The sequence below is a fragment of the Carassius gibelio genome, chromosome B7 (genome assembly GCF_023724105.1).
Source record: "Carassius gibelio isolate Cgi1373 ecotype wild population from Czech Republic chromosome B7, carGib1.2-hapl.c, whole genome shotgun sequence".
NCBI lineage: Eukaryota > Metazoa > Chordata > Actinopteri > Cypriniformes > Cyprinidae > Carassius > Carassius gibelio.
This window is the reverse complement of record NC_068402.1, coordinates 23,381,320-23,494,952: the sequence shown is the minus strand read 5'-3', so window position 1 is coordinate 23,494,952 and position 113,633 is coordinate 23,381,320. Positions and strand designations below refer to the sequence as shown.

The window sequence follows — 113,633 nt, the reverse complement described above, 5'->3', positions numbered from 1 at the left end:
TACTATTACCTATCAATTGGTTTCTAATCATGGTAATGAGGCGTCTGCCGTTTGGTGACAGTGAACTAACGGCCTCCGTGGGAGCATTAAGGAGCCTGGGTTATGCTGTGGGCCGTTAACTACCTACAGGCGCTTGCTAATGGCTCCAAATGACCTCCTCAGTGGCTATTAGCACATAATTAGAACCTTGCAGACCATCAATGACTTCCACCGGACATGCGTACCTCTTCGGTCTTCTCCTCCTTGCTCCCCCACTTACTGTTTAATTGTCAGATTATAGTGAGGTGCCGGGATACGACCACAATTGCTGCATTAAGTTGTGTGTGGCTTGCATGCACCCAATGCTGCATACAGTAAAGCTTTAAATCATTTGCAGCACTGCGACAGCAGTGTTTCTCGACTAAATATACCATGTGAGCGTTCACATGGACCTTTAACTTCAACAAGTCCCTGCAAGAAAGAATGAATTACTTGGTCAGCTCATTTTGAAATGAAATGAGACAATATAAATCACTGCAAAGTCATCAATCTAATACAGTCATTTGTTTAATATCTAGCATTTCATGTAAAGCAAAAATCCTAAAGGAAGAAATCACTGTAAAAATCCAATCCGCCACCTACTATCTCTCCCCACCATCAGTGCCCTATCCGTTCTAGTCTCTTTTACTATTATGTGCTATTGTTGTGGATCACGCCGAGCGTAAAGTGCAAGGCACGGCCACACCGCACAAGTGGTTCAGTCACACCAACCTCTGCGTACACTTAGCAATGCTCTCCAGTTACCCAGAACAAAGGCCTGCTTTAGTGGGTTAATGTCAGATCAGGAGCCGCGGAGAACAATAACAGAGCACGAATAAAACGAAGAATGCAATGTTTTGTAAAGAAAATACACCACGACACATCTTTGTGCTAGTAACTTGTCAAATTATCAGCAAATTATCTTACCTCACCGCAAGAGTTATGCAAGTCATCTGTGAAAACCGCAGACTCTGTGGCAAAAGTATGAAACAACTAATTTAAGCAGCAGGGAGGAATCTTTCTAGGTCATCATCTAGCCTTGACAATGGAATCTAAAAACGATCATGATAGGGTAGAGGGAAAAAAACTGCTCCGGACTATTGTTTTTTATTTATTTTTTTTGCGTTTACATTACATGGAATAACACCACATATATACACATATATATATATATATATATATATATATATATATATATATATATATATATATATATATATATATATATATAAGATTATTTGATGTTTTTGAAAAGTCTTTGATGCTCACCAAGGCTGATAATATATATATTACTGCATAAAACAGTCGTGCTACTTATGTATTTGTGGAAACCATTTTTATTTATTTATTTTTATTCTTTTTTAGGATTTATTTATTATAATTATAATTTTTTTGATGAATAGACAGTTCAAAAGAACAGTCTGTATGTGAAATAGAAATCATTAATAACATTCTGAATGTTTCACTGTCATTGTTGATCAATTTAATGCATCCTTGGTGAATAAAATATTAATTATCACCTTGTTGACCCCAAACTTTGAATGATAGTGTATGTACCACTTTAAAGTATTTAGTATACACAAGCCAGCATTATGTGCCATGGATGCAGCTCCCTTCAAAGTTTGTAAGTATAGGTACTTGGGCAGAGCACAGGGTCAGCAGTGCGCTGTCTAGAGGTCAGAGGCAGTACTGCAGACTTTTTTTTTTTAGCAAGATGAGCTCGAGAAGCCCACCAGACAGCCATGAGCAGAGGTCACCTACTCTGTGTTCACAATCACTTCCTGCATTCTAAATCTCCCAAACCACAGATACTATTTTGGATGCATTTTCTGTGTCATGGATTTAATTCATTATCTTACAATGCCACCACCCTCCATTCTCTCTCTCTCTCTCTCTCTCTCAGCATTCCCTGAATTAATTTGTTTTCATTTGCAGTATGTCAACTGAAAATATGTAGTTGTTCTCTGTGGCAGTGCAAAAGAATCTCTCTGGCGAGTGTGTTTCTGCTTCTTAATCATTAAATCTGCGTGTATGTTTTTTACAGTGCAATATCAGTAAATACATAAACAGCCTGCTGTAGCTGCTCTCCTCTCAGCTGCATCTGCGGTGCTTCCCTCTTCACAGTGTGCCATTCCGCAACATTCCCCTAGTGTTTGTCCTGTGTTGTCTGAACGCTGCCAGCCACTGCTGCTACAATGTCAGGCCGAACCACTGCCAAAGTGCAGGGACGGGCGACCGCGGCGAGTCCCAATTATCTGCGGGGTGATGGCATTGTCCAAAAATAACTTCTTTTTCCCATATACTTCTGGACTGGCTGCCCCCAGCCACGGGCCGTCCACCTCTCTAAGCCCATCTGGCGGGAGGACAAACAAAATCTTGGTAGTCCTTCAGTCAAAAACCTATTCTCAGTCTGGAAAATGACTTCACCCCGTCATCCATTTCTCCACAGTGACCAAAACCCTGGACATAGTTAATCAGCGAAAAAGGGCACGCCTCCAAAACGCCATTCTCCTGCAGCCACATTAGTGCACAAGTAAGATTTACAGATCGCTTAATGTTCCAGAGTTCTCCGCATAAAAGTATATACAAAGGTTAATATTGTAATAATATCTTCCTGGAGGGCATTGCAATCATTATCTCTCTAGAGATATCAATTAGAAGCACTTTACAGCAGGTAATGACAGAGATTCCGGTCCAAAATGACATTATTATTATTATCATCATCTATATTCCCGCACTCCCTATACCAGGCAAAAGAAGCAGCGTAGGTTCAGCCAAACGAAAGAAAGAAACGTATCTTATGGCGCACATTAATCTTAGTTTTATGTGGTCAAGCTGAGAGACTAACAAGCTTTCGATGTAACCCCTCTGCCTTGGCATTTAGGTAGTGTGCAACAGTTGTCCGCACCTTACGTGTTCATCCCGTATGCTACTCATCTCAAAGCAAAGCAAACGCAAAGGCTGATAGACACACATCGCGTGAGAGACACAGGGGAAGCAGATAGAAACGATGGAGGACGTTATGAATCAAAAGCTTTTTTTTTTTTGCCGCCGCTCGGCTAATATTTGCTTGCCAACAAAACACAGATTTACACCACCGCTTTCGGTGTTTGTCTGGAAATGAAAAAAAAAAGAAAAGAATCGGAACATTGGAAAAGTTACTGACTGACCTTTGGGCTTCGCAACTAACATTAATAAGGAGGATTTGTTATGTTATTGACCCTCTTATCAACAGCATGAATAATTCACAGCTGGGCCAGCACTTGTCCAAAAGCAGATGAGAAAACAGCACCCATGCCTCTGACTGTTGATTTAGCAGTTTCATATTTAATAAGGAACTGGAGCGCTGGGAGGCGCCTTTTTTTTAGAGAGATTTAATTGGGCACTGGTGACATCCATCACATGGTTGTCATGACCATGACCTTTCGTTTGGGGCTATTCATAATAAGAGAGTTATGAGCCAGTTCCTCGTATTTCTAGCGACTCACCCCTGCGCTTGTGTAATGGATGCCGTAGCATTTGTAAACCTTATCTTACAGGAGTTGGTTAAAGCTAGTGTGCACATCAGATTTATTGCTTTCTGTCAGGCCGGTTAGGGGAGACGTAAAAGGGTGTGAGTATTTGGAGAAGGATGATTTAACGTGGATGGATAAAGTCCTATGCTTTGGAGGAAGAGGCCCTGACATGTTACTGTTTTACTGAGAGTAATCCTTGACTCAAATGAGTATTTACAGCCTTAGGGGTGTGGGATATTGGAAAAACGCATTTTCCATATCATTTCCAAATCCCCGTTTTAGCAAACAAGCTCTCCAGAGTTAAAAATTCCACGCAGGGAGGGAGTGGCGGGAAAATGGAAATGGAGATGGAAACGGAAGTGCGACTCTTTTAAAAGTGGTCTCCGTACAAGTCGGAGGCAGCGAGGGAGAATATAGCCCCACACGCAGGTTAATTTCATCAACCCCGTGGGCTCTGGGGACTGGGCCGGAGCCAGAGGGAGCTCCAGACGAGTCTTCCGCACAAGCCTTGAAGAAAGTTGCGAGACAGAAGGTGAGAAGGAGAGAGAGTGAGAGATCAAATACAGGTGAGCGTACTCCCTCAGGAGCACCAGATGGCCTGCACTACTCCCTGCGTTTGTGCACTTAACTGCTTCACTATGTCACCAGAACAATGGTCATTCACCGGCGAGGTCTCTTACACAACTCCTCCTTTATACATAAACATAAAGCCGTCGTACATTATTAAAGCAGGCCAGGCGCACCTAATCTTTTCAGACTGGGACAAACTTACCACCATTGATATCTATGTATTTATTACAGCAATAGACCAATATGAGGGTGAGGCGTGGAGAGATATCGGCTTACCCGAGGCTGAGAGGGAAATTTAAGATAAAGGATATTTAATATCCAGTTCACATCACCAAGGCTAAGCCTTTAATAGCACAAGGGGTTTCCATGCAGGTAATGCCGATGTCTTTGTCTAAACACACTTCCACGGACTCTAACTGTAGTCGTGGAAAGTGTGCGGGTCACTGATAAATGTGCCGTAATGGCTCGACGTGGGAGATTACCCATTTGTCCTGTCAGGTTATTAATGCACCTGGGCACTTCCTCCAAAGGTGTTATCTAGCGGTGGAAAAAAAACGCGCTGATATATAATTAATTCACTATCTCTTTTACAGTGTTCTTACATTTTGTCACATTGCATTAGAATCAAACGACGTGCGCCGCGGCTGGCAATAATCACGGAGACAAATATGCATGTATATTATTGGGAGTAACATTAGGCTGGTGACTTGCATTCCAGGGCACATTACTGCTGCTTATTTTGTGTCTAAATGATAATGAGCGGCGGAATGATAACCTATATCATTTAGAGTGAAATATGAATTTAAAACACTGCCTGCCATTTAGAGAGGAGAAATGTGTTGTGGAGAGATCACTCAGGTGTCTTCTGCGTTCATTTGAAAACCGGGGGGGAAACGGAAGAAAGGGCTTGAGTTTTCTTCAAGTGGTAGAAGACTATTGTTGTCCTAATTATGAGCTGGCTGATGCATTATTTAACGATCCAACATACATCGCCAGGGCTGGATATGAGTAAAATAATTTATGACAAGATCTCTTTTTTTGCCCCTCACTTTAAATCAAACTTCAATAAATGTGCCACCCCTATCCATATTACATGAGGCCTTGCTGAAAACAAGTAGCATGCAGAAGTCTGTTATTCAAAATTCTTCCGACAGCATGGGGTCAAAAAACAAAATCACACCAAAGAACAAGGAGGTGTGCTTGGTTAACTCACCTTGGGCTGCACAAAAGGAAGGACAGCAGAGGAAATACAACACACACGCCCCTTCAAGACAATACCTTAAGAAGTCTATTGTTAGTAACCTTAAAGGCTGACCTTTTACAAATATTACTATGCAGTCTAGAAAGGGAAAAAAAAGAGATAGACTCGAGTTGTGTTGGGGTCTCAGGGCCCCAGAGGTCCTTTTAATAGTTGTAAAAACCCACTTAACTTTGACGTGTCAGGGTGAATCTTTCTGACTGGGCCCAAACTTACGGAAAGAGATGAACAAACTTCATAAAATTCAACACATGGTGTCCATGAAAAATGTTGCATTACTTTACCAGGTTTGGGTTTAGGAATCAGATTGGTGGACACACTATAACAGCATACTTGTTTTATTTATCCTTTACATTTACTTTCAAAATCATAGGAACTATTATAAACATGTCAACTTCAAACCTGTTAATTAAATATATTTGTTTACATTTGAATGTGAAATCATACTATATGTCTGCATGTGCATGACTGAATGAAGTGCATGTACCACTTTTGTAGCACTGATAAGTTGCTATTTGACAATGAAGTCAAATAGCAACTTATTAGCTGAAAGCATGTATTTGTGTACCTTTTATGTTGTGGTATACAGGTAAAACGTCACTGACCTCTATTTAGCTCCCGTGCCGTCATGACAATGGCATAAGGACAGACTTTAATGAGCACTAACGCAATGGGCAGACCTGTAGCTATCCATCATCAAGTGTGCTGAGAGCAACACTGCAGCTTAAAAGCACAAGCTGAACAGACCCTGCAGAGGAGGAAAGCAGCCTTAACCAAATTTATATCATATTACACATTGAAATGTGACCCCGTAATGACATCACTGAAATTCAATCAAACCCTTTATTCGGTATTACTTAAGTTGAACTAGTGTCCTTCCTCTTCCGAAATTAGTAAATTGAATATGCTCCTTGTTTTTGTTACAGCGGGCCCAAGACACAGTTTGATTTAAAGCGGTTTGATTTTCACAAAGCCTAATTTTCGGGAGCACATCTGAAGAGCAAAAATAGCCTGGGAAGTTGGCAGAATTTTTTTTATTGATTGTGGTTTATGTAATTGCTATCTATCTGTATTTGTCTACTCGAGCACGAGGGTCATGTATTACGTTTCAATGCGGCCAGTGAACACTGTTAAAAGCCATTGAGAGCAGTGAGGGGTGCGGCGGGAGAGGTTTGTTTTTGAAGTTGTTGTGTTGTTGACACTGAGAGGCTCTCAAACTGCTGGTATTGAGAGTTACTGACACATTCATAATTCCACCATTATGTACTTGACTGATCTGCTCTAACGCTGATGTCAAAAACAACAGACTCAACCGTCCTAGATGCATCCATGAACGCTCAGTATCAGGCCTGATTTTAAGACGGGCAACAAAGCCAACACCGTATATCAGGGGTCTTCAAGTCCGCTGTCCTGCAGAGTTTAGCTCCAAGCTAATCAATGTCTTCAGGATCGCTCCATCCTGTTCCAAAAACACAAACAATTCAACTTTCAATACCCAGCTAGAATGCTATGAAAACAAAATTGGGAAACGTCACAAGTCAAAGTCGCTATGTCAAAAGATTCAAAGTGTTCCTGTGAGCACCATGGCTTAATGTGTCAAAACTATGACTATGGCCTTTCTATCTGTTTAAGATCCCAAGGCCACTGGCAAGAGGTCACACCAATATTATACAGTATGTGCATACTTGGGAGTCATGGAAAAGTGTATTTATTTCTAGAAAATATCCTGTCTGAACATCGGAGCCTGTTGAATCAGACAGCAACAAAATGAATATTCTTCACCTGTCTGCTCATGTTGACTTCTCTTGTTTAGATTTAGCAGTGGGGTGAGAAAAAAAGAAAACCGCATATTTACTTTTAATTGAAAGGAAATTAAAGACGCATCCACATCCGCATATGACAAAGGAGTATCACAAGGCTTGCGAGTGATGATAGCTTTTGTTTAAGATGGATTTCATAAAGAACCCCTCCCCCACTGATAATAATAAAGAAAAAGAAGTCTTGGACATTTCTTCAAATACAATTACCTCTGCATCACCTGATTCAATCAAATGAATTTGCATTCTGTTTGCATCCAATGTTCCGTGGCCCAGTAAACAAGACAGGGGGAATAAATCTGATGTGTTTTCATGGTTCTGCCCACACCCCCCTATCCGCTACACTTTATTTGGAATATTTGAATTCTCATGAATCTGTAAACGCACCATGTGTGGGTGAAATTAAAAGCTTTACCTCAGAGTAAGGAGCGTCCTCTCAGGATGAGAAGAGAAATGCTTGTTAAATGTTTGAAACATTTGTTTCTGGCTATATGTTGCCTGATTGAAGAGAAAAATGGAGGTCAAAATGAGCCCTCAGTTGACCTTGAATGTGACACTGGGGCAACTGTCTATTAAACTTACTATTAAAAAGAACAGGAATCATTTGTAATTTTTCACAGGAATGAAAACAAGGCTAGGAGGGACAAAAGTACGTTCAATCTGTAGTTGTTTAACTGACAAATCATTTGTACATAAAAAAAAAAAAAAAAAAACAGTAGTCAAAAACTCCATACATTGTTTTATAAAAAGTTGTGAATGCGGTAACAAATGCGTTCCATTGCAACGACTAGTTTTCATCCGTGTTAAATAGGAGGTTCTTAAACAGATGAAAAAATGAAAATTCTGTCATTATTTATTCACCCGCGTTTTTCCAAACCTGTATGACTGACTTACTTCAAAAAGGGAACTTTTAATGAATAATGACACTGATAATTTCCATATACTGAGAGACAATAGTGACAAAAAAAAAAAAAAAACTACAAATCTTCACCTTCACCACTGCAGCTTTCAAATATGGTGCTTTTACAAGGCTTTTATAGGCGCTTGTCAGCCTGTGGTCACTATAAACACGCCTTTGTATGAGGAAAAAAGGTATTTTTTGTGTTCATCGAGGGGGAAAAACAACAGCATACAGGTCTAGAAGAACAAGAAACAGAGTAAATACAGATCTCTGCCTTTAACAAACAACCCCCTGTCAGAAAAATAAAATTGTATCAGTGAATTATGATGCATTTGAAAACACGACTGCACTGTAGCCACACACACTGCTACTCACACTCAGCCAATGCACAGCAAGTAAAAGTCCATTGTTCTGTCAAATAAAAAGCCCTAATCTATCTGTCTTGCTCTCCTCCCACCAGCTACTCCACGAGACCAGACTCATCTTCACACGTCTTCATATTCATACGAACACACACAGAGGTGGGGGTCAGCTCAGTTAAAGACTCCCTTTACATCACGAACATCATAAAGAACACAGGCCCATCTGAACGTGTACATTAACTGATCTCTGTGTTCCACTGGGACAGATCAAAATGAAGAATAATATTGTAAAGAGATAATGGAGAAAAAGAAATGCGAATATGCTAATGCTTCCTTCTGACATATGAATGTTTTGAATTCTTCAACCCTGTTGTAGCCACATAAACATCTAGCAGAATACTGATGAGAAGACTACCTGACGCTAGCAGTGTGAACCTGTGCTAGCAGATCTGGCTTCCTACTTGGTTTCAGTCTTTCCTATAACTCAACAATTTATGCGACTGAAAAAAATCAACTTCCTCTTAATAATGCAAAGTGTGTGACTGAACCGTTGGGCACAGAGTCTATAAAAGATTGTATTAGCTTGACGATGGAAAATATTGCCTTTTCCATTCAGCCCATTTGTAGATGTTTTTGTAAGTAGTGAAGCATAAGCATAAAGACCGCGGTGGTTTGATGTCGCTACAATACTCGTATTGAATGGGGAGGTAAATACCACAGCTTTGATTGAGGGTAGAAGAAGAGAGGTTGGGGTTGGTTTGGGTTCCTTTAATGGCAGGCCGACCACTGTGTGTTGGAATAATAATTACGAAGCCTATTTATTTTTAATTGATATGCCCTTTCTTACTATGAAAAGAACAATTATACCAAGATCCGCATGCCTCTCTCATGCACAGTATGCCATTGAAATAAAAAGGGTCCTGTGCAAAATGAGCAAGAACAGTCATATTTCTGCCAAAACCCTTTTTCTGTGTCAACGTTTATATCAAAGAACAATAATTTTGGCATTAAAACCACTCAACTCACCAGTCTAATATCATTTTTTGATGATTTGCTGGATTGATTGGGTATTAAAGGCAATGATACAAGAAAAGAGCCAGTAAAGAAGGGAAAGATTTCATGTTAAGTGCATATTACATTCATGGGGCGCTGCATAATTTGATGCGAGAATATTTCTTATGGATCGTGTTATATGCGGAGAACTATTTTACAGTTCTGAAGTTTAGCTTTTCATATAAATAAGCGGTGTAATTACTCCTAAATGGAGATCCCGAAATGACCAGAGGGCTTTTCACAAGTGTCAAAAGAACTCTTAACCGCTCTCGCTTTCATTCTGAATCTCCGTCGACTGCAGGAGCGAGTCTTAGTCTGCGCCAGTGCATGATTCTAGGTCTGCCACGATTTTTGTCTGTCTGTTTTTGCTCGTATATATTTAATTAGGTCAGCAAAAAAAGAGAAATTGTGCCAAATCGTGACTTGAGAATTGACAAAATCCTTAACACTTTTCTCCCTGGAATAAATTATACATAGACTTGGAAAATAAATAAATAAATGCACCATACATTATTCTGTTGACTATGGCAGAACAGAAATAGGCCTTTTCTCTGACTGGCAAGTTTTCTTTGCATGTCTCAGTGTCTCACTTATTTAGAGACATATTTATTTATTTAAGTTGAAATAGAAAAGCCAGTGCAGTAGAACATAAAAGCAATCAGTCTCTGTGACTTAACAAGAATGTGCCCCTATTAAATAAACTCTAAACCCATCAATGAAAAACAGCTCAGTACATCCGCAATTTTCTGAGCCATTTGGAGGACAAACAAGCTATAGCTATTTTTAATTTATTTATATTTTTCCCAGACTAAGGGATGTTTGTTATCTTTTATAGAATTGACAGAAAATGAACAAATCAGTTTGATCAGTAGATATACAGCAATTGTAATAGCCATGTTTGTGTGTGGGGTGGGGGTGGGCTAGGGGGGGATTGGATCGTGAGGTTGAATGCGGGCCGATCCCCAGTTTTCTTGCCTCCTGGAGATGCAAATGTCAGCTTTGAGCAGTTTGTGGACTCCCTGCTAAGTGCTTGGCCCATATTAAACCAAACTGCTTCCATCTTCTGGACTTCTGGCATTCCACACCCTTACGTCGGCCATCAATGTGTCACATGACGACCCATTCTTTAGAACCAATTCCATAACTCCAGATCGTAAAAAAAAAAAAAAAAAAATTAAAATAACAATTTGCTTTTCCTTCCCCCACCTTTTTACAGATCATTTCAGTCTGATATTGCTTTGTATTAGAATTTCAAGGTTCTGTCTCCATCCCTATACTGTATGATGCATCAGGAAAATTGTTGAGAAGGGGAATTTTTATGTATATATATATGTGTATATATATATATATATATATATATATATATATATATATATATATATATATATATATATATATATATATATATATATATATATATATATAGACACACACACACACACACACCCACACACACATACACACACACACACAAACACACATACACCCACACACACACACACACACATACATACGTATGATGTATATATGAATAAAACTGAGTTACGTTCAAACTAACCATGGAGTGGGCATATGTCCCCTTACTTTAAATAGGCATGATACTTGCGGTGCAGGTACTGTTTTATACTAAAGACAGTGAAGACAGTGGCTAAGTGAGGAGCAACAATAGCGCTAAACTACTTTGGCACGAGATGACAGACACATTTAGAAAAAACAAACATGGCTCTGAGACAGCATAACTTCATCTCGGCTACTTAAAAATATCCCGTTTCATTGCAGTCCAGAAACATTCCATAATTGGGCTACACACGAAGAGTGCAGGATGGAAAGGAGCAGCGTTTTCTCTTTCTCCCTCACACTTCTCTTTTTCTTTTCCTGAAGGCTATTACTACCATTATGTGAATGGCCTTTGTGGATTTACTGTGTGTGTTGTGCCAGCCCAGGCCAAAGAGAAGTCCTTGTGGAATAAGCTAATCCTTTTCAAACGGGACGCGACTGACGCGGACATTACTTCGCAAAGGCAGGGAACAGAGGGTGATGTCACCCGTCCAAAGTTTGGATTCAAAACACACACGCGGCCCATCACCCCTCACTTTCTGCAGCCTTTTCTTTTGAAACTGGAGGCCAACTACAATAATCAGGCTCCGCTCAAAGTATTTATCAGATGGAAGGAGGCGCGATTACATCGAGTGCAAATATGTGTCCCCGTTCTACATGCTTCCAGAGTATACGATCCACCGGAGCAACACTGGAGGTGACACGGAAAGAGAGAGAGCAGAAGAGCTGTGGGATGAAGATATGGAGAAACTGAGTGGGAGGTGAAGAGAAGACAGAGGAGGGGGTAAAAAGTTGAAAGAGAGACAAGACCAGCTGATAGCGAAGGAGAGAAAACTTGATAAAAAGAGGAACTGGGGGAAAAGGAAAAAAAAAGCAAAACAAAAAAAACGAGACGGGGTGGGAGGGAGCTTTGTATACAGCAACTCATTATCCCACAATCAAACCACTCCTTTTCTCTTACAGTTGCTCTCTCTGCCTCTCGGTTTTGTTTACGCTCTTTCTTTTCCGTCTTCTTTTTTGTAACTTATTTATGAGGAGTTAGAGCGAATCTGCAGAGCTTTGCATTTCACTCTCGGTTTATGTCTAATTTAGTAAACATCCTGGTACAAGTCGGGCCTGTCAACACCCCCTCCCCTCACCTCTCATTTAGATTGTGGCTTTATGTTGGTAGGGGGTGAGTAAAATAAGAGATGTTTTGATCGAGTTAGCCTATGTCTCAAGTATGGATCTTATTTTAGTCTCTGTAAAGAGCTATAAGGCCGCTAACCGCATCACTGCATTGTGGTGGTGGTTCTGCTGCCATAGTGCGTTTTCTTCATTTCTCATTACCTGCTAATGTGGACAGGGGCCAAACCCACTAACCAGCCCTCTACCCACCTCTCAGTATCTTCCCTTTCTCTCTCTCTCTCTCTCTCTCTCTCACTTCTTCCATCTCGGCCCCTGCTGATGGGCTAAATGGTCTGGCTGCTAACAAAAGGAGAAAGGGAGAGAGATGAAATATATTTTGACTGTTTCATGGAAAAACAATCTGACGCAAAGTAATATTCATCTCCAATGAATCCAATATTCTTTTTGGAATGATATTAGACGGTATCTATTCTATCTTCCATTGTGTTCCCATCTGCCCTTTTCAGGATCTAAATTATGTGCATTAGTACGTAAATGGGCTAATGCCTGTCTGTATTTAGCAGGCTACATGCCGTGAATATATTCTCTGCTTCACGAAGTAATTGGTAATTACAGTGGTCATTTAGGCAATCACTGTCTCTCCCAGATTCATGTCATTCTTAAAAATAACTAGCTCTTAACCTTTGACAGAATTCTACAGAAACTGTTCATCACCGCCCCCGCTTTGATTAATTTTGTGCATACACTTTCTCTCCCTCACAAGTGTGACTGCACACACTCTCGCACAAACACGCGCACACGGAACTGTATCAATAATAGTGATGTTTTTGCATTTGTTAACTGTGACAGTTTGCCTCTCTCATCAAAACAGAGGAGAGATGTGGGGAGAATACAACGGTTAAATGTAAGGTGCGCTTACTGTTCTGAAACGATTAGTTCCATTTATAAACAATTAGACAACAGGACACACAGGGCTTTTAGCCTTATCATCTTTTCCTAATCTCCCTCTCTCAGTCTCTTTCTCTCTCCCGCTCTGCCACGAACAAATTCAGTACTTTAACTGTGATAATCTTTTGTATGCGTGCTCCCTGTATTTCACTTTCTTTGTTTATACAGTCTTATTCACACATTATTCATTTCCACGCATAATGAAGCAGCGCACAGAAGAACTTTCGCTCTGTGGATACTGACTTTGAAAAATAACAAGGTCGACAGCTTTAGCTCCAAAACATTTCCCTCTGTGGCACTTAAGATCTCCATTATGTTGTCTAAGGCACTAAAGGATCTTCTCCCTCGTCTTCCCCACACCACATGTGAGATCAGTTTGGGGTTTGTGCAAAACTTGACAGGAAGTGTGGAAGCCTTTTAATATCATGTCGAAAATGGTTACTGCAACAAGAACTGTTTATAATTTAAAACATTGCTTCTTGTAAAAGGGGGGGTGGGGGTGCAGCTTTTTATAACGTTTTCAAAGCTATATACCTATTTAAAAAGGATACGGTAAATCAACTGTGCGGTGTGTTTGTGTGTAGCGTATGTCAAACGTCTATGTCAGAATCTCAAGAAGCAGGGGTTGCTTTTTTTGGATTTGTTACGAGTGGAGAGATAAAGAATAAAACATTCCCAAAATCAAATATTTGAAAATCATTCAAAAAAGGGTTAATATAATTTAACAGCCTGCCAGAATACTGAATCTTAAAATATGATTTGTACCCCTTATAATTTCTTAGCCTTGCAACGTTTGACTTCGCTCAAATGGAGAAATGAAATGAAATTAAGTCAAAGAATGGTCCCTGTAATATTAATGAGAGTTTGTATGGTGTAATTTAAGCTTCCTTTTATGCCTGAGTTGCAAAGCCTGAATTATCTATTCAGAGGGATACAAAGTTTTACTGCCGTGGAAGTTTAAAGAATGTTCTTTCTGCCGCTGCCACAGCTGAATGGGGCTTAAAACAGAAGCTAGTCTAGGCGGATCTTCTGAGTACAGGATGCCCCTTTTATTACTAACCTTTGACCAGTCTGTCCTCTCCAAATCCTAATTTTAACACAGACAAAAGTACCAGCTTCAGCTGAGCATGAAAACGGACCCAGAAGAAGACGTCTGTCAGAGCTAGAATGAGGACTGTCTGAAACGGTTCATCCATGACATACTGTATAGACTTGAAGACTGCCGCTAGATAAGAGCCAAAAGTTTGATACATATGAACATGCCAGAACATTGCAGTTTTTTTTGAAGTTGCATGATTATTGGAGTACATTTTACAATAAAATTTTTCTACTTCAAAAATGTGTAATTTGATGTCTGAATGAAATTTTTATATTTCTACACAAATTTTCCAGCATATATATATATATATATATATATATATATATATATATATATATATATATATATATATACACACACACACACACACACACACACACACATTCAGACTTCACACTGCACAGCGAGCAAGACAAAATACAAATGCTGAGGCCAGTTTAAAAGAACTGAGAAGGAAATTAAAACATTTAGAACTATGAACGATATGGCTATTAGTTCTAGAAACAATACAATCAATATATGAGCCCATATAAAAATTTAAAGAAGGCTTTGAGGAGAAATAACTGAGCTACATACTGCAGTGGTGGAAAACCTGCAGCTCAGCAAACAACTGATGCTTTTTTAATACATCAAAGCTTAAGAGCACATATAATTAAGAGTACATGAATCTAATGTGTTTTCATTCTCCCCGGGGATTTGTTTTAGCACTGATTTCTTTGATTGTATTCCCAGTAAAGCACTCCAATTGTTTGTACAATCAAGCTGCAGGGACTGCACATATTTGTGCATGTGTGTGTGTTCTCAATGGCCAGCATAAACATTCATTTCAGTGTGTGTCTGTCCGTGTGCATGCGTATGTGTGCGGTCATTGCCAAGCATAAGCGTGTATTTGTGATAATTCGGATCACTGCACGAGCACGTTCCCGCTGACACTGCTGCCACCCAATTCCGGCCTTATAGGCATTATGGAGAAGAAGCCGTGCTCCAACAGCACTCTGAGCCGGGCTCCGTCTCTGCTGTGTGCTTCTGGATTTTATCAAGATTTCCCGCTGAGCACCGATATATTAGTGTGGCAAACATATCTGCCAATTCAAACTTGCATCAAAAGCGTATCGACGACGCAGCCGAAACAGCATTTCCATGCACTTCGTCTTTTGAATTGCTAAAATCAGCTTGGCAAAAGAAGCGGCACCATAAAATTCAGCTGTGGTTTTCTTTCAGCCAAAGCGCTTTTCTTTTGTTGTGAAAAAGAAAAAAAAAAAAAAAGGTGGTGGTGGCGGAGGGGTTGTGGAGAGAAAAGCCTAGGTCTTAGCTGCGCAAGAGTATGGGGAATGCATGGGTCCATCTGGCATCCAAAGAGAAGGCTTTGTCAGGATCCATCCAAGACACACTGCTGCAGAAGGGTCCTTTTCTACAGCACCTGCAAAAATACCTCCGAGCCGCGCCAGGCATCGTCTGCCCACCCGCCTGCCTGCATCCTTAGCATTGTTTTTCTGTAACCTCTCTGAGCCCTGCGAAGAACGCAGACACCGCGCTGCTTTTAGAAATATGGGAAGTAGAGAAAGATAAATATTTAAAGGGCCGAGAGAGAGTCAATAGAGGGATGGAAGTAAAAAAGTTCTTTGGAACGAAGGAGGTCAACGCCAAATGTCACATTTAAAAGCGATACCTGTTTATCAGAGATCAAGACAGACTGAAGAGATGGCTCTATCATTTACCCAGGGACATCTCGTGCTTGACTGCTCTTCATTAAAGCATCTCGTCTCGTCGCTGCTGCCTTATTTGTCGCTATTTCGATGTGTTTTCAACTGATTCAAACGAACAAGTCGGTAAAGTCTGTCACAGGCCTCTTTAAAAGGCGCCTTGACTCCAGGGGCTGTTAGTAAAAGTTCACTGCATGAAGATGTCTGCGGAGAAAAAGGGAAAAACACACACACACTAGCTGACCATTAAATGAGTTTAATGTAGACTATTTCACAGATGCTTTTTATGAAAATGAGAATTAGGTTATGCTTGAAGCACAGTGATGATAAATCCTTTCTAAGCTTAATTATGATGTTATAAAATTGTGCCCCGCATGGGCACATACAACTTTTAAAGTGTATTAAATATTGCAATCATATTTAAAAAATGCCATAATCTGTCTATATAATTAGAATTCAGCAAGTAATTGCATGAGAGTAGCAGAGGTGAAGGTGAACTTAATTCTCAAACAACCTTCACCCTAAATACAGACAGCATAGTGAATCTATAATGAAACCACTCAGGAAGCACTATATCTATTACCAAATATAATGGAATTCGTTTCTACAAAGTCCACTCGCACAGATCCGAACGTGCTCTCTTTTTTTTTTTTTTGCTATTTATAGGTCTGTGTATTTTCAAGTGATCAAATCAGAGGCTACAATAGAGAAAAGAGCACTCAGGATGTGCTTAAAACACTGGCGAAGCTCAGATATAAGCCTGCTCTTTCTCTCTCGAATGAGATCTTTAAAAGCATTACGGAAACTTCTGGATTTTTCCAAAGAGAGCCGTAACTGTAAATCAGGAAAATGTCTGGCCGTCAGTATCAGGTGTTCCAATCAACACGGGTCAAGTTGGCCGTCTGACCCTCGCGGGGACGAGGCTGTGGGTGAGACGTGCAATGTTGAAGTGGATCGCGGCAGGCACGATGAGCCACTCGACAGAAGCATTGAGACAGGGTTGGATAGAAAGGCACAGAGAGAGGCTAAGTGGTAATAGAGCCTTATTATCGGGTCACCATAGAGGCCCGGAGTGGAGGATAATAACAGAAGAGCTCTGCGCTACTCACACCTTAACCTCCCTCACTGTCTGATATCTATTCCTCAGGGGTGCCAACACTTACGACTCAGTCCTGGTCCACATGCTGCTCTCTTTCAGCTCTCAGTGCTGCCACTTTTTTATTCCTTCTTCAGCGCCAAGGTTTTTTTTTTTTTGTTTATCGGTTTGGCGCGGCATCTCCATCCCTCTCCCGTTTCAAATTAAGGCAGGTTGTGTTTCTGCTAATGTTTGGGAGAGTACAACACAGTCCATACGCCGAGGGAGGACAGCTTCATTTCTCTCAGCATCTTGCGTGCTTGACTCTCAGCTTTAAGAGAGATGGCAGAGACGTCAGGGTCCTGACAAGTCTACACCATTAGAGCCCACGCTTAACTTCTGAGAAGCTGATTAGAGCGTTGCTGTGCCAGCCACAATCCATCACTTCCAGTAAAGGAGCTTCTTATCCATCTAACCAAGAGACTGCCTCCAGTGCACCACAGGGAAGCGAAGGAAAGCTAAAACATTCCCTTATCAAATCCTGGACCGAGTAGCCCTTGCTTCAAATGGCTAGCGAATCTGGGATGACCAGCTGTACCACGAGACGGAGCTCGGCTTTGGCTTTGGCGTGTACCCGGAACGTTTCACTGATGGCCTTGTTGATGAAGGACGCAGAGCACCCACAGACTCAGCATCCAACTGGAGCTCCTCTGAGGACCCCACACATCCCTGGCATGTGGGCAGAGATAAAGCTTGCGCCAGGCCTCGAAAGTTGCAGTCCAAAGTTTTGCCCGAAGAAAAGCAAAGGGAAAATAAGAAAGTTTAAGCTTGTTTAACTCCCCCCCTCCCCAAAAGACAAGCAGTCATGCCATCTGTGAAGATTCTCTCTCCAGCCATGGCCACTACTCTAGAAGAATTGGGGGAGGGCGAAGAGAGAGAGGGGGGAAACGCGAGCGGCACATAAAAGGAAAAGATGCGTTTGCACGGAGGAAAGAAATGCTCCACAGACAACGCAGGTACAAGGTGGGCACGTGCCCCCGAAATCTTCAAACATCTCCCTGCTAGATCTGGATCTCTGTAGCCCTCATACTGCTGGCAGAACAACTGAGGACGTTAACCCCTCCTTCTGTTCGCCTTTGATTTGACGAGAGCAGAATGGAGACTCTCTCTTCTTTTTTTGCACATGAAAGCCTGCACTTGAAAAATGGACACGATTTCTGACACTGTCATGGCTCGAGTGTGCCTTGAAGGGTGGCTTCCTTTGACCAAAAAGATCCCTAGTTTGTCTGTTTTTTTATTTATTTGTTTGTTTTTGTGTGTGTGTTTTTTTATGTATTTTTTTTTTTTATTCCTGTTTCCTGGGAAAATCTGCCAGAGCTTATACATGGAAGCCAATGCATGAACTTTCAATCAGGGATTAGCCGGATTTTCCAATGTGGATCTTCTTTTGTGAATTTGGCCAGCGTCGCCTCTGTCGTTGGCAAGGGAAACGTAAATAGAAAATGATCCCTGGGCCAACGGGGATTGCCTTGCCTATTTCAAAGAAAGAGTTAAAATAAAGGCCACTTAGCCCTCTCCATCAGTGTGATGCTGCATCAGACCGGAGTCACATTCACACGACAGACCACCAAAAAAGTCCATGTCCAAGTTCGCAGCATATTGCCGCCGCACACTTTGGTCCATTCGGCCAAAAGAAGGGGAATGCGCAACATGGCTGAAAAGAAAAGAGCAACAGAAATGACTGAAGATGGAATGAAAGAGCCAATAACACTAATAGCTCAGTGTGTTTCTGAGGCTCTGGTTTTGTTAAAGCCCTCATGGTTTCTGTCCCTCTATACACATCCATTTGTACATCTATTTCCATATCTCTGGACACTGTTCCACTTTAGAAGTCCACTTACGCCAATCTAGATGCTAATCCTAGCTTACCGTACTAGCGCCTCAGATAAGGGCACAGGCCGCCTATATGTTACTTTCATTCACTGATGCAGTTCTCTGCATGGCTGCCAGCCACCGTGCCCAATGTGTGTGTGTGTGTGTGTGTGTGTTTGCTTGTGTAAAAGAGAATGCGGCTTTGCAGACCTTCACAAAAGATGACCTAACTTCCAACAAGCTAAAGTTTTATCTGCTTGTGAACAATAGACAAATATGCCACCCATGTGAGCTCTGTTTGTTCTTTAAATGTCAACTTTGAAATCCACTACATTGAGGCAACTGCAGCTGGATACAGGCAGCAAATGAGACACACTTATGCCACTAACGCTCAGCTCCATTAACTATATAGAAACTATGACATAAAAATCAGCGCACAGGTGTGAGCTGGACATCCGTCACAGATATTTCTTTTTTCTTTTTTTATCAATACAACTTATTTATTCATATGTTAATCAAATTCTCTTATTCCTTTTGCCAGTCTGGCTTGTGCTATTATTTCTCCCATAATACCAAACCCACAGACACACAGAAAAACTCCTGTTCTCAGCCTCCTGTGGTGTGAGGCTATTCAGCAGGTAGAGGGCCGCCGCATTGTACACGTCAGGTTCCACAGGACAAAACTTGCTCCTGAAAATGCCTTTAAACATGGGGCACAAGCATTAATTAAGAGAAAAAAAAGTCTGTAATCTGTGTCATTTTTCCTTCAGTCACTTGAGAGAAAGAAAAAATGCTACAGTTAGTGCGACCAAATCACACTTAGCAGCATTCCTAGCCTTCTATCCATTCGAACGCCGCAGCAGAAAAAGAGTTAAGAGCGCAAAATCGCTTTGGGGAGAGGAAGAGTTGCTGTCCCAGTTTGTTTCCTCACCTATTCATGTCCTTCTTTGTTCTTTAAGTTCTTTTTCTCCACTCCAATCCGTGTCTAACAAACTCTTTTCTTTGTTTTTGTCTTTGCACTGGCTCTTAAGGTGCTTGTTTCTCTAGAGCTCCGAGCACCACAGCTTGCTGCTTGTTTGGGCGATTAGCACGGGGCTGCTGTGTGCTGTGTGTGCTGTGCATGTGTATCTGTTCTCGGGCTCCTCAGGGCCCCGGGGGCGTTACGCTCAGCGTAAAATGGCCCTCCACTCTGCCCACCTATCTCTCCCAAGACGAGGCCACAGCCTCCCAGTGGAAAATCCCCATCCCCGAGCGCTGGGTGAGGAGGGGTAAGGATTAGGTGTTCCGCCTGAAAAGCACACTAAATTGAGTCCTCAATGTTTATTTTTATACTTTGTGTTGTAAATTAAAATGGTGGAAATTCATCTTTATTGTACTTTGTTCCCCTGCATTCTTTAAAATCTGATTGTTTTGCGTGCGAGGGAGTGTGACTCGCTTTTCAGCGCGGGGAGAACAACTGCGAGGGGGAAAAGTAATCACCGCATACACATACACAAAAGGATTCCGAATGCTAAGGAATCAAACAAGCGCTATATCCAGAGAAGAAAGCATATACTCACTCTAAACGCTCTGTTCCAGCATGTTTTCCATGATCCTGAACTTCTTTTCAAAGTCTGATAATAAATGACGGTTTCATTATAAACAAATAAATTAATAAATAATCTGATGTTTTGAAATTCAATTCAGTCTCTAATCAATGCCCTCCAATAAAAAGCCACATAACCAAACTCTCTCTTTAATTTCCTGAGTTTGGAGTTAAAGCATCATTCCCTTTCTAGCCACTCTCTTTCCTTTCTCCACCCTGAAATATTAAGAAACTAATCAAATAAATCAATAATATATCTCACATGAATACATGACTGCGCTGTAAGTGTTCGGTCCTCAACCTAACTTTGATCTGAAAACTGAATTTCTTTGATTTCGAGACAGTCTCTGATGCATGCATAATAACAGTTCCAAAAACTGGACAATGTCTGAAATATCACAACCAACCTATGCACTCCAAAAATAACCCAGCCATTTTTAGAGCGTGTTTGTCTCTCTTTCTCAAGCACGTTCATAAACAATTTAAGAAATCAACAAGTATCCTACATTTTCTCAGTTGTGATTAAGTAATATTTTTCATACTCAAAATGTAAACACACATTCAAACTGATTTATGTGATCTGATTTGGGTGAATTGTACAGATACTGTAAAATTAATCTTAACTAAAAAGAAATCACATTTCATTTCTTTTCTTTTTTTTTTGAATTTCACTTATTCTGTGAATTTCATGTTAGCATGCTAAATAACTATTATAACTAAATGTAATGCATGGGAGAAAAAGAGGTAAAAATGGACTCTTCACTGCACAGACAGTACAAGGCTATTAAACCCTATGTGATACCACAGCGTAATCTCCACACTTCAGCACAATCATAATAATGGTAACTTCAATTGAAGTGTTTTATGCATTTACACACATAAATCCACTTGTAAACCATTCCTGTAAAAAAAGCATGTTGAGAACTAGATACTGACTGTCCAGTTTCAGCTTACGCATTAAAATATCACATGTTGTCCAAACTCAAAATATGAATTTCCATTTTGTATTAAAAATGATTAAAAGATGCCTGCACTGAGTAAACTGAGAATGAAGAGCATTTATGCATTGAAAAGAGAGCTAATAGACTTCCTTTGGTCACTCTGAGAGTGAAGCTCAGACTGAGACATAAACTTAGACGAAGTTCCAAAACAACATTTTCACAAAACTCTGTCTCTGCGTACAGAGGATAACAGGAAAAAAAAGCCTCAAGAAAATAATTTGAAACGGGAGCAGATATTAAACAAATATTGCTCTTTTTACATCGTGACATGCTAGGAGGCGCCCGCAAAGCAAGATCCTTTGATGTATTCCAGTATATTACTCTAAATGGTTTCATCAGTCTCTGACGAGTGAGAATATATGCCATTTTATCATCTCTTGATGATGGAGCCTGAATGTTTGCCAAAGGCCTCCACAGTCACACAGGGGAGGATGCTGGGGGTTCGAGGGGTGCTGGGGTTAGTCAATCTCTGGGCGTGCGAGAGCTGGAGTGAAGGGACAGCCTCGTCTCCTCCATCCAGGCTGCTATTTTCCCAAAGTTATTTGTAAAAACGCTTTGCATCAGTCTTTAAAACTCTTCATTAATCAATCCAGTCGTCTTATTATTTCTGTAAGTGCAGAAGAGATTGCTAAATAAAAAGAGATTTCTCGTTCAGTGGGGGGAGGGAGAAAAAAAAAGCACAGTGAAATGAAACCGCATTCATTGAACCTTAAAATGTTTTGATGGCTTTTCAGAGGCACATTATATTTACATAGGAATGTGTCATTAACGTCAACGGCGAACCAGAAACTATTAAACTAATACAATGCTAAACTGAACAACCTTGAGAATTTGATTAGAGCCATTGTGAGTTTTAAAAATGCTCCATTCTTGGGTTAAAACAAAAGACTGATGCTTTCAGCTATGCTAATAATTCAGCTGTCAACTTTCATTGATGTATCTGACTGCTGCAGCTAGCATTTACATACTTTATATATAGCAAGGAGGGTTGGGGGCGGGGGTCGTCTATGCAAAGAATCATAATAGAGGTTCGAAACAAACACGAAACTGTTTGTGTTTCATTTCAAATTAGCCGCTGTAATTTTCAAAAAGACTGCAGGCATTGTTTGCTTGGCAAAGTCATGCGTTTTGGAGCAGTTTTAATTCTCCTATTATTGCACTTGCCGGAGATGCAGCATTTCCCTTTTCTCTGCTCTGCCAAGTGCTCTTAAACAGCCGAGAATAATCTTGCTGAAACTCAGCTTTAATATCAATGACCTTCTTAGACTGTTTATCAACCGTAGGTGGATGCGTCGGAATTCTGTCATTGCCTTCAAAGCACAATTTCTTCACAAATCGACGTACTTCTGACGTCCACCAACTTCCAGTTTCTGCTAATTGAAGTTTACGACTCCAATAACAATACAGCTTGTCATAGTTAGCAGGCAAACATGCGCTCCCTAGATGCTATTTTAAATGCAATTATGAAATTTAATAAATACATAATGGGATGTTTCAGCACAAGACAAAAAGGTAAAATAAGAACCTATTTGTGATTCATTATCTATTTGAACATATATTACATCTTTGGCAGGATCCTTAACATTGTTTCATCAAACCCTGGAGATATTTTACACAGTGATCTAATTAAAGTCACCATTTTGCCTAGTTTTCCATTTAAGAAATCTATATGTTCTATATAATTATAAAATGATGCATTATTTAATACATAAACCCCAAAGCTCCATGTGTGCCTATAATTTTAATGAAAAAGTAAATGAATAGACTACCTCTTTCTTAGTCCTGTTTACGGGCTTAATTGCAAAAATAGATGAATTATGAGTTTGTGAATGCTGAAAAGGCACAATAAATACAAATGAACAACTGGAAGAATCATCGGAGTTTAAAAAACATGGCATTATTAAAACTCCACATATACACATACAATACTATACATGCAAACCGAAAGATAAGTGTGAAAAGTGTGCGTGTGTGTGTCAGGTTTTACCTGCATTGTGGCAAACAAATGTCCTCACAAGGACTGTAAAATCTGAGATCATCAGCCAACTGTCCCCAAGGGGAAAACGGCTTAATAAACATACTAAATAATGTCTTAATGAAAATGCAAAAAGGTTTGTGTGAGGGTTAGGCTTAGGATAGAAAAATCGCATTAGCTCAGTATAAAAACAATAGAAGTTAAAAACAAAAATGTGTGTGCGTGTGTTTTGTGCAACCAAAGGTGAAATAGAGATGAGGTGTAGCTAGTCTGAGCATGCTTGCCTGCCAAAGATTCAGGATCACTGATTTTGCAGGGAATATAACACACGCTCATATTGTTGTCTGCAGCATTGTTGCTAAAGTAGCCCATTAAAATGCAAGGATGTATATTAAAAAGCAGAGCTGCCTTTTGATGGATAGTCGTCAGTTTATGAATAAGTGTGCATATTGATTCGCAAAAGGTGAAAAAGCTGTTTGACACAATTATTTCTGAAAGGGCCCCCACTCTCCTGCATGATTTAAAAGCCATTTTAAATGCCCATCACTTACATTTCCTTATAGAAGACCCCAATGACTCCCCTGGAAATAATAATTATGAAAATGTGGAAATGGCATTGGTGTATATTGCTTCCGTGGCAGACAGTACGCATAGCACAAGCGTGGATACTGATAGGCATCTGTGCGGCGGGTGATGGAGGGAAACCACAATCACGGTCAAAAGGACCATTGCTGTTTTTCCCTTTATCTTTTTTTTTATTCTCTTTACAAACCTCACATCTGCCCGTGTGTTGTGTCCAGATTCAGATCTGCGGGGCCAATAAGATTAACATGAGCTTTTCTCTCTCTTAAATAAAACGGCAGAGGAAACCGAGTCCAGTGGGCTTTTGGAGGACATACAGCGGTCACAATGCAAGTTTTCAAGCCAGAGGGATGTCTGTGCTGAACATCTATTGTTACAGAATAGTTCAAAACAAACTCAGATTATGCACAAACTCCATTAGAAACATCAATGTGCAATGAGAGGATGGGGCAGGAATGCATAACATGAAAAGTATGGTCGAAACCAAAAAGCTGATAATTGCAGTAAAACGTAATACAAAATTAAACAATTAAATTACTATTAATACTAATATATACCTGTATCCACACAAACATATTTAGTGGTGGAAGTCTCCGCGTTCAGCGCAAATCCCGCCCTGCAGCTTATTCTAAAGTTTTCAAAAGGCATCACGTGAGTGTGAACATCACTACAACTAGGAAAAAAACGACCGTAATTCAAACACAGCTCCCGTCGGCATTTAAACAGACCTTTGCCCTTAATTTCCGATCGGGCCAACGCGATAACGAAATTTTAGCAGGTCTAAAAACTGAAACTGTTGATGCTGCACTTTACACTTTGGAAAAGTTATATATATATATATTTTTTTATATGAGCAGGCCTACAAGCTGGGATTGGTAATGCTGCACTGTAATCATAGTTATTTATTATTTTTTTTCCATTACATTTTATTATGTGATATTGGTTTGAGACTGAGTGTATTTTATTTAGTGGAGAACTTTGCAGCAGCATTTTATTTCTTATTCTTTTTTTATTATATATATATATATATATATATATATATATATATATATATATATATATATATATATATATATATATATATATATATATATTATTTTATTAAAAAGTGTTCAAAAAAAGTGTAAACATATTGTTAAAAACAGTTTAATGCAGTTTAGTGCAGTTTAATGTTTGCATTTCTTTCCCTTACTGTACCGAAAATGAACCGAACCGTGACTTTAAAACCGAGGTACGTACCGAAATGTGATTATTTAAACCCCTAATATATATATATACAGTATACACACACACACACACCAGTGCTTTAGACATCAAAATTGTAATGTCGTAAAATTGTTGCCAAAGATTACATTTAACACTGTTAAATTATTAGCGTTTTTAAAGATCTGTAGGAAGAAGGTAATATAGCAAAGATATATGAATATAACATTGGGAAAATTAAAATGCACCATTAAATATCCAGTATGTTGTGCACTCTTCAGAAGTTATTTATTTGTTTGTTTGTAAAGGAATTAATACTATTAATACTATTTTTTTTTTTTTTTACCAATGATGCATTACATTGATTAAAAGTGGCAGTAAAGGCATTTATAACGTTATGACATTTATAAGTCTATTTCAGATAAATGCTGTTCTTTCAAATTTTCTATTCATCAGAGAATCCTACATGTTTTCAACACTGATTATAATAATTATTTGATGAGCAGCAAATCAACTTATTAGAATGATTTCTGAAGGATCATGTGACACTGGACTGGAATAATGGCTGCTATGAAAATTATTGAGTTACTGAGCTATTTTAAATTGTAACAATATTTTATAATATTATTATTTTCACTGCATTATCTGTTCAAATACATGTAGTCCTGAAAAATGATTCACAATAATTCACACAAATAATAAAAAAAAAAAAAAAAAAAACATCTTACAGACTACAAACTTTTGAATTGTAGTCTATATCCAATATCAAGCAACAAAAATAATAAACCAATCCAATAATTAACATGGCACCAACATATCACACATTCCTAATCTGGACGACAAAATCAAGGACCAAAACAATTCATCAAAGTGTTTCTGACTGCACAATGCAGTCTGAAGCTAAGCATCATGGGTAAATTAAGCACAGGGGAGAGGGGAAGATCTTTAATGTATACAGCTTAAAACGACACATTATGCAATTTAACCATTTCTCCAGCCATCAGCGGCTCCGTGCAGGGGCTGTTCCTGCCACCTAAAGAGATATAGCGCTAAACTGTTACATTAGAGCGCAACCCTCACTTCTCAGCGGTGGAGGACGGATACTTAAAACGTGGACATCCAGATGTTCGCCATATATCCGCAATTTATTAAACAAAGCCTCCTTGCATGTGTTGTGTGCCGTGAATAAACCTCCACTTATTAGACCCCGTCTGTATGTGTGTGGGTGGGAGGTTTGATTCTGATTATCATCACTCACCTTTCATCACACACCGCTCCGAACCACAGAGCAAAAGAGATGGACGTTCACCCATGCTCGCATCCGTCCATCAGAGAAGCAACCAAATGCACACACACACACACAGACGGCAGGTGCCCCCCTTATCGACTTGGCCTGTGCTTGGATTCCCTTATTCTGTAAATGCATGCTCCCACGGTTAGCTAGAGAGCCCTTCTGCTCTCTCGTGTGCAGTTAAAAGCACAGGCTCTCGTTGTCTGGGGAGTAAATTTGTTCGGAGAATGGCGTGTGTGGCTAACAGGGGGAACATTTCATGTTTTTAATGCGGTTTCCACTGGCATCAATCATTCCGTACAATTAGGCCAATTTCCACTCAATTTTCTATTTCTGAGGAGCACAACCATGCTGTCCCGCACTCTTGCTCATACACACCTATCCCCCCCCAACCCGACACAAAGCGAATGGGGCAGGTGCTTGCATGTTACACCGGAAAGACAGGGAGGTGTTACCAATCTTTTTTAATTTCTTATTAAAAGCGAGACAAACCTACAAGCGTTCACACACAGTTCCTCCCGTGTTCTCTTAGACCTCAAGTGTCATTTGTTTTCCATGGCAACCATATTAAATTAGGTGAGTGATTATAGCTTATTAACACCAGACGTTGTTAGTGTATTCTTACCATTTTGTATGTAAACACTTTCTGCCTGTAGCGCTCTTTATTGGAAATTGCTTTGTATAGACTCGGAAGCCCGGAGCTTGCTTATAATAAAAATATAATTACGATTTAGACAATAGCCACTCAGACATACCGCAGTCACCCCCTCCTTCTTCTGACCATTCGGTGACTGCAAGTTACAAGGCGCAGCCAAACACGGTAATGAACAATGAAAGAGCAAGTCTCTCTCTCACTGCCTAATTCGAACTAATAAAGCCACTAGAATTAACATTCACAATTGGCGTAATGAGGTGTGGGGGTTTGGTCTCTGCTACTTCATATTGACTACTCTTGCCCTCAGCCCCCTTTCTGCATTTAATGCAGCAATTCAGGCCTGAGAGTCGCTCGCATTATTTACGTATTTTGCGGAGCCGCACATGTAATTGGTATTAAAATGAAGCATTTCGTCAATGTTGGCTGTCGTACGTGTTGTTTACACATACATACGGGTCTGTACGCTGCTCTGTATTTCTCTCACACAACTGTGTCTTGTGATCTGATCAATGGCAATTAAAAAATATATATTTGATTCATCAGATTTTTTAAAAGTTTTACAGTAAGGTTCCATTTGTTAAGAAAAATGTTGCTATGAAATGGAAGTTGTAGTGGTAGACTTGTAGACCACATTTTGATGTAAATCCAAGTGAAACAATGGAATGAAAAAAAAAATGTAGGACAGGACTTGATTTTGTTCATCTGGAATTAATAATTTAGTTTAGGGACAAATTCTCATCATTAAGTAGAAGCCTAGCATGCATAGTACTAGCATGCTGGCTGTTTATAAAGTACATATTAATATCTATGCATGACCACATTTTAGATGCCTTAATCCTACTCCATCTAAAATTAACAACCTTTAAGAGTTTGAGGCAAAAGTCATTGTTAATAGTTAGTTAATAGTGAGAATTGGTCCCTAAACCAAAGTGTGACCAAAAAAAAATAAAATAATAATAATTATAATAATAATAGTAAAATAATAAAAATAAAAAAGGATGCAGTGATGTGCATGGATAAATCCTTTATAATAAATACTGCAATATTTAATAATAACAAAACCTAATAATAATAAAATATTTTGTGTTCACTTTAACATTAACTTAGACTGAAAACTACTTATTATATATATTAAATACATTTATTTAATTCCAAGTATAGTTCAAATCTATCAACATATTTACTGACATATCGCTCAAGACTCACTGATATAAGAATTATAATTAAACTTTATTTGGAGTACTATTAAGTTTTAAATGCAATATATTTCCACTTTAGCGCAGTCAAATTTGCTTCAGTAAATCATTAGTTGGACCTCCGCACAATTAAAGTGCGTTAAGTTCAAAATTAGTTGTTTCAAATTAGCAGATTTGAACTGTACCCATTTAGTATACTAAAAGTGGAATTGCATGGCATTTTTATTAAGTACATAAATATGTAAATGCATTTGTAGCATACTTAGCATGAAATAATATATTTCAAATACACTTTAATATATTTATTTTTCACCAGTGTAACATTATCTAATGGGAAGTGTTACCAAATTGTTTCCCAATCTCAAGCATAAATGTGTACTCAAGCTGCTTTATTTCCTTCTATGTCACGGCAGTTTGGTATCGCCACGCAGTGCCAGGATGGGTGCATGATGCGATGGAAGGGAGAAACAGAGCCCAGAGGAGAGAGTGAGCGGCAGCTTTAGGCCAGGGGGAAAGCGAGCAGGTGCAGGGAGGGAAAATTACTACTATAAACAAGGCCAGTGCTTGTAATTTATCATTAATCTGGCTGTCTGCGTTCCCAGCTTTCAGCTTCTTTTGCATGCTGATATCCATGTCATATTTCTTATCGGAGATTTGTTTATGTTTTTATCCTTGTCCCCGTGAATGTACCGCACTGGCATTGGAGAGGGACGACGAAGAGTGACTGTAAAGGCATAAAAAAAGAAAAAAACAGACAAAACCCACACTTGCATAAATAGGAATAGTTTCAAAAGGCTCCACTGCACACTCCACAATATCAGCTAATGCAAACTGCCGTAATATCATCTTATCAGCACCTGCCTAAAAGTGCCTTCATTTGCTTTAGTCATGGAAGTTTTATAAAGCCTAATGCTGTGAAATAAATCTATGTAACACCACTTTATTACATGTCAGGACTCACTTGTCTCTGCTGGCAAGTGTATTGTATTAAGCAATGATACTTATTAACTGGAAACAGACGGTGCTATTATGTTGGTTCACAAGTGTCTAATAACATTCCGTTGGGGACGACTCACACAGCGAGAGTTTGTTTGGAAAGAGCCTGTCTATTGCTCTCATTGCAAAATAGACCGCGTTTGAGATGGGGGGTGGGGGGGGGTGCGCTAAACCATTCTTTTTTTAGTTTTTTTTTCAAAACACAGATAGTGGTCTACTTTTGCTAATTGAAGAGAGGAAAACTTTCACAAAGAGCATTTTTAATGTTTAATTTTTCCCCCTCTAATTTTATAGACGGATGAAACGGATGTGACTTTTTTCCCTTTGCAAATTTGACTTTGTAATTCTCTGTCCTTGTTTATTTGCTGTAATTTACAAATGAAAAAAAAAGTGCAGAAGTTATTGATTCATGACCGTAATTGTTTAATTATTAATCAGTTTAGTGTTATATTAGCATTTGTAATATTGCAGATGCTCATGCTGTGAGCTTGGGAAGCCATAAAGCAGGTTGTGGTTTGCTGCTCTGTGACATCTGAGATCACCACAGAATCTGTCATGCACATATGCACACACACACACACACGCGCTCCAACTCTATGTGTAGTAATTTATTACCCCTTTCACACTCTTCAGTCAATACTATAGTGGGCAGGCAGTGGTTCAATACTCTGATTATTTGATAAAATTCACACTTTGCTGATGTATGGTTTAACCCCCAACACGATGGATTCACTAATAACCACAGCATCTGTGTGAACTGTACAACACAAACACACACTTATCTCTGTTTTTTTCCCATGCACTCACACTGATTTGTGTCTGATGCTCCTGAGAGGGCTAACACTGCTACTGTGCATCTCTCACACATGGAGGGGTTTAGATGCCAGTGATATGCTGTTAGGGGACATCTACTGGCCCAAATACAAAAAGTCACACACCCCTTTTTTCTAAATTTCTTGCACTCGTTCCCTTTGCTAATACATCTCGCCATTGAATACAACAACCAGAAGCCCTCTGATCTGTCGTGGAAACTGTCTTCACATTACTCCTTTACTGGTGACATCATTTAATGTATTTGGAATCAATCAATCAGGTGTTTCTAAAACTTATTGTTTTAAGTTGAATATGAAAAAGCATCTTTTTCTGTTCTGATGTACAGTCTCCAGATTAAGCAAAATGTTACTGCGTAAATTACCAATTTCTTTAAGAAAGTAGCAGATAAAATGTCACAATTCATTCCAGCCCATATAAGACTGGCATTAATGCATTCCACTTTATGAGCAAATTTTACTGCTACAAACATTTTGCTACACCCACCTCCAGATCACTTCTATAGGATGTTCTGTAAAGCTTGCAACAGTAACGGCGCTTAGTGAATAGTTCAATTTTGCCATCCATGCATGACTGCTTGCTTACTTGCGAATTGTACTCTATTCTGATGTAATTCTCTTTTAGATTAAGTAAAGTTTATGAACACTACCATTCAAACATCTGGGGTCAATACAGTTAATTTATTTATATATTTCTTGCACTTTTGTCACAATAAATTTATCAAAAGTGAAAGTGGACTTATATATTTTTTTACTAAAAACGAAGAATAAATGCAGTTTTTTTAAGCCTTTTCTGCAAATAATCCTGAAAATATGGTCAATATAGACAATTATGAATAGAAAACAGTTATTATAAATTATAACACATCTCAATATTAAGGTTTTCACTGTATTTTTTTATCAAATAAATGCAACCTTAAGCATAAGAGACTTCTTTTTAAAACATGAAAAATACATATTTTACAGACCCCAGACTGCAGTGTATGTGGCCTGAATAAACTGCATTTACACTTGGCCACATACGCCTCTCTCACCACCTCGTCTTCTGAAATGCATCTCGGAGGACATTACATTGGAACTTTCCATGATCAGATCTTTCTTATCAGTAAAAACCTACAAAGTTTTCCAAGTGTGCATAGGTCAACATATACATATACAGCAATATAAAATGTTGAACAAAGCGAATTCAAGCTAATTTCCCCCATCCCGTATTCCCTCTCAGACCCGATTGCCTCACTCGTTCTCCATATTCCTTCTTCCCCTTCAGTCTGTGTGAAGGACAGGATTGATTAGCATGCCGCATATTCATTTGCATACTTTTGCACACAGATCACTCCGAATGAACGGCAGCGTTGTTTTCTTGGGTTTTCGCTCTCCAAAGGTGGGGGAGGAGAGGGTGGGGGGCGGAGAGGTGCTGGTGGTAGAGGTGGAGGGGGGCTCGTCTTTTCAAGGAACACCCCCAGAATTAATGTTCCACACCTGTGCACAGTGCGGCAGTCTTTATCAACCATCACAGGTGCGCCACATTAATTGTGGGAGAGACCATTTTGCTTTCCACAGGGGTGTCCCATTTGGCAGTCAGCATGTGCTCCCAAACCTGAGATAGTTAATGTGCTTTACAGAGTGTTCATTTTCATCTGATATCAATTTTTCTTTCCTCTTCTCTCCCAGGACTGCATATAGTGCACAATGCATAATATATAAATAGCCTCCCTATTTCAAAGTAGTGATTAGTGTAATGCTTGTTTGGCATATTTTCCTGTGTGTGTGTGTGTGTGCTGTCATATTATGAAGTTTTAGTACTTCTAGTAATGTGATCTCAAAAGTTTCCAGAACCACAGACCAGCTCTCCATCTCTCTGTGTAAACGTCTGCATGCATGCATACGGGGGCGTGCGTAGTTGTGCAACGAGTCTCCTGGTGCTTCCTGTAAGAGCGTGGAGGACTGCACACCTGCAGGCCTAAAGGCCAAACGCAGCAGACTGCCCCCCGGTGACAAAGATTACCGCAACCTCAGAGTCAGACCTCCAACATCCGTCCCGAGACTTCCTCTCCTCCGCACACTCAAAGCAACAATATTGTGAGTTGCACAAAACCAAGATTCCCTGAAGATTTAGGAGATTTTGTTCAGTTTTTTTTTTTTCTTTTTTTCCGGGTTGTCCAATAATGAGCAGTAAAAGGTCAGTGGACCATTGCTGCTCATTCACTCCTGGCTTATTCTTCCTCCTTATGCGTGATTACCCACCAAATGGTTAAAGGTAAAAAGAGTAAAAACAATGGGCTCATATCACACTCTTCAAACACAGAGACCTGAGCCTTATTTATGGCGTATTGTATTAATGACACAGGCTGACTGAATGTTTGCTATTTATTTATTTTTTTAATAAATGCATAGTTGTGTCTGGGGAGAGTGGGGAGGTTTGAAAGCAGAAAAACAACACAATATTTTTTCCCTCCCTCCATTAGCCATTTTGAACTCGGCAATTGACCTTCTGTGGCATCATTTACAGTGACTCATATCAAAGCCTCAAAATGTTAAAGCTATAGAGTCGACACAAACGTGGAAGCACACACACACACTAGTGGGATAATAGCTTTAACTACGCTAAATTGTCTCCTTCATTTGGATGGCTATGGCGACCTACAGTCTCCTCGGCTCACCCTTTGACAAAGGGGGTCATCGCTATGCAGAGGAAAATGAAACCCACTAGATATTGTTTGATTGGATTTGCCTTTCACAGGTTTTGAGATCATTACAGAAATTCATTTGAAGTGTGGCAGAAAATGAAACTCGTCTGTTTAATTATTTTTTTGCCCTTTCTCGATGAAGTTTTTTTTTTTTTTATAAATCGGTTGAAATATTAAAGAGCCAACACTATCCTTAAAATGCATCTTCGATGGGCTCACATACCCCCCGTTGTCTGAGGGAATGAAACATATTTAATGACTCCGCCATCCTGCTCTTAAAGTTATATTTTCTCCCTCTCCACCCCCTCCCCATGTTCACTTTCACAGTCTATCTTTCTCTCACTCACAGAGAGAGATAGAGCGACACAGAGAGAGGGAGACTTCCAAACCAAATGTGCTCATTCCAACATTTCAATAAATTGAGAGGAAAAGCATTAAAGTTAATCAGACCAACCACATTGTGGTTAAGACACGTTGGCTGGATTATGGATTACTATTAGCTGGATGAAAACCGATTCTTTCATTTAAATTCTGGGTTCCTCATCCCGCTAAAATTAAAAAGGAACTAATACTTCTTGGAAAGAGTTCTTTATTCTTCTTGCAAGCCCTTACTTCCTTTTTAATCTGACATGGAGACAGACTATATATATGAAGAACACCCAGCGAGAGGCATGCGTGTAAAAGATGACCTTTAATAAAGATTACAAGGGCAGCCCTCACAAAACACGGCTAGCCTTCGATGGGTTTACGTTTGTTATATCTAAAGAAAGTAAAGCTGCACAACACTTGTAAAAGATACGAGCATCTTTCTCATATTGTCTGCAATAAACATCTGCTAACCATTACTCTGTCATTAATCCTGACATAGCTTTGCATATTATTGTGCTTGGTAATAACAACAACAGCAGCAACATTATTTAATAATGGTAATAATTAATAAATAATTACTAAAAGGCAGTGCCACACTGTGTTTAAGCTTCATCTCTATGCCCAGCCACACAACACTATCAATAACTGAAGATGAACATATTTAAACAACTAAAACAAAGCAAACTGTGCTTCAAACCTGGTACAAGCAAATATTAACTAAAAGATGAGTGATGCTGCTATCTAGAAATTCTGACCAATAATTATTTTCATGTTATGGCTAAGAACAAATAAATAGCCCATGTTCGCATTTTGTGATAGTTTGCCTATCAATTAAGAAACAAAACACTAAAAAGAAACAAAATAATTTGCAATACAAGCCCATTTAGAAATCACAGAATAGAATGTACAGTATGAAAATTAGTATGTGTCTATAAAATATATTTAAAACTGCAAAATTGGTCTTAAAAATAACTCTAAGTGAGCGTTCAATGCTAAAAGTATAAAATCATCATCTTACCAATACCAACTAATACGTGGACAATACTGTCAGATAACAACTGTAACTAAAAAAATACAGACATACAGATATATATCAGCTAACAACTGGTGTGGTAGTGATGTATTGTGCATAAATGTTTATAAAATATATCCTAGACCTCTGAGACTAGCTTTGTTCCAAAACGCAATGAGCTGCCGTTCTCCATTAAAGCCATCTCATGGAACCGATTTGGAATGTTCTATATAGGCAACAACACAAATGCTCACACAAATAGTGAGACATTATTGATAAACCTCTTTCTCGCCGCTTTATTTATTTATTTATGTATTTATTTACTTATTTTCAATAAGAGATAATCTATAATATGATACAAAAAAAATCATGCCCTGACATTTGATTAAAACAAGATATCTGAAGAGGCAGCATAATTAAACATCAGTTTTGATAGCACCTATGATACCTTACAATGCAGGCAGCTCACCAGTTTGGGAACAGAGCTTTTCTGTTTTATCATATGTTGCTGAATCTAAGCAGTCTAGATCCTCTAAAATGCTGACAGATGTGTTTTGACATGGAAGAAAGGTATATTTCAAAGAAGTGTTTTAGAATTAGAAATAGTGAACTTTGTCCAGCTTCAGCTGAAAAATGACATTTGTGCCCAGAATCAGTATGTTGAAGTCCAGCAGATATTTCAGAATCTTTGTGTACGTCTATATATATTTGCGTGTATGTACGCCAGTGTTTTAGAATTTTATGCTGCTTTAGAGCAGCTGTGTGTGTGTGTGTGTGTGTGGCTGCTGCTGCTGTCAGCACTGGATGGTGTATGTCAGCCTTGACTAGACTCTGGCTCCAGTATATCACAGGCAGCAGGCAGCCCACTGCAGATACAGCCAAACCGTTTCATTGTCAATAAACCTGTGTCTCCATTAGAGCCACAACCTCTGTCCAAACCCACACACCTACACAGACGTCAAAATCAGCAACCAGTGAACTACATTTTTTATGAAACTATGTACTGTATGAATATATAAAATATACTGTACAGTGAGTAAATGGATTAAGCTCTTGTGCACACCTCAGTCTGAAATTCACTGTGCCCATTACACAAGACCTAGACTTTCTAAAATCTATCCTAATGTTGATGATATGTGCGAAAGACGCAAAAATGATGAGGATGACTTTATTCATATGTTTTGGTCCTGCCAAAAGCTAAAACAAAAACAGTTGGGTGTTAAAATTCAAAAGAATAAATGCTGCTTTTAACTTGAATATAACTTGAAATTTCTATTTTTGGATTACCAGAATATGGAGTATATTTGACTAACATTTGTATTGCTTGTGCCTCTTTATTAGAAAGGAGAAGAATATTGTTGGAATGGAACTCAAAGAACACACCTAAGGCTTTAATGTGGATTTGTGTCCTGATATTTAAAATATCTATAGATATAGAATTTGGAAACCCACATTTTGGTATAGTTTCGATATATTTAAGGTAGGAAATTAACAAAATATCTACAGCGAACATGATATTTAATAATTTCTGGCATAAAAGAAAAATCGATAATTTTGGACCATACAATGTATTTTTGGCTATTGCTACAAATATACGTGCACACACACACACACACACACACACATACATATATATATACGTACATATATACACATATAGATAGATAGATAGATAAAATTATACATTATATAAGAAATATCATTTTAATATATCATTTGGTGAAATTTAACAATATACTCATGCAATTATATAATTACAACATAATATACAGATTTCAGAATCTTTACGTGTGATTCTGAGCCACTAGTGGCAGCAAATTGTATTGCAAAAATATTGATTGCTTTCAAAAGGTTTCCCAAAAATGGTCTGCCAAACGTTGTATCAGCCAATGTTGATGTGTCAGGCTATTCATGCTCTGAAAACACTACACTGTTTACACTTTTCAGGAAATCAACCTACCAATGCCATTGAAAAAAGAACCTCTAAACCTAACACAATGCCTATGATGATGTTCCAGGTGAGGGGGACAGGCTTCATGGGGCATCTAACATGCTCTTTCTTTTCTGGGCAAGGTCAGCCCTCTGTAATGTGTTCACCTCCACGCCTTACTCATTTCCCTCAATAGCAGTTGATGGATCTACTGAAGTAGAAAAAACAGGGAGGGGGATGGGGGGGGTGCATCACTAACATTTATCTCCACTTGCTCCCACCCCAGCTTAAATCAACCCATCAGCCTGTCCCAGAACACTTAGTGCTGAGGCACATATCACCGGTTCCTGCCGTACCTTGGCTTCCTCTGTTAGCAGCCTAATCTGTCCAGCAGGACTGTATTGAATGTTGTATCAAGATCCCCAGGACATACATCACAGCGTGCACAAACACACTTTGGAGTGGGCATATACAATATTTAGACATTTCACCTTGCTGGCATTCTTGAACACCACTTACACACTCACAGACACACACATGCACACACACTTTCCAAGGTACACAGTAAATTATTCAAGTGGCACAGCATTTGATTCAGCAGACCTCCCGTGCACTGAACCGAACCCTGAGCACCACGTAGAAATATATATATACACAAACCACCCCCACCCCCTCACTTTTTTAGACATTTCATTATGTTATATGACTTTAGGCCCAGTGGCTGGAAAATGACAATTATTTTGCTCCAGCAGCTTGCTATTAAGAGAGTCGCAGAATACGTCGAGTGGCGTGTGAAGGAGCCGCAGTGGTGCACACAGTGAAAATTGCTCACAGAAACACACATGGGTCTCTATAAGTCACACACACATAGAGTACATACACACAAACGCAGAGCGATGCAACAAGCGTGCTGGACTACGGCCGGGGCACGTGACGAATGGCCCTTTGGAGGGAGTTCAGAAAAATATCAGTCAGAGCAAACTAATGCCTTTTAAATGCACCCAGCTACCTTTAGCAGGCCAGCTTAGTGAATTAAAGGAATATCTAATGACAGTTTGTTTGGCCCTCTCATAAATTCCACATAAATATATACGAGGAAGAGAGAAACATACAACAGGCTAATAGAAACGAATGAACTAGTCAACCATAAATTTTCTATGCGAGATACGCTTTTTCTGATTGGAAAGGGCATCCGCTATCTGCAATATTGATAATACTTTTCAAATTTCATCTGCTTTTGTTTGCATTCTGGGCTGTCTGTTTAAACACACTGGGAATTATAATGAAGCCAAACATTATCTCTCAGTTGTTCAAGGATGAACATATAACTTTATCGTAGAAATGATTCCCAGTCTTTGGCTGGGCTGTATCTTTTCCATTAAAGCCTGGCTATCAGCCGGTGACAGTGAAGCAGCCAGTCGGTGCTGGCTTGTCCACATGTGCCGGCCAAGTGGCGTGAAGGTTCCCGCTTTTGTTTCACTCAGCTATTTCATGGATGCCTATGTGTGTTAGTGTGGGAAAGAGGAAGCAAGAATATATATATATATATAATTATGGACCACAAATAACATCAATCTTTGGCTAGCACACTGTTTAACTTTTAGGAACATTGTAAGATCTTAGGCTGGAATAACAATGTACTGTATAGTATATACAATGTATTGGAGGCAACATTGTTTATTTCCTTTGTATCTTTTCCGATTGTTTGTGTGCTACAATTTGTATTTATCTTATTTTTTGTATAACTGACGGTGTCCACTCACTTAAAAAAAAAAAAAAAAAACAGCTTTAAAAGAACAGGTGAAGGGGTTGGGACTCATTGACAGGGGGCCAAAGCAAAATTGTTTCAGGAGCACCTGTCAGTGCATTCATCAAAAACCTAATCACAGACAGAGCAGCAGGTTTATTAGGCTGCCGTCACTTTAAGACCAAAGGCACAGGTATAATGTATGTTCACTTAAGACATAACAGGCTGCATTTAAGTAAAAACTCTCCGAGACTGACACTGCGCAACTTGCATACTTTGTGTATAGGGAGGACGATTTACATCCTGAAGTCTGTACGAAGTTATAGCCAAATAAATTGTCAAAAAAAGTCATAGTTGTGTGGTAAATGACTGAATACTGAGCAAGTCGGTAAGTGTAAATATCTTCAGATTTTACATGTTGTGTAGTGTATTCTTCTGATTTCACCATCCTTAAGTGAATGGGTTTTTTCCAAGAGGTTTATGGTTAATGTCTGGCATAAGGTCCTTTTGCAGGCCAGCACATCAACACATCAGTAATAGCCCACAACATTTTTTTTTTTCCCACAAGCTTTTTCATGCATTGAAATAGGCAGTTGTTAAAAATTGGATTGATGAGGTTGTCTGAGACCTAGCCTAGTTGTTTTTATAATCTTGCAAACTATTCAAACTCAAGCTTTTCACTTATAGATTTTAAATAAAGACTGAAAGACTTGTTGAATTCTTAGTGGTCGTAAATTTGAAAGCGTGCAACTCTGGTCTAGTTAGTTTATAGCCTAACTTTCGCTTTTTGCTTGATATGATTGTATCTGACTTCAAAATTCATAGATTATCTTTTGTTAGTAACAACGCTATTTTCAGCTATAATCATAAATAATATAATAATAAATTCTTAATTTAATATATCACATACTGATGTATTATATATAAACATGTTTAATACATAACTATAATTATTTTTATATAACAAGGTTTTACTCAAAAGTGGCTTAAAAAATACACACACACACAATCCAGTACTACAGCTCGTAATTAGTATGACTCGTGATGATTTTTCCTCCGCATTACATTAGTAAAACTAGCAGTCCACTCATCCCTAACAGCAAACTAATTTCATCATACATGAACGCGTTCACTCACTCCAAGCTCTTTCCGACTGTTCTGTCACTATGAAGTGCAGACAGACACCTTTCAGCTCGCTCTTCATCCTCCTAGTGAGAAATGAGTGGTTTCGCCTTCACTTCAAACATATCAAAGGCAGAGCTTTCCTACGGACATACAGCTGTTCTGGCAGTTACAGAACAAGAGAAATTGAGGAAAATAAATGAAATGCCCACCATGGACAAAGATACATCACTGTGGGGCCGTTAGATCAGTCTCCACCACAAGCCCCCTGGAGATTGGGTTATCGGCCACTGTCAGTGCCTAAGTGGATGCTGCGCAGCCCTGGGCGGTAGAAGATTCTCAGCCTGTATGTGCAGCTTTTAAGGGAGCATGAGAACTGCCCGTGCCTCAGCTCCTGGGCGAGTTTGGACGGCAGGCTTAAAGCAAGGAAAAAAACACAGTGCTGATATTGTGCCGAATGGCAGTGCCAGTAGTATTATGAGGGCTCTTCACAGCATGAGAGTGGCATCGGCTCCCAGCTTCCTCTTGTATGATGATATTTATTTAGGTAACGCTGAATGAAAGGTAACCTTCTCCAGCTATAAGCAGTAAATGCATCCCCCCAAAAAATTGCCTGAAAGTGACTCAATAATTAAGTAAGTTAGAAAAGAAACCCAGATGGGAGAGTCTTAAGCAACTCTATCCACTGAACTGATTCATTACAGCATTTAATGCATGTAAAACCCTTTATGAAAGCAAACAGAAAGTAAGTGATTACATTAGGCCGTTGACATGCTGCAGTCACGCACCAAGTAAATGGCACAAACAAAACAAGTGTGATTGCAAAGGCTCTGTAGACTTTAGCCCTTCCTCACAATGTTCCAAATTGTACCGACAGGCCAATATTCCAGACATTCGGAAGCAGGCTTTGTTGAGGTTAAGGGTAAACACATGTGGCTCAAACTTTGGATATGTTTCAGTGCCGTCTTTTGATTCCAGCATCTTTATCCCAATCCTGGCAAACAGGAAGAAGTCTGTGTCCAGAAGAAGACAGCCAGGACTCTTTCTGTTTACCCATGACTCTCACAAGAGTCCTTCTGCTACCATCATCATCTCAAACAGCTGGGGCTTCATATAATACACCATAATACTAGTCTGTGTGTGTGCGTCTGTGCTCACGCATATTCAAAGTAGATTTGAAGGGTAAATTGCTTAATGATTTCTGGGAAAACTATAAATTGGGGTACCAAATAAGCACCATTACTACAATTTGATTACCAAGCAATTGAATTAGAGGGTAATCACCATTTCTATATATCATTATATTGAAACGCAATACAGGATTAGTTTATGCTGTTGGCTATGGGGAGAAGATATGACCATCTAAATAAAAGGTGAAAGTGTAAATCTACAGCTTTTAGCGACCCATTAAGGGTCATAGGATGCAATTTCAAATGTTCCTTTCTCTTTGGAGTGGTACAAGCTGTTTGCGCATAGATAAGATCCCTGAAGTTGCAAAGACTAAAGTCTCAAACCCAAAGAGATATTCTTTTTAAAAGACTCATCTACGGCCCCCTAAAATGCCTCGTTTAAACATTATGTCCGCACTGGATGCAATAAATGTCTCGTTTATAATGGGTTTTATTTATTTTTTGCCTTGTTGCGCATGGAGATGACATCACAGTATGGTAAGGGGCGTAACACTTCCATCGCACACTTGAGGTATTCAACCAATCACAACGCACTGGATGGCTGGCCATCAGAGCACACCTCGCTTTTAACGACTAACAGTGCATTCAGGCTATCAATTTTTACCCATCATGTGTTCCCGGGGAATCGAACCCCCAACCTTGCGCTTGATAAAGCAGTCCTCTACCAATTGAGCTACAGGAACACTATATATATATATATATATTACTACTACTAGTAATACTTAATTATAATAAAATTAATAATATTATACTAATTAAACATTATTATATAATAACAGTCAGCCTACCAGTCAGCACAAAAAGATAACTGCATTAATGAAGCCTAAAAGCACAAAAAGCAACACGACTATTATTTTTAAGGATTTCTTTTGTCACAAAGGACTATTAATCTCAGAGATACATCATGGCATTACTTCTTCATACATGTTCCCCCTCATCACCCATACTGTATTTGCTCACGCAAGAGTGACTTTGCTTTCCTTTTCCTGCAATGCCCCATGGGATATGTCAGCTATCACAGAGATTGTGACGTCCTTGACAATCGTCCAGATGTCTTTGTGCTGTGATGATGGAGGATGAAGACTTGAGTCCCTCACGCTGATGGGCATCAGGCAGGCCTCTGAAGAGTCTGCGCTGTCAAGTGGTGGCTGCATGAAGAGGTGAGTGCTGGGGGCAGAGGAGAGACACGGGGCTCCATTAGTGCAAGAGTCCTTCTCAAGACCAGCTCGTCAACCCAAAGCTGTCCACATTTTAATACATTTAACATACACATTAACATATCTCACAACAATACTTCAAATAAACATGCATGTTAATAAAGAGATACGAGATGTAATACCTAGACAAACTACCCCGAGTGAACCAGTGCTCTTGAAACGCCCTGAATCCCGCCAGCACTCTTCGCATGTGCTGCTTTACTTAAGCACACAGGACCAATCAAGCCACTGATTACTCGAATGGGCTAATTAAGGCTCATTAGACTCTAAGTCCTAACACCTGCATACAGTACACTCTGCATGCGGACAGGGCCACTGCTTCTCTCCCACAGAACATGGCTCTGCTAGCTGTCAACACTGGCCCCAACAACTGTCCCAGTCATCGGTCCGCTTTTGTTCCCCGCCCTTCACACTCTCTCATAAGGATCTCTCCAATTATGTGAGCAGACTGGGGACGTTGTGGAGTGGCCCAGTGGAACACAACGTGCCATGCTAAACAGGCTTTGTTAGAGACACAGATTTCTGATGCTAACGGCACCACTGGAGACAAAGCTAAAGAATGGGAATATGGAAATTGTGAAGAATTTAAGATCACGCATTCAAATCTTACACATAACACGGCAGTAGTCTAAACAAAAAGAATTATACTGTGAATAATGCACCTTCATAACTACATCTGAATTCAAAATGATGAAAAATACTAGTTTCTATCACATTTTACAAGGTTTCATTCAATGATCTCTATCATTGATGTCAAATGGTTCATCGCTATGTTTACATAATATATGTGTGTTTACTGTGTATATTTGTTATGTATATATAAATGCAAATACAATATATATTTTGAAAAATGTACATATATATATTTAGCTATATTCAAATAATTTATATATTATATATAAACATATTTAATATAAAATGCAATTTTAAAATTTTATATATATATATTTGCATGAGTGTGTATTTATTTGATCTGCTGTATGATATATACAGTGTTTCTGCCATTTTTACTTATGACATTAAAAATCATGTACTGTATCATCTAGAATTCAGAGTTTCCCAATAACAAATAGGAGTTCACTCGATCATTCACATGCTTGGAACTAATAATTATGATATTTCCGGCTTCATTTGAGAGGCACAACAGTGGGTGTGTCTCATTTTGAAGGCAGCACCCCCAGTAGGGTTGCATATGCTGTCGAAGATGTCTCCAAAGAAAGAAAAAAATGACAATTTCTCACAAGGAATAACAGTCAGCTTTGTAATGGTTAGTTTTTCTGAAATGAGACATCCTCAATGACATACGTGGCTGACAATTGCAACCTCCAGAGGTTGAAATGGGACACAGCTAATACTCAAATTAATTAGTTGTTTGTTTTACCAAAATAACTAACAGTGACACTTTATCTTGAGGACCAGTTCTCACTATTATTATGACTTTGACTTTGACTATTAACTAGTTTATTATTATCATGCATATTACTAGCTTATTGGCTGTTTATTATTACTTATAAAGCTAATATTAATGCCTTATTTAGCATGACATCCCTTAAACTAACCCCATACCTAAAATTAACAAATACCTTAATAACTAAGCAGCAAATTAGAAGTCTGTTAAGGGAAAACTCTTAGTTAATAGTGAAAATGTGTACCCTATTCTGAAGTGTTACCAAACTAACTTATAAGAGTGATTTGGTTGGGAATCAGACCACAGTGGAAATACAGTATGCTTTTATCCACTAAAGACAACCAGCTCTTTTCACGCAGTATATTCATCAGTGGTGAACAGTAGCACAGGACTGTTTTAGTGTAGTGTTCCATCCACATCAGCGAAAGTATACTTTTATTATTATTATTATTATTAATTGTTGGCGTTAACAGTTTCTTGCATGTCCATTCTACTGTGGTCTTCGTTCTGTACTTAAGAACACGTCTGACCTGTCACATTGATTTATATAATGCTTTGCCTGACTAAGTCATGTTGTACTTCATGACTTCAAGAGCCTTGTTCATGCTTAATGTTTCGTGCACCAGACGTGTAGGCCAGCTGAAGAAATCTTTCATTAAATGTCAAAGGACTTTTAATGAATGTCTGCAAAAGTTTGACCTTACAACGGTAGTTCAGCCTGTAACGTGAACAAGAAGCGCACACAGTTCAATTAGGTCCATTTAAAATCCGTATGGCTCCGAATGCAAAAACTTTATGACAAAGTTTCAGTGGCCTCTGGAAAAACGCTGTCCATTCCAACCTGTGTCCACTGGCATGCAGACAAACACAGGCTCGATTTTCGGAAAAATATTTTTTCAACGGTGCAAAAACAAATAAAATATGATATCTGAACCTTCTGCAATAAGGATAAACCTCGGAAAATGTTTATGAAAAATAATCACCAGGACACCACACGCATGTGGTGTTTACACTGACGCCAGTGTCGCAGCTATCCCACATCTCCGACAAACACTGGGGAGGGGGCAGGCGGCAAAACAGGAAATATCTTTTGCATATTATTTTAAGTAACTGTTCAAATTTCATTTCAGAATGGTAATCCACAAAACAAATATGTAGAGGCATATTTTAAAAAGGGAGGCTCTGCTTCAATTTCCTATTGTGGTGCAGAATGTGTGTTTACTCTTTGTGTCTGTTTGAATTGATTTGCACAGCTCGGCAGACAGCGGCTGAATGCTGCGACCAAGAATCCATCATCTCATGTGATCTGATAGTTCTGCAGTATTAGATTGATTTTCCTCTCTCCTCTCATCTTTCCCCCGTCTCTCGCTCTCTTTGTCTGCTTTCCTACCATTGGCGACGTTAACAAACATGCCAAGTTACCTGTCTCCCCATCTGCTAAGATAGAAACACAGTCTCTTCCGTCACCAACAACAGATTAAGGTGTGAGGATAAAGGGTAAACTGTTCACGGTTGTGGTTTTATTCCTTGACACCAACCTTTTAAAAAAGAAAGTGCACTCCAACTGGCAAAACCTAAATGATCTTGGAATGCTTTTTTGGAAATATCCACTTGATGTATTCTTATTCCTGTTGGATTTGGCCTTGAACTGCTACGAGAATAGAGACAAGAGGAGGCTTAACTTTCCCAAACCATCTTAAGACTCTCGTCAACTCCTCCGAGCCATCGTGTGATCTCTATCTCCCCTTCCCGCTCGAGCGAAGTTTAAAAACACCTGTCATGGTTTCAAAGCGGGGACTCAGGGCAGGCGATCACCTCTCCGGCAACACTACAGTGAGAGGAATTGGAAAAGAGGAGATTTTTAAAAGCTCAAAGATCCTCTCATCGCTCTTCTTTAACCGTCAGCGAAGGCAGCCGAGACTGCGCGCAGGTATAAGCCCCACTCTGGCGTACCTGAGACTTCTATTTTAAGCCCTCCCTTCCGTACGGCATGTCAGACGAGCCCGAAATCCCTGCTAATACTAGTTACCTCTGAAACATAGATCTTACTGTTTGGCTTTTAGCTTTGACAAGTTATTTCCTACTCCCTTTGAAATAAAAAAGTGGAGTGTTCTGACACCGACTTTACGTTTTTGAGCTCATTAAAGCCGGGATCTGCCTCAATGCTACCTGGATTTTTTTTTACCGGCGCGATAAGCCAAATTAATATGAACTCGTCAGGGCCACTTAAAATGCTTCTTGTTATCCAAAGCCTTGAGCTCCTGCAACTTATCACACAGCCACTGATATCCTTTAAACTAGCAAGGTGCAGTGCTTTAATTAAAACTAGTAACATTCCCTTGGAAGAGGAGGAAAGGAAACGCAGAGGGGTGGACTTCATAATTTATCACAGGCTGGAGTTAAAAGGAAGTGATTTCACAAACTAAAGCAACGGCTAATACCGCTTAAACTGACACGCGGCGAGCTTCCCCCCGTTCAGACGGGCCGGCGAAGAAACAAAGTCCCCGAGGATGTACATCATACGCTAAGCTGTGAAATACTACATGTAGCATGTTCTCCGGCGCAACCCTTAAAACTGGCACCAAATGAAAATGGATGGGTGCTCTTCCTTTGTGCTACTGAGCCGAGAGATATATCTTTGTAATATCCACCATATTTTACTGATAATAAAAAGCAAAGCGTCACATTGCCACCGGAACACTTAGCTAACATAGAGGGAAGAGGCGGCCATAGCAAACAATGTAAATCAGTCTGAGTAATATTGCTTTAAACTTAATGTAATATACTCTCTGCAAGTATAGCCGTCCTAATGTACATTTACATACTGGAGACACAGGCGTATATGGCGTATGAGTACATATCCCTAGACGTACAGACATCCATAAACAGACGCACACAGGCACAGGAATACACACTCGTACACACTAAAAGTCTATTGAGCATTTTTTTTTCTTTGCCAAGGCGCTCTGAGGATAATACAATTCTTTTTCTCTCCCTCTCTCTGTCTTTCTCTCCCTCTCTCTCGCTCTCTCCACTTTCTTTACAATACATCATTCAGTTCTGCCTTATGCCTGCATGAAATTCATTTTCTAATGGAAATATTTGTTTTGTAAATCAAATATGTATTATGCACAGAATGCAAAGCACAAATTAAATTATGTTAATGAAATGAAAGAGATATGAAATGCATATTTCATGGACAAAACATAACCCCAGCGAACAGCCATTTCTTGATAAAAATCTTTAAACACAATCTCATTCAGAGAAAGACATATTGCTAAGGCAGATAGCACCTCATTAAAATGGTCTCCTTTAATATCAGTGCTTAGTATATATAGGATTGTAAATAACCACTGGGGACGAGGAACCAATAATGAAATACTGTCTTTAATAGCTTGCCCATTGATGTCAGCATAAAAAGTGCGTAGAGGAATATTGGAAATTGGGCGCGCACACACATAAAGTCAAAAGCTGTAAATGATTGCATATTTAAATAGAGCTGACTAAGGCAAAGATGATATAGATATAAGTAATAGGCAGAATATTATGCTGACCTCACATAATTTAACTAAAAAAAAACACTGTTTTAAATTTTATATTGGTTACAGTTAATGAATAATAGATTCCTCGGCTGTTGTTGTGCACTGCCTGATCTTAATAATAATAATTATATATATATTATATATAATATTATATAAGCGCCTAAAAGAAAAGAAATGGAGTCGCTCTGCCTAGCTGACTCACAAATGAACTAAACTGGCTTTTCAGCAGAAATAAACATGGCAATACGTACAAAAGCTAGAGCGAGAGAGAGATGCCCACTGCTTTGATTTGATGGTGGTGAGAGTAGAGAGGGTGGGGTGCTTGACCTGGCTTATTCTGCTTAATGCTAAATATCTTAATTACCCCACAATACGCAATTACCAGCTGCTCCAAACAAAGCATGGATTTAAACCCAAATAAAACCCAGCTGAGGTCTGCTGAGATTTTTTTCCCCCTCTCTCAGCCTCTTGCCACTTGATTGACAACACGTATGTGAGTGCAATAAAGGCATTTGCATCCAAACTGCAGGTGCAGCAGCCCCTAAATTCCTAAATGTGACCCTGGAACACAAAACCTTAAGTCGCAATGGTGCATGGGTCAAAATGATCCCATTAGGATATTAAATAAAGACCATGTTCCTTGAAGATATTTAGTAAATTTTCTACCGTAAATATATCTAAACTTAATTTTTGACAAGTAATATGCATTGCTTTAAAAGTGATTTTAAAGATTTCCAAATGAACTCAATATTTAGATTTTTTGCACCCTCAGATTCCAGATTCCAGTTGTATCTCGGGCAAATATTGTCCTATCCTAACAAACTTTTATTTAAAAAAAACAGACCAGCACCCTCCTTGAAGATATGAGTAATAGTGTTTTCCATACTTACCCATGACCTTTTCCTTTATCCAATACTGTCAAGTTAATTATTAGGATTGTTTATTTTTTTATTATTATCATCTTTTTGTCTGACTATGAAGAGATTATACCATCAGGATGGACATATCATAATCTTTTTCAATTTTTGCCGAAAAATGGACAGCTTTTTTCCTCAAGCTGTCAGAGCCATCCTAAAGGTCTTATCCACTAAATAATCTGATTAACAGATTTTAATTGTGTTTTCAATAATTGTTATTCTGCATTTGTTTAGCTGCGAGCTGGGAGGAATTGAGCACGAGGGGAAACACATGAGAGCGTGAGAGAGATAAACGGTGGGAGGGAAAAAACGAGGTGATGGTGGCTGAAGTCGGGCTGATGAAGGATGGAGACCTGTCAGAGGAGGTCACCACACACAATCTCATCACATCAGCCTCACATTACACACTTCATTTCAATCCTACCAGTTTCTCCACACCTGACTGAAAACAGGCCGGTCCACTGCAGGTAGCAAAACAAGTTAGTGCTCATACACAGTTTTGTGTTTTTGAGCAACATTTTATATTTTAGAGGTATATTTCAAGTATGTTTTTATTCGTGCTGATCTCATCATGCCACCATTCTATAACCGCCAGCAACATAATACAGACAAGGTAAGAAATCTAATATATATGAAAACCAAACCTGCCGTAAAACTCACTTGTTTCGCTTCTATTTTCTTAATTTTAATATTATGAATCAGTAGTTCTCAACTGGCTTTGCTTCAGGACCCAAACTTCACATTAATCACGGTAATGATCCAAAACAGCGTTTTGTACAGTACTTGCATACACAAAAACAGAAGTTTGTTTTACTTGACATTAAATATTGCATGTAGTATTTATAATATTGCAAGTAGAAAGTTTGGCTGGAAGTTGATAAACCTTAAATATTCAGTTCTTGTTAGTCTTGTTCAGTAATAACATTTTTTAAAATTATTGTTAAATTATTAACAAAAGAAAGAATTGAATTTGGTTTTTATTTTAGTACCAACCATTAATTTTGACATTCCTAGGTCTGAGAAATTTTTGAATGTAACTTTTGGAATATCTCTTTTTTTTTTTTTTTTCAGCCAGTGACTCGATCAAAACAGCCCCAAGGCATTTTTGGGTCGCAACCCCCCAGTTGAGAATGTAGAGTTATACAGCAGCTGATAGGAAACATGTTTTGCCTCTGTAGGCTATAATATCTGCTAAAGATGAAGCCTGATGTTTTCACATGTATTCAATTGTGATTTTCTAGGATACACATTACACATAACAAAATCTATAGTAGACAGATGTAGCTCCCTCACACTAAACTTTGAGACATTTAGCACCCAAACTCCCCGAGTTGTTCACGGTTAGACAGACTGTTACAGTAATCTCCACTATTTCTTTAGTTTCTGAGTTTATAGGCTAGGGCCTTTTTGATCTGAATTAACCATCTTTGACAATCTGTGTGGATTTTATTTATGCTTGGTCTTTTAAAATGCAGCTTAGAGAGCTCTTAAGAGTGATGTAACATCCTGTGAGAACCATCAGAAATATGCAGGCAGCTCTGTGCATGAGGAAAGCGTGTGGGCCATATGAAATTATGAATTACAGACACATGCATCCTGGTATTATATGATAAAACCCTATTCTCTCCAAATGACCATATCTCACCCATGTTACGTCCTCCCACCCCACAAGCCCACCAGCTGCATTCTGCTACAGCTGACATCTTTTATAACAACCATCATGCTCCATATGCGCCGTCCCTTTCTCTCTCTCGCTCGCTCTTCGCCTCTTAGAGGAGTTCCCACAGAAAACAGTGGTTTGTGATGACTGGACACATCGTGTGAGGCACAGGAGCGCAGAATAGCACAACATGCCAATAATCCTCCTTTACAGTCTAAATATGGCACTTGAAGAGTAAGATGCAAAAGTTGAAATGGGATCACGGCTAGGCAATTAACACCGCTCTTCAAATCTCCTTTAGGCTGTGGAACAGGGGAGAGCAAGAGTATAGGAGAGCAATGCTGAATATGGTGGCAGAAAAAGGTGACCTTGTTAGGTAATTAACATCTCTCTCCAAGTTTAATTAGAAAGGCTACATCAATTCAAAATTCGAATAAAAGGAGTGCGGCAATCAAAAAAAGAAGACCGAAACACCAGCGTCTGTATGTAAAATGCTCATCTGATTGTATAAAAGCATTAAAAATGCACCTGTTCGTGGATAAATTGCTTCACTCGCTAGAAATCCCCAGGGGCCGAGTGCTTTTCAAAATAGCATCAAGTGTTACGATGCTATTTACATGCGTTGATACATAGAATGCAAAGCCGGGGAAAACAGAGAAAAGACGGCAAATTATTTGTGCATGTCTCAGTCCTCTTGTTAAGATTCAAAACAATGCTTCAAAACTTTCCTGATTTGGGGCTCTGGGTCTCTGTTGGCCCGTTCTTTCCCTGCCAAAGCCTGCCTTAACCCCCTTTAGTGTTGAGCAAACAATCTCCTCCCGCTCACAATAACTTTGAAGGAAGATGTTTTTGTCCCAGAGCCGTTATTGGCATCCGGTCCAAAAATAAAAGCGTGTTCTCGTCGGAGGCTGACTGACGGGTGGCTGACAGTCCGCGTAGATGAGCCGTATATTCATCAGATGTTTAATTGAGACGGGGTGCGCAGGTCGCCAAGTTAATGTAGCAGGGACGATGCGGGATTTATAATGATGATTGATGGTGTGACGGCACCGGCCTGACTATGAGCGCTTTGCGCTGGTGGGTCCGACGCCGTGGACGGACCGGAAAGACGTTCCTAACGAGGGCTGGATCCTATCTACTTCCTCCTGCCACTCAGCTCAACTCCTCTAACATGACAGGTCTGACCTCACGATCGGCACAGACACACGACTGTCCCTGTCCAATCAGACATATGCAGAGGCACAATGCAAACTGTTTTAGTGGTTATTCGAGGCATAGCCCAGACCTCTGTGTGTATGGGGACATCTTTGGGTGAATAATGGAACACAGAACACTTTTGCTGCCACATCTGAAAGATGTCATTTAGCCCATGTGAGGTAAATCTTAATATGACGAGAGCTAAGATTAAAGGTCCCACTAACCTCAGTATCAGCCTCAAACTGATAACATCAGCTGTACTGCAGTTCTCAAACAGTTACAAATACACTGACTCTTCTGACACTACGCTTCCCATGTATTACACAGTAGTGAATTACAGTAAGCATAAAAACATTATATAGGCAAGCAGCACTAAAAATGTTATTTTTTTATTTTTATTTTTTTAAAGAAGTCTCTAATGCTCACCAAGGCTGCAATTATGTAATCGAAAATACAGTAAAAGCAGTAATATTGTGAAATATTAATATTTCAATTTAATCAACTGTTTTTTTTTTTTCCCCATACATTTCAAAGCCGTTATTACCGTATTTTTCGGACTATAAGTAACACCTAAGTATAAGTCGCATCAGTCCAAAAATACGTCATGATGAGGAAAAAACATAGATAGGTCGCACTGGACTATAAATCGCATTTATTTAGAACCAAGAACCAAGAGAAAACATTACCGTCTACAGCCGCAAGAGGGCGCTCTATGTTTTCAGTGGTATGCTACAGTGAGTGAGTGAGTGAAGTGAGTGAAGTGACATTCAGCCAAGTATGGTGACCCATACTCAGAATTTGTGCTCTGCATTTAACCCATCCGAAATGCACACACACAGAGCAGTGAACACACACACACTGTGAGCACACACCCGGAGCAGTGGGCAGCCATTTATGCTGCGGCGCCCGGGGAGCAGTTGGGGGTTCGATGCCTTGCTAAAGGGCACCTAAGTCGTGGTATTGAAGATGGAGAGAGAACTGTTCATGCACTCCCCCCACCCACAATTCCGTCCGGCCCGAGACTAGAACTCACAACCCTTCGATTGGGAGTCCTACCCTCTAACCATTAGGCCACGACTTCCACGACAGGAGCAATGAGCAGCATAGAGCACCCTCTCGCGGCTGTAGAAGGTAATGTTTTCTATCGGTTCATGTCAAATTAATTTTGATAAATAAGTCGCACCTGACTATAAGTCACAGGACCAGCCAAACTATGAAAAAAAGTGTGACTTATAGTCCGGAAAATACGGTACTTCAGTCACATAATTATTTATATATCATTCTAATATTCTATTTGGTGTTAAATAAATATTTCTTATTCTTATGAATGTTAAAAACAGTTACTGTTTTATAACTGCTTAATATATTTGAGAAACCCATGATATTTTATTTTTAGTTCTTTAAATGATAGAAAGTTTAAAAATTCCATTTATTTTAAATAGGTTTTAAACAATGTACAAATGTCATTTTCTATACGTTTAATGCATCCATGCGGAAAAAAAATCAATAAAACATGTATTAATTAATGACATTTAAGATTTAATTTAAACCAGTGAAGTTGTTTATTGCTTTTGTTTCTTAAAAATTTTGGCTTTTGCATTCCACAAAAACAATCATACAGTTAAAAATAATATAAATATTATAATAAGAGTAATATAAAATCTTTCGGTGGTAAACCATCCCTTTTAAAGGAACACTCCACTATTTTTTTAAATAGGCTCATTTTCCAACTCCCATAGAGCTAAACACAGTTGCGTTTTACTATTTTTGAATCCATTCAGCAGGTCTCCGAGTGTGGTGGTAAAAAAACTGTACAACTCAAAAACTTTATTTTCAAAAATTAAAAATACAAGTGGAATGTTCCTTTAAGTTTATCCCATTGACTGCACTACACACACATCATTTTATTAGTGTTCAAGATTAGCCAAAGTGAAAACACTTTTGGCAAACTTTTTTGGCTTTACCAAAAAACATGTGATGCTTTAGCCCTAGAAGCCCACTTCCAATAGCCCCTACGGAGACTGCACAGTGACAATTTTCTATGCACATTAATGTAGAGGTTTACACAGAAACTTTGGCCTACAAGTTTGCTCATACTTGTGAAGTGAAGGTGCTCATACAAGCAATGGGATCATTTCCTCCTTGTGACTCTAATGCACTGCTACATATAAAATGACAAAAAGGCCAAGGACAAAATAAAAACAGCTTAGTTTCATGATCACAGGGAAATGCTTTTAAAGTGGAGACACAAATAAACAAATCTGAAATGATGCAACTGTGAACAGCACAATCTCGTCAAAAAAAACGGATCAGTCATGTCGGCACTTGTCCCTCATAAAGTGAGGCATGTGGCAGGTACACGGATGTGGAGGGGCTAGTAATTGCCTACAAGTGATGCACTAATAACGTGACAGTAACCTCAGGACCTCTCCCAGCACCACACACCAAAAAGACGGGAAAACCAAGAGAGGAGAGGAGAGGAGAGGAGAGGAGAGGAGAGGAGAAAAAAACAGGCTGTCAGTGAAAGAAGAGAGAAGAACAAACCCACTCCACCTTGCAGGAGTTCGGGGTCCGATTGGTGGTGCTTCATCCAGCAGCAATTATATCGACTAATTAGAATTGGACAATTTCTTGTTTGAAGCATAAAGAAATGACAAAGGAGGGCAAGTGAAAAGCTATAATTTAGAGCGAAACAGCATTAAAAATCCAGCCTAATCCCGTGCTAGCATGTGCCTCTATGATAACATAGACCGCAGACTATGTCCTCGATTCTTCCCCTTTCTCGCTCTCCCCATTTTTTTTCTCCCTTTTTCGCCTTTTTTTTTATTTTATACCATCTGGCCCTCTCATCTCTGACATAAAAAAAGAAAACTAATTCATGTTCGGAGTCATCCACATGATGAATAGTGTAGGTCCAGGTGCTTTGAGTGTAAAAAAGGAAAGTGGAGGGAAAGAGAGGGAGGGTTGAGGATGAGAGAGAATTATATATGTATATCATCTCCCATTGTACACAAGGGTGATTTTAAACTGCGCTCATGATTAAAGCGAGGGCTTGCGTTACAGTATATTCCTCACCGCAAAGTGATCGTAATTAGATATTTAATCTGTAATCCAAAATAGCCCGTGATGCCAAAGACAAAAAAAAAAAAAAAAATTGGTGGAAGATGAAGGGATGGGTGAGAGATGATAGAAGGCGGCAGAAAAAAAAGCAGCCTTTTTTCTATCATATGAAGGTCACAATGCGATGTGATTGTTTGCCTCAGTGGAGGTGAATTATGTCACCCAGACAAGCTTTTAACCCATGTTACCTTCATTCTCTCTCTCCCTCGCTCTCTCTCTCTCTCTCTCTCTCTCTCTCTTCTTTAAACAGTTTTCTATTGAAGAGGATTCAATCACCATAATGAATCTGAGGCCAGGCAGCAATCTTCTCCACAGAAAGAAATTCTAAAAGGTTATAGAATTTGTAAAATGAACAGCGCAGAGGAAGTAAATGGCAACGTGTGCATGCGTGTGTATATATATATATATATATATATATATATATATATATATATATATATATATATGCATGTGCAGGGTGGGGGAATCAATTATTGCAGGACACAAGGCAGTCATAATATTTAGCGGCCCTCATTCACTCTGCTGCTCAGGTAGGCTCAAACACTGCCGCTTGTACAGGAGGTGAGGTTTATTTTTAGGAAGAGTGTGTGTGTGTGAGTGTGTATGCCACGCCCGGCAGGCAGAAGGAGGCTGGCACTGAAGCGTATGAGGGAGGCGCCCCTGACTGAGTCTCATAATCATATGCTAGATTAGGTTAAGTGGTGCACAAACCCGTCAGTAATTCAGCCCACTGTCTCCCAGGGAAACTGATTCACTCCTCCCCCTCCTCCATCATCCGAACTCCACGACACACACACACACACATGCCAAACATTTAGCCGGAACGGGTACGTATAGGACGCCAGCGATCCCCCATATGTGATCAATGCGCCCGTCGGCCTTCCTTCTGAGCTCCATCACGTATGAAATGACTCCACCTTGGAATATTCCGGAGCCCGGGCTGGATTGATTGATTTGTGTTATTCTGAGTGGCGTGTTCACTTACTCCATCTTCAACCAAAAGCCCTCACGCCGTAGCGACTGATGTTCTGTCAGCGCCGCCGATCCTCAGACGGGCCTGTCGTTAAGGCCTGCGACGGATGACGAGGGACTGGCGTGACATCAGATAGTGGCCTGGCGGAAGACACCTATCCTCCATGTTCCTACATAATGAACTCTTAAAGAAGGTTGCCGGCTGTGAGGAGAGCCGCGGGAGCCTGGAGCTCATCAGTGTCAGTCCTGAAAAGGTTCCGGAATGAATGAGTGCGAGGAATCAAAGGGAGATTACACGTCTGACCATGTATCATCCTCGATATATTGAACGGCGCCATTGTGTAGATAGAGCGCTTATAAAAAGTGGTATTGTGCCGGCCTGAAAGACTGTGTGGGCTCTCTGCATGACTAATCTGTCTCCTCCCATTATTTTATTCAATCTTCGCTGACTTTATGCCTTTGACATTTTTGCTTCACTCAGTAAGTTTGAGTTGAATGGACAATTTTAACGATTTTTTTAAAGGCATTTGCCAAGGCGGCCCGTGCGCGCGGGGAACAAAAAAAGAGGCTATCTCTTTGTTTCAATGCATAATTTATTACTAAAAATGGTCTTTTGACTAATTCCAGCGGGCAGGGTGAGAGTCAGAACATGTTCTTTTCCTCTCAATACTGAAAGGCGCATTGGATTTTTCAAGTGAAAACATTTGATAATGCCTCGGTAAGAGATGTCTCTCTCTTAGTTGCTCCGTTCAACTCTTTCAACGTGCAAAGAAAAAACACGCGAGTCCAAATGAATAGCGGCTCGGGGTCTGCTATAGATGCGCCGCTATTTATATTCCTAACCAAACTGCTAAGAAAACAATTCAGAGTCAATGAGCTGTTTTTGCATTCATAAGCATAACTGATGTGCTCTGAGAGATTTATACAAAATCGCACAAAACACACACGCACACACGCACCTAAGGGCTGTGGAAAAGAAAAAGGAAAGCAATTCGATATGTAGTATGCTGCCAAAAAATAAACACGCACGCACATACAACTACCTCAAAAGCCATTTGTACGTAACACTGCCACAGCAACAGGCTGATAAAACACAGAGTAGGACGGTCACTGGCATTAAGAGATTAGCTTAAGTCCAAAAGCAATCATCATCTGAATATTTGATTATTAAATCTGCCTGTTAAATTGATTATGGTAATGCCGAGGGCAGGTGGGATCGGGAACAGCACCTGGCCACATATGGTGGCCGCACACAAACAAACACACACACGCACAAACTCCTGCTACAGTACGTTCTGCCCACTGCTGTCATTACACCACATCAAATGTGTGGACTCATCTCTCTCTCTCTCTCTCTCTCTTTCAGGTGAGAGCTCCCATCAGGCCGCAGGGCATGGTGTACTTGCAGCCGTGAAATCAGGTTACAGAGAGTGAATGAGCTGAGTGTGACTGTCAAACACGGTAAAACACACCAAGAGACAAGTGTGCTTCCCTCTGACTTACTGAGCAAACATTTATGAATGGGATGGTAATAACGTGGAGGAAGTAATAATACAATACAAATGGTGTCCTATATGTACATCAAAGTACAGTAAATGTGTCACTTAGGAAAAGCGATGGTATCAAAAGACCTTCACTTAGATATTATGGCTTTTGAATGTGGACTCAATGAGATTAGGGGGAAATATTGCTCAGTGTATCAGTAAGCATCCTTACTCATTTAAAAAAGTCGACAGATATATCGGAAAAGTGCATTCTGTAATTTTTGTTTATGTTGCACTGGCCGATATGACGGTTGTCTTGGTCTTATACCGACACCTAGCGAAGTGAATGTTACATCATGTTTCTGATGCCATTGTCGAAAAGCTCTGTTTGCAGTGTGCCATGATTAATTTATTCAGTAAGTGAAAGTGTGCACAAACAAAGCACGGTTACCGAGATAAACCAAGCAGTATTTAGCTGGACATGTGATCTGAACACATCAGCGCCAATTAGTTGAACCACTCTAGGTAAACTCCATGTGTTTCATAGGCTACTGATTTGACTGAAGTCTTCGTCTCATGTAAGTGTACATCATTAAAAACATTTTTATTTCTGTGTTAACTGAGGCTAGTTGATAAAACAGTACACAGGTAAAAAGTTGTACAGCCTCCTCTGATTTTCATGCCAAGTGGATTTTGAATGTGACTATTATACATTTTTATATGTACTTTAATAAATGGTTTTTTTGTTTTTTTTTTCTTGCTGTGGCAGAATATTCACATGTCTAAAATTGGACCATCCACTTGAGTCACACCTTCTGTAGAACATTTGCTTTATATAGAAAATCATCTTCCCACCCTCATGTCACTCAAAAGTATTTTTCCTATGAAACACAAAAATATCAAATATCAAATGATCAAAATGTGACAGTTCCATCCATGGTGTTCACTGGTATATTACAAAAGCATTAAGAAATGATTATAAAGAAATACACATATTGCCAGTAGCGTATACTACTAATAATATTTAAATATGAAACCTGTAAATATTTATACACATATGAATATAAATTGATCCATTAGACTAATCATCTAACCCCTAAAAAAAAAGGCAGCTTTTCTACAACAGTATATAAATATATGATCAGTCCTCTATTTAAACTTCACTGTCACATCTATAATTCTATATTTCCACTCTGCACATGAAGATACTGCTGGCCAATACATCCAAATGCACATGAGGTCTGTCTGCCTGTGTGAGCGTGTGTGCGCGTGTGTGTGTGTGTGTGTGTGTGTGTGTGTGTGTGAGTGAGCAGCAGGTGGAGTTCTGAGTTGATGAGCTTGTCATAGCTGATTATGTCACTGTGGGGCTAGCCTTCAAAACTGACGGCAGAGCTACAAGAGCTCTTACACGTCTGTCAACACACAGTGGAGACAGGCTGTTTTAACAATCTCACACACACAGAGGCTCCTGGGGAAAGCTATATCTTCCCTGTGAGGCAGTACAGGGCAGTTAGAGTGGTACAGTGCTACAGGATTTCAGGAATGAGTGGAGTCTGTTTAAAAGCACGGGCGAGCGCTCTTAGACATGAGCACAGAGGAGAAGCTAATCGCCCTGTGATCTTTTAAACACGCTATGCTATGTTCAACGGCAGCTTGAGAACTCATTTAAGGCCTCGGAGGAGAGCGGGAGGGGCGAATGTGCTGAAATTACCCGCCGCTAAACTGCTAAAGTCAGGCTAAAGCGCTGATTTATTCAACAGAGACAAAAGACCAAGGGAGGGTTTTAAGAGATTCATATCACTGCCAGAGTCTCCTCCAAGGAGCTTTGTGTGGAAGTGTATGTGTGTGTGGTTTGACTGGTCTTTTTTTACACAACCAAAAGCATGCAAGAGAAACTATATTCAATGCTTAGAAGCAAAAAGTAGTGACGTGTGTATGTGTCCATGCCCACTTCTGACAGTCAGTTTTTTTAAACAAACCAAATGACCAACAGGAAATATAATTTAGAAGAAGCTTTTATCCAAAGCAAAGTACAACACACATATTTACTGGTAACCTTGTCAACAAAATTACTGATTTTGGTGAACCAAAAATACATTTTTAAGCCTATAATTAACTGGGTTAATTAAAAAAAGGACATTTTCATTAAAAGACAAAAACTGTGACTAAAAGCTTTTGTAAAAATGAATAATACACATATACCAGAAACAGTCTGCATGTAACACACTGATGTTTACCCCAAGTGGGGTTTGGATCTACAACCTTTACCAGCATAGATCATTTAATCACCAGGCTACACACTCCAAACAGTGTTTTGGGCTCTGTCAGGCCTCACCAGAGCTGCTCTCGCATTAAACACTCTTTGAAAATGTCCCAGTACCCTCCTCTCTCCACCCTCCCACTCCCCCCCCCCCCCCCTCGGTGAAGGCACATCCTCTCCCCAGCATTTGGGTTATTATTACTATTATCATTATTATTTTGGAAAAGCAGCGCTGTGAGCGTATTGCGTCAGGGCCCCGTAAACAAATCTATTATTGGTGATGAATTGTATAATAACACGGGCATAATGTGTTTTTCTCACACTGAAGTGTTTTGAGGTGCTGAACTGGAAAAAGTCCCCCGTCTGTAAAATTTGAATAAACGCACAGAAGACAGGAGAATATCATCAGCTCTCTGGCAGAGGCTCATATATGTTTTTCTTTATTTTATTTTATTTTGGTTTAGGTATATATTTTTATGTAGTAAATGGAATGCTTATTAATCAGACCTTTTCTATGGCATCAGATTGTGTCAATTTGTTTTAGCTTAAAGATGCTCAGAGCAGTTACATACTACGAGATAACAAAAATGTATCATAAAAACAGTTAAAAAACAAAACAAAACAAAAACCTACATTACCATTATTTTTCTGTGTGTGTGTGTAATTTGAAAGTCTCTTAAGCTCAGCAAGGCAACATTTATTATTTATTTTATTATGAAATATTATTATAATATTGTAAATACATATTTCACAATACATAGCATATAATGTACACATGCAAATGCATATATATATATATATATATATATATATATATATATATATATATATATATATATATATATATACATATACATACACACACACATATATATATATATTAGTGGTGGGCCGTTATCGTCGTTAACGTGCTGCGTTAAAGCGAGACTCTTATCAGGCGATAAAAAGAATATCGCCGTTAATCTATTCTCAAAGTTGGGTTGGGAACTGGGTCTATACTAAGCAAGCTATGATGACTTTTACCTTGATATTTTATATAACTGACTCCCTGAGGACAGCCTAGAAGACTATCCAGTGCTATTATTTGGTTTCTGTACCTTGACACCTACAAACTTGAAAAAAAAAAAAAAAAAAAAAAAAAAAATAAACATTGGTGTGAAACAGGAGTAATGTTGTTTGCACCTTGTTCAATGTGGAATTAGTTTGCAGCTTTTTCAAGCACTTTGTGATACATTTTGGAAACAGGAGATGAGCCCCTTTTCTAATGCACCACCTAGCTTGATAAACCCCTTCTCAAAGACTTTCTGTTAGTCAATTTTATTTGGGTAACACATATTCTGAATGCCTTCAGCAGAATTCGAATGAGCCATTTTAATCTAGATTAATCTAGATTAATTTCAAGATCACAGTGAGATTAATCTAGATTTTAAAAAAATTATCTATATTTATATATATATATATATATATATATATATATATATATATATATATATATATATATATACATACACACACACACACACACACACATATACATACATACATACATGCATACATACACATAGAAACTGATAAACTGAGATTAACTAATGAATAGAAAAATTATTCTGATTTTTTTTTTATGTTTAATGTCACTTTTGATCAACTGACCTTAAACTGTTGAACAGTAGTGTACATTAGTGCCCTGTGCACTTGAACATTTGTCAGAGTACAGAATACAAAGTACTGTCTTGAGCACATTCAGCTAAAATTATGGACTTAATGTCTTGTGCAACACCTGAATGAGAACTCAGTGAGAACTCTCAACAAGAACGCTTGCGGTGTATTCCAGTAATTGAGTATTTAAATGCATAATGTTGTAACCAAGAACTATGGGCCAAAGTGAGGCTTAATGTACACAGTAATAAAACCCTTTCGAAAGCGCCTTAGTGCTTTTCTAGTTGAATGGTTACACACTAGACTGATGTAGCTGACTGTAATTCAACTCTATGAGTTAAAAATCAAACAGTGTTGGAGCGGAGGCCAAGCGGTTAGTGCATGTGCTCTGACATCTGGCATTACATCATTCACTCATCCTCATGTTTACCTAAATCATAATTGTCTGCATCCCATGAATGCAGTGTTTATTAGTGAATAACTTTCAATAACGTTACTCATTTTAAACATCCCCTTATTAAAAGCAACATCTTTGAATATAGTTCATAATTCATATGGGAAAACTTGAAACATCTATTTTTTTTTTATTCATACACTCTCATTCCTAAGCTTTCAAGGGGGAAAAGTACAAAGCTGTCACTCGGGTGCCACTGCAATAGCTAAAAGATACATCTTTGTAAAATCTTTACCCATTTACTTACAGATGGTACAGTACATATTAATAACCTAAATGTACATATTAGTACTTTAAAAGTACATTTTATTACCAAAAGTGGGCATATTATATTATATTTTGTTCCTCCATAAAAATGTATATACATTTGAAAAGACATGAGGGGGAGTAAATGATGATTTCATTGTGAGTAATTTACATTCCACTGGCTTACAGTTTTTAACGCAAAGATAAAGCGTCCTCTAATGGCAAACATATTTTTTGAAGCACACTGTAAACACGTCTGGACATCTTTTGTCACACACACCCACGGAGCAGATTCATGCATCTACAAAACCATATTACACACTGTTACTCATTGCTTTTCCCTACATCACCCTTACAGAAAACACACACTCACACTCTCACTCAGTGACGTGGATGGACACCCACACATCCTGGCTTGTGAGCCTGGTGTTAAATGTGGGAAACCATGATGGCAGGAGATCGCTGGCAGGAGCCGAGGATGATCCACAGAGAGAGAACCATGTCATGTTTTCTTTACTCCAACCAGCTATTACTGCCACCTCTGATCGGCGCAGTGTTATGGGACCTAGCTGTTAATGTCTATATATCTCTAACTTCATTTTTTGGACAATAATTAGTAGGGGTGTAACAGTACGTGTGTTCGTTTCGTTTCGGTACAGTGCTTTCGGCACGGTGCACGTGTGTACCGAATGACCGAGTGACGGAAGTCTCCGCGTTCAGCACAAATCCCACCCTGCTGCAGCTGATTCTAAGGCCGGTGACACACTGGCTGCGTGGCGTGACAGGAAAGCAGGAATCTGCCAACCATTTGCAACAGCAGTCAAAGTCAGTGGTAATCCTAATATAGCCCATCAGTTACAATTATTAACTAATGTAACATCACCTTATTAATATTCATGAGGCAGGCTTATACAGTACATTTACATTTAAACTGGGGGATGGTAAGATTGTTAAATGGTTCCTAATGCTCACCAGTGCTGCATTTAGGTTCCTACACACATTTTTCAAATCAAAATTTTCAATTCATCAAAATTCAATTTTTTTTTTTTTTTTCAGACTTTGCATATTGTTTCAGACGATATTACATGATTAAAAGTTAAATTCATTATATTTAATTCCCAACTTGATACTCTCAAAATACATTTTGACATTTCAAAATGACATGTGACATTTCAGTAAGTAAAATTCCACAGTTGTCAGTACCATTGCAGTGGCTACTGGAACTACAGTCTGGACCTGTCCGCTGCTTTTGACACTGTTAATCACCAGATTCTCCAGTCCACCCTCAGAAAGATGAGCATCTCTGGAACCGCACTCCTGTGGTTGAAGTTCTACCTCTCCATTAGATCCTTCAGCGTGTCTTGGAGGGGTAATGTTTCTAAGTCACAACAACTTGTTACTGGGGTTCCTCAAGGCTCAATACTTGGACCACTTCTCTTCTCCATCTACATGACGTCATTAGGATTTGTCATTCAGAATCATGGCTTTTCTTATCACTGCTATGCTGATGACACCCAACTCTACTTTTCATTCCAACCAGATGACCCGACGGAAGCTGTTCGCATTTCAGCCTGTCTGAGTGACATTTTCTGACCATCACCTTCAGCTCAACCTTACGAAGACAGAACTCCTGGTGATTCCTGCTAACCCATTGTTTCATCACAACTTCTCTATACAGCTGGTTTAGTCAACCATAACTCCTTCCAGGATAGCCAGAAACCTAGGAGTTGCGATGGATCATCGGTTAAGCTTCACCGACCACATTGCTACAATGACCCGGTCCTGCAGATTTGCTCTATACAACATTAGGAAGATTTAGACCCTTCCTGTCAGAGCAAGCCACCCAAATTCTTGTCCAAGCTCTTGTTTCCTCCAGAGTGGACTATTGTAATGCCCTCCTGGCGGGCCTTCCTGCATGTACTATCAAGCCTCTGCAATTGATCCAGAATCCAGCAGCGAGGGTTGTCTTCAATGAGCCAAAAAAAGCTCACGTTACTCCTCTCCTCATCAGGTTACACTGTCTACCATTAGCCGCTCACATCAAATTCAAGGTACTAATGCTTGCCTACAAGATGACCACTGGCACGGCACCAACATAACTAAACTCACTGGTTTAATTCTTATGTGCCCTCCAGAAGTTTGCGCTCTGCAAGTGAACGACGCCTTGTGGTGCCATCACTCTCACGGACCTTTTCCTGGATTGTGCCCAGCTGGTGGAATGACCTCCCAATCTCAATTCATGCAGCTGAGTCTTTACTCATTTTCAAGAAACATCTAAAGACTCATCTTTTTGCCAGCACTTAACCAACTAATACGAGCACTTTTCCTTTTCTTGTCTTTCATATAAAAAAAAACAACCTGGCTATGCGTTCTGTACTAGACTAAATGAGACTTGTCGTGGCACTTGTATACTGTTGTTGTTCTCTTGTTGACCTGACTGTTTCCATTGTTCTCATTTGTAAGTCGCTTTGTATAAAAGCATCTGCTAAATGAATAAATGTAAATGTAACTATTTAACCATTTACAATGTAGAAATTGAGATGAGTTTATTATTGATGCTTACCGTATTTTTCGGACTATAAGTCGCACCTAAGTATAAGTCCCATCAGTCCAAAAATACGATGAGGAAAAAAACATATATAAGTCGCACTGGACTATAAGTCGCATTTATTTAGAACCAAGCACCAGGAGAAAACATTACCGTTTACAGCTGCAAGAGGGCATTCTATGATATCAGCTGTAGACTACAGGGGCATTGAGCAGCATAGAGCACCCTCTCGCGGCTGTAGACGGTAATGTTTTAACTTGGTTAATTTCTCTCGGTTCATGTCAAATTAATTTAGATTAAGTCGCACCTGACTGTAAGTCGCAGGACCAGCCAAACTATGAAAAAAAGTGTAACTTATAGTCCGGAAAATACGGTACTATAATTCTAATAAATAATAACACAACTTGTATTCAGATGCTGAATAGGCTGTAAACTGTGCAGTGGATCTCTTATTTACAATGTGTTACATTTTATGAATTTATGAATACAAATTCTGGCATTTCGAGAGATACTGAACAGATTCTTAAACACGTCTGATTGGCCATTGTGTTAACTTGCTCAACGGACATATCTGTGATTGGCTACAATGCTCAACGCTTAAAAAAAAATATGTAAATAGAAACCTTTAATGGTCCTTACAGAGCGTGTGCACAAATACATACAGGACCATTTGAAAAGCAGCTGTAAATTCCATAATTTTCCATACATCTGCTTTTGTAGGAATCCTGAAATACTATAAAACCAGTATTATTGTAAATTATTGTTAAAATGTAACTATTTTTAAATTTTCTTTTTCAATTAAGTAATTTATTCCTGTAATGTAAAAGCTGAATTTTCAGCATCCATTACTCCGGTCTTCATTCTAATATGCTGATTTGATGCTCAGGGGACATAAAAGTTGAAAATAGATGTGTTTCTTAATATTTTTGTGGAAACAGTGATGCATTTTAAAGGACACTTTGACGAATAAAAAAAGGAGCAGCATGTGTTTGAAATCTTTTGTAACATCAGTGCTTGCCATACATTGATTTATTTCTGGAGGACCACCACAAAATCAAAACAGACGGCTTTTACTTTGTTGTATACATTTTTATTTCAGTAATTCAACTCAACTTAAACTGTGTACGTGTATTAAATAAATTCATTCCACACAGACTGAAGTAGTTTAAGTAGACGGTAAAGTTTTAACTTGGTTAATTTCTCTCGGTTCATGTCAAATTAATTTTGATTAAGTCGCACCTGACTATAAGTCGCAGGATCAGCCAAACTATGAAAAAAGTGTAACTTATAGTCCAGAAAATACGGTACTATAATTCTAAAAAAGAATAACACAACTTGTATTCAGATGCTGAACAGGTTGTAAACTGTACAGTGGATCTCTTATTTACATTGTGTTACATTTTATGAATTTATGAATACAAATTCTGGCATTTAGAGAGATACTGAACAGATTCTTAAACACGTCTGATTGGCCATTGTGTTAACTTGCTCAACAGACATATCTGTGATTGGCTACAATGCTCAACGCTTAAAAAAATATGTAAATAGAAACCTTTAATGGTCCTTACAGAGCGTGTGCACAAATACATACAGGACCATTTGAAAAGCAGCTGTAAATTCCATAATTTTCCATACATCTGCTTTTGTAGGAATCCTGAAATACTATAAAACCAGTATTATTGTAAATTATTGTTAAAATGTAACTATTTTTAAATTTTCTTTTTCAATTAAGTAATTTATTCCTGTAATGTAAAAGCTGAATTTTCAGCATCCATTACTCCGGTCTTCATTCTAATATGCTGATTTGATGCTCGGGGGACATAAAAGTTGAAAATAGATGTGTTTCTTATATTTCTTATATTTTTGTGGAAACAGTGATGCATTTTTAAGGACACTTTGACGAATAAAAAAAGGAGCAGCATGTATTTGAAATCTTTTGTAAGATCAGTGCTTGCCATTTATTGATTTATTTGTGGTGGCCCACCACAAAATCAAAACAGACCGCCACAAATATATTTTCCAAAAGGCTTTTACTTTGTTGTATAAAAGTGAGCACTGCACATTCAAAATGCTGGCTTCAGAAAATTTTCTATACTTTCATTTCATCTTTCCTGTAATAACTGATAAACCAGCGTCCGTTAGCGGAGCACACACACACACACACACACACACACACACACACACACACACACACACACACACATATATAAATATAAATAATGTTGTGGAAAAGTTCATTTATTTCAGTAATTCAACTCAACTTAAACTGTGTACGTGTATTAAATAAATTCAATCCACACAGACTGAAGTAGTTTCTTTGGTTATTTTAATTGTGATGATTTTGGCTCACATTTAACAACAAATTAGAATATGGCGACATGCCAATCAGCTAATCAACTCAAAACACCTGCAAAGGTTTCCTGAGCCTTCAAAATGGTCTGTCAGTTTGGTTCACATGGCTACACAATCATGTGGAAGACTGCTGATCTGACAGTTGTCCAAAAAACAATTACTGACACCCTTCACAGGGAGGGTAAGCCACAAACATTAATTGCCAAAGAAGCTGGCTTTTCACAGAGTGCTGTATCCAAGCATGTTAACAGAAAGTTGACTGGAAGGAAAATGTGTGGAAGAAAAAGATGCACAACCAACCAAGAGAACTGCAGTCTTATGAGGAGTGTCAAGCGAAATCGATTAAAAAAATTTGAGTTAACTTCACAAGGAATGGACAAGGCTGGGGTCAAGGCATCAAGAGCCACCAAACACAGAAGAAATGGACTGTTGCCCAGTGGTCCAAAGTATTCTTTTCAGATGGGAGCAAGTTTTTTTTTTATTTCATTTGGAAACCAAAGTCTTAGAGCTTGGAGGATGGGTGGAGTAGCTCATAGCTCAAGTTGCTTGAAGTCCAGTGTTAATTTTCCACAGTCTGTGATGATTTGGGGTGCAGTGTCATCTGCTGGTGTTGGTCCATTGTGTTTAAAAAAATAATAATAATCACTGCACTCGTTTACCAAGAAATTTTGGAGCACTTCATGCTTCCTTCTGCTGACAGCTTTTTGAAGATGCTGATTTCATTTTTCAGGAGGATTTGGCACCTTCCCACACTGTCAATAGCACCAAAAGTTGGTTTAATGAACATGGTGTTGGTATACTTGACTGGCCAGCAAACTCAGCAGACCTGAATCCCACAGATAATCTATGGGGTATTGTTAAGAAGAAAATGAGAAAAAAAGACCAAAAAATGCAGCTGAGCTGAAGGCCACTGTCAAAGAAACCTGGGCTTCCATACCACCTCAGCCATCACCTCCATGCTATGCCGAATTGAGGCAGTAATTAAAGCAAAAGAAGCCCCTAACAAGTATTGAGTACATGTACAGTAAATGAACATACTTTCCAATTATTCCAACAATTCACTAAAACTTTTTTTTTTTTGTATTGGTCTTATGAAGTATTCTAATTTGTAGAGAAAGTGTATTGGTGGGTTTTTGTTAAATTTGAGCCAAAACATCAAATTAAAGAACCAAAGACTTCAGTATTGTGTGCACTGAATTTATTTAATTTCACAATTTGAGTTGAATTACTGAAATAATGAACTTTTTCACAACATTCTAATTTATTTACTTTCTGTCCTGTATTTTATGTCCTGTATGTCCTTTTAATGTGTTAATTAGATTAATAAATTACGCCGAAAAAAAACTTGTTAAGATTATTAATGCATTTAATGCACTTGCTCTGCCCCAGACCTATGTGGGTCTTCTGGTATTTCACACAGCTGATGACAAATATGATGCAGGGCAACAACTCACAGTGTGATGGAACCTAGAGAACATAGTTAGAATGTTCCTAAATTTCAGGATATGGGGCAAAAATGCCCCTGATTGAGTTTTTGTCTCATGTTTACATCCTATAGTTAAGCAATAACACCTGAGAAATAAGTACAATATCACCAAGTGCAAATGTGATACTGATCTTATAAAACAAGAAGTCAATATTGTGTTATTTTAGACACAATGTTGTCTGTTTTGCTCAATTTTGCCAAAGAAAATATAAAAAAATTAAGCAGAAGTGTTTGTCTCCAAGCAACACACAGCAGCATTTCATTTCTAAATAAATGTTTTAAATGAACTGGTTGAACAATTAGGCTTTTTGGATTTGAAGCGGGGCTGCATAAATCGATCAAACACACCGTGTTGGGGAGTAACTAGTTACATATAACGCCATTATGTAATTTAACTATATTCAGTTACAGTTACTAAGAAAAAAATGTCTAATTAAATTACAACTACATATGAAAATGTTAACAATTACAAAGGAGATTACATTGGAATTCAGCCTAACGCAGATGGAATATGCCACATTTTGGACAAATAAATCAAAAGTAGGTCAGTACAATTGAATCAAAATGCGATATGGACTACTTTCTGTGAATATTAAGCTACAAAAAGACAATATATGAATCCTTCACATTCTGCTTGTCTGTGGAAATCAGGAGTGGACTGGCCACTGGGAAAACTGGGGCAATTACCAGTATATATATATATATATATATATATATATATATATAAATATATATATATATATATATATATATATATATATATATATATATATATATATATATATATATATATATATATATATTAGGGCTGGTAAGTGTAAAATTTTTAAACTAATTAATTACATGATGTGGTGATTAATTAATCGAATTAATCGCACATCAAATTTGTAGAAATTACTCCCAAACGATCATTTAAAGTCATTGTTGTGTAAAGCATCATACAGGCATTACATAAAGTAGGTTCAGCAAGAAATAAAATGTTTGATAAAATGTATTATATACACTTTTAGACCATGTGAGTAAATGATGACAGAATTGTCATTTTTGGTTGGTTGAACTATAACTTTAATAATTTATTTTCTTAATTGTATTATTCTTACTATGAAAATATTAAACTATTTCTTTAATGAAATGATACTCTAAATAATAAACTAAAACTGCTAGTAGGTGGTGGTAAATGTCTTAATGATTAAGTCATTGAGTCATTTATTCATTCGTTTGATTCAAGTCAAGTAAAGGGTTCTTTATGAATGATTCATTGAATCATTAGGCTTCTTCGACTTGAAGTGTGTCTTCACCATCAGAGTACCGCAAGAGCTTTAGAGAGCAGATGACTCCTTGTGCTTTTGAATCACTCTCGTGGAATTTTGATGTCATACACCGACTGTGCAGCGCCTCTTCAAATCCAACACATATGCCAATGGTTCAAACGCACCAAATGGTTCACCAAATTCGTTCAAACTGTGGAATGAGAAATGGAATGCCGCTGTGGGTTGCTCGGAGATAAACAGTTATGCTTTGTCTTTATCTTCTGGTTTGCAAAATTGAGCAAAACAGACAACAGTCTTAAATAACACAATATTAACTTCTCAATGAACTGTTGATGAGTATCACATTTGCACTCGTGTGATATTGCACTTGGCCTACTTCTCATGTGATATTTCTTAACTATGTGATGTAAATATAAGACACAATCTCAAACGGGCGTTTTGCCCCATATCTTGAATTTTAGGGACATTTTCTAGGCTCCATCACGCAGTAAGTTGTTGTTCTGCCTCATATTAGTCATCAATTGACTGTATGAAATGGCAGATGATCCACATAGGCCTGGTGCGGGGCAAGTGCATCAAATGTGTTAATAATTTGAACGCATTATTTTTCTCCATAATTAATTAATCTTATTAATGCGTTAACTTACCAGCTCTAATATATATATATATATATATATATATATATATATATATATATATATATATATATATATATATATATATATATATATATATATATATTTAACGCATTAATAAGATTAATATATATATATATATATATATATATATATATATATATATATATATATATATGTGTATATACACATTTTCAAAAAATATATAATTAATGAATGAAGGAAAATACTTACTGTCCCCGAACTTTTGAATTGTAACTTACAAGGTACACATTTTGTCAGCACATTTGTGTTCCCTACGAATCAAACCTGTGACCTCTGTGTTGCTAGTACCAAGCTCTGCCCATTGAGCTAACATAGAGACTAAAACAGAACAAGTAATGTGCATTTTTCAACTAACTCACAGTTTTCCTCCGTAAGGTGTTAGCTACCACAACAACAACTTGTGGGTCGCCTCTCTGCAGCCTGTAATCCCCGTCAGGACTGAAAAGTCACCAGAACATATCTCTGAATCAGTGATTCTTCTTTGCTGAGCTCAGGACATGTTTTTTACGCTGAAAGTGTTCATTCATGCTCTCTTTCCAACACACACACACCCACTAACACTGGGTGGAGCAGATGCTGTTTAGCTGTGGTAATTTGAATATATTTTTGGGTCAATCGCGCGCTCGCAAGAGACACATATCCACGCCTTCCATGTGCCGAACAATTTAAATTTTTAATACTCCATTTAAATATATGGGCCACCTCTGCGGCAATCTCACAATGCCAAAAGCCCCTCTGATTTATGGGAGCCAAACAAAGCCACGGCGCCACGCTCTGATATCTGCTCTTACCTTCCCTGCTATTGTTATCTTTAAACCATTTCACCTTAAGGAAGAATCAATAAGAACAATTATTAGAAGAAGACACTACACACAGCTGTCTCTCGCTCCTCCATCTTTTTCCCTTTCCTTCTTTTCTAACCTCCCGTTTTTTCTCCTTTCTATTTGTCTCTCCCTCGTTCTGTCTTTCTCCTTGGCAACTCACAGGGTATAATATTTAATTACGCTTTATAATTTATGCAGGTTATCAAAACTGTGAGAGCATCATTTTATGTACATTGGGCAAATTGCTTTTTTTCCCCTCCTTTTCTTGAGAATGGGGGTGGGGGGGTAAGGGGTGATTCTTTGCAGGCATAGACAAAGATATTGAAGCTGGGTGCAAATGTGAAATGAATAAACAGGGTGGATCTCTTCTTCAAGGCCCTAAATGAGATCTGTAGGAAATAATTTAAACCAGCGATAGGACCATTTATCATTGAAGGAGAAGAGAGAGAGAGAGAGAGAGAGAAAGAGAGAGAGAGAGAGAGAGAGAGAGAGTAGTGCCCCTGGCCCTGACTGCTGCAGCCTGCATCATGCCACCATAAAAAAAGAGCCATTACTGTAAACAGACACTGGATGTGCCCTCCTACAAGTCAAAGGAGTCTGTACCAATTCACTTGCACAGGTTCGGCCTGCGTTCTGCAGCTCGGCACATGTGGCTCCTCTGAGACCTGTTGGTTTGTCAGACTTCCTCACCGCGAGACGTAAAGAACCGTCACAATTCACTTTGCCTGCATTTGTGCAAAGGCCTAATGTACAGATCATATATTTTGACATGTATATGATTTCATTTCCCGACTGTGTACGTTCACTTAAGACATAACCTACTGTGTTTGCATTAATATCCCGCCTAGATGCACTAGCCTGACAACTGCACTATATAGTGTCATTAGTTAGCTGCTTTGTGGCAATACTCACAAGTGTTTAACATGAATATGACCAAATATTACATTATTTAGCATTTTCTTGTTTTGTTGGCAGCTTAAGATATTTATAAGACCAAGCAAATGCATAGAAAGGTAATAGTTTGTGACATTCATGTTTAAAACCTACGAGTTTTGCTACCAAAGACAGTTGTACGATATAGCTATATGAGTTCATTCTTACGATATTTCTAAGAACATTATACAAATGCAACAAAAGATAACTGTACCTTTACTGTATCTTTATCTCTAATATAGCATTGGTGTAATTTGTTAAAGTTTTGGTTGAAATAGTTGTTTAAATTAAATATCCCCCAAATGTTACATTTATTTGCCTTTTCTTTTAGTTATAGAAATATAATATGATGTCAACAAAACAAATGCATCATTAAATACAACTATCCCTGCTAAAGCTGCACTGAAAGCATCTCTGATATTATTGAATTCTTTTAAGAAAAATGCATGCAGTATACTTACAATGTAAACACTTGTATGAATTCACTTCCTTCACATGTATGAATTCCTGCTAGCTTCCAAGTGATGATATTAGACCAGATTTAGTTTATCTGTCCTGCAACAGAAACAAATAAATAATACTAATTAATGATTAGATAAGATTTCTTAGATTAGACCAAATATCAGATGAACTTTCAACATACTGTTAATGTGGGTAAAAATACACTACATGTATGTCACACAATCCTCCAGAAATGATTCTAATATGCTGATTTGTTGTTTAAGAAACATGTCTTATAATATGATGTCTTATACATGCTTCTAAATACTTTGTGAGACCACTTTTTTCAGGATTATTTGATGAATAGAGAATAGAGAAATGTAAAAAAAAAAAAAAAAAAAAACAGCATTTTCTTGATATATAAATCTTTTGTAAAATTTTACAAGGCTTTACAGTCAGTTTTGATCATTTTAATGTGTATTTGCTGAAAAAAATAATTATTTAAAAAAAAAAATCTTACTGACCTCTAAATTGTAGTGTACTTATCAGATTCAGAACCATATTTGAAAGTACCTCAAATGTGATGTAAAAATGATTCAATATTACATGTTTCTACTGTTACATGCATGAATCTGAGCCAAAAGAGATTACAAAAATAAAATAATAATAAATGATTAAACCTACCAAGAACATTTATGAACGCAACTGAATATGCAAACAAAGAGAAGGGAACTGTGAACTTTGAACTTCACCCTGATGTAACAAGGCATGAAAAAAAGAGAAAAACTTCTGGTTTTGGCATCTTTGATTAGTTTCAAGTGCTTGCTTTAAGATTCATCTAAAGCTGGCAGGCTTGTTGAATAGTGCACCTGTGTCTATAATCCATACCTACCCCAGCTGTCTCGCCCCAATCCAGGTGTGTCTGTTTCACTGGATGCTACTATTAGCATTGCTAATGATCCAAATCTCCATACTTCTCTATATAATTAGTGGTAAAGATGACAAGCGACAGTCAAAAAAACTGTGCTTTACTTTAGCGCACCGATCAGCTGCATGAGGAGGAGATTGAAAAACAGACACACATCTTCAGAAACAGGCCACAAGCAACTTAAATTATATATATATATATATATTGCAAATGAGAAAACAATAAATCTGACACTAATAACGCCAATGTGAAAAGCCAAGAGTTATTGAAGCACAGATTATTTTTCTCTTAATTGTATTCAGTGCTCTCAAAAAATGGCACCAGGCCATAAACGGCACATTACGCTCATTTATAACTGCTTACTCCGCTTTTAAAGATTTCTCATTGTTATTCAGAACAGGAGTTTTCAACCTTTCGCTTCCAGGGAGCCCCATATACCATCAACCTTGTGCAAGGGACCTCATCCTATACTTTAAAAAGCAGCTGCATGTTTTCATATATAAAGCAGCAATTTATACTGTGAAAATGCATATTATGAATATGTATAAAATATTTTTTTTTAGAAATATTTGGTTTTCTACTCACTACAGTACTACTGATTAATTATTTACTTTAAAATTTGTTTTATTTGTATCTATTTATTGTATTTTTTATTGTTTTATTTTTTTTTTTTTTTTTTTGGCTTGCATTGAATGGTGAATGGGTCAATGGGAAATTAAATTTAAATTTAAATTAAACAGAATTTTTTTTTTTTTTTTAAACAAGTAGAATTTTAACCCCCCCACCACACACACACAGACACACAAATATCTTAGACAAGAAAGTAAAATGTTTTTAAAAAGATATTCTAAAATAATATGTTTATATTTCATAATACTTTATATCTATAATTCATATTTATACAAAATTCTACTCACTACAATACTATACAGTTGATTTGTATTTTATTTTATATAACATTATTTAATTTTGTTTCATCTTATTTTTTCGACACTTTTTTTTCTTTTTACCAAGGACCCCAAGCTTTCCCTTGCGGGCCCCTGGGGGTCCCCAGACTCCAGTTCGAAACCCCCTAATTTAGGAGCATATTTTTTCCTATTAAATTTTGTGGGAAAGATGTTCAAAACTGGATCCCCTGATAAAGTTGGAGGCTGGTGTGTGTGCATGTGCGTCTGACTCCCCGCGCTGTGTTTGGGGCTCTAGGGCAGCCCGGTCTCTGGGGTTTCTAAATGTCAACGACCTGAGGGCCTGACTCTCTTTCTAGCATCCCTAACACACACATCAGTCAGCCTCTGATTCTGCTCTCTGCCTGATAACACTCGCTCATTCATCATGCTAATGAATCAAGCAAATTCATCATCTATCTCATTCCACTTTCAGCACTCAATGTACACATTCGCTCTGCCTCTGAAAAGACTAGGCCGCTTCGGCTTGTCTCCTTCCCCTTTCTGCTGTCGGAAGTGCTGGAGGTGTAAGATGAGAGGTGTGTGTGTGTGTTGTAGCGCGAGGAAAAGGTTCATTCTATGTGTCTATCTTCTCTCAGCCTCTGGGAGTTGATACCAATCGGCCCCCACCTGCTAAACTTACTGACGTGCCTCCGCTTTGCCTTCTGCTCAGCTTGACTAACATAAATATGTAATTGGAGCACAAACAACGATGAGTGTGTGGGTATGAGTGTGTTTTTGATGGGGGGGGGGGTGTGTGTAAGTGAAAATGTAGTTTAAATGCTGTAAGCCCTCACTCCCTTGCCACCTTGCCTAACAGTCTTGTGTCAAGCGCATTGGGAGCGTTGTAAAGATCAGGAGTGTGACAGTGAGCATGTGAGACAGGCGCACACACTACACACACCACACACACCACACACGGCGCAGAGGCAGAAAAGCAGCGTGAGGGGCAATAAAGCAGTGTAGTGACGCGGGTAGGCAGATGAGAGGAGAGCGGAAACGTAAAACAGCATGAGGACTCGGCTGGTGACGACATCCTAGCGGAGGTTAAACAGGCCTCGATTACCTTGATTTATAATCCTCCAGCAGTGTCAGAGAGAAAGAGGGAGAGGGAATGGTGCAGTGGCTAATAACTATGTGTGTGAAGATTAAAAGGAGAACTATTTTAAAAATCCAGATTAAAAAGTACAAAATTTGAGGAAAACAACTGTAGGTATCAGCAACTATCGATATTCAGTAACTATTGCAGTATTATTCTTACACTATACCATTGAAACATTTGGGGTATTTCTGAAAGAAGTCTCTTAAGCTCAACAAGGCTGCAATTATTTGTTCAAAATACTGTAAAAGAAGTGGTATTTGTGAAATATTTAGGATAATTGTTTATGTATTTTAATATTTTAAAATGTAATTCAAACCTATGATGACAAAGCTGGATTTGAGAAGTAATTACTTCAGAATTAATTCTAACATGCTGATTTGATTCTCAAAAAAAATAAAAAAATAAATAATAATAATAATTGTAATTATCAACATTATAAACAGTTGTAATGCTCAATATTTTTTTTTTTTTGGGGGGGGGGACTACTATCATTTTCCATGATTCTACATTAAAGTGTATTATAAATGTCTTTGCTGTCATATTATGATCAGTTTAATGCATTTTTGGTGTATAAAGTATTCATTTGTTAAAAGAAAATTGTGCTGAACAAAATTAATTTAAAAATTAAAAAACTATTTAAACATAGTAATGAAGTTTTCTTGAGGTTACTTAATTTGAGCTGAACTAACAAATGACCATTTAAAAAAAAAAAAAAAAAAAAAAAGAAGCATTACTACAATCTACGAACAGCCAAAAAATTGCTAAAAAAAAAATTTGGTTACACTTTAATATAGGGAACAGTTCTCACTTTTAACTAATTTCTTATGAGCATACCTATTATTAATATTTTTGCTGATTATTAGTCCTTATAAAGCACACATTCATGAATATATTATACATCCCTAAACCAACCCAATACCTAACAACTTAACAACTACCTTACTATCCATTAATTATTATTTTAAGGCATAATTACCGGTTTGTTAATAGCGAGAATTGTACCTTAAAATAAAGTGTGACCAAAATGGTAATCAATTTTTATTTAAAAATGTAATGCATGGTTATCATAGAATGGTATATTCAAAAGCTTACATACTGCATAATTAAATTACTTAATAGATCTGATGGGGGGAAAGTAAACATCAAATCATTGACCCAAATACATGAATTCTGCAATGAAAAAAAAAAAAAATGAGACTTGACATGAAACATAAGAAGTGGGGACAGAGCGAGTGTTGGACAGAGGGAGATTGAGAGAAATGAAGAGTGGTTTGTCTCACTGCTGAATCTGTGAGAGCAGAGGCGTCCACTAAAGTGCCTGAGGGAGTTTGGTCCTTCTGCTCTCTGTCTGTCTCTCTCTCTGAGACTAAGACCCACATTCCTCATGTCTATGAGAAGGAGAAACATAAGGAAAGAGAGCAAGAAACCCAGCATTCCTTCAGCAGCCCAGCACTGTGCCGCCGCCACAACAAAAGAGCCATTCAGGAGGGCCCCGCTTTAAAAAGTTGAAGAGTATGTCTAATTTTGGTCAAAGTTCATTAGAAAGCACAAAAGCAGGAGCTCACTCAGAACATAAGGACAGTCAGAGAGGCAAGTGCTTCGTGCCAGCGCTGATAAGAAGGGACGGATGACTACAAAGCGCTCCTTAAGAGGACTTTGAAAAGGAAGGAAGGAAAGAGAGAAGCAGAGAAGGAAAGAAGGAAAGGGAAAAAAGAAGGGTCCGCATTCACCAATTGGAATATGTCACGGTTTTAATGCAGTCATGTCAATATGTATTAACGCAAGGGGTTAAACTAGTAGAGGGCAATATTTGAATAGAACAGTAACATCAAGCAAAAGAACAGCTTAAAGCTGAGGGAAAAAAAGTAATAAACGAACATGTATTTTCAGAAACGAGAATTGGTTCAATCAAAATCATTCAGTGATACGAGAATGTGCTTTTTGAGAATTAAACAAACTGTTTCGGTATTGAATGCAGATTTTAAAGGCATTTCCACAGGGCTCCAAAGGAGAGGCCGCCAGTGGAGATGGCCTATAATTGCTAAAGCGAGTCTTAGTGTTGTAAATGGATATTGGAGATTAGATCTCCCAACTGGAGGGGCATGTCATTTTCCTATTTTTCCTCCTATTGATTTTGCTTGCTTTTATACTGTCATGGCCAGAGAGCTTAACCCATTCTTCGCCAGGCAAGCCAGCTACTTGGAACCAACAGAAACAGATGAATGACCTTTTAATTGGTGGACTAGTTGGCACCCACAGATCAATTCAATCAACCTGACAAATTTCCTGTTTAAACAGGACCTAAAAGCAATCCAAATCAATCATCTTGCTTCTGATCAGGTAAACATTACCCCTTTCCTCCTGATTTGTGTTTGTACTACAGAGTGGCATATTTCAGACACTTTTCGTTTCATTGAACACACACACACACACACACACACAGCACCCTTTTCTGCCTGCTGAGTGTGTGCTGGTTTATGGGAGCCATGCTCGCTCACTCCTAATCTCCTAATCAATAGTGAAGGCTCCCAATTAACCAAGGCCTGAAAGCCTCATATGTCCCCCCAGCATCGCTGCCATGTGGCTCTTCCCTCTCTATCTGTATGTGTTTGTGTCACATGTGCGACCGTGAACCCATCCCCCAAACGTTGTCTCAAACAGACAAACATACAACATGCTGTGTTCGCAGAATCAAGTGGTTTACAGGCAACTTAACCCTCTTTCTAATACACATTCCCTCGCTCCTACTCTCAGTAGCGCCACGGGCTTATTTTAAGTGTCTCTTCTGCTGGATTATTTCCTGATGCTGTGGGCGATGTTTGGTGTGACAGCGGCACTATGTCAGCGCCTGATTTGACTGCAGGGCGAGTGTGTGTTTATACCGAGTGAGCGTTGACAAGGCCTTATGAAAGGTGACTTCAGGCTCTACAAAACAAAACAAAAAGAGGAGGGTTTGTGACTTTTCCTTTTCAGGGACAATAACGGAAAAAAACCATCCACTCCACAGCTGAAAGACGCTTTTAAGTGCCACCTGCGAGCTTATTAACCGAATATGCCTAGCAACAGTGCGCCTGCCTTATTGTTCCGCACACAATCCCTTCCATTAAGTTCACGCAACATGTGAAGTCTGTTTTAACCAGCACCTGACATTTAAAGGGAAATGCGAGCCAAGTGTACTTAACTAGTCAGAAATCAGTTTTACATGCGACTAATTATAAAGAGTAGAACCGGTTGGAGCAGCGTAGAGCGTGAGGGATCAGCGTTTTGGATTTGTAAGGTGAGCCGCTCACGTCTGACTTTATCTCCCGCTCCCCGTCCCCTCTCTCCATTCTTTGCGTTATTTTTACGTCTCCCTCAGTGCCCGGAGATAACGGCTCGTCAATATTTAATGGACATGCTCCAACGAGAGCATGGCGGCGACAGGGAGTGAATGATATTTTGCTGTCAGAGGGCTATCTGATCAGGAGCTGTCCACAGGGGTGCAGGCCCTTGAGCCGGGATAATTCTCTTAGAGCGGGATGAAGAGTAGGACAGGAGAGAGGCCTCATCTCCATCCAAGCTCCCTCAACCACACACCAATCAGTCTACCACTATGGACTTAGGCTACCATCAGGCTAATGAAAACAAATGACTTATCAAGCTCCAGACAAACCAATTTCAGACATTCATCATGGCCCGCATGGATTTCGGAAATCCCATCAAGTCTGTCCCCCTCTCGTTGTTCTCACCGCATCTCCGATCCCACATGACTGACTGTTCTCGTCCCTTTCCTCATCCGTTTCGGCCTCATAAAGTCTTCTTCGTCTAACAGACAGGCCTAGACGGCGACACACAATGCAATAGCGCTTGTGAAGGCTGCAATTTAGCAGCAATTTGGTCACGCAGTTTCTGAAACATTGCGAATGCTTTAGGATGCCAGGCTGACGTGTTGGTAAATGTTGTTGTCTCGACATCAGCCAAGATGACATTAGGCTGCGTATCTGCTGAGGGGTTTAAAGGTGGCTCATGAGCGGAGACTGTAGCTCATTGATGCTGGGATAGATATGAGTGATGTTGTCCAACTTGTATAATTGTCAAATCTCAGAATGAATGTAGCTGTAGCTGTTGGGAACTGATTGATGGGCAGGTGGCAGGTTGATTTGGACAGGAGGGAAGTTATCATCAGATGGATGGACCACCGCCAGCCTGCAGTAGGAGAAAGATTAAGGCAGGGAGGAGACTGAGAAACTAAGTTGCAATGCTGTCAAACACATTCACATTCTGGGTTGCCTAATATACCAACACAACAGGCTTGTATCAGGCAACACATCAATCAGTAATGCTTTGCCATACATCTCATCAAAAGGAAAAAATGTTTATGAATTAATGGCTGTTGGAATCTCATGTAATTACAGTTTTTCTTTGTGAAGAAAACCTTCCATGATGAAATTAAAAAAAAAATATTCATATGAAAATATCCTTATTATTAGTGATTAATCGCGATTAATCAAATCCAAAATAAAAGTTTTTGTTTTAATAATATGTGAGTGCGTATACTGTGTATAATTATCATTTATATATAAATACACACACATGCATGTATATATTCTGATATTTACATATTTACATGCATATGTTTATTCATATAATTTATATTATTTAAAATTATATTTACTACATAAACTCAACATATTTTTCTTAAATATATACGTGTGTGTGTATTTACTGTATATATATATATATATATATATATATATATATATATATATATATATATATATATATATATATATATATATATAACATAAATATACACATTACACACACATATGTAAACAAAACTTCTATTTTGGATGTGATTAATCACAATTAATTGTTTAACAGAACTAATTATTATTATTATTATTATTGTTATTACATTTGAATTATGCTTTTTGTTTTGTAGGTCAGAAACATTCATAAGTTTCTACAATAAAGAGAAAAAAAAATCTTAGTATTTATTAGTCATATAGTAATAATTATTAGTAGTAGTAGTAGTATAAATTATTAGTATTATATTTTTATTGTTGTTATTGTTGATGTTACATTTGAATGGTTATTTTTGTCTTTGTTAAGCATGTAACATCTTATAACAACATGTAAAATCTTCTAAAATCATCATGGAATTAGATTTTAGAAGATAGATAGATTCCACAATTAATTAGTAGTAGCAGTAGTAGTAATAATGATAATTATTAAAGAAAATGAAGAATATTATTATTATTATTACTACTACCACTATTGCTGTTGTTGTGTTGAATTTATATGATTTTGAAAAGCAAGAAAAGTCTTAAAAGTTAAAACCTAGAGTTACACCACTTACTAAAGTTGCCATGTCAAAAAAGTAAAATTACCAGACTTATTAAAAAAAAGATAAACCATAAATCATTTTAGTCATGAGCCCTTTTAGATGGGTTTTATTTTTATTTTTTGATAGGATTAAAAATGTTACTAACCCATATAATATGCAATATGAACATATTCACTTTCTACCACTGCTTACTTTTGCAGGTCAGCTGTATCAACCTGAATCTAAAAAAGTGAGAGAATGATGAAGAAAAGTATGCACCCATCAATCACCATTAAGCAGGCCTGACTTTTACTGAAGCCTCTGGATCTTATGGGCTCTTAAAATCTACCACAATGTGCCATATGGAGGGGGCCATACATGACATGTTTGCCTCAGAAAGCACTGCAATATGATCACCCAACTGTGAACTAGGAGCTCCAGAATGTGATCTTGATGTTGAGAATACCAGATACCTTTTCCCAAAAGGGAAATGATATACTATATGAGAAAGTATCTATTGTAACTGTATGTCTTGGGTGCATGTGAGCTCTGTTCTTTAATAGGTTTCATGTCCTTCCCCTCCCTGATCAGAGTGTTAAGAGGAAACAATGGCTAATTACAGAATAAGGTTAGTGAGAATGGGAGAATTGGGACCCCCACCCCCCTCCCTCCCCTGTTCTTAATGAGCTCTGGGTCTGACCTTGTACAGCCAACACTCCCTGGCACAACCCTGAGCATATCAGTGTAACACACACACACATATGCACCCAGCCTTTAGTTTTCATTTTTTTACTAATTGAACTTTCCCTAAACAAGAGTTGTTCTGTCACACTCACAACTTCAACAGATACATAAGAACCAACTATTAGAGTCTTGTTTAGTTATCATTTACTCACCCGACATGTCATTCCAGGACTGTATTTTTTTCTTTCTTCCATGAAACACAAAAAGGTCCAGAATATCCAAGCGGATGGAGATTTATATTGCCAAGCTCTAAATATTACACAGCACCATGAAAGTTTAATAAAAGTAGCCCATAAGACATTTGTACTAAGTTCTGTAATTTTCAAAATAGACTAAAAATTATAATCCAGTCAGTAATGCTTTTCCATTATAATATTTATGAATTTTATAAATGTATGAATTGGAAACTCTTGTATAATTTTTTTTGCAATTTTCTTTGTAAAAGAAACTTAACATGATAACGAAATAAAATAAAAAATATAATTTTTAAAATGTGTGGGGGGAAAATAAATAAATAAAATAAAATAAAATAATATAAAAACCACTCAGATATTCTGCTTAAGGTTGAGTGAATGGATGAGTAAAAGACCCAACCGTTTTTTTTTTTTACACAGTTGTTTTCACAATTTTAGCAGTGCCGACAGTAGCACTTAACTCAGTGGTAGTAGTGACAGCAGCTGTAATAACGGTAATATATTAACAGCAATATTTTCAGTTTTAAACATCAGTGATAAATAGATCTAGCTGGTGATACTCGAGCCAGTACAAATGTAAGAGGTGTTGTGGATCAATAAAACTGCACTGTGCATCAAGCGTTATACAGTCCATGACAATAAACATCCAGCATTAATATACATATTTCTCAAAAGCATATAAAAGCTTTATATTACAAGAAAAACAACAGAATCCCCATTGTTTGCAAATTAAGTGCTCCTCACTCATCTCTAATCTACGACAGGCCTTAAGAGAAAACAAGACCAATGATTCAGCTCTATTTATTGCCAAAAAAAAACTAAAAAACAACACCACTGAAATATAACATCCAAACAGCAATTTTACACTTAAATTAATCAGTTTTTTCTCTGTATCAAACCAGCAGTGTGTTCAATTTGCAGATCTCTCCCTTTCCCTGGTCTCTCTCTGCCAGGCGTGTGTGGAGGTAGAGGGAAAAAAAATGCGAGCAGAACCGCAGAACAGTTAATAGTAGCACTGCAATAACAATAAAATGTCATCAATCTGCGGTGCCTCCTGCTTCTGTCACACCAAGTTTGTACAGATTAATGATATTAGGCCCGAGTCGCAGGCAGCGGTCTTAAAGGCACAGCAACCCGTGCAAACAAACAATGCCAGCAGAGAGGGAGGGAGGGAGGGAGGGAGGGACAGATGAAAGGAGGTAGGGAGAGATGGCATTCTACTTGCCAGTCACTGGGCTGTAAACAGATGGCATGATGGAGGAGAGGAAGAGAGAGAGAGAGAGAAAGAAAGAAGGGAAGAGAGAGTGGCTGAAGCCATCGGATGGACTGATGTTAGAGAAGGGAGGAGGGGAGAAGGGAAAACAGCCGACAGATGACTGTTCAATTAAAAAGGGCACTTCAGGGTGGAGAGAGGCAAAAGAAAAGGGAACGAGAGAGAGCAAAACAGAGAGAGGGAGGAGGGACGAGGGAGAACGAGAAGGGAAGACACTTGAGGATTGTGTGGAACAGATTACTGGAAGTGTGTGGACAAAACACACTACGCCGTCGTATCCAGAGATTTTCACACTATCGCGACTCGCGGGCAATCGTACAAACACACGCGACACGTACATGCGCATATGCGACGGCTCGGATAAGGTGTTCACGGTTGCACTGTTGGTGTTTTCATCCATCTGTGTGCCTGGTGGTGACATATCAGCCAAGTGCCTCAATCAATGACACACTCTGGGGGTACTGAGAGCCCGCCCCGTCAGCTTTTTAACCCCTTGCGAGTAACGGATCCGCTTTCAAACTCCCAGTGGTGCTAATGCCAGCCACCATCAGCATCACCACAAAATCTGCTCTGGGGCAGGAGGTGAAACAGAGCCCACACCTCCCCTGTCCCCAACAGATCTCTGTGAGAAGATCTCCACGTATCCATTACGGACCCTGCTGCGACGGGGGGAGACCGTGGCAATGAGGTCACTCATTTAGCACTAACTTTGGAAGCCAAGGTCAACTACTGTATTACCTGACACAAGCCTGAGCCAAGTATTTTACAGTACAGGTCGCTCATTATTAGGAATGTCAAAATATTCTGGTATTTGATGATAAAATAAATGTATGATTTCATGCTAATAATATACGTAGAGCAATACTGTAAATAATCCAGTATTGCACCTTAATTCTGGTTGCCACCTGTCATAAAATGGAAGGTGGAAGTGACGGATGAAAGCGAGACACTGCACGCAACTAAAAAACAAAAAATAAGGTGTACGACACTCCAGTTTGTAGAAAGTGCCAATCAATAATAAGTTATTTGCTTTATTTATTTTTAAGTTAAGGTAAAATACATATGTGTGTGTGTGTTTGTGTATGTATATATATATATATATATATATATATATATATATATATATATATATATATATATATATATATATATATCACAATAGTATTGTTTGTTAATGTGAATTCTTTTGGCCATGATAATCGCACAGTGAAAATCTGATATCATGACAGCCCTAGTCAGTAAAGGGTTGACAACCGTGTTCCAAAAATCACCTTAATCTGGCATGACTAGTGGGTAGCTGGTTTGTTTGTTGGTCTAGCATCTGGTCCAGCAGCTTGTGCCGCCTAATGACCATCTTAGACCAGCGACAAACCAGCAACCATGTTCCAAAACAGTTAGCAGCTTAAGCTGGACTTTCCAGCTTTTCTTGACGGTTTGTCCCAAAACAATAAAAATTTGTCATCATTTACTCTCCCTCCAAACCTGTATTACTTTTTTTTTTGTAGAACTCAAAAGAATATTATTTAGCAGAATGTTCAAGATTTTTTTTTTTTATGGCCAACAGTGAGAAATTCATCTGCTTAGAAGGACATGAGGTTGAATAATAAAAAAAATAAAAAATGTAAAATTATAAATATAGATATTTTTGTGTGAACTACCCCTTTAATTCTCTTTGATATCAAAGCAAGTAGAAAAAAAAATGAAAAAATCCTCTCAAATAATCTTATCTCAAATAATGTTTCCTCTCCACTAACTGATTTCTTCCCTCCCACTCAAATGATGTGATTGAAATTAAGCGTACGTCCTCAGCAGCGGCTGTCTGGTGATGCAAACTTTTCAAGTGTGTATTGCTTTTGCGGTAAATGTGAACACTAGAGCCCTTGTGGGAATACAGCATAGGTTCGAAGCCAGACGTCTGACTTGCCTATGAAGTACCAGGAGAACACTGTTTCTCTATTGCTCTGGTGCTCCGCCTAACCATAACTGTGGTAATGGGTCTAAGTAATCTCTGTAGTACACCTAACAGGAGTGAAAATAAAAGCTGTTCACAGTGAAGGTGATGGCTACGTCTCTATTTGTCTCTCTGACTCGCTCATTTGGTTTTCTTCATATTGTTGCAATATCTTCATGCGGAAGAGGCGCAGCATGGCCGAATTAAGGGACACTTCAAAGCTTGCATGCTGAGTTTAATGACACAAAGCGTAGTGTGCGAGACCTATTGTTTAGCCTCAACACAGCAATTCCTCCAACATTACACCATTGGATTTTTATGATAAGGAATTAGGGCTGTCCTGTAATTGTGCAGGGGGCTTGTGTAGGACCCCAGAGGACGTGGCTGCTGAGGTGAAGACAGGGATAACACTCGCGCTGCTACTGCCAACATGAAGGAAACAGAGAAGCACAGAAAAATTACAGCAATATTGTCAGTCGTAAAGGATGTAAGAAAGAGTCTAAGCCGATTCCCATAATCGTTTGCTTGTTTAAAAAAAAACTGATAGTTGGCCAAGATAGTTGTTTTGTACTTCAAAATGGAATGAAGAGTATATCAAATGTTAATCTTTGAAAATATGCAAGAAATGGGAGGAGGGGGGAAAAAAAGGCAGTGCGTGTGTGGTCCAGCCTGCAGGGATTGTACACAGAACGAAGCCTGCAGTACTAAAGCATAGTGAAATGTGTCACATGCAGCAGTTGGAGTGTCGATACCAGTAGCACAGGCCTACTAGCCATGTCATGCTACACACAGACACTCAGTTTATGCTACGCCCGCATGAATGGAGAAGAAAAAAAAAGATTCTAGTTGCCTAGGAAACGCTTCACTCTGATAATTATTACTGTAACTATCTCTGCACACCCCACCTATAATAGAAATGGATCATAAATTATAATCAGACTGGCAGCCCTCTGTGGCGAGGGCTGCTCACTGCTGCCACCTTCTGGCCAAAGCTCTCTGCCGTTCTCCGTCCCTGCTGTCTGTGTGAGAGAGGAGCGAGGAGGATACCCTGAGATTTCCTTCTAATTTATGCTCTCTGCTGAACAGAAATTCAAATATTTATGTATTTGATGTTTTTAGACTGCTTTCAGAGAATAATTATTGCGCGTGGAAAAAATGCAGTTAACCGCCAATTGAAATATGGCTTCTTGCAGGATTGCATGTCTTTAATTATTTAAAACTGGGAATTCCCATGGCCATATCCTAAGTAATCAAAAAACAATTAAATATTCTTCCAGTCGAGAAGTGCTTTTTTTTTTTTTTGTTTGTTTATTTTTAAAAGAATTTGTGCCTTTAAGAAAAAAAGAAAAATACAAACAAGAAAGTGGGGTTGTGCAATAGTTGCAAAGTAAGCGTCCTACTTTTCTCTCTTCCCAAGAACTGGGAGGCAATAAATAAATAAATAAAAAACATAAACTAAAAAAAAAAAAATGTCTAAAATAGCAGCATCATTAAGTTTTCAAGCAACCAGCCAAACAGGAAATAAGCTAATTATCAGCATGGATCGTCTTCGTTTCATACAGAACTGCGCACGCCGTCCAATCCTGACAGACACTGAGACAGCTCATCCATTGTTGAGGGGACATTTAAACATCTCGGTCTCTTAAAATGATTAAGTGAATGGGACTTGGACAGCGTGGAGATGCCTGGCAAGCAGACGCACGATGGTGAAGCTACAGCTGCCTTAAATGCGGTTCCATGAAATAGAAACTGTCTTAAATCAACCAAATACAGCTGATTTCAATTCAGCTCCCCTTTTGTGGTGTGGAAAAGTGGTTTTGATTCAAGACGAATGAGCAACAAAAGGTCTTCACCGCTGTGCCAGCTTACCCAATTACTGGCAAACTGCTGGGTCTTAAACCAGCTATCACATGTAAACATTTCCTGCAGCCACCACCCCCTCGGTCTTTACCAGGGCACTGCGAGTTCAGGGGTGGGGGGACGTCTGCTCTGCCATGCCTTCCTCAAGCAGACACACGGTGCTGAGGTTTGGCACCCACATATGCAGAGTAAAAAAAAATTTACATTTACCAAGCTGACAAACACCACTTATTTTGTTCAGAGAGAGAGAGAAAGACAAGAGAGAGAGAGAGAGAGAACAAGTGGCTCTGTGCATCACAAAAACATCTGACTGTATTTAATCAGTTAGGAGTCTTGTGTCATTTTCACCCATTAACTTTATGTGAGTCATGAACAAGTTTCTTCCACTTGTCTCAAAAAGTGCACGCTGCACTTTAATGCCAATTGTGGCTCTGCCATGAATGCACATCGGTTTCAAATTGCACATCCGCAAGGTCACCAAGGCTGTCAGGCATTTGATCTTTAAAGTTGACTCTTGTGCATAAATAAGCACAGCAAGTTCAGCTGCAACAAAACTTTCAGATCTCAAACGATGAAACTGCTGCTCCTACACAACAAGAGCGAGTTGGAAAAATTATAACAGCTTTGACAAGTTCCCCAAAACGGAACTCGGGAGACTTTCAAGAGCCCCCCGTTCACAGAAGTTTACGGCATGCTAGCAATATGTTGGATTCAAACTGTACAATGCAAATCATGGTGGAGATTCTCATTAGTAGGTATTGACAAGCCACATAAAACAGCCTTCTTATGTGCGCCCCTTCTCCATGCCAGCTTTTTCGGCTCACCTCTCCTTTTGTCTCATCTTTCCGCCCGAGCTGTAGCCGTGCATATTTCAGATCGGCATGACAGACAGTGGAAATTATTTATCCTGGGTTCTGAGCTCGTGGCGAGCTGTTTAAGCATTCATGCTAACAAAGGGCAGCGGAGTCACAACGAGGCTGACAAGGCCTCTCTCTTTCTCTCTCTCTCGCATACACACACACACACACACAGCAGCACTTTTCAGAAAGACTCTGTTTTTTTCTGATTCTCTGACCTTTGAAGCAGCTTAGGTTCACAAAACACTTCCAAACAGTTCTCTCTAATGGCCCCCTACTCAAACAATCGGCAGAACGCTCCGACCAAGATGATTGATCTCCGACAAGCAGCTCGATGTAGCTCCATGAATCATTAGATCAGCTCAGAGGTAGAGAAAGAGAGAGAGAGAGAGGGAAAAAATACAAACCGGTCTGCAAAGGTAACGAAAGATGAAAAAAGGCGGCAGGCATATTGCATGCAAATAAGCTTCCACACAGCTGAGCATTTCAAAACTAAAAGAAAAAAAAAAAAAAAAAATTGAATGAATGGTGCATATTTGACATATGAGGAAATGGAGCTTGGGTCTCATTTTATTGTAACTCAACCCAAATGGAGATCACTAGGTTGCTACATATGTAACTGTTTTTTTACATCTGTAGCATTTAAGCAGGCATCGCTATCCCATCCTGAGCGCTGGCTATGCTGGTGGGGGGCGAGCATAAAACAGGCCAGTAACATGCTGTGAAACAGGTTATAGTGCCCCAGGACAGCAATATCAGAGAGAGGGAAGAGGGGTGTGAAAGAAGAGTAGTCCACGTCTGTCTTTCTTAAAAAAAAGAAAGGAGACAGAAAGGTAGAGAGGAAAAAAAATTACAGAAAAGCTAAGAACAAGGAAGAATAAGGAAAATAAGAGGTAGGAAAATAAGGAAGAACTGAAGGACAGGAGGAATGAAAAAGAGAGAGTCCAAGAGTAAAAGAATGCATGAACGAGAGAAGGAACAAAAGAAAGAGTGAGCAAAATAGCAAAAGAAAGAAAGAAAGAAAGAAAGAGAAAAAAGATAGTGTTGTAGCAACGTTCACTTATTTATTCAGTTTTGTTATAATTATTTATTTATTTATTATACATACACTGCCATTCAAAAGTTTGGGATCAGTAAGATTTCTATAAGTTTCTTATGCTCATAAAGGCTGTATCTATTTGATAAAAATAAAAATAAAAACAGAAAAAATAAAAATAAATAAATTGTCCAATCTTTTTGCAATTTAAAAAAAGTTTTCTATTCAAATATACTTTAAATTATAATGTATTCACGTGATGCAAAGCTGAATTTTCAGCATAATTACTCCAGACTTCAGTGTCACATGATCCTTCAGAAATCTCTTTAATGTGATGATTTATTATCAGTGTTGGAAACAGTTGAAATTAATAATTTTATTTAGCAAGTATGTGTTAAGTGGATATAAAAGTGATTAAAAAAAGTAATGGATTTATTGTTAGAAAAGATTTCTATTTTGAAAAAAATCATGTTCTTTTAAACTTTTTATTCATCAAAGATTCAAAAAAAGAAAAAAAAGTATCACAGTTTCCAAAATCAAAATAAATATTAAGCAGCACAACAGTTTCAATACTGATAATAAATCAGCATATTAGAATGATTTCTGAAACCAATATTAGAAATTGCAATAAGAATTCACAATATGTTTTTTTCTGTATTTTTGATCAAATAAATGAAGCCTTGATGAGTATAAGAAACGTCTTTAAAAAATATAAAAAAATCATACTGATTTACTAAATCACAAACTTATTTTTCTTTCTGATCTTACTTATTCCAAACTTTTGAATGGCAATGTATATCACTATTTATAAGAAAGAAAGAAAGAAAGAAAGAGGCATACAAAGGAAGTGAAAAAGGAAAATAGGAAACATGAAGTAAATGAAAGTGGGGATAAGACATTTGAGAGTGTGGCTGCATGCTCTTGCCTTTTCCAGTTCTTCACTGAACTATCAGACACTATCACACAGCATTTCTGAGGCAGCACCAGCCTTTAATGTAGCACTGTGCCAGCCTCCTGCAAGCCGCTGACAGCACTGTGAGCAAAGGAGACCTGTCAAAGGTCAACGTGTGTGACACTTCTCACTGCAGGAGACAACAACAAAACAGCACATATCAGTACCTAGATACTTACAGCACTAAAGAATCATTATTACACGTCCACACCAGTAATACATGTGTATATACAAGCATACATTTGCCTTTTTGCCATTTTATAGAAACTGACTGTCAAATAGGAAACAGGAAATGACATGAAGAGATCGATCTGGAAATGACGTCATTTGAACTTGAGTTTTTTTTTATTACTAAGAATTAACAAAAAAATTCAATACTGTATTAAAAAAAAATATATATATATATATATTTGTGCAACACAAACCCAAATGCCAGGTATGTAAAATCAAGTGAGGAAAAATGCTCATTTAAAGCACTGCGTTAAGAGAGATGTGGCCTGCCTGACCCTTGTCCGTCTCATTTTGCTCTGGACTTAACTGAATCTGAACGCCATATCAAAGCCAGCAGATGCCAGGACACAGAAGTGGTCTTGTCTATTGCAGGCAGATGTGGGCAAGCAGAAAATGAACAAAAGCTGCCCTTGTCCCCTCCAGTGTCACTGTGTGAGAAAGACTCCCAGCGTGTCAGACTGGCAGTCAGGCAGCACCGCTGGAACCAGTGCCACATGACTGTGTGGACAGGAAAGACAGACAGGTTCTTCAAGCCTCCCATGCCTCTTCATGTTTGCAGTGTTCAGCTATTTTGAGCCCTCGTCAGGTACAAGAATGTAACTTTCTGTTGTCTCTTTTTAGAGCACACAAAAAGCATGGATGGACAGGGAGATGTGAGAGGGGGGAAGTGGATGTCACAAGCAACTTTTCTTTTCTTGTCACAAAAAGCAGCTGTGCAAGAAAAATGTGAATGTTACAATGTGTAATAATTAGAGCTGTCAAATTCACACTAATTTAGTGTGATTAATTATAAAGAAAATAACCTGAAAAATTAACACAATTAATCATGCAAGTAACACAAGTAAATTGCATAAGGAATTGTCACCTTCATGTTTCTCTTGAGATCAAGACAGATATATCAAAATTTATATAGGCAACGAATTATGCTGATTAATTCACTGAATTAAATCACATCATGCAATACATTTTAAATTAATGAGATTTTAAATGACTGACAACCTATCATAATCATCCTCGTTATTATTATTATTGTTGTATACTTGATATACTACCAATAATTATTCCTAATAAATACATAAACAAATAAACAAGAACAACACAATCATGAAAACTACAATAACACCCATATAGTAATTTTTCATTGTCAAATACCACATACTGAAGAAGAAAAAGGGACAATAGATGATGATTAGATCAGTGACCTTTGCACCAGCTCACACAATCTTCCCCGTTGAGAGGTCAGAGGTCACGTCTCAACAACCCTAACCATGTTTACACAAGCTTTACAAAAATGCACAACACACTTCAAGAGGTCACAGGTCAATTCTCTAAACACCTGTAGAGTGGCTGCTTTTTCTGAACATACAGAACAGTAAAGAAAAAAAAAACTAGAGTCTGCAAGTCACACAAGAAGGTGAAAGAGAGAGAGAGTGCTTAAATCCGTCTAAATAAGAAGCATATGCACCTGGGTATTACAGTATATTAAGAACAAATTAAATGAAGCCAGTTAAAAGAAAGAATTTATTGGACCCAAACTCCAGATGGACTCCAGATTCCGAAGAAAACAGAATAAGGAGAAGAAAAGTGCAAGAATTCAGAACACAAGACATAAGTGAGAGAAGACAGGGAAATAAGGAGAGAATAAGTGCGCCGATCCTCAAGAAGGAAAAGAAAGACAAAAGAGACACAATGACACTGCTAAGAGGAACAGCAGTGGACAACTCTAAGGACTTTTGCTCCCAGTGTAAAGACCAGTGGGATTGTGTGGTGGCAGTGGGTGGGTCCCCTTTAAAACCTGACGTGTGGGGGGGAAGAAGGCCCAAACCTCCCCAACCCCCTCCAGCTGAGCGCCAAGGCTGCACAGATGCAAACTCCCCCCTGACCGTGCGCTTGCCAAGACGAGCTTCCGAACCCACACCAGCTGGGAGCCCTCTGATGAGGCCAACACATCCATTTCCGTGGTAACCGTGCCCCTCTCCCCCTGTCCTCGCCAACATACACACACACACACACAAATACAAACACACACAAAATATAACTCCAACCCCCCACATCACATATTTGCCAGCAACAATATCACGGCACGGGGCAGAACACAGCTAAATACTGCCTCCCGTACACACAGGTGACTTAAACGTAGTGTTGAGAACAAACCACCACCACGATGGAGTTAAAATACAACATCATGTTTGTCTCCAGCTGAGTGATTTGAGTGTCAGGAAGAAAAAGGCAAAAACATTAAATTCAAATTTGGTTCAGAGCAGAAAAGCTTAAGACAGGAAGCCAAACCCAAATGTCAATTCTAAAGCATTTAGGTGTTAGCTCAGTTTTTTTTACCGTATTGACCGATCTACACTTAACAGGAAAGAAAGACATGATGTAATGTTAGAACCGACAGCACCTCACAAAACACAGACAGTACCACAGCCTAACACACTGAACCTTTTTTGTTGTTTAGGTTCCCCATCTAAACGTCAATTAATGCAGAAACGTAAAAATACCACGCAACGCACTCCTAATCAATAAAAATACCATTTAGTGGTACCTTGACTATGACTAGCTTCTGCCAAAACCTTTTCCAAGCCAAGAACTTGTGCGGCGGCAAATTAATCAACAATCTTGCCATATTGTGTGAACTCTCACTGAGATCCCATCAAAAACACATGACTGACATCTGTTGGACCAGTCATGGGCTGAGCACAAACATGTTCTCTCACTCCCTCATGCACTACAAAAACACACACACGTCCACTGCTGTGTGTTACTCAAAGCTATTAGCTTACTCCACTTCTGGCGTATCCATCCTCAGGGTAATCCAGTGAAGGAGAGACGCACGGCTGGGGAATAATGTGGCATTGTTTTGGGAATGTGGAAGATAGGGAAGAGGAGACAAGACAGCATTTATCAAGAGGAGCTGGTAAACATATAATCTCAATAAACTGCCAAGGTCAGGCAAACTGCACTTGGCAGACGTGAAGTGTTGAAGAATGGAATGGCATGAAACAGGAATTCAGATCCTGGATCAGGATCGGTGGCTCCTCCAGGTAACCTTGGGGTCTTTGTGCTCTTAGAAAGAGGACATCCAGTTCTGCACAACACCCACATACATTTATCCCTCTCGTCAAGTGTCCTGGTTTTAAAATGGTGGTTCGGCTGCTGCCCGTTGAGGTTTTTTGAAGTGCCAGGGCCTCAGAGTGTGCTACACAAAGCCGGTAGCGGGCGTGCTAACACCAGAGCCATGCCAAAAACAACAAGCCAAGCAAGCAGCTGTGCACTAGTGGGATGGCTTGCCCGAGGAATCAAAGATTGCCGCCGAAGAAAGAAAAACAGCATTTCAAAGAAGCGGCCCTCTGTATTGCTGTTAGTCAAAGTCTGGAAACAAAGAGACAGAATCACAGGCCATGAGAGAACCCAGTGTCCAAATCATCTTGAGAGACCGCTCAGGGTTAGCTTTAGCGGGACAACTCCCCCTCATTCAGAAGTGTTAATGAGCTTTGATCACGACATGCAGATGAAAGATAGGATGAGTTAACAGGCTAGCAGATGGGTGCAAGCCCACTGAGATCTGAAAGAAATAGTGCAGCAAGAGCTAAAGAAGTAAAAGAGACTATATGAGGCATAGTCCACTCTGCGTCCAGACAAACACCATGGCGCCTTGGCTACAAGACCTCTGTTTTCCCAACTGAAAATGCCTTTATCAGTCAAGCCTTCTTGAGTGCAAGCTACGAGTTAATGTTACATTCCAGTTAGTCTGTGCTCCTGGAGGAATTTTAGATTCCAAATGCACATACGATATCCAGTCTTTTCACTCCATTACAGTAAAGAGAGAGTGCTCTTAACCATTTCAGATGTTTCCTAAGGCATAGCACCTGGGGCTCCCCCATCGAAGAATCACTCAAAGATCAAACAGCTAATATTCTTTGCTGTAGCGAAACCACTGCATTACCACCTAATGTCTCAGAATCACATTTCCGCGCTCACTTTACGCCATCATCACTAAAAAGCTGCATTATCTTTAAAGCTCCAACCTTAAGAGAAATAAAAAGAAGGGAGAAACATCATCTTTTAAGTGGCGAATTTGGTCATTACCCAGGGAAAGAGTAAGAGACGTTTAACGGCACGCTGTTTGCCCATGTAAAGATGAGGAAAGTGATAGAAAGGCACGAGAGACGCAGATATAAGGGAGATGAACGGAGAAAGGATACCTCCCGTTCTCGTGCCTTTGGTGAAAAAACACTCGAGCCAGCGGTTAACCTCCATCCCCTTAGGACAGATACCGAAGCATCTGGCTGTTTCTAATACCCTCAGAGAGGACAGAGAGGGAGAAAGGGAGGAAGATCCTGTAAAAGCAAGAGGGCATCCACGTGCCTACAACCTTCCAACTGATCGGTGGCAATAGGCCACTGCCAAAGGCCCGGCTCCTTAGCTCTCATCTCCCATTACTGGTGAGACAAAAGCAGGCCCTGAACTCCCCTTCACCCTAACCAATTACCAGCCCCCAGGGACAAGCCCCGACCACTCTGAGCCAACTCTCGACTCTTTTCATCTCTATCATGTTCTGTTGCAGTGGATCAGAGCTAGCTGCTGCTGCAACTATTGCAACTGCAGTGGAAACTGTAATGCATTGTGTCAGTTCATCTGTTTGATGCTACCATTCCTAAAGAAATAGCTGTATCCACTGACATCAATAAATAAAACAGTGTTACCCAGTGACCATCTGATGTCTAAAACTGAAAAATGGCCAGAAGTGGCATATAGGAAACTACTTTCTACTTCTGACAGCTGAACAGAAAGCAGCAGCAACAGTTCTTTTGACTGATGAAACACCAGTTAATTCCTGTCAGATATTCTGTATAAAGCCTCCAATGAGTGGTGTTTCACAAAGCCAGTGCACAGCAAGTCTTCAGAGGGGACGACTTATCTAAAATCAGTGTTTAGTCCCTCCATTCGTACTGTGGTCTCCATCAGTCCTTCTTCAGCTGAACCTTCTTCAGTCGCCACAGTCTCCTTTCATGACAGATCATCTTTTCAGAATCCCGAAGTAAGAGTGAACAGGGTAGGATGCTTTCTTGTAAATAATGAGTATTCGAAATGAAATCTGTGCATGGCATAATGATAACTCCTTCTCGAAAAGGGCCACATTTTCAAGCTTTTCTCCAAAAATGAAAAAGTATTACATGGCTTTTCCGCCTAAAGGCTCCACTTAAGGCAAATTATCATTTACCTTTCGAGGGCTGCCAGATCATTAGGCAGGGACATTAAAATCAGCCACCGCTGCACCAGAGGGGGCCAAAGTGAACCAGTGCCCGGTTCATAGCTGAGCATGCGTGTGCACGTGCAAGTGAAACTGTGTGTGTCTATGTGGGGGGATAAAGTGTGCCAGCATGCATTTTTGGTATATGTGTGTGAGATGACATCAAAGCTTCCAGCAGTCAAGGGTTTGCCATGTGTCCAGAATCATTTGACATGACCAGATGTATCATTAAAACCTTGCCACACGCGCAGTTTCCTGTGCCAGACACCACAGCCATTCTCACTCTTGTAGTCATTAGCAGTCTTCTTTATTCAGTCTCTCCTCCGTATCTAAAACGTTCTACAAACATGGGCAGATCCAACGAGGTGAGAAATCTATTCCTCTTTCGCTGCTCTGGCCTTTTCCAGGGTCATGGGACTTTCGACATCTATCTGTCAGTCAACCGAGCAGCTGGACGACTTGGACATGTGACTCTTTTTCACATGTTTTTTTTCTTGTTCTTTCTTCCTTTTTTTTCTTCTCTGGCCAGACGGTGGCATCCAAAGCTCCTCTCATTAAATCAAACTGACTGGTCGGGTGTGTGGCGTGGCCAGTGACCACCTTCTGATGTTCAGCCAGGGATATGTGAAGGGACAGACCTTACCTTCTTCTGAGGGGCTGGCATATGGCCCCAGCACAGCTGTTTTACACCTTCCCCTTCTCATCTTCTTCCCTCCCTTAAATCACTCTGTGTTTGGTCCTTCTCCTCCTCCTGGTCAATGCTACTGTCAAGCCTGGAATCCAGACTGGTGCGTACACACACACACACACACACCCAACACAAACCCAGCTGTTTAAGGAGCTACTACCAGACATCGGCAGTCACCACCTTTTTCTCCTAAGGAAAAGGATGTTGTGTCTGTCTAAGTCATGTCTCACTATAAAGCAAGACTTCCAGATTTAAAATAACAACTCCAACATTTCCGGGTGAAAGGACAAAGCAAACTGTCCATTGTGGAAAGAGAGAAAATATGTTCTCTGAGAGGTGATTTCTTAACAATGAAGTTAAAAAAATATCTTTGGAGGTACACCTGAACAATACAGCAGGAAGGGCTGGGGTGAATACCGCTGGGAAAAGAAGAGCTGGCGCAAAGATCAAAGCTTGGCTTTTGACGCGCCATTGTGTTTAAATGATCCAGACTGTAAACACAACACATGGGTGCTCTGTGAATGAGCCGTATCTGTCTTTATTTCTGTCTGTCTGTCAGTCAGTCTATCTATATATCTATATATCTGTCTGTCTGTCTGCCCATAAAGCCTGTAAACCGATACATTTCAAAGCAATTTTTTCAAACATTTAAGTAAGGCTAAACATTCAAAATTTGTCTTGACAAGCTTTGATTTTAGTTAAATATTACAGTTTTTGAATCCATTTTAATTCCACATGCTCACATGTAAAATCAAATTCTGCATGCTGTTTGCTACCTCAACTGAAATTCACGAACTGAAAGTTTAATTTAAGTAAAAGCAAAAAGCCAAAAAAAAAAAAAAAAAAAAAAAGATGTAAAATATTTTAGATGCTATTTTTCTATCCAGACCATCACAAACCTTCCTAGTAATTAGTTGCAACAGCCGTCAATGATATATGTTCATGTGTCATTGAGGTCAGGAACAGAGGCAGTGAGGAGAGATGCTTTATCAGAGCACTAGATAGACAACAAGGACCGAGAGACCTCTAACCAGCCCTATCCAGCCGTCAAGAGCTTGCCGCAGCTACTCTCTCCTCTGTCTCCTTTACAAGGAGATGAACTCCTGGGCACAATTAAGAATTGCACTCTGAGGACTTTCCTGATGTTCGGTTATAAACTACAATGCGCTTCACATTTCAAAGACAGCAGGTTTTTACTAGGCATGGAAAGCGTGTCGCACACCATCCTTTACATGAGTGCCGAGTTTCAGCCGAGCAATGCTCAATTGCACCAGCAATAAACAGCAGATTTATGGTAAATATTTTCATCGTTTTGCCTCTGTCAATGCCACAGTTTCAAATTAAGTATTGATTAATCACTTTCTTTTTAAGCAAAAATGCAGACAAGCAATATCAAAGCACAGCGGAAAAAAAAAGATTATACCCCCAATTCAGGTTCGTTCCAATCATTCATAACCGCTGTATTGACAAATACCAACTTGCTAATCACTGAGCTCGAGAAATAAAAATGGTCAGCGTTTCCCCCTGGACACACTAAAGCTGAAATATATCAGTTGTCTTTAACAAGCAAATCTCAGAGAACTAGAGTGAGGAGAAAATAAATCCTGTATGTATGTGAGTGTATGTGCTTGTGGCTGTATGCATGCAGCCGAACAAAACCCCAAAGCGTAACATCAGGACTCATGAAGGCATATGTGCAGTGGGCAGTGCGGACCCCCGGTGTTGCTCTGGTGTGGTCAAACCAGGATGAAAAGGTCAAGGTAAATTTTAGAGCATGCAAAGGGCTTTAAAATATTCACGGTCAGCTTTTTAGCACATGTGGCCACTCCAGACGTAATGAGATGGGAGTAGTAAATATTTGCTGATGGTCTGTACCGTTCCCATGCGCTGAAGCTTATTTTGAATACTGAGGATGCTGGGGAGGCAAGTGGAGGGGGCACCTGATAACTAATTAGTACATTTGCACAAATAATTAAAATGATTGATTGATTTTTCACAGAGAGGCGTGGGAGACATGTCAAATGAAAATGGTCTGCCGTTAGGGCCAGACTACTGGTGGTCCGTCTCAAATCATCATTCTGAGCATATGCTGAAACTAGGAAATGAGACAGACAGATGACATTAAAGACAGTAGAAAGACAACTTCTCCCTAGAGGTACAACTTTGTGAATTTTTCTTGGGGGAAAAAAACGGTCATCTTCAAATAACTCTTATAAACCTATAACTTGTTCAAAAAATATCTAGGGTAATTGTAAGGGTTTAAAGAGAAGATGTATTTTTAGCACTGTACATCCAAAATCAGAGTATTTCAGGCAATTCAAGATTTGAGACCACTGAGACCATTTGAGACTCTTCACTTAAGTAGGCCCACGCTGAATCTGCACACTTTTACTTTTTCACCAGTTGTGAGGGACAATGTTTAATTCAGCAGCATGGAAAATCCAGTATATTACAAGTAAAAAATAAATACACATATAAATAAATAAGCAAATGAAAAAGAAGACCCTAGTAAAAAAGTAATATATCTAAAATAAATTAGTTCCATACAAAGTATAGTTCAAATCTATTAACATAGTTTCTGGCTCGAGGCTACTAATGTGAAAATTATAATTAAACTTTTCTTGGATTGGTACACAATGCATATTTATTACGATTAAGATGATGAAGAGGATTATATGATGTTTGAATATTAGCTAATTATATAATATTATTTCTTATTATATAATAGGAAATTATTATTTTATTATATAAAGTATTTCTTTTAATTACATTATAAGTATAAACAAATCAATAATAATTATAAATAAAAAAATGCAGAGCTTATAAGAGTATTATAATCTTATTGGTATAAATAATACAGAACAAATTATCAAATTGATTGACCAAAAAAAAAAAAAAAAAATTAAAAACCTTACAGGGGCAGGAGAGCGTACAATTTTGAGAATTCTGAGGACAAGAGTTTTGTCCAGAGTTCTGCAGTCGCAGATTCAGTGCAAGCCTTCTCATAAGATGGGGTGATGGGGTGTCAATAAGTCACTAGGTAACAGCATCTCATCTAGAATACGAGCAAGGTTACTTTAAATTCCGATTTGTATTTTGATATAAAACCGAAGGGCTCTGGGCTCTAATGTCCTGCTATTCATCTGAGTGATGTTTGTTGTGCCTTGAGCAAAGCATTTAAAACCCAACTTGCTCCAAGGGCACAACAATATGACATGATTTTCCGCAATAAATGTTAGCAGCTTTTTTTTTTTTTTTTTAAGTAAATATTCCACACAGCCCATTACCAGCAGTCGAGTCTTGCGGAATGCGTATAAGGCCACGTCCCATTCCTCTCCCCCGCTGCAGAAACGTGCACGGAGGCTGACGCGCCAGTCTCTTAACATCAGTGTGAACACACACATTACGCTGAGCAAATAGATATTCTCTCTCATTATCCTGTCTTTTAAAGTAAAGGAGAGGCAGGCTGTTTGTGATGGCCGCACGTAATTTTCCCCCTCATATAGAATTCAAATATAGACAGTTAGGAAATGGGAAAGAGGAACCAAAAGGAAGAGAAAATGAGAATGAGAATGAGAAAGAGAGAGAGAGAGCCCGGGTTGATTTCTCCATCAGGCCTTTTTGTTGGTAGTGAGCAGACACGAGAAAGATTCGTCTTCATCTTCCTGGCTGGCTCTTACCGGGTTACTGTAACTGACACCTCGCTAGTTTTTCGAGGGCCTCTGCGAATCTAACGCATGCCATGGAATTCTTCAGCACTTTGTATAAGTCACTGAGGGTTTTTTTTTTTTTTTTGATGGCAAGGAAAGGTGGAGCGAAGGAGAGGAGGGCAGGATGGGTAGGGAAAGGTGAAAAGGACGTAACTAAAATAGAAATGTGAATTGGAGAATAGGGGAACATAAGGAGGAGGGGTAGATAAGAGTATAATCCCTCTTATGTCAGGCATAGACTGGAGAGAAACAAGATTAGGCGATACCTACCATACCGTTACAATTAGTCTCAGCCTTGACTTAGTGCTCACATTGAATGCCTCTCTAACAGGGTCAAGGAAAAAATGATTTAAACCTCTATATTTGTGCACTGGCTAAAAGAGTGGCGCACGATTTGTCTCTGTCTCTCTGTATTTTAGCAACATCTGGCAGTAGGAGATTTAGGTTAGACAAGTAATTAGTGCCACGTATTTGTCCTAAAGACAGGTGTATTTTCATTTAAAAATCACTTCATCACTGTGCTGGAGAGCAGCCGGCACACACACACACACACACACACACCTCACCTTGCAAGCTTTACAATGACAAGTTTGTGTGGGTTAATGTAAACTTGAAAGGTAAGCTGCAAACGACCCATAGTGTAGCTTTTCTTCAAAGCATCGAAATCTTGTCCAATAGAGATATCGTTTTATCCACAGTCAGCTGATGTCATATGATGATGCATTAGTTGAACTTCACAGATTGGTTTTTAACATATACAACAATTCATTTACACTTACAGTAAATATATGCAGTACTGTTCAATAGTGTGCAGCCAGTTAATGCTTTTTGATCAAACATACAGTAAAAACTGTAATATTATATAATATTATTACAAATTAAAATAACTCAATTTTAATATCTTTATTTTTTATTCCTGTGATACCAATGCTGAATTCTCAACATCTGTAACTTCAGTCAACTTTTTTTTTTAATTAGTATTACTATTTTTCCCAATGTTTAAAATAGTTATTCTGCTTAATTTTGTGGAATATTTTACATTTGTAAGGGATATTTTGATGAATAGAAAGTGCACTGTCACTTCTGACCATGTTAAAGCATTCTTTCTTGTTAATTTTGCAAAATTAAATAAATTACCCCAAACCTTCGAACAGTAATGTATGTATATAATAATAATATGATATATAATGTAATACATAAGGGGTGAGTGAGCACATTCCGCATTATTCTTGTACAGCAAATGTTTACCCAACAAACATTTCTTTTAATTAAAGCTCCGCATGATGTTTAATCTGGAGGTCTTTTTTTATTCTGATTGTAATGAAGTATGAATTTGCATATTGTATGCAGACACTAAATGGATAAAATATGAAACGTCACATTCTCTTCCATTAATACATGGTCATTGCTCTTTCTCCCTCAGATCTCAGTATAGTGCCCCTCTCTCCTACACTGACTAATCATCTTGTTTGTTTCCATCGTAACTTTTCCAGATTGAGTGCTGAAGTCTTTTAAAATGGAAATGTACTTCATCATGGTCATTTGACACTGAGCGCTAATAAATCAAGGCCAGTCCTCTTCTACTGCGAATTAAAGTAAAACAAACAGCAGAGGACCGTTCCTCTTTACTGGACCTAATGGAGGTCACATTCACCCACAATATGCAATTAAACAGACTCCAGAACAAAAGCTCTCTCCCTCATACCATTTCTTAAAAAGGGATGGTATTATGTTCCAAGACAAATAAACATCTATGAAAGTCTTACCTGTCCAAAGAACATTTTGCATTATATCAGTTGAAACTGACTGGAAAGATATTAAGGATTTGACTAAATTCACTGAAACAATACACAAAACACTTTACCCTATAAAGTACAATAACAAATCCAAAGACTTCATCTAACTAAAATATTTCATGACAGAACGGTGCAGGCAGCCCGGCAAAAAAAAATAAATAAATAAATCTAAAGAGCAATAAGAAAACAATGAGATCAATTGTAATTCAACTCGCTCCCTCTGAATGGAATTATCAGCACGCAAAAAAAAAAAAAGTAAATTTGAAATATTCTTCGCTGTATAGGCTCAATCAAAATATTCTGATCCTTGTTACTGAATCTGAATATGTATGAACGTATCAAATATGCTGAATTTATTTTGAATATTTAATGAGATATAAAATATAAGTCTATTTCGGCAAACTAATAAAATCAGTCTTGTATGAATGTAACATAGATTGGGAAAAAAAAGAAAGAGGGAAAGGGCGGAAAACAAAAAAGACAGACAGAGAGAGAGAGAGAGAGAGAGAGAGAGAGAGGTTCATCAACATTCAATGACAGAATAACACGGCCATACTTCCCCACATCAAGAGCAGTCAAAATATCAGTGTGCATATCTAAGCATCTGCACTCCCTCCATCTATCTCTCGCCCGCCTCGCCTGTGTCCAATCACACACCAGTCCCTCGCAATAAAACAAATTAACTGATTAGACATTTTAATTTCAGTTGTCTTTGACCTTGCAGAATATATTACTGGTGTCTACATTGGCGGGGCGATAATCCTGAGCTTTTTCGTGGAAACCACGCTGCCCTATTTTCACCTTCTAAACGCAAGATCCGCAAACAGGTTGAAGCACATGCATGCATACAAACATGCACAGCATCCTTCCCTTTCCCCGCTCCGAACACCCCCCTCCACGCTCCAGGCGGCCGGCGGTGGAAGGGTTAAGCAGGGAATGCATTAACAAAAGAAAATTATAGCGTAAACAGTTCATAAAATCTCACAGCCCCCGATGTCGCGCTAGATCATTAAATTTCTGCAACAATTAGACCTTTTCTCACGGCGGCAAATTGGACCCGTTGCCATGGCAAATCTGAGCCCTTAAGTCATATATCTTTGATTGCGGAAAGGTCAGACGTAGACAGCCTAATAACTCAGGGGGCTGTTTGACAGATTTCATCCGAGCATGATCACATAACAGCACAAAACTATGTCGGCAGTTGTTAAAAGCAGGGAGGGGTCAGGGAGAAGGTTGAGGTTATGGAATGTTTGAGCTTGACTGAGCACAGCCTGATAATGTGCCTGACTGCATTTAAATCCACAGAAACGCCATGCGTCTGTGTGCGTGCACCCGTGTTTTTTAACAGGGGCCACTTAGACGCGGACGGGTTTCGGTCCTCGGTAGTTTTTAGGAGGCGAAGTGCTGTTCGAACGCGGCTGAGGCAACTAAAGGAAGAGAACTGCTGGCAAGCAATGGCAGCCTGTTGAGAATACAATGATTTAGCATGATTTATTTAGATGATGTCGCACACCCCCGATCACACACACATATGGTTGGGGAATTGTGCGGAGCAGCTTAGTGTAAGATGGCATCAAGCTAAAATCTATGAGCTCGACTCACTAATGACCTTGACATGTAAACTTTGAGGGAACAATAAGCTCTCTTTACTCAGCTAACGGCATTTGAGTGTGATTTTAGGAGTAATCCTGAACCCTCCCCTGTAGGCTTTGCTGGCATTTCAGCTGCCTTTCCCACAGGTGCCTGAAAAAGCAGTGACGACAGCGCCATCTACTGGGTGGAAGAGGGAACTCGGACGTAACGGTGTGCTATCTTTAAAAAAAGATGCTGTGGCCAAGTGTAATTAAGTTTCAGTGTGTGTGTGTGTGTGTGTGTGAGAGAGAGAGAGAGTGCCTAGTTGTTGCTTGTCTTTGTGCGTGACTGAAATACACTTTCCCTGTCCCCAGACCTAGATATCAGGGGCCCTTGGGAAAGTGTGACAATGAGAGTGTGCACTTGAGTGAGTTAATGTGAGGGTGGCTCAGCTGGACAGCAGATGTCTACATCTCGGTCCCCTTCCATCTCTGTCTCCTAGTTTCCTCCTCCCTCTGACTTCTTCCCCCTCATCTCTCAGCCTTTATCCTCTTTTTCTTCTCAGCCTCTGTAAGTCAACTGGTACAGTGCTAGCAACACCAAGGTCACGGGTTCGATTTCCAGGAAACGCAAATACTCATACTCATATTTGCCAGACTTTTTTAATCCAAAACAACTAAAAGAGAAAAAAAAAAGAGTAGTTTTATTCAGTAAGGACACATTAAGTACAGTAAAGGTGTACATTGGTACAAAAGATTTATATTTTAAACAAATGCTATTGTATTGAACTTTGTTTCTTAAAGAATTCTAAAAAGAAAAAAAAAAAAGAAAAAGAAATGAAGCTGCATAACTCCTATCAGCGTTGATATCAATAAGTGTTTCCTGAGCGCCAAATCTGAAGGATCATTTGACACTAAAGGTTAACTCATGACTGCTGAAACTTCAGCTTTGCATCACAGGAATAAAATACACTATAAAATGTATAAAATTTTAATAATATTTCACAATATCACTGTTTTTACAGTATTGGTGATCAAATAAATGCAGCCTTGGTGAGCATAACAATATAAAGAAAGAAAGAAAGAAAGAAAGAAAGAAAGAAAGAAAGAAAGAAAGAAAGAAAGAAAGAAAGAAAGAAAAAACCTTAGCAGTTCTGAGTTTGAGCTCTGGAGCTCACGCAAACAATAGAAGTTTAAGTCTGGCTCACGACATTTGAGAATCCCATTTCCCCTTCCCTTATGCCCATTATTTTCAGTCTTCTCTTTTAATTTCATCTATAATAAAATTGGCAAAAAGGCCAGTAATAAATATAAAAAATCGTACGGGTGGACTTAGCACCACCTTTCTCTGGAACCAATTTTATAGTGAAAATCTCTGTTAGCCCTCGCAGGGCAGTCCAGATCACCTTTAAGCTTCCGTTCAAACAGTCAAAATTAAATGTTATTATACAAAGGTCACGCATTAATTCCAGTTTCATAGTATTTCTATTCATGACATTGAATAGTTCGGCGGATATCTGTGTCCTCGTAATCAGATACGGACTTCTCATTAAAAGCGAAAAGGCTAGTGGCTGCCACGAGATGCCACGGCTTTACTTTAAGACTACATCATGCTTTCCACCAAAGGACGTTTCTTCCACAACGCTGTCACCGCTGGCCTGCTCGCCGGGGATTTAAGACACTGATGTCAGCTTTGTGACAGCTGGTTTAAGTGTACAGCTGAGTTTTACAAGACAGGCCCTGTTGTCTGCCCTTAATTAAGGCTGAGAAAATGGGCCTGATTCACAAAAGCAAAAGCTGTTTTGCTGAGCAAAAGGAATATGAAATTATGTGAATGGTTTAGGCATCTGACGAGCCCCAATCACTGTTCTTTTAATGGCAATTTAATGATAATTGGATGTAAAAAGTACTGAAGGATTTGAGAAGTCAAATGCACTGAAAGAGGCACTATATAATCCCGAAATGGAACTGGAACTACTGACACAAACTGACTCGTGCTGGCAACAGATTCACTAGGCTCAAGTCTCACGAACTTCACAAATACAACAGCTGCGCTAAACCATCACCCATTCCGATTACTCTTCATGCGCTTACCTCAAGTTAGTACATTAAGAACAAAAGCCAAGCGTAGATCAGCCTGAACAGGGGAGCCGTGGGTAGGGGGTTAATTAATACAAAGCATTTTTAAGAGAGAGCCCAACACATCCGCACTCAGAAGCAGCGGGGCTCCATGATAAGCGGCTCATCAAACACACAAGTGGAGCTGTTTCTCAGCTGTTCTGCACCCAGATTAATAGCACCTCAGGTCAGGAGGCCCCCTGCGGTTCCTCAGCACCCCGCCGTTCTCTCCAGCCAGATCATTCACTAACGCATGCCACGCTGGATAATTGGGGCACGTCGCTGCGCTCCGCTCACCTGTCTGCTTGCAGGTGCAAAGGTGTCAGTGCCTTTGAGTAACGTGCAAGCTACTCCGACGGTGAAGTCTTACACAGATCCACTTACACGCTGCAGCGTGCAGCTGAAAGCAGCAGGAGAAGCTTTGAGAAGGTAAAGGTGAATAGAAACCCTACAGCAGGATTAAATGGAGGGAGGCGTATCATCCTCTTTTGCAGATGCAATGCGGCAACTGGTAACAACCTGTAACCTGTGCCACCCGCAGCACACTTTGTTTCTTTGTGGCCTTTTGACCATTGCTTTTCTAGTTCGTTTTTTTATTACTCTATTCAACTGCAATAAGGTTCGGTTGTTAATGCCTTAAATGAATAACCATTTACAGCACAATATGAATCTATATTAATTTATAAATATATTATCATGTAAATAATTAATTTATAATTATAATTTAATTCATAAAAATAATGGTAACACTTTAATATAGGGAGCAATTCTCACTATTAACTACTTCCTCATTAGCATCCCATTATTAACATATTGGCTGTTTATTAGCACTTAAAAAGCACATATTCTGCATGACCATATTCTACATCCTTAAAACTACCCAATACCTAAATTGAACAGCTACCTCACTAACTAATAAGAAAGCAGGAAAGTAGAAGTTTATTAAGGCAAAAGTCGTAGTTAATGGTTTGTTAATAGCGAGAATTGGACCTTAAAGTGTTCAATAACAAGTGAATACCATATATTAAGTTACATACTAAAATATTACAAATGTACTATGTTTATTTACTGTATATATATATATATATATATATATATATATATATATATATATATATATATATATATATATATATATATATATAACATTATTTTATTTTGTTCAGAATTATTGATCGAATAAATGCTCTTAAAACTTTTTTTGGGGGGGGTCAGAGTTTCTGAAGAAATACTAAGCAGCACAATAATTTTCATCTCTAATAATAATTAGAAATGTCGATCTTGAGCAACAAACCAGCACATCAGAATGATTTAAAGACTGGAGTAATGGCTGCTAAACACTCAGCTTTAACATCATATGAATACATTTTTTACAAAAATAATAAAATAGAAAACAGTTATTTATAGTTGTTACGATATTTAACATTATTACTGTTTATGATGTTTAAACAAATACATGCAGCTTTGGTGAGTATAAGAGACTTGCCGACCCCAAACTTTTGAACAACAGTGAAATAAACATTAAAATAGATTAATAAAGTATTTTTCATGCTTACTTCATGAAAACGAACTAAAGTTGTAATCAAAGTGTTATTACCAAGCATGGAAATCACAATCTTAAATCTGCTCTGATATTTCAAATGTTTCCCATGTCGGCAGGAACCCTGGGACTCAGAAAGTCACATCCTGTCTGATTTATTGCACTGCACTTGATAAAAGCCCAGTTAAGTGTGTCAGAATTCATAGTGGAGAGGAGGTGAGAAGGAGAGGAACAGTGGGAATACAAATGGAAGGAAGGCTGGGATTAATTGTCCGAGAAGCGAAATGGCTGTGGTGCGGTTGCTGTGCTTTGAGGGCTGGGGGGGTCTCACTTGTTGTTGGGGTTGAGGTCAGGAGCGGGTCGATTCTAATGGTGTCACCCAGCACGCTCACAATTCCACACTCATTACACCATTCACAATTACTGCTACCTATTTCCCCGAGAGGGCTGGGCCAACCATTATCACGGCGACTCAAATGAAGTGGATAATTGTGTCTCTCTGCGGCACATCAGGAAATGGGGGAGAGAAAGAGAGAGAGAAGATGGAGACAGAGAGGCAGAGGAGGAGGAAAGACAGATGGATCAGGAGGTGTGAGACAGATATCAACAGACAACAAGCCAGTTCAAACAGAAGGAACCCTTGTCACATTTACAAGCATTATTGCAGATCAAGCCATCTAAAGTTGGAATAACTTGATCAATTCATGAGGGAAACACGCTCTGATTCAAGCTCACTAATAACACAACCCTCGCGATCGTCTGTAGCGTACGGGCTCTGAAAACACTCTGTGCCACTAATGTTTAAGGAGTCAGAAAAGGGAATTCATTCATGGGAAATGACCAAAAATAGAGGCGTCTCTCGAATGCTATATTTATAAGAAAGGGAGGCCAACTCTCAGACCGCAATTCTACACAGGCTTGTCAAACCGCGTGCCATTACTACCCCTTGTCTTTGCGCACTTGTCATGTAAGACTTGTACTCAAATGAAATATTTATTCTGCATAATAACTTTCAAAGGGGAATAAAGTATGGAATTAATTATTAATCATATGTATATTCAAAGCTTTTCTTTTTTGGGAGCGTTAGATATTCCCACACAGTGTCAATCTGTCGAGAGGCCCCGATTGAGTCTAAGACTCGGAAAAAAAATGTATGCTGGTGGAAGATGTTGACGTTCGTAAAAAACGTAAGCGCTTGCCCCTTGATTTAACTAGTTCACAGGTGTCAGAAGCGGGATGTTTAGCAACACAAATTACACGCCTCGTTTGGCGGATACTAACTGTGCTCTAGTTCTGTGGAACAAAGTACATTTGCCGTGGAAGGGGAGTCAAGGTCAGGTCATCAGCAGACGTCATAAACTCCCATTAACGGGAGAGAGGAAATAAAGAAGGCCACTGATGAGAGGAAATGCGATCTGAAGCGATAGATATCTCATTTACTGCATTCTGCCCCATTTTGACACAATTTGCTTCAAGCCAGTTAATATGCAAGTTATCCATCTGAGAGGGCGTGAGACAGACCATTTCAGTGTCAATTTACAGCAAAAAAAGAGAATGTGAGTACCCTCCATTCTTCAGAGCTCTTTAGTCTAATTCAATTGTACCTTTCAATACCTTATGATATGCAGGAAGTGCTTGGCTCGCCATATTACATTATGGGAGGATAAAATAGTAAAACTGATTTTTTTTTTTTTTAAAGACGGCAAGTATGCACTGGGATAAAAGCAGATAAAAAGTCAAGCTTACTTTTGCCTTGTCTGGGGGTTGAAAAGTGGCCATAAGTGCTTTAGATAGCGCTTAGCGGTAAATGCAAGGCATCCATCATCTAACTGCTTCAAATAGCAAGGGGAGAAGTTATTCCTTATTGACTTTATTCAACTCTCTGCCTGACAGAATATTCATAGCCAGCTCTGGACCATCACAGGAGCTCAAAAGGACGCAAGTGAAGTTGGATGAAGCGACAAATAAAAGCAATGTCAAATAAAGAGGTGCTCATCAATTTGCGTACATATCCTTTTTGCAGTAAATATACAGTGTAAGTGTTCACACTTCAAATCCCCCCCCCCAAAAAAAAACAAAACAAAAAAAAAAAACAAAGCAGGAGTGATGAATATTTGCACTAAAGGACAAAATAAGTCAATAAGATAAATAAATCCATACATTTTGGATTTTTACACATTTTACATTTAATTCATAAACCTCTGTAATTATTTGGGAAATGTACTCACAATTTCTGAATGAATTTTTTTTTCAAAGTGAATCCCATGTATTTTTTTTCTTTTTTCATTGTCAATAGTGCATAGCTATGAAAGCCCATCTCCACAACAGAATTAAAATAAATGTAAACATTTTATATATATATATATATATATATATATATATATATATATATATATATATATATACATGTTTATTTATTTATTTATTTTTCACAATTCAGAGTTTACAGTATATCTCACAATTCTAACTTTTTGTCCTTACAAATCCCGCAATGGCAAGATATACTTATTGTTAACTCGTAATGGCGAGAAAATAGTCATAATCGTGTGGTAAAGTTGCAATTTCAGAAAAAAATTGTCAGAAAAAAAAACTGAATTGTGAGATATAAACTCATAATTCTGACTTACATCTTGTTTACGTCTCACAATTCTGTCAAATTTTTTTGATTTAAACTAACAAAAATAAGTTTTGAACATAATTTGGGATACAATTAAAACGTGTTTAATCAAAGGTCAGTGAATCATAGGTTTTTAGTGACTTGTTTCCATTAGTCCATGGGTGTAAGAAGAAAAATGTGCATTTAGGAGAGCGTGTTAATACCGGTGAGTGGTTCCATCAGACAAAATCACAACTAACCAGTGGAGTGCATAAAAAAGGTTTGATGCTCAAAGAGAATTTGAGCTTCAAGTCATGCACGGCTTGCACATGGCCAATGCAATAAAGCAAAAGAGAAGATGTGTAGCCCCTGTCTTGAGCATCCTGGATAACAGCAGCATTAAATCAGGGCATTTTAACGCACTGGCTTTATTCCATGATCTACTAAAATGAAATATTTTATGTATTTGTGTGCTGTGGTCCAAAAAGTCCAAGATAGAGGAATCCCACAGACCTGCAAGTAGCACATTCATTCATACCAAAGGATACGAATGGAAATTTGGAGCCGACTTTAAATAATCCTTACCTAAGCTGTCGCCAGGCATATTTCATAGCATTAATATTTACATCGCATCAGAGTAGAAATACAAAATCTGAAGATGTGCGCTCGGACAAATTTAAAATGCATACATAAATAACAACATCTGGTAGGAAATCAGGTGGCCTACACTTGCCATGCATGAAGGAACAGAAATATTTCAAATAAACTATGTGCTTTTTTAACATGATAACCAATAGCATTTTAGCATTAATTTTATAACATTTTGCCAAGGGCAGTTTGTGTTGAAACTTTAATATGCATCTGGTTAACACCTCAGTGTAATGTGTCTGTACTCATGTAGTATGTTGCCAGAGTAATGTACATATTTGTTATGCTAATTACCATGTTTAAGATATATTTGCATTAATTCTTAATTTGCACTGTCCTGCAATAGTTTAGAATTAGCACTATTTTTTATTCTTTTATTTGGCAAGGATACTTTAACTAAGGGATGTAATGTTTCACTCAACTCACGATTCAGTTCAATTCACGATTTAGATTTTATGATTCGATGCACAATTTATTTATTTTTTACAAAATGATATTTAAGGCAAATTATAAATTAAATGTGTCCTTTTATTATTGCTTGGACAAACTGCTGCATGTTTCTTTGTGAAATTGAAATATAATTATAGGTCAGTGGCTTACCCCCAGTTCATCAGTAGAACACAAACAGAGATTTTGGGAAGTGGATGGGAATCATGGCTTTGAGATTCAAAAAGACATTCACAAACAAAACCAAATTAAACCCTAAGGCTCGTGACGATACGCTGATGTGTAAAAATGATCAGTCTGTGCAAGAAACTGAACAATATTTATATAGTTTTTTACCTCTGATTTGCACCGCAATGTCAGAACACATTCGCATCTTCTTCTACAAACTGCGCAGGAGGTGTCTTTTTCTTCTTCTTTTTGCTTTACGGCGGACCACAGACTTATAAGTGCATTACCGCCACCTATCTCTATATTAAAATAGAAAAAAAATATTTACAATATTACTATTTTAATGCATTTCTCAACAGATATATGCAGCCTTGGTGAGCATATGGGACTTCTTTCAATAACATAAAAATCCAAATGTTCTGAACAGTATATGTGGACTTTTAATTGCATTAACTGAACATACACCCACAACACTGCCTGAACATCCTGAAAGAGAAGACTTTCAGGTTTTCTAACATCAGTTTAGCACAATACAGCTGAACAACGAGAGGCTGAACTCTCCATCTTGTGATACTGGTTATTGGAGATGATGAGCCTCTCATGTCGATGAAAATAGCAACTGCTGCCGCAACCCAATTATGAGCAGAATCTTCCCTGTTTTGTTTTCTTTCTCTTCTTTTTTTTTTTACCTTGTGAACAGTAGGTCAGATGGGATCGACCTGGCAGCGGCGTTCAAAACAGACAGCTCGGCCCCTATTTGAGGATCAATAGCAGTTGCTAATGTCTGATCTGTTTCTGTCCATATTCAAATATGACGTGCTGGGACTACAGCGCACGTCGTCTCCTCAAAGTCATGTACGATTAGGCACGCCTGAAAGACACAATGAGAAAGAAACAGTGAGCGAGACAGAAAAGCAAAATACGTTAATTAACGAGGGCCTATCTATGGTTCTGTGTCTCTGATTCAATATTAAAGGCCTTAACCGAATACATTCAAATGAGATCTGTACATATACCGCAATAAAAAGGTAACAGAGAGGGTACTTCCAAAAATGAGATGAAATGAAACACTGACTAAGAACACATTTTCTAGCTCAGTACATCATGATATAGCTCCAGGCGCTACCTTTTGTCTAAATCTCCACACTGACTTAAACTGCGCATTGTAACACGACACCTCTGATTTCATGCAATATGGAGGATTACTGAATTGAATTGAACGCTCAGCGTTTTTGTTCACATTTCTAAATTAGGATTTTCTGTCTCCATAATGACAGAGAAGTCTCTCTTTTTGCCGAATCAATGCCAGCTATTTATATGAACAGTAATCCTTCACCCGGCTCTGATCTGCCAGCACTGTGATGGTTTAAAGTAATGACTAAAAAACAAAAAAGACACCCAATGAATGGAAATTGGCTTCATTCCATGTAAAATAAGATTTCACTCGGCATCGAGAGACGAGCACAATGGCGAACTACAAGGAGTCTGAAATAAATAATCAATGCGGGCCTAAATACGTGTGCGCGATTGGGGGGGGAGGGGTGGTTAGATGCCCCGCTTTTGTAAAAGTAAAGTGGAAATGGCTTGTAAGGAGATGTTATGGTTATGCAAGCGATTCAAATATCCTCCTTGCTTCTTGACAGAGCAAGTCAGCCAGACAAGTAGGCTATCAGCCAAGAGATCATTAAGCTAAAGGGTTGAAGTGCCATCGCCAATGTGTGGGGGATGCCATGGCAACAAGGGTTCACCCTGCTTGAGAGACAAGATAAAAAACAATGAGAGGCAGGGTGCGGGGCCGTGTAACGATCGGCACTGATCGATGGCTCACTCTTTCTCTCGCGCGCTTTGCCTCTGTTCTTCTCTCTTTACAAATGGAGGGGGAAAAAAGAAAGGGCAGCATCGTTTAGGCTTTGTGGGTAGTAGAGCTTTGGGGGTCCTTAAAACACACAAGCGGGGGGTCTGTGATGATATCAATCCGTGAAAAGTTCCTGAGAGAATGCTTCACACATTTGAGGCACAAGTACATAAAAAAAAAATAAATAAATAAATATTTCACCATTTTCAGCGAGTCGTTACAAACCTGACTTTTTTCTGCTTTTATGGAGCACCCACACAAAACACAAAAAAAAAAAAAAAATTTGCAATATGTTTCAAAGACTTTTTTTTTGTCTTTACAATGAAAGTCAACAGAGTGAACCAGTCCAGTTTCCAGAATTAAAAAACACATTCATTTTCTGCACAGAAGAATTGATTTTGAACAATTACTTATAAACTTTTAGGAACAGACCTGCTGTGAGCTACTAGGTTGTTAATCAATGGCACATGCTTTTGTTCAAGCCATCAGTCTGCATTATAATTTATTTTTTTAAATAGTGTTAAACAGCAAGATTCCTGATGGAAAACCACATTAGCCATGATTAAAAAAATTAATAAAACAATAAACACAAAAATACTTACAGACATATACTTATAAAAAATGTGATGTCTGTATAGACAGCAATATATATATATATATATTTTTTTTTTGCTTCAAACCAAAGTTTGCAAACTGTTGTGACTTTTTTTTTATATGGGAAAAATACTTCCAGAACCAAATATTGGTGGCCTCTTTATCACAGGATCCACTGAGGTTGTTTTGGCTTTCCTTGTATAAAAAAAACAGCTGTAATTTCTTCCAAATATCTCCACAAAAGAAAAAAAAAGGCAAAAAGGTTTGGAACGGAATGAGGGTGAGTAAACGATGAACTGTGCCATTAAGCTCTCCAAAATAAAGAAGACATCTGCAGGGCTTTCGTATCAGGACAACCAAGCATCTCCCACCGTTCTACCACATAAGCACAACGAACGCCGTTAGACACAATCAGGCTCTCGGCGGCTGGTAGAAGCTCCTCGAGACAAGTGATAAGCACCTGCTCACCGAACACCCTCCTCGACGTCTCTCTGGGTGCGCTCGCTTACGAGCAACATGTCCTGATCAATCCAGTGAATGAAATCTGTCAGGAAATCTTTAGCATTAGGTCTGCCTCCTGAATGGGGATCAGGTCCTTTCAGCGGGGCAGGGTACGGATGGGTTTTAGGAATCTTCCTCTCCGCATCTCTGAGTGTCAATACGGATTATGAGCATCGCTTTTATCTTTTCGAGCGCACAGACTATTTACTCATTTAAATGGATGAATAAGTGTTTTCCCCCTTCTTCAATAAATAAAAAAATAAAGCGACTTTGAATGCATTCAAATCCTGCTCCAAATTCAAATGCGGCTCCCTTATGCATCCTTTGAGATCTAATCTGTCTTTTTAATCCACACAATTCACTGAGGGCAATTTTTTTACATACTTCCTTAAGACCTGAACGGATAAACACAGTCTAGCTATTGTCAGCCCAAAGCACCTTTCTTCACAACTTAAGACCAACAATTCGCTCGACGATTGACTGCTTGCCAGCACATGCAAAGCAGGTGAGTTTAAGAAGTGTTTTCAGCGAAACTCCCTGAGCCTAAAGAGCAGCAGAAACATAAAGAACTTTATTTACTGCTATTTCAATGGCTACAAAAAAGGCCTTTATATCGCAGTGCCATCAACATAAAAAGAGCCAATAAAACCTGTGAAGAAGCGCCACAACGACGAACAAATAAAAGCAAATTTTGACATTTCGCATTCAGCACATCTCTTTATAGGTCAGAGGCAACCCTGGCCGACCCTGCATTGTTTCTAAATGCCATTTTGCAAAAGAGGATCTCCGGAATTAATTAATGCATGGGTAGCTGCCACTGTCAAGAGGCACGCATTAAAATCAATGATTAATAAATTCAAAACACACAACAAACTCAGAGGGGAGATGAAACTGGTATTGTGTTCCCCAGGAAGTGGCCCCAGTGCGGGTCCTCCCACCAGCGAGGCGGCCACTCAGATGCCTAATGGAAAGTCGCCGATGCCAGCTGTGTGCCTGTGAATAAAATCACTTTAATTAAAGGCATTACAATGAACAGAGAATACACGCGGCAGAGTCGACAGGAAACGGCCCTCATGCTTGACACACACACACACACGCACGCACAACCAAAGCAGCATAATACCTAAAAGGAACAGAGGTCCCCGATGATCTAAACACAAACAAATCGAAAAGCCCCCAGCTTCTTTCTGAAGCTATCAAGCACAACAATTACAGTAAAACACACATAATTACATTACACAGATCTTTCCCAATGTTCTTTATTATCAGGTAATCTGGTCGTAAGGGTGGGAGCCTCCGCGTTCTTATGAAATTTAATTGCCGTTCAGACATCAGATCATTTATTTGCAGACTTCCACAAACCAGGCAAATCTTTTTACTCTAAATGCTTAAGCATAAAAAGAAATCAGCATAAGGATGCTGAACAGTGAAACCGCAAATTGTTCATTCTGCGGCAAAAAAAAAAAAAAGATTTCCAATTGTCTGTATACTTTTGAAATATCACGCTGTCAAAACAGCAAAATTACTGTCCACCCCCATAGAACAGACGAAGGGTTCCTCTTAATCTGATATACAACAAAGATGAGCCCTGATTATATTCACCCTCCTCTTCTTGTTTTAAATAGACTGGGAGCAGTGCCCAGAGACAGCTGGGGTGAGCTCAGCCCAGCTGATGCCGGATCAGTGGAGCAGTTTGTCTACTCAACCATAAGGGGGCGGCAAACGCAAACTCACCCAGACATATGCAATTCATTCACAAGCAAATAGCATGCAAATGAAGAAATCTGACACATGCATAACCCTCTTCTGTATTCAATATAAGAGGACTGCACATGTTTAAAACGGTTGTTCT

At 38.8% G+C, this 113,633-nt stretch overlaps 1 long non-coding RNA gene across 1 annotated transcript; it reads right to left on the bottom strand.

Moving 5' to 3' along the window:
• Positions 1–41,143: 41,143 nt before the first annotated feature.
• LOC127962043 (uncharacterized) lies at positions 41,144–109,126 on the bottom strand. The gene is made up of 3 exons (XR_008154517.1): positions 109,000–109,126; positions 70,936–71,029; positions 41,144–41,414 (listed from the first exon to the last, which is right to left on the bottom strand). It is a non-coding gene; the product is annotated as an uncharacterized LOC127962043 (long non-coding RNA).
• Positions 109,127–113,633: the final 4,507 nt, after the last annotated feature.